The 139,459-nt window shown below is 39.3% G+C and overlaps 15 protein-coding genes across 17 annotated transcripts; 9 read left to right on the top strand and 6 right to left on the bottom strand.

The window, feature by feature from the left end:
* Window positions 1-4,003: 4,003 nt before the first annotated feature.
* TMK1 (transmembrane kinase 1) lies at window positions 4,004-8,256 on the top strand. Its single transcript, XM_089609017.1, has 2 exons — window positions 4,004-6,489; window positions 7,487-8,256. The coding sequence occupies exons 1-2, from the start codon at window positions 4,134-4,136 to the stop codon at window positions 8,017-8,019; spliced, it is 2,889 nt and encodes a 962-aa protein (XP_089465143.1). The 5' UTR covers window positions 4,004-4,133; the 3' UTR covers window positions 8,020-8,256.
* A 13,888-nt stretch (window positions 8,257-22,144) lies between these two features.
* LOC149406819 (sucrose synthase 7-like) lies at window positions 22,145-27,768 on the top strand. The gene is made up of 14 exons (XM_089608995.1): window positions 22,145-22,880; window positions 22,979-23,133; window positions 23,222-23,414; window positions 23,490-23,608; window positions 23,697-23,913; window positions 24,326-24,595; window positions 24,685-24,801; window positions 24,881-25,047; window positions 25,131-25,355; window positions 25,880-26,446; window positions 26,625-26,763; window positions 26,842-26,933; window positions 27,398-27,433; window positions 27,524-27,768. The coding sequence occupies exons 1-14, from the start codon at window positions 22,647-22,649 to the stop codon at window positions 27,537-27,539; spliced, it is 2,547 nt and encodes an 848-aa protein (XP_089465121.1). The 5' UTR covers window positions 22,145-22,646; the 3' UTR covers window positions 27,540-27,768.
* Window positions 27,769-27,885: 117 nt separating this feature from the next.
* Window positions 27,886-30,130, bottom strand: LOC149406818 (Peptidase S24/S26A/S26B/S26C family protein). Its single transcript, XM_089609006.1, has 5 exons — window positions 29,961-30,130; window positions 29,364-29,570; window positions 29,210-29,282; window positions 28,701-28,866; window positions 27,886-28,338 (listed from the first exon to the last, which is right to left on the bottom strand). The coding sequence occupies exons 2-5, from the start codon at window positions 29,506-29,508 to the stop codon at window positions 28,231-28,233; spliced, it is 492 nt and encodes a 163-aa protein (XP_089465132.1). The 5' UTR covers window positions 29,509-29,570; window positions 29,961-30,130; the 3' UTR covers window positions 27,886-28,230.
* An 11,426-nt stretch (window positions 30,131-41,556) lies between these two features.
* On the top strand, window positions 41,557-42,670 carry LOC149406817 (carbon-sulfur lyase). Its single transcript, XM_089625968.1, has 2 exons — window positions 41,557-42,240; window positions 42,321-42,670. Exon 1 carries the CDS (start codon window positions 41,739-41,741, stop codon window positions 42,147-42,149), a length of 411 nt encoding a protein of 136 aa, XP_089482094.1. The 5' UTR covers window positions 41,557-41,738; the 3' UTR covers window positions 42,150-42,240; window positions 42,321-42,670.
* An 8,040-nt stretch (window positions 42,671-50,710) lies between these two features.
* LOC149406816 (uncharacterized) lies at window positions 50,711-55,538 on the top strand. The gene is made up of 4 exons (XM_089626879.1): window positions 50,711-50,956; window positions 51,051-51,126; window positions 52,085-52,257; window positions 55,171-55,538. Exons 1-4 carry the CDS (start codon window positions 50,844-50,846, stop codon window positions 55,247-55,249), a joined length of 441 nt encoding a protein of 146 aa, XP_089483005.1. The 5' UTR covers window positions 50,711-50,843; the 3' UTR covers window positions 55,250-55,538.
* A 2,054-nt stretch (window positions 55,539-57,592) lies between these two features.
* LOC149406815 (uncharacterized) lies at window positions 57,593-59,617 on the top strand. Its single transcript, XM_089608984.1, has 4 exons — window positions 57,593-57,851; window positions 57,928-58,003; window positions 58,100-58,275; window positions 59,330-59,617. Exons 1-4 carry the CDS (start codon window positions 57,739-57,741, stop codon window positions 59,406-59,408), a joined length of 444 nt encoding a protein of 147 aa, XP_089465110.1. The 5' UTR covers window positions 57,593-57,738; the 3' UTR covers window positions 59,409-59,617.
* A 786-nt stretch (window positions 59,618-60,403) lies between these two features.
* Window positions 60,404-64,496, bottom strand: EMB1467 (NADH-ubiquinone dehydrogenase). Its single transcript, XM_089608972.1, has 5 exons — window positions 63,952-64,496; window positions 63,101-63,347; window positions 62,636-62,930; window positions 61,664-62,038; window positions 60,404-61,556 (listed from the first exon to the last, which is right to left on the bottom strand). Exons 1-5 carry the CDS (start codon window positions 64,358-64,360, stop codon window positions 60,657-60,659), a joined length of 2,226 nt encoding a protein of 741 aa, XP_089465098.1. The 5' UTR covers window positions 64,361-64,496; the 3' UTR covers window positions 60,404-60,656.
* Window positions 64,497-76,849: 12,353 nt separating this feature from the next.
* On the top strand, window positions 76,850-78,540 carry LOC149406813 (calmodulin-binding protein-like protein). The gene is made up of 2 exons (XM_089608961.1): window positions 76,850-77,522; window positions 77,602-78,540. Exons 1-2 carry the CDS (start codon window positions 76,929-76,931, stop codon window positions 78,331-78,333), a joined length of 1,326 nt encoding a protein of 441 aa, XP_089465087.1. The 5' UTR covers window positions 76,850-76,928; the 3' UTR covers window positions 78,334-78,540.
* A 139-nt stretch (window positions 78,541-78,679) lies between these two features.
* LOC149406812 (Tetratricopeptide repeat (TPR)-like superfamily protein) lies at window positions 78,680-80,968 on the top strand. Its single transcript, XM_089610432.1, has one exon. The coding sequence runs from the start codon at window positions 78,746-78,748 to the stop codon at window positions 80,765-80,767; it is 2,022 nt and encodes a 673-aa protein (XP_089466558.1). The 5' UTR covers window positions 78,680-78,745; the 3' UTR covers window positions 80,768-80,968.
* A 6,587-nt stretch (window positions 80,969-87,555) lies between these two features.
* On the bottom strand, window positions 87,556-88,758 carry LOC149406811 (uncharacterized). The gene is made up of 5 exons (XM_089617776.1): window positions 88,574-88,758; window positions 88,488-88,518; window positions 88,229-88,294; window positions 87,909-88,046; window positions 87,556-87,668 (listed from the first exon to the last, which is right to left on the bottom strand). The coding sequence occupies exons 1-5, from the start codon at window positions 88,756-88,758 to the stop codon at window positions 87,618-87,620; spliced, it is 471 nt and encodes a 156-aa protein (XP_089473902.1). The 3' UTR covers window positions 87,556-87,617.
* Window positions 88,759-91,157: 2,399 nt separating this feature from the next.
* Window positions 91,158-98,992, top strand: LOC149406810 (Zn-dependent exopeptidases superfamily protein). Its single transcript, XM_089608949.1, has 16 exons — window positions 91,158-91,383; window positions 91,997-92,110; window positions 92,201-92,315; window positions 92,752-92,834; window positions 93,103-93,179; window positions 93,573-93,650; window positions 93,946-94,017; window positions 94,333-94,406; window positions 95,127-95,259; window positions 95,366-95,434; window positions 96,107-96,226; window positions 96,638-96,709; window positions 96,956-97,093; window positions 97,296-97,380; window positions 97,475-97,922; window positions 98,288-98,992. The coding sequence occupies exons 1-16, from the start codon at window positions 91,320-91,322 to the stop codon at window positions 98,550-98,552; spliced, it is 2,007 nt and encodes a 668-aa protein (XP_089465075.1). The 5' UTR covers window positions 91,158-91,319; the 3' UTR covers window positions 98,553-98,992.
* A 1,027-nt stretch (window positions 98,993-100,019) lies between these two features.
* LOC149406809 (NAD(P)-binding Rossmann-fold superfamily protein) lies at window positions 100,020-104,258 on the bottom strand. Its single transcript, XM_089625725.1, has 11 exons — window positions 104,067-104,258; window positions 103,832-103,878; window positions 103,638-103,758; window positions 103,383-103,530; window positions 102,904-103,116; window positions 102,667-102,801; window positions 101,809-101,943; window positions 100,957-101,172; window positions 100,565-100,689; window positions 100,297-100,354; window positions 100,020-100,179 (listed from the first exon to the last, which is right to left on the bottom strand). Exons 1-11 carry the CDS (start codon window positions 104,156-104,158, stop codon window positions 100,060-100,062), a joined length of 1,410 nt encoding a protein of 469 aa, XP_089481851.1. The 5' UTR covers window positions 104,159-104,258; the 3' UTR covers window positions 100,020-100,059.
* A 2,031-nt stretch (window positions 104,259-106,289) lies between these two features.
* Window positions 106,290-108,543, bottom strand: LOC149406808 (uncharacterized). 3 transcript variants are annotated; one of them, XM_089626200.1, is made up of 2 exons: window positions 108,473-108,543; window positions 106,290-107,733 (listed from the first exon to the last, which is right to left on the bottom strand). In XM_089626200.1, exon 2 carries the CDS (start codon window positions 107,731-107,733, stop codon window positions 106,501-106,503), a length of 1,233 nt encoding a protein of 410 aa, XP_089482326.1. In that variant the 5' UTR covers window positions 108,473-108,543; the 3' UTR covers window positions 106,290-106,500. The 3 variants fall into 3 exon arrangements, with proteins under 3 accessions (XP_089482326.1, XP_089482323.1, XP_089482328.1); XM_089626197.1 differs by having other exon boundaries at window positions 108,437-108,484; XM_089626202.1 differs by lacking the exon at window positions 108,473-108,543 and adding an exon at window positions 108,287-108,424.
* A 15,871-nt stretch (window positions 108,544-124,414) lies between these two features.
* LOC149406807 (uncharacterized) lies at window positions 124,415-126,299 on the top strand. The gene is made up of 4 exons (XM_089627371.1): window positions 124,415-125,046; window positions 125,186-125,285; window positions 125,378-125,502; window positions 125,856-126,299. The coding sequence occupies exons 1-4, from the start codon at window positions 124,942-124,944 to the stop codon at window positions 126,081-126,083; spliced, it is 558 nt and encodes a 185-aa protein (XP_089483497.1). The 5' UTR covers window positions 124,415-124,941; the 3' UTR covers window positions 126,084-126,299.
* A 1,149-nt stretch (window positions 126,300-127,448) lies between these two features.
* On the bottom strand, window positions 127,449-133,807 carry LOC149406806 (UTP--glucose-1-phosphate uridylyltransferase-like). Its single transcript, XM_089608915.1, has 20 exons — window positions 133,557-133,807; window positions 133,394-133,441; window positions 133,122-133,213; window positions 132,919-133,009; window positions 132,174-132,312; window positions 131,929-131,979; window positions 131,755-131,828; window positions 130,999-131,071; window positions 130,813-130,870; window positions 130,662-130,708; window positions 130,524-130,589; window positions 130,277-130,309; window positions 129,344-129,396; window positions 129,203-129,278; window positions 129,066-129,122; window positions 128,878-128,961; window positions 128,690-128,788; window positions 128,480-128,584; window positions 127,973-128,044; window positions 127,449-127,900 (listed from the first exon to the last, which is right to left on the bottom strand). Exons 1-20 carry the CDS (start codon window positions 133,637-133,639, stop codon window positions 127,874-127,876), a joined length of 1,428 nt encoding a protein of 475 aa, XP_089465041.1. The 5' UTR covers window positions 133,640-133,807; the 3' UTR covers window positions 127,449-127,873.
* Between the last annotated feature and the right edge of the window lie 5,652 nt (window positions 133,808-139,459).

Here is a 139,459-nt window from a genome sequence, read left to right as displayed (position 1 = left end):
GGCTTTTTGACGGAAGAACATTTCTCCTCCGAAAAATCATAACGCAGACTTCAAAGACTTCATCAGAACTGAACGACGGCGAGAGACAGATTCATGCTAGGAAGGTTCATGAACGGTGGCGAGAGAATCGTCACTCATCAATCGGAGAGATCGTCACTCATCAGTACGACTTCTTGGAGAGATCTCCAACAGCAATTTTTTAAGGTTTTAATTTCGTATATTATGGGTAATTAAAGTCTTTCCTAGTTTGATGATAAGACAATCTTTGAAGGGTAAAAAGGCTGATGGGTAAAATTGTTCTTCATTTGTTGCGTTGAATAATTTTTTTTTTATGTGGTAAAAGAATGTTGGTGTTTTCGTTCTTCTACTGTTATTGTTCTTGATTCATTTTGTGTATTAATTTTGAAATATGTCTGTAATTACTTACATAAAATTGTAGACATACATGTCTATAACTACCGAAATTTTAGACCATATCTACAATTACACCAATTGTAGAAATATATGTCTATAATATTGAAATTATAGACATACATGTCTACAATTCCAAAGAAGACAATTCGATCAATTGTGGATAACCTATATCTACAATTTTAGACGAACATGTCTATAATTTGATCAATTGTGGACATTAATATTTACAGTTATGTCTACAGTTACAATTTATGTTTATATATGTCTACAATTATATAAATTTGTAGACATAATGCATGTCTACAATTATATAAACTTGTAGACATAATACATGTCTACAAATACATAAATTGCCGTTATGGCAAACAAAATATTTGTATTTTTTGCTTATTTAATTGATTTTTTAGTTATAGCAAACTATATGTGTCATCTTAAAATGAAAAAGATGCTCATGTGTTCATGTTCCATTTCCAGTCCACATGAGCTCATTAATATACCCTCTAGTTTGATAATATTCGCTAACTTCTTCCAAATCATACACCTAGTAAGCAAAGGAAAAAAAATAAAAAAATTTACCCAGAACAAGATTATGGTGCAATTCTATATTAATGGAACTAAGATTTAGCCTTTCTAATTCAGGAAAAAGTCAAGTGAACAAGAAAAATACATGTATAATGATGTTGACATCACAGATTTGAGCCAAGCAATATTCCTTAGCATCAACACATGCAAAGCACACCTCATTGATTTCTTTCACACATTACAATATCATTATAACATGTTACGTACACTGATGAATAAAATATGGAAAATGGGTTCGTAGTGACATTTTGTCGAACAATGAGAGTGCAAGCAGAGATCAGAGCATGAAGCAATAGATTGAGGCAATCGACGGCGGTGAGAGTTCACGCAGGTGAAAATACGGCGAAGAGGGTCAACGTTGACATCGGAGTCTTGAAGGAGGACGAGGGACCAATCAATGCGAAACTCGGAGCCGCGCGCGGAGGGAAACAAGCCCACACGTAGGTTGTGAAGCTCTGGCTATGCTCGAACGCTTACGTCACACTCTTCTTCACTCTTCCGCCTCCAATTCCTCTTCTCTCTGATATACATTTTTTTTTGGTGTGTGTGTGGCTAAATGAAGAATAATGAGAGGATGTTTCAGAAGTAATGAGAGCAAGGTTCAAAAAATAAAAAGTAAGGGTAAAAAGTATTTTCACATGAGACTCACTAGTAGAAGTGTCTTAAATTATACTTTGATAGTTTTTTGTCAAAAACATCAAAAGTACTACTAGATAAGACCATTTCCCATTATATTTTTATCCTTTTCATTTTTCTTTGCTTTTCTTTATATAAATACACTAATTTGTTGACAAATATGTCAATAACCCAATGATATATTAACATTATTACTTGATTTATTTAAATAGTTATCAATAAATACCGTGATTTAACGATAAACATATCAATACATACATTAATTTAATAAAACCAACGGTAACTGTATTTATTGACATGCATTTTAATAAATTACTTGTTACAAACATGACTCTTTGTCTTAAATGCGATGTGTTTACTTAGTTCATACATGCCCAAGTGCAGCAAAGCTTTTTTTTTTTTTTTTTTTTTTTGTCGTACAAACCTAGAACTAGGATTCTAACAAGCGAGTTCAAATCCATCCCTCTAAAGCTCTCAAAGTTCTCATAGCCGGTCGTAGACGATGATGGTTTGGTAGAGCGTTGTGGCGGTCACTTTCTTGGAGAAAGGGGCCGTGGAGGTCATTGTGTTGAAGGAGTGGATTGTGACATTCCTCGTACAAGGGAAAGGAGTTGTGGACATCGTTGTGTAGAGTGAGTGGGTACAAACGACACCCTCCTTGTATACGCATGACTACGCTTGCCATATATTGAAATTTGACTCATTACTGCATAAAAAGAGTCTGACCCATACGTTAATTTGCTAATTTCAATATTTAAAATGACTTCTTACATATTTTTAATCATAACAAAAAATTAAAACAAAAAATTATTAATAAATATGTCAATAAATCTTCGAACAAAAATCCAAGATTCTTTGAGAATGATTTTGAAGATGGAGTGCATCTCCATCTCCATCTCCATCTTTATTTTGAAAATGGAGTGTAGTGGTTCATAGCAAATTTTTAAATTTTGATGATTTAGTTACCCGATTAATTATTTTTTATTTTTATTTTTATTTTATGACAAAGCTACTATGAGTTCTCAATTCCACGACCAATGTTCATTAAAAAGTCAATTTAATGTACTTTTTATTTATTTATTTATGAGAATTTAATGTACTTTGGTGTATAAAATATCAAATATTTATCTTGACTACGTCAAAACCAAATTAACCGTCATATCTGTAATATCTGTATGCAAAAAGCCTTCTAATTCTAGTGGCCAATTAAAACACAGATACTATGCTCCACATGATAAAATATTGAAAATAAATAAAATAAACAGCGAATGAATAATACTGATGAAGTCAGTCCAAGTTGGTATTTTGGCCACTCTATGGACAGCGGACAAGAATCAAAAGCCATTCTTGCATTCCCTTTACGAATCATGATATCCAGCTTTTACTGCATTTCTTTATCACTCATACTAAGTTGACCCATATACTTTTTGTAGCTTTATAATTTCATCCTTTTATCTTATATCTTATCATGTTGAGCTCAAGTTTTCTGCATAAAAAAAAAAAAATCAGTACTTTCAATAGTTCTTTGTTTTACTTTTACCATCCAAATGTCAATACATGAATCTCAATTCAACTTATTTTTACAAAAAATATCTACCCATAAATGCTAAGCACATTGATGAAGCGAACAAATGAAAGTATCCAATTTATAATAAAAAAATATAACGAATTAGACCACTTAAAACATTAATAGTGCTATTTAGTCAACATTTTAAATATATTTAAAATATAATCAACAAATATGATGCAATAAAATTAATTTATGTTATATTTTGAATATTTGTATACTATTAATTTTCGTTAATGACTATTTTGTAAAATTAAAAAAATATTTATTATTTATCAAAATTTAAATTTGTACATGACTAGTTAGCTACAAAACCCTTATAATTATTCTAATACATAATACAAATTATTACAAAAAATGTTTAATTATTTTTTCTCATTAATTAAAAAATCAAAATTTAAAATCTAATATATAAGAGTGATCTAGTTATAATTTTGTATCACTTATAAAATAGAGGTCATTTGTTCAATCTTTATTAAAAAAATTAAACTCTAAAAAAAAGAGGATCCATATATAATAGCGCAACACCGCATTGGCGTAACGAAAAAGGTAGGCAAACTTTGTGGGTACAGAGTGGTGGGACCACTCTATTTTGAAAAAAAAAAAAACATAACCTATAAGATAATTAAAGACTATGTTAATGAAGGGTTATATTGCAAGAAAAAGAAAGGATTGGGATGAAAGTTAAAGAGCAAAGAAAAGTTGGAGCAGTTACACATGATGTGTTGGACTTGGTTCGATGAAATGAAATGATAATAAACCTTTAAAAGAGGTTTCTGACAGGCTTGAAAGCCTTTTGTTCCCAAGCCTTTTTGTGGGAACCACACCCCATGTGCATGCCTCTATTCATTCATGTGCCTTCTCTCTCTCTCTCTCCACACTCCCATGAGAAAGAAAACACACACTCTCTCTCTCTCTCTCTGAGCTCGGAAACATGAGGAAGAAGAACAATCACAGACCCATTATCGTCTCCCACGTCTCAATGCCTCTCCTATTCCTCTTCTTCTTACTCTCCTCCGGCGTCGTCGACTCTCAGAGCGACGTGGATGCCCTGGCGATGCTCGCCTTGAAAGCCAGCCTGGGCTCTTCGTCGGAGTCTCTGGGCTGGTCCGACCCCAACCCATGCAAGTGGGAGCGAGTCGTCTGCTCCGACGACAACCGGGTCACCCGGATCCAGATCGGCCACCGGAGCCTCCAGGGCTCTCTTCCAGAGGAGCTCCGGAACTTGACCGGCCTCGAGAGGCTCGAGCTCCAGTGGAACAATATCTCCGGTCCGCTACCGAGCCTCGCCGGACTGGCTTCCCTACAGGTCTTGATGCTCAGCAGCAACCGATTCTCTTCGATCCCCGGAGACTTCTTCTCCGGGATGACGTCACTCCAGTCCGTCGAGATCGACGACAACCCTTTCTCGCCCTGGCCGTTCCCGGACAGCCTCGCGAGCGCGTCGTCGATCCAGAACTTCTCCGCGAACTCGGCCAACCTCACCGGGAAAATCCCCGACGCTTTCGGCCCGGAAAATTTCCCGAGCCTGAGCCTCCTCCACCTGGCGTTCAACCGCCTGGAAGGTGAACTGCCGGCGAGCCTCGCCGGGTCTCAGATTCAGTCCCTCTGGCTCAACGGACAAGAGAGCCCGGGAAAGCTCGCCGGAGATATCCGAGTGATCGGGAACATGGCTATGTTGAGAGAGGCTTGGCTTCACTCGAACGCGTTCTCCGGCCCGTTGCCCGATTTCTCTGCCCTCAAGGGCCTCGAGAGCCTGAGCCTGAGAGACAACCTCTTCACCGGTCCGATACCTCTCTCCCTCTCCGGCTCGGAGTCTCTGAAAGCCGTGAACCTCAGCAACAACCTGTTCCAGGGCCCGATGCCGGAGTTCAAGCCCGGCGTCGCCGTCGACATGTCCAAAGACTCCAACGGCTTTTGCCGCCCCGTCCCGGGCCGGTGCGACCCGCGAGTCGAAACCCTCCTCTCGATCGCCGCGGCATTGGGCTTTCCTCGGAGGTTCGCCGAGAATTGGCCCGGGAACGACCCTTGCTCCGGCGGCTGGACCGGGATCACCTGCGGCGCCGCCGGCGGGGACATCACCGTCGTCAATTTTCAGAAGATGAGCCTCTCCGGCGCGATCTCCCCGGAGTTCGGCTCGTTGAAGTCGCTGAAGAGGCTCGTCCTCGCCGGAAACAACCTCACCGGGACGATCCCCGAGTCGATCTCGACCCTCCCCGCCTTAGCCGAGCTCGACGTCTCCAACAACTCGCTCCACGGGAAAGTGCCTTCCTTCCGAAGCAACGTCTTAGTGAACACCAACGGTAACCCCGACATAGGAAAGGACAAGATCAGTGCTTTGCCCTTGGGCCCCGGCGGAGAAGCAAAGCCGTCGATCACCACCGATCGCCCCAAGGCCGAGGAGAAAAACAAGAACTCGTCTCCATCGCCGCGCCTCGCTGGCGTGATCGCGATCTCCGTCCTCGGCGGAGCCTTCTTGATCGTGCTCATCGCTCTCGTCCTCTTCTGCGTGTGTCGAGCTCGGCAGAAGCGAAACCTCAGCCGGGTCCAGAGCCCGAACGCAATGGTGATTCACCCGCGCCACTCGGGGTCCGACACCGAGGGCGTGAAAATCACCGTGGCGGGGTCCACCGTCAGCCTCGCCGGAGAATCCCACAGCCTCGCCGGCTCGGGGTCGGGCTCGAACAACATTCAAATGATGGAATCGGGGAACATGGTGATCTCGATCCAAGTCCTCCGAAACGTGACAAACAACTTCAGCCCCGGGAACATCCTCGGGCAAGGCGGGTTCGGGACGGTCTACAAAGGCGAGCTCCACGACGGGACCAAAATCGCCGTGAAAAGAATGGAATCCGGCGTGATCGCCGGAAAAGGGCTGAGCGAGTTCAAGTCCGAGATCGCGGTTCTGACGAAAGTCCGACACAGGCATTTGGTGGCGCTCTTGGGGTATTGCCTCGACGGGTTCGAGAAGCTTCTCGTCTATGAGTACATGCCTCAGGGCACTCTCAGCTCTCATCTCTTCAATTGGGCCCACGAGGGGCTCGAGCCGATGGAGTGGACTCGGAGGCTGAGCGTGGCTCTCGACGTGGCTCGCGGGGTCGAGTACCTCCACGGGCTGGCCCACCAGAGCTTCATCCACAGAGACTTGAAGCCCTCGAACATACTTCTTGGGGATGATATGAGAGCCAAGGTCGCGGATTTCGGCCTCGTTCGCCTTGCGCCAGAAGGCAAAGCCTCCGTCGAGACCAGGATCGCCGGAACATTCGGATACTTGGCTCCAGAGTACGCAGGTAAAAAAATCTAATGAGACCTTTTAAATAATTCATCTGATCTGCAAATTAGTTACAATTAATTATGGAGAGTTAAAGATCACCTCTATTGATGACTTGCTAAAATTGAAAACTTTCGAAATTCATGCTAAAAAAATAAAATAGTTACACGGTTACACCTCTATCTATAATCTTTGATTTTGACATTCATTCATGAATCTTTAACATGAGAGACTCTATTTATTAGTGCTGGTGAATAAGTGAAAGTCATTTAGGAATTTGGATCATATGTCACTTCTTTTATTGTCGTTAAATTTCTAGGCCTCTTTACTAAAAAAAAAAAATGACATGTCAACACTTAATGTTATAATCATGTCATAATTTAATTAGAGGGAAACGAAAAGAAAATAGGGCAGATATCCGTAAGTAGAAACTAATCCATAATTTAACAAATGTTTAGCGGTATATAATCTGTAAGTAGAAACTAATCCATAATTTAACAAATGTTTAGCAGTATATAATCCGTAAGTAGAAACTAATCCATAATTTAATAAATATTTAGCGATATAAGCCATAAAAACATAAGCATTTGTATTTTAACCGACGTTTTGTAAATTTTTCATAAATAGCTAAAAATATGAAGTAAACGCTATTAAAGGGACATGAAATGAAATGAGACACAAAAATAAGACAGATAGTCCTTAAGTAAAAAACTAATTAATAATTAAATTAGCGGGACATGGAATATGACACATAAGAGTACAGAGAATCAAGGACGGACCAGAACAGAAATGTAAATTAGGTGAGCTAATACGAAAAAAGAAAAAAATAATTCAGGAGAGACTAATTTGTAAATCTTTAGAGTAAAAAAAAATAAAAAATTAGAAAAAAGTGTAAATTTTTTTAGGGTGCAGATAAATTGTAACCCAAGAAATGAATGAGTAATTTGATTAGAGTGACATAGATATTCTCCGAAAAAACTAATCATTGTGGAGTACCATGTATGTTTCGTGTGTAGTGACGGGGCGGGTAACGACAAAGGTGGACGTGTTCAGCTTCGGGGTGATCCTAATGGAGCTGATAACGGGTCGGAAGGCCCTCGACGAGACGCAACCCGAGGAGAGCATGCACCTCGTCACCTGGTTCCGCCGCATGAGCATCAACAAGGACACCTTCCGGAAGGCGGTGGACCCCACGCTGGACCTCAGCGACGGCGACACGGCCGCCAGCGTGGCGACCGTGGCCGAGCTGGCGGGCCACTGCTGCGCCCGCGAGCCCTACCAGAGGCCCGACATGGGTCACGCCGTGAACGTGCTGTCCTCGCTGGCCGAGCTGTGGAAGCCGGCCGAGCAGACCCCGGACGACATTTACGGGATCGACCTCGACATGTCGCTGCCTCAGGCGCTGAAGAAATGGCAGGCCTACGAGGGGCGGTCCCACCTCGACACCTCGTCGTCGTCGCTGCTTCCCAGCCTCGATAATACCCAGACCAGCATTCCGACCCGACCCTATGGCTTTGCCGAGTCGTTTACCTCCGCCGATGGAAGGTGATCTAACCGTGTCACCACTTGCTGTATATGGTGTTTAATATTTAATTTCCATTTTTTGTTCCTTTTTTTTATGTGATTGAATGTAGTTTGGTTTTTTTTTTTTTTTTTTTTTTTTTTTTTTTTTTTTTTTACTTCAAATATGTTGTGGAAATGAAGTTGAGGACATAAGAGAATATACCAAGATTTATTTATTGTTACTCTTTTTTTTGGTGGAATGGAATGCCAAGAATTCTTACAATTTTGTACACCGGAGTCATGTTTTGTTAGGATTTGAGTTTGAGTTCCAAATCCGATTTGTAAAGAATAAAAGTAGTGCACAGATTTATAGTGATTCACTATCAATACGATCATTATTTTATCGGGGCCCAATAGATATATAGTTATATTTATATGTATGGTTTATGATTTAGCCAATTTTTAATAAATATTTGATAAATAATCAATTTTCGTGTAATCAGTTGTAAATAGTTATAAATAATACTGTAAATAGTTGTAACCGTAATTAAAATTGGCTATTTGTCAACTATTTATCAAAAATTGGCTAAAAACAATCTAAAAGTGTAAATATGGTTAGTTTGCTAATTATTTAGATATTTAATGTAATAACTTTACTGCTTGATTCGCTTAAGCTTGTCTTAAAGAAACCTAGGATTTCTAGAAACCATAAGAACGACCTGGAATAGTCAAACTTGGTTGAGAGAATATCTCATCAATGATCATGTCCAGAGAAATCATACGCGTGAAGATTGAAGTCTGGATGATTATACCTTTAAGTAGTCAAAATTAAGAAATGTACTATATCAGCGAAATGTCATTAGTCACAATATGTTCATCAACATCTCAAGATCAATAGCAAAGTCTCTAACTTCCTATTCAACACCAGACATTTAAGTGATCGATGTCTATGGTTCGTTTTCTCGCTTGATTTTGTGTCATTGCTTCGTCGATTGGGGATCTAATTTGCTTACTATGTTTGTTGTTATATTTCGTTTCTTGGCATAAATGGCATGCCCTTTTGTATTAGTATGTCCACATAAACTCCTTCCAATTTTTACATCTATTAACCGATTTCCTTTAAGAAAAAAAAAGTCGAATTTAGTGAATTCAGATATAAATTATCCGTACGTGAGATTTAAGAAGTTGTGTGTAAATATCTCAACTACGTAATTTGACCACCAATAAATACAATGAATGGCATTCTTCTTTGGTGTGGACCACATTTTGATCTGCCTTCCTTTAGATGGCAATGGCATACCTACTTGCACCGCCCATCTCAGAGAACAATATAAACGTGAAATATGTTGACTCGTGGAGTTTAATTTATCTATAAGATCATGAACACCTTTGGACGATTTTAGGCTCTCTGCGCTGATATTAGTATAGAGCGTAAGAGCTCTCAATTTGAGTTATTAGTGAAATTTATGGATAATTAGCAAATTAGCCATATTTAAACTTTTAGATTGCTTTTTAGTAAACTTTTGATAAATATTATTTGGGAAATAGCTAACATTCATTACGGTTACAACTATTTACTCTATTATTTATAACTATTTACATAAAAGTTGGCTATTTACCAAATATTTACTAAAAATTTGCTAAATAGCAAACCATGCATGTAAATATATGGCTATATATAGGGACGAAGCCAGGATTTCCATTTAGGGGGGTTAATTTGTAAAAAAAAATTTCAGGAGGAGCTAATTTGTAAATTTTAAAGGTAAAAAATTGTAAAAAAAAAATGAAAAGTGGGTAAAAAATGCAAAAAAAAAAAAATTGAGTGGGGCTTTAGCCCCCCCTCAATTACAGCTGGCTTCGTGCCTGGCTATATATCTTCTGGACCCTTAAATATTCGTCAGTAAAACATTGTTATGAATACGAAACGTGTGAGTAGTTAAACTACAAATGTGAATAATAGCTAATAAAAAAATCACATAGTATGCAATTCATCTTATTAAAGTCGACTCATGGACTAGGAACTTGATAGTTCAAGCTCAAACAATGTAAATAAATACCCCAAACCCTTTCACGATTTTGATTCACTTTATTAATTCTCATGTTCTTAAAAAAAAAATTGGAGTTGAAACATAATGATTTACTCGATTTAAGCGAGCTCGTTGATATAATCACCTCTACTTGAGATTCACTCATGTTCCAACATGATGTATTTTATTAATATGTCATTGAGATACAATAAGCCTAAGTACCATCAACTGCCCTGCAAACTATTCAATCATGATCATATCATGAATGTGTGCACAATAATTTGGTTATGAAATCAATCGTTAGGTGAGCAAAATTGACTCTCTTTACAGAGAGCTAAATATTGTATTAGTTAATCTTGTTTTTAAGTAATCTTGCACGAGCTTCCAAAAATGTAAGTATTTAATCCTCAATTAGTTATTAATAAACAAATCAAAGAACTCAATAATACAACTTAGAAGCTTAGGGCCACAATGAGATTAAGATCAATTCTCACATTATCAATGTGATTTTGATATATATTGTAACAATTCTATAAACGACACATCTTAAAGAAGTTTGTGCGGGTCGTATATATAACATCCATACAAAATGCTTACAATGACTGTCACTACACATCAAGTGCTACAAATACATATGAGATTTCCTATCTAACTATTCGGGCATAGATAAATCACAAACCAAATTTAAGCAGTTTACCCAAAATATATATAAAGATAAATATTTAGAAAAATTAGTCAGAAGCCACTTGAAACGTTGGTATTGCAATTTAGCCAACGTTTCACCTAAGTTTCAAATCTAGCAACGAATGATGACGTGACTTTATTATTCATTTAACAAATTACTAGATTATCCTCCATTAAAATCAGCTAACATCAACATGTAGCTAACGTTTTGATCGGCCAAATAATGCAATTAATACACGTCAACTTTTTCCTTTAAAAAAAGAAAAAAAAAATACATGTCAACTTTTAATAGTCCATAATATTTTATTTCATTTTTATAGTTTAATTAGTTGATTTGAAAATGGCATTCAAATCTGCGTAATCCATGATGTAAGATAAGTTTTCTTGGGTTAATTTTAGTTAATTTTTGTTTATTTGACTCGCGATAAATTTTGGTTGGTTGAAACGTTGACTAGTAGTTAGTTGTTTTCTTGGGTTAATTTAAGTTAATTTCCGTTTATTTTACACGCAATAAACTTTGAATGGCTAAAACGTGTTTAATAGTTGGTTCTATTATTTATATTACATAAAGGTATTTTCGATACTTTCTAACCGTTTATTTATGTAAATGGTCATATTACAAAATTTATCAAACGTTGGTTATATTCTTAAAACTATGTTTGAAATTGGCTACGTTGCTAGTGTTGTCGAAAAACCCGAGACGCCGAGAAGGCACGTCGCTCAAAGGGCCAATGGTCAGGCCGGAGGTCCTGAAGAGTGGCAAGCCTTCAAACCCTCGCCCCAAACTCTTGACTCCTTGAGTCGAGCGGGACCCCTCGAGTCGAGCCTCGCCCCTCGAGTTGAGACTTGGTTCAGTCTCCTCGAGTCGGGCCTCGCTCCTCGAGTCGAGCCTTGAATCAGTCTCCTCGAGTCCAGCCTCGCTCCTCGAGTCGAGCCTTGAGTCGGTCTTCTCGAGTCGGGCATCGTTCCTCGAATCGAGCCTCGGCTCGAGCCCTTATCTGTCGACAAAACATTTGTCATAAACCCGAAATACCAAGCCCACAATAGCTCAACGGGCCCGGAAGCGAGACGATCGCGAAAAGCCCGCAAAGACGAAGCCCAGCGCGCGTCGCGCCCGGCAGGGCCGCGCCGCGCATTGAGCTGCGCAGCCCGAGCGCCGTGGGTCGCGCGCCGCGCCCGGACAAGGCCGCGCCGCGCGCTGAGCGGCGCAGACCGCGCGCCGCGCGCCGTGGGTCGCGCGCCGCGCATGGTGCGCCGCTGCTCCTTTGTGCGCCTCCTTTTGAAAAAGGGTGCGTTCCTAGTCCCACATGGACGCCAAAGGACCCCCTTAGGGTCCCCAAACACCTATATAAACCCCATCTCACTTAGGGGGAAGCCATCCATTCATCTCCTATCGATACGCTCGAATTCTCGCTCTCCTCTGCTTCTCTTGATGCCATTTTTTTCCTGAAGCATTCTCACAAGTCTCCCTCGTTCTCAGAGGTTCCAAAGCACTCACGGGAACTTCCCGGACGTCGCTCCCTCTGACCGAACGACCCCCGGTGCTCAAGCACGCCCCTAGGGTTCTCGACTTGAGTTCCCCTCGCGCGTCTAACACGCTAGACGCGCACGCGATCTCCGAAGTTCCGAGACGCCGCCGAGGACTCCTCGCGCCCTGTCTCCTTCGTCGAGCACGCTTCTCCGCCAAGGTTCCACACCTCATACTGCGTCTCACACGCTTGAACTACTTTCTGACCTGATCCCACGCACGGGTACGTAGGCAGCCGACACCCAAGGCACGGTCACTCCTCCTCCTCACCCTCTACCTCTCCCGAGAGGCGGGTTGATCGGAGAAAACCTAGCTCGAGACTTTCGAATTCACACTTTTGGCCCGGGTGCGATCACTTGGTCCGGCCTTGGATCGAACCGCCCGAGGTTTTCAATAGTTGTTCATTTTTTGTGCGACAACATTTTGGCGCTAGAAGGAGGGGACTTCCCGACCTGTTCAGCCCGAAATCCCTTCTGTTCATCTTCTTATTTTCTTCTGCAAAGTTGACTTTCTCGAACTTGAGAAAAGATGAGTAGCCAACCACCCGTACGTTCTGAGGGCGTGAACAACCCCGATAACGTCATTGGGACCAAAAAATACTTCTTGCGCTTCCGAGCGCATGGTGACGAAGAGTCACTCCACGAAGAGAGCTCGACCCGCTCACCATCTCCATCTCCAGATAGCAGGGACGACCGCATCATGGAGTTGGAGGAGAATGTCCGCCAACTGAAGGCGAAGAATGCAAGGTACCACAGCCGACTGGCTGCAAAGCGACCTGCGCATGACACGGAAATCCCCAACGGGTATCCTGAGAACCTCAACGAGGAAAGCCGCGACCGCGACCCTGATTACGAGGGTACTGGTGATTCGGAGGATATCGAGACTTCTCTCACGAAGGACGGGGGACTCACCGCCGTGTTTGAAGCCGGTCCATCGAATCCCCAACCCCGTACAGGTAACGCGCCGGTAGCTTCTCAAGAGGGGAATTCCCGACGTTCGGCCCTCGACCGACTATGTCAAAAGGAGAATGTTGCGGAAAGTCAGGGCACGCGGAGGGCGCGCCGTCGCAGACGAAGCCTGCGCCTCCGTACGGCCAGCCCTGACCTTAGGGACTACCTCACTGCTCAGCGCATTGGGCGTGGCAATGATCTGAGAGAGCGGCTAAGCTCTAGACCCAACATCTTGCTGGCAGCCCCAACTAACGGAATCGCCGCGCAGGGCAAGGGTCTAACGAAAGGCGACAGGTGACTCCTCCCGAACAAGGGGTGACTCCAATGACCGGTCTCGATGTGGTCACTATAATCCACAACCTTCGAAATGAGGTATGAGATCTCCGAGAATACGGAATAGGTGAAAGCACCTATGGGGTCGTTGAGGAGAATTCCTCGCCTTTCACGGCTCAGATATTGGCTGAGGTTTGTACGGGGAATTTCAAACTCCCGAACCTCACTCCCTATGATGGGAAAGTAGATCCTGATTACCACATCCAGCACTATGAAACCTGGATGACAATGCAGGGTGTTTCTCCTGGCGCCATGTGCCAAGCTTTTAGTTTGACCCTCGCCGGACCCGGTTTTGAGTGGTTCAAGAACTTAAGGCCAGGAAGCATCCACTCGTTCAAAGACCTGAAGAACATGTTCCTAGCACGGTTTGCTACGTCTATGGTCCAAAAGAAGACCAAGATGTACCTGTGGTCAATCAGGCAAGAGAGTGGCGAATCTCTTAGACGATACCTCGCCCGATTCACTGAAGAGTCAAACAAGGTCGACCGCTTTGACGATGGTGACGCAATTGCCGCCATCATAGAAGGCTTGCGCACAAGTGACTTCCTCAAGTCAGTCGTCGGCCGTGTCCCTTCTACCATGGCCGAGCTAATGACTCGAGCTAAGACCTTCATGGGAGTCGAAGATTACCTCGATGGCCGCAAGAGCAACAATCAAAGCTCTCGTCGTCGAGAAGAACCTAGCCACGAGCAGGGCGAACCCCGTAAAAGACGAAACAAGGGAAATCAGGTTTCTAATAACCAAGCCCATGTACCCCAAAAGCCGCGACTTGTGGAAAACTTGAAGGGGTACTCGTCCTTCACACCGTTGAACACGGCGCCAGAACAGATCCTGGCTCTGGCTCGTGACAAGTTCACACCCCCGGCTCCAATGAAAAAGGATCCCGAAACTCGCGATCGATCTAGATATTGTGAGTTCCATCGGGAATACGGTCATTTGACCTCGGAATGCTACAACCTTAAAAGGCAAATCGAGGCTTTGATCCAACGGGGTGAGCTGAAAGAGTTCGTGTTACGCATGATTAGCGCTGCGGGCCCCACCACGAACAGAACACAGTCTGCTCGGGGAGGAGGAACAACTGCTTCTGCCGACCGAACCGCGGCTACTGCCAACGCCAATCCACAACTCCACGTGGTAACCACCATATTGGGAGGTCCACAAGATGGAGATTCAGCCCGACAACGGAAGAAATTCCTTAGGCTGTGGCTCAGGAAGACGCTGCTATGCACGTCAACTTTACATATGAAGAACCTCCGTCCGTGCCCCACGAGACGATGTATTTCACCAATGAAGAGGCCAAGCGAGTTGTGCATCCACACAATGACGCAATCGTGCTCAAAGCCCAAGTGGCCAACAATTTGGTGAAAAGGGTTCTCATCGACAACGGCAGCGCTGCCGACATAATTTTCAAGTCCACCCTAGAGCGCATGAAGCTCGGGGGGCTGCGCCCGACTCCGACCCAAACGCCTCTGTTTGGGTTCACTGGGGAAAATGTTATGACCGAGGGCATCATCGACCTGCCGGTCACCTTTGGGACCCCTGGAGGAATTGAGGCTGTTCACATGGTCTCATTCCTAGTGGTCGATCAGGAGTCGCCCTATAACTTAATCATTGGGCGACCCACGTTGAACCGGCTAAGGGCAATCACTTCCACGTACCACCTGCTGGTGAAATTCCCCACCGAAGAGGGAATTGGCATTATGGCCGGAGACCAATCCCAAGCCAGAATATGCTATGTGCAAGGAGTTGACGGCAAATCCGCGGGAAAAATGGTCAACACAATCTTCCAACTCGAAGACGATTACCCATGCGACCCAAGGGACGCGAGAAAGTTCGGAGAACTTGACCCCCGGGATAAAGTCGAAAGACTCAAGGTGGAAACCTCTGATGATCTTGTGCCGATCGTCCTGGACGAATCTAAGCCTGATCAGGTTGTAAAGGTCGGCATCCGACTTCCACTCGCCATCAAAACTCAGCTTACTACCTTCCTCAGGGAGTTCAAGGATGTTTTTGCATGGACTCATGCGGACATGCCTGGAATTGATCCCGAGGTAATAGTGCACCGATTGAACGACGACCCAAAGGTCGCCGAAAAGGTGCAGGCTAGACGAACGTTCAACCCAGAACGATACCTGGCCATAAATGAAGAGGTCGAGAAACTCATCACCGCAAACTTCATTCGAGAGGCTAAGTACCCCAAGTGGGTCGCCAACGTGGTAATGGTGAAAAAGTCTAATGGGAAGTGGCGAATTTGTATAGACTACAAAGATCTTAACAAAGCCTGCCCTAAGGACTGCTTTCCACTCCCGCGTATCGAATAACTGGTGGACGCCACGGCTGGCCACGAGCTTCTCAGCTTCATGGACGCCTATTCGGGCTACAACCAAATTCGAATGCACGAGCCCGATCAAATTAAGACAACCTTTGTCACCGATCGAGGTCTCTATTGTTATAAGGTCATGCCTTTCGGCCTTAAGAACGCGGGAGCAACATACCAGCGCTTGGTGAATCGGATCTTCGCCGATCAAATCGGCAAGACAATGGAAGTGTACGTGGACGACATGCTCGTTAAAAGCCTACTGGCAACCAATCACGTGCACGACCTAAGGGAGATGTTCATGATCCTCCGCCGATATAAAATGAAGCTCAATCCCAACAAATGCGTGTTCGGGGTTGAATCCGGGAAATTCCTCGGATACATCATCAGCCGACGAGGGATAGAAGCGAATCCCGAAAAAATCAAGGCACTCCTTGAAATGAAGTCGCCAAGACGAGTCAAAGAGGTGCAAAGCCTGACCGGTCGGATTGCCGCTCTGACACGCTTCGTGTCTAAAGCCACCGACAAGTGTCAACCGTTCTTCAAAGCTCTGAAGAAGACGGACGAATGCGAAAATGCCTTCCAAGAAATGAAGGCTTACTTTGGGTCCCCACCATTCCTCTTTAAACCAAGAGAAGGCGAGATGCTATACGTATATCTCGCCGTCTCTAAAAGAGCTGTAAGTGCTGTTCTTGTCCGCGAAGAAGACAAGGTCCAATGGCCGGTCTACTACGTGAGCAAAGCCTTACTCAACGCGAAAACGCGCTACACCGAGATAGAGAAACTTTCTCTGGCTCTCGTAACGGCAGCTAAGAAGCTACGGCCGTACTTCCAAGCTCACCCAATCGCGGTGCGAACCGAGCATCCGATCGGTAAAGCTCTTTAAAAGGGAACATCGACTCGCATGGCGATCTGGTCCCAAGAATTGAGCGAGTACGGGATTGAGTTCCACCCAAGAACGGCTATAAAAGGGCAGACCTTAGCCGACTTTGTGGCAGAATTCTCCTATACTCCCGATATGGGAAGAGCAGGAAATGACCTAAACGATGATGCATTAACTCGGAAAAGAAAGGTAGACCCGACGGGTCCCATCTGGGAGCTGTACGTAGACGGAGCATCTAATGCTCGGGGGACTGGCGCCGGAATAATCCTGATTAACCCCGACGGGGAAAGGTTACGTTATGCCCTCCATTACGGCTTCCAGGCCTCCAATAATGAAGCCGAATACGAGGCGCTCATTGTGGGGATAGAGCTAGCTCAAAAGCTCGGCTCCCATAACCTGCGAATACACTGCGACTCGCAGTTGATCGTGAACCAAGTTAAAGGGGATTACACTGCCAAGGAACCTAACATGGTTGCATACCTGGCTAAGACAAACTCCAAACTCGATGCCTTCTCTTGGTTCGAGATTCACCAAATCCCGAGAGAACAAAACTCAGAGGCTGACGCACTTGCTCGCCTTGGGTCGGGCATCGACGAAGACGGATTGGGAACCGTGCCCATTGAATTTCTCCCACGGCCATCCGTCTCCCGAGATGAAATCGGGACCATAGAGGTGGCATCTCAACCCAATTGGATGGACTCAATTGTCGAGTTTCTGCGAAGAGGGGAACTCCCCGAAGACCGCAAAGAAGCCGATAAGTTAAGGGCCTTAGCATCCAGATACACGCTCCGAGGGGGTGTACTCTATAAGCGCGGTTACTCAACGTCGCTGCTCCGATGCCTTGATAGCGTTGAGTCGACTAAGGTCCTCCGCGAACTCTCTGTGCATCAGAAACGCCGTGACGGAAGAACTCCACGTCGCTGCTGGCCACGACGCTCTTCCACATCTTCATCGAGGATTGAGCGAGACCCAGGGAACATTCCCCTCTAACCTCCGCGGCCTCCACGTCGACCATCGAGTTCACGCGCTTCGAGTCGGAAGACGTGTCTGGTAGAGCCGATGAGGAGGGTCGCTTCAAAGAAGCGCGAGGACCGCTCTCCATCCGATGATCGGTATCAGGTTTCTCCCGACCGTTCCGTGCAGCAATCCGAGAATGGACCGCCGCCAACGACTTCGGGTCCCGGGAAGCCTTCGCCAAGCGCGCCCGAGCCCTCGCCCTAGTCGAAGAGACTGCAAAAGCGACAAAGTCAAAACCCTAAACTAAGAACAATAACAAAAAGTGCGAAATGTCAACATACCTTGAAGACCGCCGCTCGAGAGAGATGATGCGGCACTGGGAGAACTCTCGGTCCGCTGACTGTCGCCACGGCTAGGAGGAAATGGCGGGAACCACCCAGTGGAACGAAATCATTCGACGGCCTTCCGAGCCTCCGACATTCCCCGGATCTCCTTCACGAAGTCGAGATCATCGGCCCCCGCGTCAGCAGAAAACTCGGTCAAGGGACCAAACCGGAGCGGCGCGTCGCCAAAAGCCTCCGCCGAGACCCACACCCATGGTCGTCGGTTATACTTCTCTGAGTCCATGATCAGCTTAGTGTTCTGGCGATCGCGGGCCATGAAGAAACTGGGTTGCCCGGGCGCAGGGAAGACCGTGATGAGATTACGAAAGTCGCTCACGGTCATCACCCGCTCAGTCTGGCAATACCACTCCATGTGACACATCGCCACGATGCGATAGAACGTCGGACTCATCTGACATGCGTGCACCCCCAGACGGGCAAGGAGCTGCTGAAGGATGGGTTGAAACGGTAACCGCAACCCGCAGTTGAGACTCGCAACTAAAACTGCGGCAAACCCACGGCGAGGGCGGAAATGACGGTCGCCCTGTAAGGGACGGAGAAGCGCCACGGACGATGGAATGACGAATGCCTCCCTGAGACCAATGAATGTTCGGTAGGTGAGCGAGCTTGAAGCAACGACCCCCGAACAATCGAAGTCCTCGGGAGCAGCAAAGCCCTCCTCGGGATACCACTCTGTCCTAGTAAGCGACCTCGCCGACACTATCGCCTCTGCGTCAGCGTCAGGAGTCTCGGGCTGAGAACCCCCTGGCTCCACGGAAGGGCCCCCGCCCTCCAGCACGGCCGCGGCAGCCGCCGACGGCGCCTCGGGACACTCCGATGCGAGGCCTTCGGCCCCCGGACATGTCTCTGAATCACCTCCGGGATCTTCAGACTCGGGACCAAAATCATCCACGCAGTCAATCTCGTCTAGGACCGACTCTAGCGGAGTCGCTGCACCCACGCCCGCAATGTCTCCCGACGTGCCGCAAGAATCCAAGCCGGACTTTGGCACGTCAAGGCAGGCCTTGTCGCGAGCCCCCTCACCGACCAAGTTGATCACGAGGCGAGGAACGGGATCCCCGGACGCGGGATGATCGACCCCCTCGCCTGCTCCGCACCCAGTTGTCGCGCACTCTTCTTGAGGTTAAGCAACATGTACGGTCACGCCCAGCTCGCCTTCTTCGAACCACTGCTCTACTCCGCTTGGATTCTCTTCCACGTGCAGAGGAACTTCCCCTAATCCCGCGAAGAGATCATCCTCTACATGTTCAGAACCCTGAAACAAGAGAGAGAAATCAATCTCGGGACTCTCAGTTGAGAAAAGGGAAGGAACATCCATAGTGCAAGCGGTAGAAAAGAAAAAAAAAAGCGTAGAGAGAAGAGAAAAAAATAAAGTGGAAAATAAGAGAGAGTGGGGTCTAATTATAGACTCCTAGGGGGGTAGGAGTCGAAATCCTACTCCCACAAAGAGAAAAAACGGAGAAAAACTCCAAAAAGTCGGATTTCCCAAGCGCAAGGTGAACCAGCCCCGCGCACGGGGCGCGCCGCGCGGCTACGCCAAAAAAAAAATATAGAAGAAAAGAAAAAAGGAAGATTTTTCCTCGGGTGGCGGGAGTTTTAAAATATTTTACTCAAACACCCAACGGGAAAAACAAAAAGTTCATCGCCGGGAACCTCCCGAGCGACGAATTTGGGGGCTAATGTTGTCGGTCGTTTTCGGAAAACCCGAGACGCCGAGAAGGACGTCGCTCAAAGGGCCAATGGTCAGGCCGGAGGTCCTGAAGAGTGGCAAGCCTTCAAACCCTCGCCCCAAACTCTTGACTCCTTGAGTCGAGCGGGACCCCTCGAGTCGAGACTTGAGTCGGCTCCTCGAGTCGAGCCTCGCCCCTCGAGTTGAGACTTGGTTCAGTCTCCTCGAGTCGGGCCTCGCTCCTCGAGTTGAGCCTTGAATCAGTCTCCTCGAGTCGAGCCTTGAGTCGGTCTCCTCGAGTCGAGCCTTGAGTCGGTTTCCTCGAGTTGGGCATCATTCCTCGAATCGAGCCTCGGCTCGAGCCCTTATCTGTCGACAAAACATTTGTCATAAACCCGAAATACCAAGCCCACAATAGCTCAACGGGCCCGGAAGCGAGACGATCGCGAAAAGCCGCGCCCGGCAGGGCCGCGCCGCGCATTGAGCTGCGCAGCCCGCGCGCCGCGGGTCACGCGCCGCGCCCGGACAAGGCCGCGCCGCGCGCTGAGCGGCGCAGACCGCGCGCCGCGGGTCGCGCGCCGCGCATGGTGCGCCGCTGCTCCTTTGTGCGCCTCCTTTTGAAAAGGGGTGCGTTCCTAGTCCCACATGGACGCCAAAGGACCCCCTTAGGGTCCCCAAACACCTATATAAACCCCCTCTCACTTAGGGGGAAGCCATCCATTCATCTCCTATCGATACGCTCGAATTCTCGCTCTCCTCTGCTTCTCTTGATTCCATTTTTGGCCTGAAGCATTCTCACAAGTCTCCCTCGTTCTCAGAGGTTCCGAAGCACTCACGGGAACTTCCCGGACGTCGCTCCCTCTGACCGAACGACCCCCGGTGCTCAAGCACGCCCCTAGGGTTCTCGACTAGAGTTCCCCTCGCGCGTCTAACACACTAGACGCGCACGCGATCTCCGAAGTTCCGAGACGCCGCCGAGGACTCCTCGCGCCCTGTCTCCTTCATCGAGCACGCTTCTCCGCCAAGGTTCCACACCTCATACTGCGTCTCACACGCTTGAACTACGTTCTGACCTGATCCCACGCACGGGTACGTAGGCAGCCGACACCCAAGGCACGGTCACTCCTCCTCCTCACCCTCTACCTCTCCCGAGAGGCGGGTTGATCGGAGAAAACCTAGCTCGAGACTTTTGAATTCACACTTTTGGCCCGAGTGCGATCACTTGGTCCGGCCTTGGATCGAACCGCCCGAGGTTTTCAATAGTTGTTCATTTTTCGTACGACAACAGCTAGGTTACTCAAATATTTAAAAGTAGTAGCATAAAGAGCAAATATTCAATAAATGTTATTGTAATGCAAAATGAAATAAATATTTACATCAAATACTAAAAAAGTCTACTTATTTTATTAATCGGTATTCAAAAGACAATTACAATAATCAAAAGTTTACTTAATAATTCTATTTGTTACTTGTATTGCATTTGAAAAGTTTGAACGCAATATGCACACACATAATTATTGATGCACACACATTTGAAGTTTTATAATCGTAGTTGATGAAATTGTTTTTTTTTTTTTTTTTTTTGTCCATTAGATAAATCGTCACATTTACAGTTTGACAATGTTAAATAGCCAATATTTCGTAAATCTTAGGTAAATAGTCACTTTTATATATTTATAGACATAAATCTTAGGCAAACATCTACTTCTAATTATTAGGCCACGTCATTGTTATGACTATTTATCTAAGATTTACGAAACGTTGACTATATATCAATTCAAAACTTTTTAGTTGGCTATTTACTTAATTTTTTGTATTTTTTATGTATTAAATATTATTTGGAAGTTTTTTGAGTGTGCAATAACGTATTACACAAGTATTTCATTTTTTTTTAATTATTGCAATTAATTAATCTCTTAATTTCTTTTAAGATTTCAGTCAAAATTTTATTTATTAAGAAAATAGCCGTCCGAAGTAATTGAAAATAGCCCATCCTAGCCCTTTTTTTTTTTTTTTTTAACTTGCATTATTTGCGCATTTAATTGAAAACGTGCACGTTTTGTTTTTGTAGCCATGCATATACGTATTTTGTTCTTTTACCGTTTTTTTGTTTGTCTACGTGGACATTTACTTCATCCTACACCTACAACTTCCTAGTTTTTACTCATCTTTGTATAACCGTGTAACTGTGAATTAAACAACAAAACATACTCGAGCAATCAAGTGCACGTGGCATATCGGAACACGGCAGCGTATATACCTGAAACCCAAAAAGGTGAAGCGAGAATAAATTGCAACAACGTCAATGTGAACTTTCACAGTATTGTTTACGTAGAGATAGCAAATTCCATGAAACTATCTCATATTCCAACAACCTATATATGATAATGAAGAATAAGAAAACAAAGTAAAGAATTATACCAGTTCTTCCGTATGAGACTAACCAAAAACCTCGCTTTGCTCTTAAACAAGAATAATATTGTCCTCGAAGAGATATTGAACTAAATTCATTTTTTTTTATAGATATAGATTCCTTCTTTCGCTTTTGATTTATACGATTCTTTATTTTTTCTTGCTTTGTTTTCCTTCATTTTTTTTATTGTTGGGTTATTTCTCTTTTTTGAGAATGTTCTCCTTCTCTTGTACCTTTCTTACCTGGACAATTACTTCGTTGTTTAAAAAAAGAAAAAGAAAAAAAATTACAGAAAAAGAGAGAATCAATACAACGTTTCAAAATGTCGATCACATGAGCACGATAAGCCATGCACTATATATAATAGCAAAATACATAAGAGACTAACCAAACCAGAGTTCATATTATTTCTTTCTAAGCTTTTGCAATAACAAAAGCTTGACTGTTTTCTTTTACATTTCTTTCTTTCTTTCTTTCATCGCTCGAGAGTGAATAGACGTCGCAAGCTATGGCTTCCACAGTGGTGATGAAGAGATCGGAGTCCATAGCTGAGACGATGCCTGACGCGCTGAGGCAGAGCCGGTACCACATGAAACGCATGTTCGCTAAGTACGTCGAAAAGGGAAAGAGGACTATGAAGCTTACCCATTTGATGGCTGAAATGGAGACAGTCATTGATGACAAGGCTGAGAGAAACCATGTCTTGGAGGGTGTTCTTGGCTACATATTGTGCTCTACTCAGGTTTTTTTTCTTTTTATTACTTTTTTTCTGGTTTTTAAACCTTTCATTTTTTTACATGAATTAGTATAAATTAATTTTTTTTTTCATTTCTTTTTCAGGAAGCTGTTGTCATGCCTCCCCATGTTGCTTTTGCGATAAGGCCAAACCCGGGCTTTTGGGAATTCGTCAAAGTCAACTCCGAAGATCTCTCGGTCGAGGCCATCACTGTCACGGATTACTTGAAGTTCAAGGAAAGGGTTTATGATGACAAATGGTGTGTTCTTTTGCCTTCTATTGATTCCAAAGCGTCCCATTATTTCCTTTTTTTTTGTCGAATTTCAAAATCCGATTGTTTTTTTCAGGGCAAGCGACGATAATGCATTGGAGCTCGACTTTGGAGCGGTCAACTTCTCTGTCCCTCAGTTGACACTGTCGTCCTCTATCGGAAATGGACTTGGGTTCGTGTCAAAGTTCATAACGTCAAAGCTGAGCGGGAAGGTTGAGTATGCTCAGCCTCTAGTGGATTACTTGCTCTCATTAAATCACCAAGGAGAGGTAAAAGAAGAAACAACAACAAGTACACTCATAAATCTCATTTCTCTTTTCTTCTTCTAATTCCTAAATTTGTAGAAATTAATGCTGAATGAAACGCTGAGCACCGCGTCCAAGCTTCAAATGGCATTGATTGTAGCCGATGTTTTTCTCTCGGGGCTCCCGCAAAACACGCCCTACCAGAGCTTTGAGCTAAGGTGGCCATAAAAGAACTCCATTGATGATGTCATTCACACACAAGACTTTGCGCTTAACGATCATTTGAATTTTTTTTTCTTTCGATAGGCTAAAGGAGTGGGGATTCGAGAAGGGTTGGGGTGACACGTCGGAGAGAGTGAAGGAAACGATGAGGTCTCTGTCGGAGGTACTTCAAGCGCCGGACCCACTCAACATGGAGATGTTCTTCAGCAGAGTTCCAACGGTGTTCAACATCGTGATTTTCTCTCCCCACGGCTACTTCGGGCAAGCCAGTGTCCTTGGGTTGCCAGACACCGGTGGACAGGTAAATTGATTGATTTAGGGTTTGTTTGGAACTTGGAAAATGAAATTCTTCCTCCTTTCTTTATAACGTTTCTATGGAGGGAAAATAGAAGGGAAATGAAAATAGGAGAGAAAGTGAAAGGGAAAACTAATGAATGTATTCTATTTTCCATGGAAAATTGAATAGAAAATGAAAATCATCCAAATTTCTACATGTGGGGCCCACATCTGTGTCTTCACTTTTTCTTTTAATTCCTCTCTCATTATTCATGATTTTTAATACAAAATATAATTTACTTCCATTTTATTCCTTCTCCCTAAGAATTTTAATTTTTTCTCGCATTTTCCGGGTTCCAAATGAAACCTGATTAAGTGATTGATCGGACTCATCTTTTTGAACAAGTGTAATATTGTTATTGTCCATGCTGGAACAGGTTGTGTACATCTTGGATCAAGTGAGGGCTCTTGAAGAAGAACTACTTCTGAGGATGAAACAACAAGGGCTCAACATAAAGCCGCAGATTCTTGTGGTGACACGGCTCATACCAGATGCCAAGGGAACCAAGTGCAACCAAGAGTTGGAAGAGATCATAGGCACCAAGCACTCTCACATCCTGAGAGTGCCGTTTAAAACCGAGAAAGGGGTTCTCAAGCAATGGGTTTCTCGCTTCGACATCTATCCGTATCTCGAGCAATACGCAAAGGTACGATTATTTTTATCGTTTACATCACCGCGATTATAAACGACCTCATTTATGGTGATTAAAGTAGTTCGGTTCACTTTCCTAACCAGGACTCGACTGCGAAGATCCTTGACCACATGGAAGGGAAACCAGACCTTGTTATAGGGAACTACACGGACGGAAATCTAGTCGCATCGATCGTGGCTACAAAACTTGGGATTACTCAGGTTTTTATCTCTTTTTTTCTTTGTTTGGTCATGCATTATTAAAAAATGTTCAATCAAATAACGCTTCGAAAATGGCCAGGGAACAATCGCACATGCTCTGGAGAAGACCAAATACGAAGATTCGGACATCAAATGGAAGGAATTGGACCCAAAATACCACTTCTCGTGCCAGTTCCTCGCTGATACCATATCCATGAATGCTACGGATTTCATAATAGCAAGCACGTTTCAGGAGATCGCGGGAAGGTTAGATTTCTTGCACCCCAAGTTAACAAAAAACAAAATCAAAGGATATGTGAATTATTGAACTGCTTATATTCCTTTTGCAGCAAGGAAAGACCAGGACAGTACGAAAGCCACACTGCATTTACTCTCCCGGGACTCTGCAGAGTCGTGTCGGGAATCAATGTGTTCGATCCGAAGTTCAACATCGCCGCACCCGGAGCCGATCAATCGGTGTATTTCCCCTACACGGAGAAGCAAAAGCGATTCACCAACTTCCAACCGGCTCTCGAAGAGCTACTCTATAGTAGAGAAGACAATGTTGAACACATGTAAGTCGCCAAATTCACAAATTTCACTAAATAAAAATAAGAACCCTAATCTGTCAGAAGAGGAGTAACTCATGACGTTATAAACTCTTGTTAGCTCTCATGCTCTTCTCAAAGTGTGATTCCTAATAGACCACATCAATGTATAAATATAAGAACTTTGACCTAACAGATATATAGAAGAGTAACTCATGACCTTATAAACTCCGGTTAGCTTGCTTTCTCTTTTCAAAATTGGATTCATAACAGACTTATATCTTGTTGAACAAATAAATAAATATAATAATTTAGTTAAATAGTCAATTTAAACTATTGGATTTGCGAAATAGCCATAGTTGGCTTAAAATTTGCGAAATAGCCAAAATGTACAATAATCAAGTTTCAAAAAATAATCTTACTCTAAGATTAATTTTTGTGAAAGCAATAAACTGCTTATAATAATCGTAAAAAATTTAATCTTGGTGTTAAAAAAATTTGACTATTTTGCTAATCAAATATTGTATAATTTTTCCAATAATAAATAACAGCGGATACCTAGCCGACAAGAAGAAGCCGATAATCTTCTCGATGGCGAGGTTCGACACGGTGAAGAACATCACGGGGCTGACCGATTGGTACGGTAAGAACCCGAGGCTGAGAAGCTCGGTGAACCTGGTGATCGTGGGCGGGTTCTTCGACGCGTCGAAGTCCAAGGACAGGGAAGAGGCGGCGGAGATCAGGAAGATGCACTCGCTGATCGAGAAGCACGGCCTGAAGGGGCAGATCAGGTGGATCGCGGCCCAGACCGATAGGCTGCGCAACGGCGAGCTGTACCGCTGCATCGCCGACACCAGAGGCGCTTTTGTTCAGCCCGCTCTCTACGAGGCCTTCGGACTCACCGTGATCGAGGCCATGAACTGTGGCCTCCCCACTTTCGCCACCAACCAGGGCGGGCCCGCCGAGATCATCGTCGACGGGGTCTCCGGATTCCACATCGACCCAAACAACGGCGACGAGGCCGGGAATAAGATCGCCGCCTTCTTCGAGACGTGCAAGAAGGACCCCAATCACTGGAACAAGATATCTCTCGCCGGTCTCCACCGCATAAATGAATGGTAAATTCGAAAAAATGCAATAATTTGAAGTTAGCCACTTTTACTATTAACTAAGTTGACACGTCATCAAATTGGTTAGTTTCTATTTTTTTTTTATCTCATGCCACGTAATTATTAACCAAACGTTAGCTAAAATACAATTGACGAGGTTTTTTTGTTTTTTTTTTTTTTTTTATAGCTACACTTGGAAGATTTACGCGACGAAGGTGTTGAATATGGGGTGTGTGTATAATTTCTGGGGTCAGTTGAACAAGGAGCAGAAATTAGCTAAGCAAAGATACCTCCAAATGTTCTACAGTCTCCTCTTTAGGAAACTGGTAAGTAACAAAAATGTCACAATTTTTTTTTAAGTAATTAAGAAGCAAGTGTTTAATTTTAAGATTTGTTTCTTTCAGGTGAATAATGTGCCAATCCCTAATGACGAGCCTGAACAACAGCCTGAATTAAAGCAACCTGCTCCCAAACCCCGGGCTGGCCCAAGCCAAAGGCATGTTACTGCAAAATAAATTTGAATTATAAATAAATGAATATATATATATATATATATATATATATATACATATAAATAATGATAAAATGAGGATAAAATTTGAATTATTTATCCATATGAATTAAATAAATAAACTAATATATTGATAAAATAAAAAGGGAGTATAAGCCATGAATGTTATGAAGTGTATCCATTGTATAATTAATGAACATCCTCCAATATTACCAATCTATATCCCATTACATATATTTCTGTGGACTTTTTTTTTAATTCATTTAGCTTTCGTCATGATATATGCCGCATAAGGAGAGTTTAGCAAATAAATTACATGAATAAAATGGAGGTTTAATACTTCAGCTTATAGGAAAATTACTGTAAATAAATTTATGTATTCTGGGTTTTTTTTTTCTTTCCATTATATAATCTAAAATTAAACTAGTTTTGCAAATTTCATTTTGTAGCCCTAGACGCTCACAGTCACAGTCGCGATTGCACAGGTAAGGAAAAGTCACGAAATCAACTACATAGTTTTAAATGTTAAAAGTCACATTTTTTTTTTTTGAACAAATTTATACGATAATTTTCAGGTTGTTTCGAGCATAAAGGAAACAACATAAAATTGGCAGCCGAGCTTGAACATGGTTGCAACTTATTATTGAAGTGATCTCCTTTTAAAATAAATTGAAGCCTCTTATCTTGCATTCATTCAAAAATTAATTTCACCAGCTACTAGAATTCAGCATTTGGTGCTCATAATTTTTTATTTGTTTTATTGAATTATTACACAGCTTGTAATCAATTTTATTTATAATTATAACGACTTTATTATGCACCTATTATTCCTGTTTTTTCTCTATTCAATATATCAGTTCACGACTCTCCTAAAAATTTAAAATATATTAGTTTCTTTTTTAATCCATTATACTTCGGTTCTATATAAAAAAATAAAAAAAAATTATCCTTTGGTCGGCTAAATTAGTCGGTAAAGCATCCCCACCAAACAGCATATCTAAATTTTATTCATACGACGTCGCGTCAAAAGGCAGGTATCTAAATTATTCAAACTGAGTATCAGACTCGGAAATTAATTTTATTTCCTGATAGAAAGGAACAGCTTAATAATTTTTCAAAAATCGATGTTTATCGCTTAGGAGCTTGAAAAACACAAGCCCGTGAAGCTGTTCTGATCTCATAAAAAAACAGAATTAATCGAATAAAAAAATGCAAAATCGGTAATCACCCTCTTCTTGGGTAAAAATAAAATCGGATCGATCGCTAACAAAAAAAAATGCAGCTAGTAAGGAGCGATCCTTTCTTGAGGAAATTGCCTCTCTACAGCCCCGATTCTCTGCGGAGGCCACACAACATGAGTCACCCGTCCCGCGACTAGACCTAAAGGAACCTGTAAACGAGAATTTATTCAGAAGCAGCTTCCGAAATGAATTATTAATCTCCGAAATTCGATTTTCTGTACTACCAAGGATCCATCAAACGTGAATATCTAGCTTTCAAAGTGTTGTCACTTATCGTTATTCTGAATCCACATGAACGTTACAGCATTGAATGGAAGTATGTTTTATTGTTAAATTCTAGTGAAAAAACCCGAGCGGGTATGAACCTTGTTCTATTAATGGAAAACATTTAGATCCTCCTAACAGTTATCAACTTGGGAGTTTTGAATTTTGATTGTGTATGAATGTTATGTTGGTTGTGAAAGTTTGTTGCTAGTTGATTAGGAAAAAGAATGGATTGAGATAAACTTACAGGGCCAAAAGAATTGGAATCGAGGCTAGAAGCCGGATTATCTCCCTCAACCCAACAATGTCCATCGGGGATTCGCCGCACATCTGAGGATTGTCGGGTTCCAATCCAATCACCGGGCAAGCCTATAATTCTCTTTATATGCCTCTCCTTGTGGTTTTCCGGTGAGCTGTGTTATTGCGCAACTACGTTAATTAATATACGACCATTCAAACACTTGGGAACAGAACACTGGGAATAGTATTCGTCGTTCTGTTCTTTAGGATAAATAGAAAGGACCTATAAATAATATACTAAAGAACTAGAAGGTTACGCAACAATTCCCAGTCCCTATAATTTGTTTTGTATAAAGTTGAATGTCTTCTTGACTGCAATATTCTGACTTTGGAGCTTGGTAAGTAACTTTAACTCGAATGCATTTTACCACAAGCTTAAGAAATGCGTAAAATGACAACTATTTTTCAACCAAACAAAACAAAATAAAAATCTCAGAGAAACAAATACCGATTTACCTGAAAACGACGACATCACCGTGCGAAAACTTGTAGTTTTGTAGAGAGAATTTCTCCACCAAAACATAGTCACCTACGATCAAATCGGTGACTCAGAAAACAATGTACGGTTCGAAGTATAGTCAAAGCTTTGCGTGGTCTCAAAAATTATTACCCCCGTTATCGGGATTGAATGTCGGGGACATAGAAGAGCCTCGAACCGCAGCGACGCTTGCGTATCTATCCGAAATGGTTAATCCTATGAGCCCAACTGTGAAGAGCTTCTTTGAATGATTCCACAACATGTTCCCAATTCCCATTTTTCAAGTTGCTCTCACAGAGTTACTGCGTATGGCACGCCAAACAAACGCATCGGGATGAACTGTCAAACAAGTAAAAATAGAGCATGTCAAAACTCTTTTTGCTAGTCTAGGATTATAGTTTTCTTTTAACTTACTAACCAACCATATCACAAAAAGAAAATGTTATGAAAAAATGAACTGGAAAAGAAGCAATGGCGCTAAGAATAACGAAAACATGGTGAAGATAACCCCAATCCCCAATTTAAGATAACCAAATTGCACATTTATTCGCTCTCTCTCTCTCTCTCTCTCTCTCTCTCTCTCTCTCTTCCACACACTTCCGTGTTCCATATTAATTAACGGCGATGAGGCCTCGTTAAGGAAAAACTGAGAAGAAGCAGAAGTTAAAGCCCTAGGTTTTCTTGTGATTTTCGGAGTTGGAAGAACGAAATGGATCAAGCGTTCTTTACCTTGACAACTCCGATGCTTTGCTCTTAATTTCCGGCCGGAAACCTCTCTTTTCCTCTCACTCACTCTCTCTCTACCGCCTCTCTTTCTCTCTCTACGTTCTACTCTGCTTTTTTTTTTTCTTCTTTTAAGTTTCTCTTTTCGTTTGATACTGAGATGGTCAAGTTTCTTTCTCCTACTTCAAAAAAAAAAAAAAAAAAAAACAAACAAACTTTTAGGGTATATATGAAAATAAAAATATAACCTTAGGCTTAAAAATTAAAAATGTAATTTTTTTTTTAAATGGTAACTTCATTATATATATTAGGAAAGGCGAAAGCCATTTACACAAAAGATGGAACGTTTATAGCCTACTCCCCGGATCCAACGCCAATCGAGCACGCGAAGCCGAGCTGAGCAAAACCAGAAAACGAAACCACAACCAAAAGCTGACCTTATAGGCCGTTACACAGAGGAAAGGTAAAGCTTAGATACAAAAACTAATCTAGTGACTGTCTTAGCGAGACATCAACCAAAAGAGACCTTGTAGGTCTTTGTACATAGAAAAAAAAAAAATACTCTAAAGGGTCAAAAGCTCCCGCCCCTGGTAACCGGGAGTAGACACAAAACAAAAAGAAGGAAATTCTTCCTTTTCGGCTTTCATATGGCGCTTGCCCAATCTCTTTGTAAATCCGCCAGAGAGTAGCATTTGAAATCTTTCTCTGAGCTGTGTAGCCACATAGCTATGAGTCTGTTAGATGTCTCGTGAAGAACTTCTGCATTCCAACCTTCGTATTCGAAAATGCATTTGTTTCTTAGAAGCCAAATCGCCCAAAATCCCGCAAGCACTCCTAATTTTACTGCTGCCACCCATCGATCCTTTTTCCTAGTCGCTGTGTGAACCTGAAAAAAAATCAGCCAACAAAATAACTGAAGAAGCGTGGATACCGATTTTACCGAAGAACCATCTCCACCAACTCGCCGCTGCAGGACAGTCAACAAATAAATGTTGATCATCCTCTGCAGCACTTTTGCACACCATACAGCAATTGGGAGACAAAACCCGATGTGAGTTTTGCATTTGGATGCGTTCAGCCGTGCTGACTCGTTTGATAGCAATCCTCCACCCAAACATCTTCACTTTTTTTTGGAGTCGCTGAACTCCAAATAGCGCTGAAAAACGTCGCAGAGGGGGCAGCAGCCGCCGGAGAGATGGCTGCGGTCATGCTTTTTACTGAGAACTCCTCCAAATCGTCCATCCACGCCCTTCGATTCTCCAATCCTTCCCACAATGGCACTTCTTCGAGCATGTCCAAAAGTGTAGCCGATTCCATCGCCTCGCGGTTTGATAAGTTCCTTGGGAAATTGAAGTTCCAATCCACGTCTTCAAACAAAAGCGAGGAAGGGGACGCCAAACTAGCGATAGGGGATCCTTTCAACGGGCAGAGTCGGTATAGTCCGGGGAACCTCGTTTTCATGCTCATACCCTCTAACCATGGATCCTCCCAAAACCGGACTCTTGATCTGTGATAAGTTCAAAATTCTTGTTATTTTGTGATCATATCTTCACCACGTTATTCATCGTAATCACTTAAAATCACGTTTACAATTGAACATCTTATTATTTGAGTGTTTACATGTGTTTAGGTGAATCCGGGGGAGTTCGGAGCTAAAATGTCAATTTTTGGAGGCAAACGGATCAGCGCACTGAAGAGGAGCAAAGCAGTAGCTGTACCGCGGTACAGCAGTCTAGTACCTAGGTACAGGAGTACGTGGCAGTACCGCGGTACAGCACACGGGTACCGCGGTACAGTTCCGTTAAAAGCCCAATACGACTCAAGTTTCGGGGTCCATTAAAAAGGGACTTCGGGATTTTGACCTAAAAAGGGAGACTACGACTTTCAGAGCAAAAGAAGAGCCGCAAAGACTACGAAGAGAGAAGAGGACTTTCGGCGACAACTGGAGTACGGACGGTTTCCCCGTGGAGACCGTCCCGACTCCAAAACTCGTTCTATCTTCTTTCTTTTTTTCTATTGCTTGTATTGTTTTTTATTTAATTATGTCTAGTTAGGTTTTGAACGGTTAAGGGGAATTTCAATCCCAAAACATGAATTGAAGATCTTGGTGTAGACTTTGCTTTTTACTTCTAGTATTGAAGTTGTTATTTATTTTCCAATCGTCAGTGTTCATGAATTGTTGTGTTTCTGTTTGGATTGATCACCTAGATAGGAATATAATTATTCATAGCCATACTTGCAATTTTAATCCGTAATTGTTAGAATTGCTAGTAATTAGTGGTGCGACTACAGGTACGGGTTTCGCAAGGATCTTGTGCACGTAGTGAAAAGAGTAACCAGAGTTAATTGAATCACGCGTGTTGAATTTATATTGTTCTGTTCGTCTCGCTCTCTGAATTAATTGCTGTTGTTAGATTAAATCTAGGCGCGTGTTCATTAGGTTGTTTAACAATTAGGGCTCTTTATCGGCGCAACGTCGTGATTAGCTAATATCAAAGGATTGCGGAGATTATTGACCGCGTGTGTCGATTTTCTGTGGACGTTGATTTTATACGAGTTATGCGAGTATTGTCGAACCAAGATTGAATCGGATTGTTGCGGGAGCGAATGAAACCTTAACCGTGTCTTTTTGCCATTTGGTTTTCTTTGTTAAATTTATAATTTTCAAAACCCCCCCGATTCTTTGTATTATAGTTATTTTTCTTGAAATTAGTTAGTCATTTAATTAATCTAGGTCCTTGTGGGTTCCTGAAGACTAGCAAGTTGGCTAGTAGGTCAGAATTGTGCTTGTTTGTGGGATATCCAAAGGAAACCAAGGGTTTCATCTTCTATAGTACCGAGGACGATAAGACTTTCGTTAGCACGAATGCTCGTTTCCTTGAGGAGGACTTTATGAAGGATGCAAAACCTAGAAGCAAAATTGTGCTTGAAGAAAAGTTGGGTGAGGAAGCTTCTACCTCATCTGTAAGAACTGTTCTTACCCCAACTGAAACACAACCTAACTCATCAGAATCTCGTCAAGTAGTACTTCGACGTAGTGGGAGGGCTACTCAAAAGCCTGACAGGTACATGTCTTATGGAGACTCTCTTGTAGCCGTCTCTGACATGGATGATACTGTTTCCTATAGCCAAGCGATGGCTTGTTCTGAATCAAACCTTTGGCTTGACGCCATGAAAGTTGAAATGCACTCGATGTATGTCAACAAAGTCTGGAAACTTGTAGACCTTCCTGAAGGGATTAAACCCGTAGGGTGTAAGTGGATATACAAGAAGAAAATGGGTCCTGATGGGAACGTCGAGACGTTCAAAGCACGACTTGTGGCGAAGGGTTATACCCAACAAGAAGGGATTAACTATGAAGAAACCTTCTCGCCAGTCGCGATGCTTAAATCCATCCGCATACTCCTATCCATAGCTGCAGCTCTCGACTATGAGATCTGACAAATGGATGTCAAGACAGCCTTCCTGAATGGAAATCTTGACGAGCGCATTTTCATGGCTCAACCAGACGGTTTCGTGGAAGAAGGTCAAGAGACCAAGGTTTGTGAGTTGCTTAAGTCCATCTATGGATTAAAGCAAGCATCTAGTCATGGAATATTAGATTCGATGAAACTGTAAAGAGCTTTGGCTTTGAACAGTCAATAGATGAGCCTTGTGTTTACAAGTTAATACACGAAGGCAAAGTTGTGTTTCTGGTATTATATGTCGATGATATACTACTCATTGGTAATGACGTGGGTAAGTTATCTGAGGTTAAGGTCTGGCTGGCAAAGCAATTCGATATGAAGGATCTAGGAGAAGCCGCGTACATTCTGGGGATCCAAATCTTTCGAGATAGGAAAAACCGGACCCTTTCGCTCTCTCAAGCATCTTATATTGATAAGGTGATGGATCGTTTCTCGATGCAAGACTCCAAGAAGGGTCAAACACCCTTTAGGTATGGAGTCTCACTCTCTAAGGACTAGTCTCCCAAGACTGCACAAGAGATTGAAGACATGAGGAAAATTCCTTACGCCTCTGCCGTAGGAAGCCTCATGTATGCTATGCTTTGCACTAGACCTGATATATGTTTCGGCGTTGGCGTAGTTAGCCGTTTCCAATCCTACCCTGGACCTGAGCACTGGATTACTGTTAAGCATGTTCTTAAGTATCTTCGAAGAACTAGGAACTTGATACTTACATACTCAGGTACTGACCTGACTATGACGGGATATACCGACTCCGATTTTCAAGCGGATAAGGATTCCAGGAAATCCACTTCGGGATCTGTGTTCATCCTTAATGGTGGAGCTGTTGTGTGGAGGAGTATTAAGCAATCTTGCATTGCTGACTCCACAATGGAAGCAGAATATGTGGCTGCTTGTGAAGCATCCAAAGAGGCTGTATGGCTTAGAAAATTCCTTAAGTATTTGGAAGTTGTTCCAAAAGTCGACGAGCCCATGACTCTTTATTGTGATAATAGTGGGGCTGTCGCTAACTCAAAGGAACCTCGAAGCCATAAGCGCTCTAAACATATTGAGAGGAAATACCATTTGATTCGAGAGATCGCGCAACGCGGAGACGTGGAGGTGAAGTAGATCTCTGGCAGATCTATTCACCAAGGCCCTAGCGAACATGGTCTTCGACCAACTTCGAGAGGGATTAGGCATGTAGGACTACTCACATCTTCTTTGAGTCAAGTGGGAGTTTGTTGTCAATGGTGCCCACAAGAAGAGTAGTAGTGTCTATTTATGTACATTTGATGTCATATAGTCTTACGAAGACTCTTGCTTGTAATTGCTTGTTCATTAATAATAAAGTTGAAACGTTCATTCATTCTTTCTTTGTTTGAAGCTTTATGATAAAACCTTAGTCTTTTAGTCCATAAACAAACTTAACAACTTACGAAGAGACAAATGTAGATTTGCATGAACAAACTCTTCGTAGTTTGCTTAAAACGATATATTCGCAATCTTAGGGTCAAATGACTATTGACCTCAGTACGATTGTTAGAAGAATCTATGATGTCTGGTTATGAGGCATTGAGAGTTGGAGACTCTATAGTTCTTCTAGGTATCTTCCGAAGGTACTGAATTGACAAGTGCACTTCTAGAGACAAGATAAGAACAAACCATTTAACCTCTTATGTCTCGAAGTCGCTACGTATGAATTGCATCATGCCTACCTTAATCCTGAAATGAGACATGCCATTTCACAGCTTAGTATTCTCATTTGAGAAAGTCAGAGTTCGGACTCACTATGTGATTCCGAACAGGGCCTATTGGTGAAGTACTAAGTTGTGAGAATGTCATGAGTAACTTTGTGAAGTTCTCATAGATACGGAATTCATGTACAAGATTGCTGAAATGCAATGTATGTCACCTCATGCTTTGTTCCTTGGAGTGTGAATAAATGAACTGGCCAGTGTCCAAATTGAGTCCTGACTCTTTTGGATGAAACAATGTGACTTGTTAGCTCCTCGTCATATACATTGTTTCTAACTTATTCACAAGCGACAAAGGAGTTGAGGAAATAACAGCTAGAAGGGTAAAATGGTAATTTAGTAAATCCCGACTAGCTGATGACATTCATGAAGGGTAGCATAGATAATATTCAGTGGATCCGCTCATTATAATTAGGTGAATTCTTGAGTAGAAAATAAATTCATTTGAACCGAGAGATTTTCAGTGTCAGCTCTTTAGTGGAGTCAGTTGGCATTAAGCTAAACTTGGAAAAGGTTTGTGAACTTTTGAGTCCAAGTGTTTAGCTCAAGCTTTGTTCATTTGGGTCCATGAGGTCACTGTCACGAATCACATCGATAGAAATAGTTAAACTGGAAGCTAAGTGAAAACGAGAACGAAAATTGTCAAAAGGGTATTCTTGTCTTTTGAGACATAGGATGAAATGGATGTCAATAAATTTTGACAAGTTCATTTGATGACTTAATGTCACTCGGCCATAATATGATTAATTGGGCCTTGTGGATTAATTTCATTTCATAAGAGTTTTATTGAAAATTCTTAATGGGTCTCTCTCATGTTGTTATGAACAAATGAAGAAGCTTCTAGAAGTTCCTTCTAGAATGATGTTGGGCGCCCAAATACCTAAGAGAAAGAGAAAATATTTTGTGCATAAATGTATCAAGATACTTGCCAAAATAAAAAGAGGAAACAAATTTCCTATGTTTGCCATAAGGAATTTCGGCCAAGGCAACCAAGAGAGAACAAAAGAGGAAACTAATCCCTTGGGGATTTACTTGAGGTGGGCGCCTATCTTGGATAGGAATGGGCAATAAAAGATTGCTCATTAAGGCTTGGAAAATAAGAGGAAACTACTTCTTTCCAAGGTCAACCATTCTCCTATAAATAGGACCCTCATTCCTCTCATTCTATTCATTCCACATAAGTTAGAGATTGAGAGCTTCTCTCTCTAGAACTTATGGTTGCCGCCCCTCTTCTCTCTCTCTCTAGTTTATTTTCGATTTTTCTTGTTTTGGCACCTAGGTCCTCACTCGACCTAGTGTTTAGCTCTGCAACTTCAAGACTCGTTCTTAAGTCGTAGTGTTTAAAAGTGCCCACTGACTAATTCCTTTATTTCGAGTGATTTAGTGATAGAAACTTTCGTGGTTGCTCGAGGTGCCGAGGAAAGAAAGAGGGACGTGCTGCGAGGGGAGACGAGCGTTGCAAACTTTCCAAAAGCTTCTTCAAGGTTCAAGCTTCAAGAAAGGTTAGTAAACTTCTTAGCTCATATTAGTTTTTAATTACATGTACTTGCACTTTGTCTAGGTTAGTAAAAAACTGTTTTTACTTGTAAAGAAAATTTTTAAAATTCCGCCGCTTTGCGAAGCGTTAAACTTTTTCTTAAACCCTAGATCGATTCCAACAAAAATATGTTGGAAGAGCGGATAACACCGATTGAATCAAGGTCATCTTGCCGCCTTTCGAGAGGAACCCCATTTTCCACCCAGCCAGCCTTTTAGTTGCCTTTGAGAGGACAGGATCCCAAAAAGTTTTGCTTCTCGGAGTGTTGCCTAAGGCATACCAAGGTAGGATATCGGCCATGTTTCCTTTTGACAGCCGAGAATGGCAGCCAAATGCATATAATCGACCGGGTCGCTGTTGATCCCTATTAGGCTGCTTTTCTAAATATTTATTTTAAGCCCGGAATCGTCGCAGAATCTGGAAATGATGCCGATCATATTTGCCCAATTTCGTTCATCAAACTCCCCGAAAATGAGCGTGTCATCTGCAAATTGGAGGTGGGAGATTGAAAGGACTCCTAAAGAAAGAGCGTGGAAATTTCCTTCCACTACTCCACGCGTGATACGTCTTGACAAAGCATCCGCTACCAAGATGAAGAGGAAAGGCGACAGAGGATCGCCTTGTCGAATCCCTCTCGATCCTGAAAAGCGTCTCCGATCTTTACCGTTCACAATAACCGAGAAAGACACCGAGGAAAGGCAGCCTTAGATCAACTTCCTCCATCTAAGATCGAAACCTTTGCATTCCAACACGAATTCCAGAAAGTTCTAATCCACCATATCGTACGCTTTTTGAAAGTCGATTTTGAGGACCGATCCAATTTTTTTTGTCCTACTTGTCTCCTCGACCATTTCGTTGGCTATGAGTATGAGATCCGTAATCTGTCTACCTTTGACAAAGGCGCCTTGGAATTCTGAAATGGTTTTTTCAAGAACATTTTTAATCATCTCTGCCAAGACTTTAGCCAAAATTTTGTAGAGACCTGTCACCAAACTGATTGGCCTAAAGTCTTTAGCTCTACATGCGTTGAGCTTTTATGGAATTAGATAGATGAAAGTTTCATTGACACTTTTATTGAGTACTCCTGCTTTCCAAAATTCTTCAAAGAATTGAAGGATGTCATGTTTGATCGTCTCCCAAAAATCTTGGAAGAAAGCCAAAGAGAAACTGTCCAGCCCGGGTGACTTGTTCCTTCCACATGTGAAAACAGCCGCCCGAATTTCATCTTCCTCGAAAGGTGAAGAGAGACTTCCAGCGCCCTCCTCGTCTATGGCTTCCCATTCTATGTTGTTCCAATCACATCTTGTTGTAGGGCCGGCCCAGTAGAGATTTTCAAAAAAAAAGATTTATTTCCTCCACGATTTCAGCCTCGGCTATCGTGATGGACCCCTCGGCCTTTCCAATTTCCACAGTGCATTTTTGGCTTTCCTAGCGCTTAATAAATTGTGGAACATACTCATGTTTCCGTCGCCGAATTCGGCCCAACTATTTTCGATTTGAACCTGGCCGCTCTTTCTTCGTTTGCTAAAATGCCATCTAGTTGACCCTTGAGGAAAGCTCTCTTGTGTCGTAACTCTTCCGTCCAGTCATCACCCCCTTCAGCTCTGTCCAAAGGGATAATCTCCTTCTCGATTCTGATTTTTTGCCCGTATCTCCTTTCTCTCTCCCCTACAGACCAAGGCTTAACTTTGTTTTTGAGTTTGTAGAGTTTTTCCATGATTCGGTGTCCTGACCATTCTGCCGGCACCACTTCTAACCATGTAATTTTAACCAAATATTTGAATTCAGGATTATCCAACCAGTCATTATCTAGCCTAAAAGGACCCGGATCCCAGGCTGCCATATCCGTGGTTATGATCAACGGGAAGTGATCTGATATCCCTCTTAGTTGAACCTCTTGTTGGTAATAGGGAAAGATTCTTCGCCAACCTGGTGAGAGCAAAAACCGATTCAAACGTGAACAGGTCAGATTCTCCCGGAAATTAGACCAAGTGTACTCGTCATTTGAAAGAAGGGGATCAAACAAGGATAGCTCTGCGATTATTTCGTTGAAGCATCTCATACTCCGCCTTGCCCGACCGGTTTTGTTCTTTTCCGATGCGAATCTAACAACATTAAAATCTCCTTCCACGCACCGATTCTCGCCACAAATTTCCCTAAGGCCAGCCAACTCATCCCAAAACTCATTCCTTTCTCTCGATCGGCATGGTCTGTATACCCTTGAAAACCACCACGATGAATCACCATGCACAACCTTTATCGACACCAAAAAATCCCCCAATAGAGAATCCTCCACCGACACCCTCCTAGAGTCTCATACAATCATTATGCCCCCCGAAGCGCTGATGGACGGTAGGGAAACCCATTCCATAAACCTAGAACTCCAAATGCTACCTATAAACCTCCTGTCTATGTTTATTCTCTTTGATTCTTGCAAGACTAGAATATCCGGATTAGCTTTGCATACAAGGGATTTAATTCCCCTGCGTTTGTCGGGGTGACCTGTACCCCTAACATTCCAAGATAATATCTTCATAAAAATGGTACTTCCATCCTTTTGAACTTTGAATTCCCATAGCTCATATTAAAATCCAAGTTTTTTTAATTCTCTTCTGGCCCCCTTGGAGCGTTTTGGGTTTCCTTTTCGTTTACCCGTGACTCTAGTTGTCTTCTCTACGTTCTTCCTAGAGCAATCTTTCCCTGAAGTTAAAGGAGCGAGAAAAGAAGGAGAGAGAGGAACCTTAGGTTTTTTCCTGCCTTCCAATGTGAAAGAGCCACCATCGGAGCTGATCGCCTCCTCAGATCCAAGCAGAGCAGCCACTCCTTCTAAACCGTCTGCCGAATCTAATCCATGGTCGTCGTCGGTGGAGCAAAAGATTTCTTCGGAAGAACCCTCTTCCGGGGAGGATTCCCCAATCATGTTTACCATTACCCCGTCTTGATCGGGCCCAACTTTATCGTCCTCATCCATACCTCCGAGAGGAGGTTTGAAAGCCGACTCTTCCTCTTGGTCGCCTAACCACCACCTTCGAGAATAGCTTTTGCCATAAACTCTATTTTTTCGTTCACCCACTTCAGAGTCGCTCACGTAGTTTGACTTGTTCGTGTCCTTGTAGACAAAATCATTCCATCTTTTGATAATGCCCACTCGGAAGTTTTTGCGCAATTTTGGGCGACGAGTAAGGGAGAAACGATCGCAGCTATTGGTCATTTTTTGTGGCGCTATGTCCGTCGTTTTTTTCCGATGCGACCCCGAGGTCCGATTGTGCTTCACTGAAAACAAACTTTTTAGTAGTTGAGGAGACTTTTCGAGGCCCAACCCTAGAAACGCAGTCGATGCGGTGGATTTCAGCGATTTGGTCGGCCAATCTCGCATGCAAACCAGCCTTCTCTAGGGCCACATCGCGATCGAGCTGGAGAATCAAAGGATCTGGTTTTGTTATCTCTGTTTTCGGGGTCTCTTGATTAACCTCGTGTACCTGCCCAATCAGCGAGTCTTCTCCGTCTTTGGAGACACCGACCCTGTTTACGCCGACAAGCGTTTCAGGAACATCGGAGACGAGGGAAAGGTCATCATCCGTGCACCGACGGTTAGATGACTCAGTGAAATCCATCTCGAGATATCCTTGAGTTCTAGCCATAGCCCCGTCCTCCCTTCTGCAGTTCCGGCACAGATTTGTTCCTAAAAATCCTTCGCATACCTTTTTTCCTTTATTGGCTAATTCCGACTGCTGATTAGATGCCAGAGGAGAGACTCCTTGAGCCTCTATTGTATTAACTCTAGGAATCTAGAGAAAGGGACCTTTAGGCGATTCCTCTAGGTTAAAGATCCCTAGTTGGATCTGAGAGGCACCGTAAGGCAGCTCCAAACACGGCGAAAGAAGGCCTCCTGTCAGCCCCCGGATCTTGATCTTCACGTACCTTAGGTCAGTCAGTTCCAATGTCTCTTTGGCGATCTGAATTATCCCTCCGAACTTGGCACCGATCGTCTTCAGAGCGTGGACATTCCACAAGTCGAAATGTAGTCCTTCGATGCCGATCTATCCATTTCCTATGCTTACACGGTTGTCCTTCCACTGATCCAACACCTTCCATTCCTTCAAAATAGCGACGTTTTAGCACTGTTATTTTTTCAAAAAAAAAAATGTAAAATTTTTAATCTTCTAAAGTTTATGGACATATGCTTTTTAGTGCTTATCTGGCTCCTCGTGTACTTGCATCCATTGATTGGAGCCATGAATTCAAATTGAAAGGGGCAAATTGAAAAGAAAAAAAAAATCCAAAGCGACAACTTTAAAAAATCACATGAGTTTGGACTAAAAGTATAAATAATATTAATAATTTTAAGGTAAAAACTATAATTTTCAAAAGTTTAGGAAGACAAATCCACCCATACTTGCATCGATATATGTATGTATAACAATTTTTTTGCGTTCTTCATGGTTCGAACTCACTCTCTCTTGTGCATCGAACGAATGCCATGCATTCGAATCAAATTTCTCTATGAAAGAAAGGCATATAACAATAAATTAAGATCTAATATTTTCTTATAATCTTGATTCTTAATATGCAGTGCGAACTAGGATTTGTAGTAAGAGCCAATGTAATTGAATTTCTCTTTATTATTGATCATGTGAGAGTCACATGCTCAAAATATTAATAGTAACGAAAATTTTTGGACAAGTGGAGAACTCGTACAGCAAAATGAGAGTTCATAGCAAATTTTATGACAAAATAAAATTGAAATGGTGGTTTGTTAATTCAACTTAACGTTCCGGAGGGATTTATGTTATTAATCCAAAAAATAATTCTAAATTTTATGAAGGGTGGGTAGAGAAAACTTATTTAGGGACATATATGAAAATAATATTAATTTCGGGCTAAAATAATAAAAAAAAATGGTGACATTTGGGTAGGCATTTTAATTTTCAAAATTTTAGGTGGCGGTTTTCAGAAGTTTATTTTACTCTGCCTTCCACCAATGTTACATTGGCAGGCATCGAATAGACATCAGTTCAGAAAATAATAATAATAATAATAACAAATGGAATCCGATTTAGTGTGGCACGAGGGAGGTTGCCATTGCAGGAGCGTGAGGTGGCGCGTGGAGGCTCCGGCGAGCGTGGTCGCGTGGGATTGCAGCTGCTCGGACTGCTCGATGAGAGGCAACACCCACTTCATCGTCCCCGCCCACAGATTCCAGATCTTGCCCGATTCCGAGGCCTTCCTCAAAACTTACACTTTCGGGACCCACACATCCAAGCACGTGTTCTGCACGCGCTGCGGCATAACCTCGTTCTATCGCCCTCGCTCCAACCCCGACGGCGTCGCCGTCACCTTCAGGTGTGTCGATCCCGGGACTCTGCTCCGCGTCGAGATCAGGCGGTTCGACGGCAGGAATTGGGAGAGCTCGTTCGATCGCACCGGAATTTCTTCGTGTTCTAAACTTGTTTGATTTGTTTGCCGTGTCTGATTTGAGTTCTTCGTCATCAGATTCTCTGGAAATGGAATATTAGAGGTGTCTCTTCTTGCCTAGTTGACACCAGGTAAGTAATTGGAAAGGCGTTTTGTTGGACAAACATTGTAACGATGTATATTTTTTTTTCCTTTTTATATTGTTTGTTAGTTTGCTAAGGAAGACTAGCTTGGTCTGCAGAAGATTGGGAAATATGATTTGCCAGGTTTCAATGTATGAAAATGAGTTTGCGCAAAAAAAAAAAAAAAAAAAAAAAAAAGAGAATGAAAACGTCCTCTCACAGGTCAGGATGTACGGTAGAATTCCAAGAAACGAAAGAGATAAACCTTAAGGCCATTATATCGAGCTTATGCGCTACGACGTTACAAAAACGATGAAAAAAAACAGATCACAAAATAAATAAAATCATGAGAAATGAAGCGTATATCATTCAGTATAAGGCCTAGCTCGGAACAATGATGTCGATGGTCACAGAGGAACTTGTCGAGAGTCTCACAGTCGGACTGAACTTGAACCTTGTTAATCCCCAAATCTCTGCATTGCATCAGACCTCTGCGAATTGCCATGGCCTCTGCGATAATGGGACTGAAAGGACGTGGACAAGGATCGATGAATGAGCTCACGACGATGCCTTCATGAGTCCTAAAGACACTGCCCAGTCCGCAGCGTGTCCCATCACTAGATAGAGCAGCGTCAACACTCATAACAATGAAATTCTGCTCGGTATTCTTCGATGAAGTTGAGAGCCCAGTTAACAGTCACCATCGGGGGGCGATTAATGTCGTTGAAGAGTAGGTCATTGCGACGGTTCCTGCAACTCCATGCAATCCCGATGAAATTCTCAAACTCGGAGCGCGTAAGAGATTCTTCGATGACGGACAAAAAGCTAATGAGATCTCTATGTTGGCTGGTCTTTATCAGATTCCACTAGGCAGTTGATTTCAACACCACTTTGCTAAAGGGACACCCTCAAATGGCATGAAAAATAGTCTCTCTTTCTTTTGCGCAACGTTGGCATCGAGGATCCAATTTACATGTCCCGGTGAGCTAGAATATTTGCCATTGCAATCCACCCGCGACAGATTTTCCGAAGAAAGGATTTTACCTTGGGGGAATTCGGAGCCGCCAAATGGACTCCCACCATTGGGCACTACGGTGGGGCTCGGAACAGCCCACCGTGAGGGACATAAGTCATCGCAGGAGTGGGAAGAAGAGCGTGGAATTTTGAGGATGTCTTGGACCTTGTTGTCATCGAGGTAGGCGTGAAGGAGATCAGTGTTTCCAGTCGTCATATGGGTGTTTTAAATCTGTCACAATGGTACCTTCATGAATACGAGTTTGATTTCGGACGCGAAAGGCTGGAGATCGGTATTCCAGACCTGACACGCCACTGAGAGCCCTGAATAATAATCTCGCGGCCCCACAGTATGAAGGGTCGAGGCAGCTCGGTTGCTAGAAGCGTGAAGGAAGTGAGTGCCCAGAAAATAGCTCTCCGTCAACACCCGAGAGGCTAAAGCAGTGGGTCTTCGGAGGATATGCCAACCATGCATTTTTTGCATGTATTGCCTTGTTGAACCACTCTAGGTTCCGGAAACCAATGTTCAAGTTCCGATGCGGTTTCAAGCATCCTGATTTATGAAAAATCGAACGGAAAAATATGGAAGACGGCAAATGATATGCCGTTTTCAAATGCCGTTTTCCATGAAAAATCGACATGTCAATAGAAGACCGAACGAAAATAATGTTGTAGAATATATTAAAAATATATACATAGATATATGTTTCAAATTTTAAAATTGTAAAATATATGATATTGAAATATATATTTATAGATTTAATTTATATATTATTTTGATATATTTTTATCCTTATAAAAATATGATTAATATGATTAAAATATAGAGAAATTGTTTCAACTACCACTATTTGATAAGTTTTTCCCAATTTCTCACCAAAAGCTTAATTTGGCCAAAAATACTACTAAACCACTTGTACAAATACAATTTTACCCTCAACATTTGATGTCAACAATTCATGTCAGTTGTTGACATAGATGTCAACAATAGATGTCGATTATTGACATCTATGTCAACAAACAAATAACCCAAAACTCACATATGTCAACAATAGATGTCAATTGTTGATATCTATGTCAACAATAGAAGTCAATTGTTGACATAATGTTGAGAGTAAAATTGTATTTGTACAAATGATTTACTAGTATTTTTGGTCAAATTAAGCTTTTTGTTGAAAATTGGAAAAAACTTATCAAATGGTGGTAGTTGAGGCAATTGCTCTAAAATATATCTGTTTTATTTATTTGGGTAATGAATATTTGTGTTCAATCCCATTAATTGACGACGCAAGAGGCCCAAAAGATCATAAAGAAGCAAGCCCAAGTCAATACTATCCTACTATTTATTATTGGGAAAATATCAACAGTATCCCTCCTGTTTAATCGAAATGCGAGATTTATCCCCTCTATTTCTAGAAATATCAGACATATCCCTCCAGTTTAATATAAATGACATATGCATCCCCTAAAAAAATGTTATATTACAAATATCACCCTTTTTCGTTTATTTTTTACAAAAAAATAATTTGAACTCCCCAAAATACCCTTAATGAAATAATTTTTTATTTTCTATTCTATATACAAAAAGTTTAAATTAAAAAATTTCTTTATAAAAAGTTAAGGATTTTTTTTATAAAGAGGGATTTTGATTTTTTTTAATAAAATAGTAAATAAATATTTATTCTGTTAAGGGTATTTTGGGGAGTTCAAATTATTTTTTTGTAAAAAATAAACGAAAAGGGTGATATTTGTAATATAACATTTTTTTAGGGGATGTATATGTCATTTATATTAAACTAAAGGGATATGTCTGATATTTCTAGAAATAGAGGGGATAAATCTCACATTTCGATTAAACACGAGGGATAGTATTGATATTTTCCCTTTATTATTTGTGATAAAAAATTGTGATAAGAATTGTGATTCATCACAATAGTACACATCGTACAACTCTCGGCCTGGATTAGCTTGGGATTTCTTTATTCATTTGGAAGAGAGCCAACAAGATTGTAACACTTGTAAAGCTCTTTTTTCGATACATAGTAACCTATGACGTATGACATGAGCTATTATTCAATATAGAAAATAAAGGCTTTATCTTACTCTATCTTAAACCTGGCCTAACGGTAGCGGGACGGGACGGAATCCCCGCTACCATTAGGAACAGTAACGGGAGCGGGACTCCCGTTACTGTTGACAGACGGGACGGGACTCCCGTTAGCGAGACTAACGGGTGGCGGTGATCCCGTTAGTCCCGTTCGATTTATTTATTTTACAATTTCGGCCGTTGGATCAAGATCCAACGGCCTAAATGTTACCTTTGATAATATAGCCGTTACCTTATTTCGGCCACTTTTTTTTTTACCCATTTATTTCTAAAATTTATAAATATCCCCCCATTTCATTCATTTTCTTCACACCTTTCTCTCAAACTCTCTCAAATTCTCTCAATCTCAATCTCAAATACTCTCAAAACGCTCTCGATTTTAATCTCTAATACTCTTTACCGGTTTCAATTTTTCATGGCATCCTCATCTCACAACCGAGGAGGTCGAAGCGGAAAAGCTTCCCAAGGTGAACGAATGCACCGTTTTGAAGAAAATTGGTTGCACTTGTCTCAAAACGCCCCCGACCTAACCGTCCAATACTCTTTCGATCCAAATTATGTTGCTCCTACTTTCGGCCATTCGGAATTCACCGAAATTCCAAACACCCAAGTGCCATACTACCCTCAAATGGATCCCGAGCAAGCCTATCAAGCTCAAATTCCGCCATCCGAAGTGGCTTTTCAAGAATTTCAAGAATTCGAGCAACATTATCGTGAATCCCAAAATCCAAATGAAGAAGAAGATGACGATAAAACCCAAAATCCAAATGAAGAAGAGGAGGAGGAAGAAGAAGAAGACGTACCACCACCACCACCTCAACGTCGAAGTCAAGTTCCACGACCTCGACAACGTGAACAACAAGAGGAGACACAACAACGACGACAACGTTGACAACAACCAGCACGACAAGAACAACAACAACATGAAGGTGCTCAACAACAACAACAACCACCTCAACAACAACAACCACCACGACGTCGTGCTAGGTCCGTTGTGTGGACTTTCTTTGAAGAGGTGATTGCGAGCGGCGAGAAAGCCAGAAAATGTCACAGTTGTAGCAAAATCTTCAGCGCTCACAACACAAGAGTCGAGACGTCGCTATTGTGGAGTCATCATAGGCACTACCAGGGGACGCAATCTGGAGCCTCGTCAAGCCAGGTAAGTCAGATCGATCCTGTAAGCTTTAGACGTGATTTAGTTGAATATTTTGTTTCCACCGATCAATCTTTTAGTCATATCGAATCTCAAGGCTTTTTTAGATTCATTAGTTCTATAATTCTAAACGTTCAAATAATGTCTAGGAAAGCCTTGAGATCCGATATCCTAAAATGGTTTTAGGAGAAAAAGAGCAAATGAAACACACAATATTATCGGGTAGGTATAGCGTAGCCTTAACCTCGGATATCTGGACTGGTCAATCTAAGATGGATTTCATGAGCGTTGTAGTGCATAATATAGACGACGATTGGAACCTCAACAAACGTATCATAGCCTTTAGGAGGATAGAAGGTTCTCACACTAGTCAAAACATCTTAGATATCATAGTTAGTGTTATAGCTGAGTGGAGTTTGACCGATATGATTATATCTGTAATCTTAGATAATGCCACAAGCAACAACGCCATGATTAGAGAGTTAAAGGAGAAACTTAATGTTGACGATACCCTTTTGCATCAACGATGTGCTACCCATATCATAAACCTCATAGTTCAAGCTGGAGCCGCTAGTTATGACCCTTCGATTAACAAGATTAGGAATTACATTAGTTGGATAAATAATTCAACCTTTAGAGTAGATGAGCTTAAGAGACGCCTTAGAGTAAACGGTCTCCAAGAGCGCACATTTCACCTAGATAACAAAATTAGGTGGAATTCTACATTTCTCATGTTGACCAACTTTTTATCCGAGCATTATGTCGATGTTATTGTTTCTTACATTAACAGCGAACATGGCGATAACGCTATCACCGAATATGATATTAGGATGGCTGAATCATTTGTTTCTTTTCTCGACATTTTTTACAAAGAAACTTGTTATCTCTCTGCTGTTTACACTCCTACTTCTTTTCTCGGTCTTCATACTATGACCGCAATTGCTATGCATCTTGATAAATATAAAAACGAAACAATTTTTGAAGATTCTATTCAAGCAATGACAGCCAAGTTTTTAAAATATTGGGGGGCTAGAAAGGTTCCATTATTATACGGTTTTGGAGTCATTCTAGACTGTCGATGTAAAATTGGTGGTTTAAAAAAATTTCTTAAGTACATTAGAAACCATTTCGAAGACCAAGATTACGTTGCACTTGATCTCGCGAGGATTGTGCAAGTTTTTTATGATCTTTTCAGGGTATATGAGGCGAAACTCTTACCGCAATATCGAGCACAAGCATCTCAATCACAGACGCAGTATCCAAGAAGACACCGATACACGAATTTCTTCGTCAACGCGCCCGCTTACAGCCCATCGCCTCAACAACAAGAAGCCGGGACAAGTCAGACGAGGTCGAGCGCAACCGACGCACGGTCCCATCCGGAGATCCAAGAGTACGATCAGAACGAGTGGGTCAAACCGGATGACGAAGCCATCGACGTATTGGTTTGGTGGAGACAGAATGCGAGGAGGTTCCCGGTCTTGTCATCTATGGCACAAGACATCCTCACCATCCCTGTTTCAACCGTGTCATCTGAGGCGGCTTTTAATAGCGCGGGCCGCATCATCGACGATAGAAGATGTAGCTTGAAACCGGAGATGGTCGAAGCATTGAAGTGTGGTAAGGATTGGATTCAACATAGAAATCGAGCACAAGAAACATTCATGTGCTTCGATATTCTTGACGATTTTGAAGTTGATTTCGCAAATGTAAACATAAATGGTTAGACCAACTTGTATAACTAAGGGATATCCCGACCCTTGTCCGGGATAAATTTTCAAATAATTAACAAGGAAAGGGGTGCTCTTTTTCCTCGCCGCTGCACCTTTTAAGAGGACGGTGAGGTTTTTTATGAGGTCCATTTTTAAATTCACATTCTTCTTTATTATTTTTTCTGCCCATTTACTTTAAAATCTTTTCAAATTAGTCCTTTATTACTTTCATTTAAAACATTTTTTTTTATTTTTTTTTTGCACCTAACGGGGTCCGAATCCCGTTAGGCGGGATCCCGCTACCGTCCGGGTAGTTAACGGGACGGGACTCCCGTTTGGCCAAATAACGGGAGTCCGGGCTCGGGCGGGACGGGAGTAGCGGTAAACACCGCTAGGCCAGATTTACTCTATCTGCATTTACCCTTCCTAGACATGACTCTCTCTCTCTCTCTCTCTATCTCTCTCTCTCTCTCTCTCTCTCTCTCTCTCTCTCTCTCTCTCTCTCTCTCTCTCTCTCTCTCTCCACCTTACTTTTTGCATTCTTCCTCTATTGAACATAATCTGGGTATTTTTTTTGTTAGAAAACCCCTTATTCAAGCAGGTAATCGTCCAAAGCCACCAGCTTCTTTACGATCTTCAACAATAGCGTGCCAAAAGGAGGACAATGGAGCCGATTGTCACCGAAATTCTCCGGCGTTAGGGAAGCCTAAATAAACTTTTGGCAGTCCCCGAGAATTGCCATGGGGTTTTGTTTCGGAAAAGGCTTTTTGTTTCCTTCGAATTTCCAAAGAATGTGACAATTTTTTAAGCTTTTAAAACGTCACTGTAAATGAAAGCGGGAGAATGCCGTTTGACAAAACGATTTTTCGTTTCGGTGAAACTCGAGCGACTTTCAACGACGAAACGAAAAAAATACTTGTTTTTCGGCCGCTAGATCACCGGCAGCGGCGCCGGCAAAAGTCGACGAATTTCGCCGGCATTTGAAAAAACCGAGCCTTCCCGTTGATTTCCGAGCGTAGAGTTCATCCTAAGAGCCCCAATGCATCTTTTTTTTTTTCTCGGATGTACTTCACCACCACAAATTGGCCGCGGATTGGTGAATCTCCAATATAAGGTATTTCGAGAGCCTAAAACAGCTCACGAGGTAGCTAGGAATAGCTTGAACCACTGCTTTGATCAAGATTTCTTTCCTAGCCGTAGAGAAATAATTCCCTTTCCAACCCTTAAGCTTATTCCAAACTCTCTCGCGAATGGGCCCGAAAATTTGTGCCTTGTTTCATCTTGTGGCATAGGAAGGCCAATGTATTTGTCATGTCCGACTGTGAGCTTAACACCGGGGGTGTGCGCGGAGAGTGCACCATCTGCAGCCTTCACATTCTTGTCGAAAAAGGCCTCCGATTTGTCAAAGTTGATGATTTGACCGGATGCGTGAGCGTAGACTTCAAGACACCGTTTGACGACCCTTCCCTCGTCTGACATGGCTTTGAAGAACACTAAGTCGTCATCGGTGAAAAAAAAAAGATGAGAGACCGTGATGCCGGGATTTCCAAACCGAAGACCACTGAGAGTTCCCTCTCTCTCCACTTGCCGTAATAGGGCAGAAATTCCCTCGGACCAGAAGAGAAAAAGAAAGGAGGAGAGCGGGTCTCCTTGTCAAAGGCCTCTTTGGGGTAAAATGTGGCCTTTCACTTCCCCGTTGAGCATGAACGAGAATGTGGTCGAGAAGACGCATCGCCTTATCAGGTCAACCCAAGTAGAGGCATAGCCGAGGCGAATCATAATGGCTTAGAGGCAGGCTCATTCCACACGATCGAAAGTCTTTGACATGTCGAGTTTAAGAGCGCCGCACTGCCCATTTCCAAATTTGCCCCTTCTCATAGTGTGAATGCCTTCTAAGCTGACGATAACGTTGTCGAAGATTTGTCGGCCGCCTATGAAAGTGCTTTGATTTTCGGATATTGCCGTCTCCATCGAGCTCTTTAAGCGATTAGCAATGCACTTCGAGACTGTTTTGTACAACACTTTGCATAAGCTGATGGGGCGGAATTCTTGAACTTTTTTAGGGCCTTTGATCTTCGGAATGAGTACTAGGCCTGTGTCTTAAAAAAATATATTGTTTAGTTAATGAACCGAGTTAAGGAATAGATGTCCACATATTTTATTATATGGACATTAAAATTTTACTGAGTGTAATTATCATCTCTATCCACTTTTAGCCCGGAGCAGTACTTGTACCGTATGTATTAATAATGGGCAAAAATGATCTTTATAACTTTGACCAGAAACAAAGTACGAGATTAGATTGGAAGATTCTAGACTCATATATTTCTATTACCTGTCACCCATCTCCGTGATAAGTATGGAAAATAACGGATTCTATATAATATTTAGTCTTTGCTCTTTAATTATTAAAAATAAAATCTAAATTGCTCTCCAAGGAAATGAAAAATAAAATCATTTTCTGGCTTGATTAAGTCAATGACATATTATTATAAGAAGACCACCAAATCAAGACAACTGAAGACAATTACAGAGCAGCAAAAAAACAAAAAAAGTACCCAAAAGAAGAACCTCTTGGTTTATACATTTTGTCTCTTGTAAAAATAGTCTCTGTCATCGAAAAACCATGGCAGGAATAGATTTTCTTCCGAAAGAGTATGGCTACGTGGCTATCGTCCTCAGTCTGTATTGCTTCCTGAATTTCTGGATGAGTTTTCAAGTCGTCAAAGCCCGCAAAAAGTAAGCAAAAAAAAAAAAAAAAAAACTCAGCAAACCCGCTTTTTTATTATCCTCTTCTCTATACTATATTGATATCATCATTTAAACCGAGCAGGTATAAAGTCCCGTTTCCAACTCTGTACGCCTTGGAATCTGAAAACAAAGATGCCAAGATCTACAACTGTATTCAGGTACAACAAATACCATGTCATATCAGTGTTATTTTTCGCTACAGATCTGGGCTATACACGGGGGTGTACAAAAATTGACCGAAAATTGGTTAAACCGATAACCGAACCGATCCAGAACCGAAATTTGGTGCCACGTCATCAAACCGAAAATTCGGTTTGGTTAACCGAAACCGAATTTAAGAATCGGTTCGGTTATCGGTTTTAAAAATCCAAAAATTCGTTTATCGGTTATTTAACCGATTTCTTTTTATCAAATTTTAAAACCGGATAACCAGTTTTAAAACCGGATAACCGATTTGGATAATTGTAACATCTTTAAATTTGGTCATCCATTTTTGAAATCGATTAACCGGTTTCAAAACTGGTTAACCAGTTTTAAAACGGTTATAAAACTGGTTATCGGTTTTACAAAACTGGTTAAATGAATTTTCGGTTAACCGATTTTAGGTTTTGGACCAATTCGGTTCGGTCATTGGTCCAAAATTTTCAAAACCGAAAATTCGGTTTCGGTTTTCAAATTGGTCCAAAACCGAACCGAACCGAACCGAACCGATTTCACCAATAGGCTATATATATATATATTATATATATATGGAAAAATGGTATGAAGTAACCAATTCAAACTATGACTTTTGCAAAATAACTATAATTTCATTAGGTATATCAAAATAGCCAATTGAGAGTACTATGACTTTTAATCTTGTCTCGATTAATTTTAATTCAGTCTTCATAAAGTTTACATTCTGTCTTTATAGTTCGTTGGAATTAAATTTAATTCAGTCTAGATTAATCTTACTTGGGCTAATTTGCTTATAGTTGACAAACTATGACTATTTTGCAAAAGCTTAAGTTTTGGTTGTGGTTATATAGCCGCTTGACCTATACATATATATATATATATATATATATATATATATATATATATATATATATATATATATGCGTGTTTGTTGGGCAGAGAGGACATCAAAACTCTCTGGAATTTTTGCCAGTGTTTTTCATGACGATGATTGTTGGAGGACTGAAACACCCGTGTATTTGCACTGGGCTCGGATCTCTGTACATCGTTGGAAGGTTTTTCTACTTCAGAGGATATTCCACCGGTGACCCACAAAAACGCCTCTCACTCGGGTTCGTTTTCTTATTTTTGTTTTTATTTTTTTTATGATTACGTTTGGACCACTACATGCTTGCCACGTTTATCCACTGCTCTCACGAAAAGAATAAGGATTGGAGAAAGAATCTTAGTTGGGCAGTTCCACAGTCCACTGCATGGGTTTCGCTAATTAAATTTTAATTAGTCATCAAAACAAGAAACTATATCAAATACTCACAATTTAGACAAACTATTTAAGAATTAATAATAATACGGGCGTTTGAATAAAGTAGTCAATCAAAAACTTAATTTTGGCAAATTGGTCACCGTTTGATTTATTTTGCGAAATAACCAATAAACCTCGTTAACAACCTTGATCGGACTATTATAGCATTCATTAAATAGAAAAAATATTGTATTAAATAAAAGAATAAATTTAAAATCAACAAAAAAGGAAATAAAACGACATTTGAAATTTTCAAACGCCGTTGTTCAGGAAAAAAAAAACGAAAAATTTTTATATGTAAACTCGTTCGATGATACACATAAAAACTTCATATATATTGATATAAACATCAATAAACAAAACGAATTAACATTGAATGCATTAACACCGATTAACAAATGTGGCCACCACGGTAATTAATACACTGGCCGATAATGGGTCCGTTTGGCATAGCTTTGTTTTTTAAAAAAGTGCTTTTAGTTTCAGTTTTTTATAAAAACTGTTTTTTTCAAAAACAGTTAGGTGTTTGGTAAACTGTTTATAAAACAGTTGTTGCTGGTAACAAAAACTGATTTAGCGTTTGGTAAAATAAATATATTATGATCAAAAGACTAAAATAGACATGTTCTTAAAAATGAAATAATAATTATTAATATGCTTATATATATATATATATATATATATATATATATATATATATATATATATATATATATATATATATATACTAGTTTTAGTGTTTTTAGTTTTTTTGTTCGTGCTACAAATGATACAAATACATCTGATCATACCCTAATGCTAATATCATTGAAAAATTATTTAAAATTATATTTTGTATTAAAAAAATTACATATGAATTCTCTCATAAAATATATGAATATGATTTTTATACTCCCGACTCAAAAACTATCATGTTGGCAACCTGGATAATAACTTGAATGAAAAAAATTCATAGCCTGTAAAAAAGAAGTTAAATAAATAATGACGCTTATGGCCCACATAACATATTCTATGTTATATTATATACATATATTTTTTAAGAGAATTATATGCATATTATAATCCTTGTGTAGTAACGTAGTTTCCAACAAAACACATGTAGAATATCTATGTTAAAGCCCAGGCCATCTCCAAGCCCAGTCCAAATATAATTTAGGATATAACAATTTAGGGTTTTTTGTGTCATTACGTAGGCAACACAATTCATCAGATCTGTGAAAGCTTCTCTTCCACTCCCTCTCTCTCTCTAAACGACACAGTCCATCAATCTCGCACATCAATGGCGATCTGTTCCTGCTTCAACCAGTAGCCAATTTGCTCCCATAATCTCTTCTATCTTTCTCCTCTCTCTCTCTCTCTCTCATCACTGCATTAGTCGTTCAAACGCCTCCAACAATGGTGACTTCAGGTTCTTCTCTGAGACCTCGCTCCGTCGAAGATATCTTCAAGGACTTCACCGCTCGTCGCACTGGTTAATTGTAAACGTGTATTTATTTTCTTCTGGACTGCGTTTCTTAATTAAAAAGTTTAGGAGATAATTTAGGGATTTTAAAAATTGACTAAGGATATTAAAGTAATTGTCTTGTTGTTTTAAAAACGCTGTTTAAAAAAGCTAGGATTTGTAGCTTTTCCGAATCTTGTATAAATTTCAAAAGCGATTTTGAAGTTTTTCCTAAACGCAGTTTTACCAAACGCCCAAAATCGGTTTAGCTTTTACTAAAAACAAAAACAGGAGAATTTAATCTGTACCAAACACGCCCAATGTCATGATTTTAGTCAAGTCAAAATCGAATACCATGGTTATAAAAGATAAAAAAAATTATTTTATATTGATTGGGTATGAATAATTATTACCCAAAAGTAAAAAAGTCGAAACGGAACAGTTTTAGAGAATTATGTAGGATCACACATTTGTAGAGTATTCACATTTTTTTTCATGTTTTTAGATTGGTCTCAAGGCTATAATAAGTGAATCTTATTGTAGTAAATTGAATTCAATATTTAATTAAATTGATGTATGGTAGATATTTTTTTTGTTTGGCATATTTTCTTAATAATGTTAAAATTTGAGTATTTTATGAAGTTGGATTTATTAACTTATTATACTTCTTTGGAATATAGTTAAAGTTGGTAAGACTCACCAACTATTAAGATGTAAGGAAAAATTAAATATCTCCAATTATTTAATTAGTCAAACTTTATAATGATGTACCTGTATTCTAAACTAATAAATTTACAAAATATACATGATTTTATCTAAAATTAATAAATTAGTCAAAATTTACAAAAATTCACTACTATCAACTGTAAATAATTTTTTTGTCCTCAGTTAAACTATATATTGAAGTAAACTTTGTACACAATTTTGTAGACAATGTTAAAAATATTATTGACGATTTTGATTTAATAAAATAAAGGTTAAACTTTTGATTATTTTGCTAGTTAATTTAATTTTGATTGCCTATTTTGTTATTGTGTGAAGTTTAGAAATTTATTAAATTGATTTCATTCTATGTCATAAATTGGTATTGAGAGTTAAAGTGAATTGTGATCCATCGTCGTATTTCCATAAAGATTGATTGAAAAACCTAAAATATATACATCTACAGATCTTCTAATCCCGCTCTTCTATTCTCAATGTGGCCATATATATGAGTATAATGAAATTGTTGAGAGAGTTGTTGATGTACTCTAATTCTTCTTTGTTCTTTTGCGATGACAGGATATTCGCATTTTTTGCTACATTTGGGCTGATCTTCTGTACAATTTCATGTGGGATCAGTCTTGTTCTTCGCGAGTGAGCAACTTTGACTCGAGACTCGATCTTTCTTGCAGTTTTTATTATGCCGATGTGTTTTCCTAGCTACAAACTACAACAAAAATAAGAGAACTATTGGTCGTTATTTTGCATTTTGGAAATGTTTTATGACGGTGACCGATGTCTACTTAGGACCTTTATGTGCACTTATACACATGAATATTGAGCGTTACATCTCCAAGTACTCAAATAATCTGATTAACATAGACTGCAAGCTATTGGATGTGCCATGTTAAAATAGTTTTTTTTTTTTTTTTACTATATTATTTTATTAAATTTTATTGTATTTCTGCCTTTAACTGATTAGTATGTCTAAAACAGATTTAAATTTAAATATAAAAAAGGGTGATGTAGCTAAATAACCAATTTAAAGTTATGAATTTGCAAAATAGCCAAAATTTATCTTAATTTAGTGAAATAACCAAAATGTGTAGTGATTTGGTTTCAAAATTATTTTTTGACTCCAAGAGTAATTTTTTTGAAAGTGATAAATTGCTTATAATAATCGTAAAAAATTTTAATCTTCGCTGGCAAAAAAATTTTGAAAACGTAAATTTGGCTACTTTGCTGAAAAGTTGAAACTTTAGCTATTTGCTAATAAATAAGTTTCAAATAACTATTTTGTACAATTTTTTTCCTATAAAAAATCTCGTGTAACCAATATCTCCATACAAATTATCTCTTGTTTCTTGTACGGATATTTTAAGGAATCCAATTACATCTCTATCATAAGATCTCAAGAATTTTGCGCAATGAATTTGAAAACACATGATGCCTAGAGTTTGGAAACGGTACAAACCGGAACATAAGTAACTGTCTTCTTTCAGGATTTAGGTAGGTACGAGTGTATTCATATATAGTGATTTTAAGACTATAAAAGTTTTTTGGTTTTAGTTTTTAATCTTAAAAATGCACTGATCATATTCAATATCCTCATAAATTATATAGAAGTTACTATAGTTCCCAACTTTCTATGTTTAATAATCAAACATCACGAGTTCTCTTCATAGTCATCAATTAGATTCAAATTACCATTTGATATTAAGATTGTGAATATGACATTTCAAATAATTATACGAAAGAGTTGTTATGCAAATATGAACTTGTTTTTTCTTATGCTGTATTTTATTTCAAGGCAAATACTTTATAATCATAACATAGATTTTAAATAAAGAATGAATGTTTCATTTTATTGATTTACGCGGTTATTACATCAAGTTGCCTTATCAAATGACTTATTATACATAAAGTAAATACACTCATTCTACATCTAATTTTGGGCACTAAAACCAACACCTCCAATATTCAACCAAACACAATTTGGCTCTATATACATTCCTCCATTTTTTAAAAAAAAAAATCTCATTATGGAAGACGATTCGAAGAAATATAACGGTATAAAAAATATTCCTTATTTGTATGAATTTGCTTTAATTTTAGACATTGGTATTAAATATGAGGTACTTTATATTTAATATGTTACTTAAGCAATTTTACCATTAAAGATTACATTACACATGACCACAATCGAGTGTGGATGGATTTATGATATTCTCAGTGTCTATCAAGTGAAAGTCTCACCAGCTCCCAAATCGAGCCGACCACATAATGAATTAATAAGTCCTGGGACTTTTCGCCCTATTGATCACTATGTACGGAAGTGCATCTCCACAATAATCTCCAAGAGGGAACTGAGAAAGTTCATCATGGAGTCAAGATCGAGAACCCTATGAGCATGACGAGATAACACTATTCAACATGCAACAAATTTGTTCCATGAGGCAAGACAACCTTGATGTCTTAGTGTGATTGAGGCAACACGAAAAAAATGATTTTCCATATTATCAACTATAGCTCGTGATATTCTTACAATCTCGTTCACAACGTTTTCATATGCGGTCGCAGCCACTAGGTTATGTTGCATTGTTTATGATAGGCGTGAAGTTTAGCATCTGAAATGACCCAAGCTTTAACGGTGGACAAAGATTTGATTCTACATTCAAGGAAAGCTCAAGGAATTCGTCAAGATCGAACTCATGAATGATTTTGATCTTGATTTATAAGTGTAAATTCTTCTCATACTAAGTCTTGTTAATTTAGGTTTGCTCGAAGGGGTTTTAATGAGACATTTTTCAACTACTTGTTCATTATTTAAGATTTTCCTTTTGGCCCTTAGGCCACTTACACTTAAAAATTGCATTTAAAATACATTAATTTTTTAAAACCAGAACATGTAATTTTGGTTAGTTCCGAGATTTATCTGTCCGACATGCCCCAATAAAAAATATCTTGCAGTCGAAGGAAAAGTGAATAAAAAACCAATTTCCTGGCTTGATCGCAAAGTCAAGGACCTATTATTATAAGAGGACCAAAACCAAGACAAGAAAATAGCAGCAAAAAACAAAAACCACCCAAAAACAAGAACCTCTTGGTATCTCTTGCAAGTGAACAGAGTCTCTCTTTTCGAAAACCATGACAGGATTAGAATTTCTTCCGAAAGAGTTTGGCTACGTGGCAATCGTCCTCTCTCTGTATTGCTTCCTGAATCTCTGGATGGGTATTCAAGTCGGCATAGCCCGCAAAACGTAAGAAAAAACAATCTCAGCAAAACCTATTTTTATTAACCTTTCTAAATTGATATTTATCATTTAAACTGAGCAGGTATAAAGTTCCGTATCCAGCTATGTACGCCCTTGAATCTGAAAACAAAGATGCCAAGATCTTCAACTGTATTCAGGTACAACAAATACCATGTCATATCTGCGTTAATTTTTCGCTTACAGATCTGGAAACTTTTTTTAATATATTTACATGCGTGTTTGTAATTGGGCAGAGAGGTCACCAGAACTCTCTAGAACAATTGCCAGTGTTCTTCATGACGATGATCGTCGGAGGACTGAAACACCCTTGTATTTGCGCTGGGCTCGGATCTGTGTACATCGTCGGAAGATTCTTCTACTTCAAAGGATATTCCACCGGAGACCCACAAAAACGCTACTCTTCTCTCGGGTTTGTTTATTTATTGATTTATATAATTATTATGGCGATCGGTCATTGGTCAACTACTTGCTAGCCCATGTTTATCCACGTCTCTCCTAACAACAAAGATCTAGATTTATTATATCGGTATGGTTATGTATGTAATGATTATAAATGGGAATAATTATAGGCTAAAATTCCAGATTAACTATTTAATAATAATAATAATAATAATAATAATAATAATAAAGTAGCTCAAGTTAGGAGAGACTTGAAAATGAGTTGGACTATACTTTTAAATGGTTAAGCTATTATGGTAGTTGATGGTGATCATTTGATTATTTCATAAACCTTTTATTCTTATAAAAATTAAATTATTTAAGTAAGTAACTGGATTATTCTGATACTTTGATGATTTTTTTGTGTTCATATATTTTGATTGCGGTGTTACTATTATCCATGCTTAACTTATGACAGTAAATATAACAATTTTAGAGAATTGTGTATAATTTAGCCTCAAACATTTATTGAATATTCACGATTTATGTTAATTAGATCCATGGCTATAATAAGTGAATCTTAATAGTATACTGTAGTAAACTGAAATTAATGTTTCAGAAAAAAAAACTGAATTTATAATTTAATTCAATTGATGTATGTTAAGATCATTTGTGAATTTCTAATTTTCTTAATAAATGTGAAAATATGACTTTTTATGAAAATGGATTTTTTCTCTTTGGACTTCGTTGGAAAATTGCTAAAGTTGGTAATACTTACTTTCAAACTAGAAAGGTGAGAAGGAAAAAAATCTCTGCTTAGTTCTAGTCAAATTTTGCATCGATGTATGTGTTAACGTCTAATGTAAGCTATTGAATTGATTTGAATTTATATCTCCCCATAAATAATATATAAAGCATCAAGATATAAAGCGAATTTTGATCCACTAGTGTATTTCCATAAAGATTGATTGAAAAACCCTCATATATGTATATCTACGGGTTCTTCTAATCCCACTGTTGACATAAGTGACTATAATGAAATTGTTGTTGATGTACTCTAATTCTTTGTTATTTTGTGACGACAGGGGGTTCTCATTTTTGGCGATATTTGGGCTGATCTTCTGCACAATTTCATGTGGGATCAGTCTTGTTCTTCGTGCTTAAGGAGCTTTGATTCGAGACTCGATCTTTCTTGCTATTTTTAATCCGCAATTTCTTTCCTAGCTACGAGAACTGTTGGTTGTTGTTTCGCATTTTATAATGTTTTATCACGATGAAAGATGTCAACCGAGAACCTTTTACGGGCACTTATAGACTGTGTGTATGTTGTTGGGTGTAACATCTCCAAATAATCAAATAATCTGATTAACTTAGATTCGAAGCTATTTGATGCGATATGTGTGAATTAGGAGTACCAAGACACCATAAGTCAAGACAATTCTTTTTTGTTTTCTTCACTACACATTGTGCTCCGGCCATGTGTGGGCAAAAGAAACTACCCGTAAACGAGTCTCACATATCAGAAACTAGGACCTCTTGCATACCGATCTCTATAAGTTCACATGCTTTATCAAGGTGCAGCGAGCTTATCTCGCACTCGAAGCCAAAGGTCCAAAGGAGTGACATTAGTTTCTGTCGCCCACAACATGTTAGCCAAGCTACAAAGTCCCACCAGACCTCAAACCCTTCAAGTTCTGATGTACATTTTTCCCTCTCAAAGATTCACACGACTAGACGGCTACATGAGATGCTAGTGAGCACTATTACCCCGTTGGCAAGATAAGCTCGAGCATGTCTCAGATTGAGCGACATGCTTAGCTCGTTTTGACTTAACTGAAGATGCCTGTGATCGCCGGGTTAGTGGTAGATCTTAACTGCAAGGTATACCGTCGATATAGATTGTATTATGTTTCGTTAAAATGAACTCGAGAGATGTTAGATTTTATTATGTTTCAGAGTTGTTTTTTAAGAAATACAGTTTGGTCAAGTCAGATCATTTAGGGATAACATTGGGCATGCATTGTAAACGTTCTACAATGCGTAGATCGTGAGTAATTAGAATGACTACCCACGTCAGATTTATCTACAAACAAACCATCAATCTCTATTTGACACATACATTTCTAAACCATATGTTAACGAGTCACAAATTAACTTACTTCCATCAATCAATGGGAAAAACCCCCATCTCACAAAATAAAACAGCGTAGCAGCAAAAAAAGTTTGTACATTCCATGGCATATTACAATCAAAGAGGGAATCATGAACAATCCTTATTTGAAAGTGCTTCAAATGTATCCAGGAACTCCGGTCAAAACCGGGACCTTGCACCGGAAAACAAAAATAAAAAATAAAAATAAAAACATCCGAGAATTCGCTGAGTTTATTTAAATAATATACTGATATATCACCTCAACTTTTCAACGTGGCACTGCATTGCGCCATTATCTTCGACGCCCTTGTGATGGAATCGGTCATGTAAAAGTTCTCGATGGCGCTCCTAAACGAATCCTGACTCACCTTCTGACCGGCGGCTCTGGGCCTCAACGAAGGCGAGAAGGTCGCCGGTTCTCTCTCGTCCACGCGAAGAAGATTCGGCGCCACAGTCCCGATCCGAGATCTGACCCCCTTGAGCGAATCGTACGGCAACGAAAGCCCCGCCACCTCAGACAAAGCCCTGATGATTTTCCAATCGTCCCTCGCATCGCCGACGGTCGGGACAGCTGGCATCGTCTGTTGAGCACAGCCTTCGGTGTTTTCGTACGTCGCTTCCTTCTCGCTGAAGGCCGAGGCGGGCAAGACCACGTTGGCGCGGTACACGCTCTTGTCCCCGTGGTGACCCTGGTAAACCACGAAAGCATCTTCCGGAATCTTCCCCGTGTCCACGTCATCGGCGCCCATCAGATACACGAACTTCGCCGACTCGATGCTGTTCTCGGACTCGGGCACGAGACCGAGGTCCAGCGCCGCGGCCTGGGCTGCGCTCAGAAGCAGCACGTTGTAGCCGTTCCAGTCGGGTCTGATCGCTTTCGAATATTCTGCGATGGTTTGGACCGCGGAGAAAATCGCCTCCTTGTCTTGCCTACCGAAGAGACCGGCGCCGAGAATGATGACGGGGTTTTTGGCATTTAAGAGGGCCGTGGAAAAGGGGTGACGCTTCTCGGCGATGTCTAGAAGGGTTTTAGGGTCTGTGCCGAGATGTTTGTGATCGTAGTTGAAATCGGCTTCAGGGCCAATGTACCCGACTTTAGCGTTGCTTGCTTTGACAGTTTTCCGAATTCTTGCATTTATCATAGCAGCTTCAACCCTCGGCTGCCAAGTAAAACATTCCAAGTAAAAACGACCCAGTCACATGTATATATATAGCAATTAGTTAAAAATGACACAGGGTTTTGAATTGAAGGGTGACAAGGCAATACCTGGGTACCAATCAAGAGGAAGACATCAGCTTTCTCGAGATCAGCAATGCTAGTGTTCATCAGATAGGATGATCGGAGATCGGCATCGCGGTGCGCACCATTACTCTCACACCACACATTGTTTGATCCCAATTTGTTCAAGAAGTCTTTCAGTGCCATCATTGACTCCGCATCGGAGAGCTGACCAGCAACACCTACAATTTGCTCCGGTTTGGTCTGCTGAGCCATGTCAGCAACCACAGCAAGGGCATCGTGCCAGCTAACAGCATTGAAGCGGCCATCAGAACCGCGAATCATTGGGTCATTTAGCCTTTGCCTCTTCAACCCATCGTAACAGAATCGAGTCTTGTCAGATATCCATTCCTCATTTATGTCCTGCAAGGTAAAAGACAATACGAATTGGGATAATAGAACTTATGAATAAAACTGCAAATGCATAACCATTAGGAAGGAATCAGGTGAGGAAAGGATTCAAAACACGTATACAAACTATTTTGATTTTTGAATGAACAAATACAAATTTCTTCGACTAAGCCAAGGAAAGCCATTAGTCATAGCTACAGTAAAAAAGCAGTTCATGTAACAGATACAACACAGAGGATAATCCTAATGAAAAATTAGAAGACACCAAATAGTACTGCACATATACGACAAACCATCATTACCGGAGATCACATACAGAATTTTTTTTCCTCATAGGTTTAGTTCCAGACTGGCAACAAGAACAAACAATAAAGTAACGTGCTTGCTAATTTTATTTTCATTATAGCCATCTGCATCATAGACTCATAAAAATTGGATATAAAGCCAAAACCCATAAATCTAAATCCAGCTAAACTTCCATACCAAACTTGAGCATGTTTCGATAAAAGCCTACTGCTTCTCACTTAAAGGAGGAAACTTGACTGATTCCAGAGAGTGTCTAAGGAATGTAAGGTTTGGATGTGAAGAATACAGATTTTGAAGATATACCTCATTCAACCTTGGGACGATGCGCATGACCTCTGGACCTCTGCTATCAATTCGAATGTTTGATCCAACAGCATCAGTGACATCAATGGTCTCAGTTCCTTTCAACTCCCAGTTCCGAGCTTTAAAAGCAAAAGGTTTCGAGGTCAAAGCTCCCACGGGACATATATCTATCACATTTCCCGAGAGTTCACTTGTCATGAGTTTTTCAACATATGTCCCAATTTCCTCTCCGCTTCCACGACCTAGCATACCAAGATCTTGAACTCCAGCAACCTCTGATGCAAATCTGACACACCTGTTTGACCAGAAACAACCAAATCATATTTAGAAAGATAAGTCTACAAAGATTAAAACAAAAGAAAGTAACAGCTCAAACCATCCTATTCAATATGGTTATATTACTTCAGAAAAACTTCTTAAATATGAAGTAGGATTTTAGAGAGAGATCTCGACCATGCGTTTTACCTTGTGCACTGAATACACCTAGTCATGACAGTCTTGACCAAAGGGCCAAGATTCTTATCGACCACTGATCTCTTCATCTCCGTGAAGCGGCCACGGTCGGATCCGAAGGCCATGGACTGGTCCTGGAGATCACACTCTCCTCCCTGATCGCAGATTGGACAGTCCAGTGGGTGATTCATCAGCAAAAACTCCATAACTCCTTCCCGAGCCTTCTTCGCTATCGGAGTATCCGTCTTTATCTTCATCCCTACACCAAAGTTCCAATATTTGGTAATCAGAGAGACGCACTGATTTTACAACTAAAATAGCTCAGAAAATCAATAAAACTTAACAATAAGGTGTCAAGAAAAATTATGAGTCTCAACACCTTGAATTTAACCATTCACTCGAATAATAAAAAAAAGAAAAAGTCAACCACGAAGGTAAAGATATCTCTCATGGAAATCTCACAATAAGTGTGATAACAGTGTTCTTTTTAAAGAATCCTAACCCATTACCCAAGATCTTTCAAAAATTGTTCAACTAATGTGACTCAACGCCGTGCATTTAACAGAGTGTGCACATCAAAAGAAGAAAAAAATCAATAAAAGTCTAATTACTGAAATAGAAACAAAGGATATCACCAAGAAAAAACCCCCAGTGACCACCAAAAACCAGCTCGACGAAACCAGCAATTAGTCAACCGCGAAGCGTTTAAAAAAAAACCTCGCATGGCAATCTCCCAAATAAGTAAGATGAGAATGATTTTTCTTCAATTAGAAACTACCAGCTCAAATTCCTAGCCCAATTTCACAACATATCAGACACCAATCAAAATCAGAAGATTGATGAATTAATCGTGCGTGTCTGACCTGGGAGAGCGGGCATGGCACAGGAAGCGACAGGCTTGGGAGACTTCTCGACCTCGACGAGGCACATACGGCAGTTTCCGGCGATGGAGAGTCGGCTATGATAACAGAACCTCGGGATATCTACCCCGGCGACCTCGCAGGCCTGAAGCACCGTGAAGCCCTTGGGGATCTTCACCGGGTATCCGTCCACGGTCACCTCGATCGCGTCGTCGGGGTTCGCGAATTCGACCCTCGCACCGCCCACCGGCGTCCGAGGAGGCGGCGGCGGCGGAGGAGGATCGGCAGCGGCGGCGGCGGAGGGCTCCGGATTACGGAGCTCCGGCGTGGTGGAGACGGCTCTCGCACAGAGGAGACGCCTCGCGGCGGGAGTTGGTCGGAGGAGCCTGGAGGCCAGAAAACCTAACCCCATTGTTGTGTGTGTGTGTGTGTTTGGGAGTGATCGACCGAAGATCGGAGATTTATTTGTGCGCGATTCCAAATTCCAGTGGTCTCAAGGGATGAAGAATTTGGGGGAATTTCTGGTGCTGGGTTTGTGGGCTGTTTGAACGTCAGAAACCCGAGTGGATTGGGCTGAGCCTCTGGAGTCCCTAGTAAGAAGCGAATTGGACATATATATACTATTTGAAGATGATAATTCTTGAAATATCGCTCATTTTCAAACTTTCAATAAATTTGCCCTTATTAAAAAATACGGAAAAATGATTTATGGAATAAAAAAGAAAATGATATATTTGAGGAATTAGTTTGAAATGAATTTAATTACTCAAGGCAATCGCCACAACAAAATTGTGTATTTTTGGGAAGAAAAAAAAAATTAGTTCTTGTAGGAATAACATTTTATGTATTTTAATTCTCCTAAAAACGTTTATTTACTAAATTAAAATATACATACGTCTAAATTCATACTAAAAAAAGGAAAAAATACACGTGAGAATTGCATATCAATCATAGTTTCGTAAAAATACTTGGTAAAAAGCCAACATAATTAATAAATATATTGCTATGACAGTGTCTTTTTTACGGAAAAAATAACGTTTTAAAATTGCAAAAAACGACGTCACAGTACAAAAGGATAATTCAGTCAAACGGGCCAAAAAATATTTCGACTAAAATTGGGGACCTAGCGACAAGCGAATTGATAGCAAGCGACAAGCGAATTAACGGCAAGCGACAAGCGAATTAATAGCAAGCGACAAGCAAATTAATGACAAGCGAATTTGTAACAAGCGACAAGCGAATTTGGGACAAGCGACAAGCGAATTTGGGACAAGCGACGAGCGACAAGAGAATTTTCAACAAGCGACAATCGAATTTGTAATAAGCGACAAGCGGATTTGCAACAAGCGGCATGTTTTCCTTATATAGCTCACTCACACAAATCAAAATTCAATTCACTCTCAACTCAGAATCCTCTGAACTCTCATTTTTCTCTCAACCCCGAAATTCTCCCAACCCATAAACGAAGATCAAGGACCCAATTGTTCATCGAGAAAAAGAAATACAATGAGTGAAACCTGACTACCCAACATAGAGAATAAAGGAAAGACGAGAACAACAAAGAAGGCAACCAGAATACATCTACCAATCTCAGAAGCTCTCAAGAGAATAAAGAGTTTTCACCACCCTCTCAAAAAATCAAGAAATACGACCCCGACAACACAGGATCAAGACACGTCGCAAGCTCGCAGCCTGACACGTGTCCCATAAATGTTATCCGAGAAATCGCATTTTTTGACGTTAGAAGGAGGGGGTTGGGAAAACAACCACAAAATTTCCGCCAGCAATTCTTTTCTTCACAGAAGGAAGGCTCATATCCACCTAGGAATCCTAACACGAAGTGGTGGCATAAGAAAGACTCTCGCAAGATGTCCAACCACGTAGCAGAGAGCGTAGCACTTCTCACACGGGCCCGAACTCAAGTAAGACATAACCTGCTTCAAGAAACCTCACTGCCAAGCATTGTCCCTGATGCAGACATCGCACCACCGCCGCACCCGAACACCGCCGGCGTGACCAACCTCGCCGCACCTAACTCCGTATTTATCGAAAGAAACGATCGCATGGAACGCCTTGAGAATGGTCTTTTACTACTGGCGGACGAGTTCGCAAGGGACAGAGAAGAGAGGGCCATGACCCTACACGCCCAAACAAGAGAGGGACATTCGCGAAATACTCACTCGGGGGGTTGAAGGCACGAAGCAAAGCAAGCACCCAGCGAGGAGCCCTACGGTGAGAATGGGCAAGACGAAACTCCTGACCTAAATATCCGAGACCTCGACCCTCACCACAAAGCAGTATGGAGGGATGCTCAACTCCAACGCACAAGAGCCCAAGTTCATCAACGCTCGGGAGCAAACCAAAATGAAGCACTAAGATATCAACTCCCTCAAAACCGTACGCTCCGCGGTAGGAGCAAAGACCGAACCATCGCGACAGTCTGCCTTCGAGCGATTGGTACCAGAAGAGGAAGTGGCAGACAGTGGAAATGCGAGACAATTCTCACCACTTAGACATACCGAGTTGCCAGGATGTCTCGAACCCAACGTAGACCTGAAACGCCATCTCAACGCCCGAAGGGAGATCCCGAGGCATCGAGCCGCCCTTGAGGTGCATGAAGTCGCACCTCCAGCAACCATTGTACTGCCCACACCACATGTCACTCTAGTTGATCAAGCATCGAACGAAAGAGGACGCGCCACCAGATTTGCGCCTCTCACTGCTCGTGTCGGAAACGAAGAGATAACCAACATGGTCAATGTAGTAAGGGAGGAAATCCGAGAAATACATGCGGCTCAGACCAGGACTCCTACGGTGAGAAGCATGATTGAAAGTGTGGCCTCCTTATTCGCCGCAAGTGTGCTCGCTGAAGACGCCAAAGGAAATTTCCGTCCACCGACCATGGCACTCTACGACGGTAGCACCGACCCGCTTTACCATATACATCAATACCAAACAAACATGAAAATGACGGGACAAACACAATCGATAATGTGTCAAGCATTCTGTCTCACACTCACGGGAACCGCGTTCGAATGGTTCCAAAGGCTAAAACGAGGATCAGTCCAATCTTTCGAGGACCTTCAAGAAAAATTCCTCACACGTTTTGTTGCGTCACGCATTCGGAGGAAAGAAAAGTCACATCGATCTCCTAACGATCAAGCAAGGAAATCACGAGATCCTTCAGCATTACCTGAAAAAATTCATCGAAGAATCAAACAAGGTAGACGATTACAATGGCAGAGATGCCATTTCACTTTTATCGACGGGCTAAGAACTTGTAACTTTTTGATATCACTGGTGAAACAACGTCCAACATCCATGTCAGAACTCATCACTCGCGCCACCCAGGATATCTCTGTCGATGAATACCTCGACACTAGGAAGGCAATGATAGGGGAAACCGCCAGAGAAAAGACGAACAATTCAACAACGATTCTTCATGAAGGATGAAGAATCGGACCACAACGGTCACAGTCTCGAATGTTCGTCCCCCGCCAAACCCTCGACCCCTGCTTGTCGCGATGAATACCCCGCTGAAAACCACACAAAACAGGATCTTTTCATTACACATGAACATGTTCACCAATCCGCAGCCTATGTATACAGATCCATCCATGCAAGACAAAAGAAAGTACTATGAATTCCACAAAGATCACGGCCATCTCACCGCCGACTGCATACAACTCAGGAGACAGATCGAGGACCTCATCCAGAATGGAGAACTAAAAGACTTTGTCTTATTGATGGTCGCTAATCCAGACGCCACTGAAAAGAGACAGACCGCTCAAGCCATCAAACAACATGATCGCGGGAAGAGGCCCGCCACTGACAACAACAACCGCGATAACCAAAGAAATGCAGTGAACGCCCTACCTAACGTCGTGACAACCATCTTTGGTGGACCCGAGACGGGGGACACTGTACACGAGCGAAAGAGCTATGCACGAGCAGCAACTAGGGAAGACCACTCCCACAACGTCAACCTAACGCTAAACAAATGGCCGACCACTCCGTACGAAATAATCCACTTCACCGAGGAAGAATCTCTCCGAGTGATGCACCCGCATAACGACGCGATTGTTGTTGAAACACAAGTGGCCAACAACATGGTGAAGAGAATCTTCATTGACAACGGGAGCTCAGCCGACATCCTATTTAAAACGGCTCTCGAACGGATGGACCTTGGCGAGATCCACCCAACCCCAGTCAAGATCCAGCTCTTCGGATTAACCAGAGAACGCATCTATACAGAAGGATCCATCAACCTCCCGGTTACCTTTGGAACAGAGGGGGAAGCTAAAACCACACGATTGGTCAACTTCCTAATTGTGGACCGTCCTTTTTGCCCACAACATCATTATAGGCCGGCCAACACTCAATAAACTCCATGTCGTCACCTCAACATACCATCTTCTCATGAAGTTCCCAACATCGTCGGGGATTGGAGTGATGAAGGGAAATCAGGCTGACTCAAGAATGTGCTACGTCCAAGGATGGAATGATAAAAGTCGACACTACTAAAGAGTGTGACAGAATGATATAAGTTGTATGTCAGATCGAAGACAATCATCCAAGCGAGATCAAAGAAGCCCAACTGTTCGGAGACCTGGACCCAAGGAAGAAGCCGACACAAAGAAGGTGGAAGCATCAAGCGATCTCTCCTCTGTGATTCTCGACGACAATAAGCCTGAACAAGTTATCAAGATAGGAGCACACCTAATAGCTGAAGTAAAACAGCAACTCGTAGAGTTTCTTAGAGAACATAGAGACGTCTTTGCATGGAGACACGCGGACATGCCTAGGATCGACCTAGATATTATTTCCCACCGCCTCAACGTGCTCCCTGGACAAGCAGGAAAAATCCAGAAAAGAGGGTCTTTCAACTCTGAGAGATACCTCGCAATCAATGAGGAAGTGAAAAGCTGATTACTGCCAATTTCATCCGTGAAGTAAAATTTTCCAAGTGGGTCTCAAACGTAATCATGGTAAAAAAAACCAACGGAAAGTGACGAATCTGCATTGACTACATCGACCTCAACAAGGCATGCCCAAAGGATTGTTTCCCGCTACCAAAGATCGATCAACTAGTTGATTCCACAGCTGGTCACAAACTCGTGAACTTTATGGACGCATACTTTGGATACAACCAGTTAAGGATGCACGAGCCTGACGAGCTCAAAACCATGTTTACCATAGATCGATGGCTTTTTTGCTACCAAGTAATGCCATTCGGACTTAAAAACGCATGAGCCACGTACCAATGCTTGGTGAATTAAATGTTTGCAAAACAGATATGGAGAACAATGGAGGTCTACGTCGACGATATGCTCGTCAAAAGCCTCAAGGCGTGCGACCACGTCAAAGATTTATAAGAGACCTTCGCACTCCTTCGAAAATACAAAATGAAGTTGAGCCCAAACAAGTGCACATTCGGGGTGGAATCAGAAAAGTTCTTGGGATTTATTGTCAACCAACGAGGAATAGAGGTCAACCCTGAGAAGATCCAAGCCCTATTAGACATGAGATCCCCCACGAAAGCAAAGGAAGTTCAAAGCCATAAAAGGAGGAAAAAACTTTGAATGGAGTGATGAGTGCGAAACCGCTTTTCAAGAATTAAAAAATTTCTTGCTTACGAGGTCCTTGTCCGAGAAGAAGAAAGAGCACAGTAGCCCGTGTACTATATAAGCAAAGCCCTCCTGGACGCGGAGACCCAATACCCGGAGATAGAAAAATTAGCCTTGGCTTTAACGGTGTTAGCAAGAAAACTTCGACCATACTTCCAAGCCCACCAAACCATGGTGAGAACCAAGTACCCAATCAAGAAGGCCTTATAGAAGGGAACATCAACAAGGATGGCCGTTTGGTCTCAAGAATTGAGCGAGTAGGGAATAGAGTTCCAACCAAGAGTCGCGATCAAGGGGCAGGCCATCACCGACTTCATAGCAGAGTTCACCTGCAACGTTGACCTTGACCAAGGCGATAAGATCAACGAGGAACCAGAATCATCAAAGAAAAGGAAAGATGTCCCAGATGGGCCCGTGTGGAGCCTCCATGTGGACGGAGCTTCTAACATCCGCGGATCCGGAGCTGGTATAGTGTTTGTGAACCCAGACGGACAAAAAATAAAGTACGCCATCCACTTCCAATTCAAAGCTTCGAATAACGAGGCAGAATATGAAGCGTTCCTAGCCAGACTCAGTATGGCTAGAAAGCTCAGCGTGGAAAACCTCAAAATACACTGCGATTTGCTACTCATCGTCAACCAAGTCAAAGGAGAATACCAAGCGAAGGAGGAGAACATGATCGCATAGGTCGAAGAAAGTAAAACATTGACTTGAAGCAATCTCGTGGTATGAAATCGTTCAAGTCTCTCGCAACTCAAACGCTGAAGCAGATGCTCTAGCACGAGTGGCCTCTGGAGCCGACGATGAAAACTTGGAAAAAGTACCCGTCAAAACCCTAAGAAGGAAGAAGTAAATGCTATTGAAGAGAATCTGGAGCCAAACTGGATGACACCGATCATAGACTATCTTCGCAAGGATGCCCTCCCCATTAATCAGGTAGAGGCAAAGAAAGGGAAATATCATGCGCAAAAGTACGTTCTTCGAGAAACCACGCTATATAAGAGAGGATTTTCACAACCGCTCATCCGATGCTTGGACGAGGCTGAGGCGAATTATGTCCCAAGGGAGATCCATGAAGGAATTTGCGGGAACCATTTTGTAGGACACTCTTTGACACTCAAGACACTAAAGCAAGGCTACTTCTGGCCCGCTCTCAAGAAAGTCACATTCGAACTAGCCAGAAAGTATGACAAGTGTCAGAGGTTTTCGTACATCCTAAGACAGCTACCAATGCCGTTGTGCCCCATCCTTGTTGCTCGCCCATTTGCCAAGTGGGAGGTGGACATAATCGAAAAACTTCCAATGGCGTCAGGTCAACGAGTCTACGCAATCGAGGCAATTGATTACTTTACAAAGTGGGTGGAAGCGGAACCTCTAGCCAAGATCATCAAAGCCAACTACTAATTGCATGTGACGGTCGATCATCTGTCGCCACGGCATTCCCGCCTCAATAATCACTGACAACGGCTGCCAGTTCGACAATAAAAAAGTCAGGGAGATATGCGATCAGTTGAAAATCAGCAAGACCTTCTCGTCACCACGTCACCCGCAGGCGAACGGCCAAGTTGAAGTGGTAAAAAAAAATCAAGGAGACATTGAAAAAGAAACTAGAAGAGAAGAAAGGCGCATGGGCGGACGAGCTTCCCCTCGTCCTCTGGGCGTATCGAATGACGACCTGAACCCCGACGGGTGAGACCCCGTTCTCCCTTAGCTATGGAGTTGAAGCAGTTATTCCCGTTGAGATCGGAATTCCATCTTTCCGAATGGAAACCTTCGACGAGGAAAAAACAACAACGAGGCACTCCGAGTGGAGTTGGACGTGACTGAAGAAAGAAGTGCCGGAGCATTCACCCGCATGGCCGCCCAAAAGAGAATCGTTGAGAAACACTACAACTCGAAAGTCAAGGCTTGGCGCTTTGCTGAAGGAAGCCTCGTCTTACGGAGGGTATTCCAAAACACTCAAGTTCATGGAGCAGGAGTGCTGGGCCGAATTGGGAAGGACCATACAGGGTTCGGCAAGTAGTGCGCAATGGCATATATCACCTCGAAGAGATGGACAGAACATAAATAAAGCACCCATAGAATGCGGAGCACCTCCGCCAATATTTTTAGTAGGTTGCAGCGTCAAATTGCATACTTTTAGGCAAACTGGCAAGCATCACCACCATAATACTTAGTCTGTTTTGATATGTTTTATTTCCAAAAGCGGCCATAGAGCCCAAGAATGTAATAAAAAAAAGGGGGAATTAAAGTCAAATTCCACAATTATTTCTCCAAAAAATGACTCATGAATTATCATACAATTTTATAAAATTTCATAAAAACTAGAGGATAAGTAAAAAAAAAAAAAAAAAAAAAAAAACACACACACACACACAAAGAGCTTGTGGCGTCGAGACCTCTCACAAAGAAAAAAAGAGAGCTCGTGACATCAGGACATCTCACAAAAATATATATATATATATATATATATATATATATATATATATATAGAGTTTTCGGCGTCAATACCTCTCACAAAACAATGGAGAGCTCCGGCGTCGAGACCTCTCACAATAAAAATAGAGAACTCGCTGCGTCGAGACCTCAAAAAACAAAAGAATAGAGAACTCGCGGCGTTGAGACCCCTAACAAAAAAAACATGGAGAGCTCGCAGCGTCAAGACCTTTCACAAAAAAAATATAGAACTCACGGCGTCGAGACTTCTTGCAAAAAAAAAATATAGAGAGCTCGCGGCGTCGATACCTCTCACAAAAAAAATATACAGAGAGCTCATGACATCGAAACATAAAAAAAAGGTAGGGAAGGGCCCAACGCTCGAACAAAAAGCATTCTTAAGATCCGGACGAGGTAGCGACTATGGAGCATTCGAACAAACACGTGCGTAAGAAGAGTCTAAAGAAATGTTGAAATTTTCCACACAAGGAGTCCAAAACTCGCGCGGAAGCAAAACAAATATGAGGTTAGAATAGTTTTCTTTTAAAAAAAATAGATAAGTAAATCCAGAGATGCAAAGACGGTTCTCATCACATGATTACACAAAGAAGGCAAATCACAACATAAAAGGAAGAAGTAGAGATTGCATACACGATATGATAACCCATACAACCTATAATGCGAAAAGGGAAACGCCCATTCATAAGAGTTGTTCCCAAAATTGGGGCCTGCAAAAGCACAACGGGTCATAAAGACGCATAACCGACCGCGCCATCAAAAAGAAAAATCCCGACGAATGGCAGTTTGCCCAAATGCACATACAAAAAGGGGCGCTAAAGTCATTAATCCATCACACACAAAAAAAGACTCGAGCTTCTAAGACGAGTCACTATCATCCAAGACAGACAGTCGCTCCGCGCCCTTTGGAGGAGCTTCATTTCACTGAACGACCTCGCTCCGCCTGAATGGCCTCCAGCTCGAGACGCAGACGTTGGAGCTCAGCCCCTTGCTCACACATCTTCGTTGTGTCCTCCTTAGCGCCCCTACTAAGCCTCGCAATCTCAGCCTCGAGAGCCTTCACGCGACCATCGGCATCCACCTGTGCCAAACGATGGGCCTCGGTCGCATGCCCTAAATTCCTCACCAACTCGCAAACATTGCGCTTAGTGGCAACAGAAGCCAGTAGGACTACAAAAAAAAGAGAAAAAAATAATTTATTATGTATATATAATGAGATGACAGGATGATGAACAAGGAAAATATAGAGTCGTGCACCAAGAAAAACCTGTCGGGTTTCTCAGGTCAGGAACTCGACAAGGACAATTGCGGTCATCCGATCCAGCTTAGTCACCTCCGATACATGAGTCGACTCGATGCCACTGATGGCTTTGGGGGCCAGAGGAGTCGACGCCCGAGAACCAGGCAGCGTCGCTACATCAGACAACGAGTAAATAGGCGCTTTTAGCTTCTTCCCAAATTCGGCACGTGAAGAAGCCACTAACGGGACCTCATCGCGCGCTCTTTTTAAACTGGTGACCGTTGCCTTCGGAGTGGACGTGGATGATTTAGTAGTGCGAGAAGATAATCCTACCCCGAAAAGATGCACAGGAAGCCCCGCGACGTAAGGCTGCGACGTCTCCAAGTCAAAGAGAGGGACTGGCAGCGATTGCCCTGCAGAAATCCCCGACCATGTAGTGCCTCGGGTCTCGTGAGCCACCACATCTGCAAAGGGACGCCTAGAGAATTAAAAATTAACTAAATGTTCAAATATACGTATATATATATTCATACATAAACCAAATTGTGATAATAAAAGAAAAAAAAAGGCATAAACTCTTCTGCTAATACCATCAAGCTCTGCCAAGGATGGGAAAGAGCGCATGGATGGCGGTGAAATTTCGCCATGTGGAAGATAAGGGAACCACCCAACCTCTGCCCACAACTTGTCGTCAAGGAACAAGCTGGCCTCGCGATCGCTAAGAGGTATTCCCTCAATAAAAGAAGCAAACTCAGATCGCTGATCAAGGGGTTTTGGACAGTCAACCGACGTACAGAAAGCAAGAGGAATACTCCCAAAATATTCGACGCGCGTGTAGAAGAACTCGTTGATCCACTCGCGCCATGTACCGGGTAGTTTATCAAGCACCTTTTTTGATGTGTTGTTACGAAGAAAGAACGACCCCTTTGTTCTATAATTCGGAATCATAACACACAAACTTAGAAATTCGCTGATCGTCATTCCACGGTGTTTCTCCCGATACCACATAATATAACAAGCAACCATAATCCAATAGCTTCTCGGATTTAGTTGACCAGGTGGTAACTTAATCTTCTCGAGCAAATTGCATATGAAGGGATGTGGGTGGAGTCTCAACCCGTACTTAAGACTCTCTGCGTAGACGGTTGTATAGCCTTCGGGTGGCTGGCTGGAAAGATAATCGGCAGTGAGAACAATGATGGAAATTTCTGGCAAGATCCCGTACTTCTCACGTAGGAACCTAACTCTATCTTCCGTCGTCAAGCTCACCGCGTCAAGGCCGGTGAAATCCCCGCCTCCTGACCATCTTGGCCTGAACCGCGACCGCCTTGGGGGTTCGACTGTGAACGAATTGGCTCGGTAAGACTCAACCTCTTCCTCAGAAGATTCTGTCGTAACAGCCCTTTTATCATCATCAAGATTTACCTCAGGATATGGGGAGCTCACCTTGCCGCCCACCGAGGAGAGGATGTCGGAACCATCGCCATTGTCTTCTGGAATCTGATATGCCTGAGTCTCACCTCAGACCGAATGACAAAACGCTTCGAGCAACAACGGCGTCTTCTTCCCACTCGCCGGCGAACAACAACGAAGCTCGCCCGCTGGAATCTCTCCGCCCTCTGATACGAGCGACGAGAACACGTTCGACGGAACATCTTCGTTGCCCTCTGCCAAGATCAACGAAGGCCCACCAATGACCGAAACTCGATCGGAACCTATCTCGCCGCCCACTGGCGCCGGCAAAAACCCGCTCGTTGGTGCTGCAAAGTCCGCCAGCGTTGACGAGGACCCATTCGCGCAGAGAAACGGCGTCGAAATAAAGCAAGTCTCGCTCACCAAACACTGGACAACGTTCACCGTGACCCCATCTTCATTCGCAGAACCTACCACGGAGCCTCTCACGGCCAAGGAGATAAAGATGACTCGCCATAGGCCACAGATCGATCGACAATCTGTCTCCCATCAAAAAGAATGACCCGACGCATACGAGGCTTGTCTCCCTCCGAGGATCACATCGAGAATGCATCGAGGCCGTCGTCACTGAAGCTTTTAGGCGGGTCTATGGAATCCATGTCTCTACCAAAAGCACCTGGAAAGCCATCAAAAGCCCAAGATCCACCAAAATTGGAAGTATTAAAAGCTCCATTAAAGTCAAGTGGGACCGCTAGGTCGTCGGGATCACGCGGTGAATCAGGCCCACCATTGATTACGTTATTAAGTGTCGTCAGAGGATTACAGAAGAAAAGCCAAATAAAATTATAGAAGGGGAAAAGAAGCTGGAGGCGAAATAGAAAGAGAAATTTCATTTTCTAGACCCAAAAGTTATGATAATATCCCAATTAGACCCGCTAGTTAAAAAATATCCAAAATTGGACTTTTGTACCAATTTTGGACGAAAATACCCTTAATTCAAAATAAACCTTCTCTCCATCTCTTTCCATCTCTTTCATTCTCACTCTCACTTTCTCTCCACACCAAAGTACACCAAATCCGACGTGAGCCTCATTCCGACGCCCAACCACACCAAATCCGACGAGTTCCAACGCCCACCACACCAAATCCGATCGAAACCACCATAAATCCGACCTCCACCAAGGTTTCAAGCTCTCTCAAACTTCCATACCTCAAAATGACAAAAAAAAAGTTAGTTTTATTATTATTTTTTTTTTTTTATGGTTTAATTAGTGTAGGATTGATAGGATACAAGATTTGAGTGGTTGTTAGTTATTTTAGGTTGATTTGAAGATTTGGAGGTGATTTTTTTTTTTTTTTTTTTAAATCTTGGAATTTCCGATGAAGATCATCGGAATCCATCGGATTCGGTCGGATCCGACCGAATCCGATGGATTCCGATGGTCTTCATCGGAAATTTTCGATGGATTCCGACGGGATCCGATGGATTCCGACACGTTCCGACGAGTTCCGATGGATTCCGACACGTTCTGACGAGTTTCCGACATGTTTGAATTTTTTTTTAAAATAATTTAAGATAAATAGAAAGAGTTTTTATTTTTATTTTTTATTTATGAACAAAATATACTAATAAAATATACTAATAATTAGTTGTTTTTTCAAATTAATGATTAGTTTTTTTTAATTATGAACAACATAATTAGTTTTTTTTTTCTAATTAATGATTAGTTGTTTTTTTTATTATGAACAACATTACTAATATTTTTTTTTTTGTAACTAGTTTTTTTTAATTATGAACAACATACTAATAATTAGTTTTTTTTAATTATGAACAACATAATTAGTTGTTTTTTTTTCTAATTAATGATTAATTGTTTTTTTTTATTATGAACAACATACTAATAAGTAGAGAATGAATTTTGTTTAATAGTGTTATATGGGCTTTTAAGGGTATTTTTGTTCAAAATTGATACAAAAGTCTAATTTTGGATATTTTTTAACTAACGAGTCTAATTGAGATATTTCCATAACTTTTGGGCTAGAAAATGAAATTTCTCAATAGAAAACAAGAAGAGTGAGCGAGAAGCAAATGATGTATATAAATCATCAAGTAGAAACCACCTTTAAAAATAATTGTAAAGATTTATTGCAGTTTAATTTAATTGTAAAAACTGAATAGAGAAAACAAAAAAACAATTTAAAGCTCTCTATCTCTCACTGCTCGAGCTTTTGCTTTTTATCCTCCAATGGCGGGTCATCACCACCACAACCATCGCTCAAACCATCCAACGAACTGTTGTAGCTCATCTCTTGGCCATGGCTGTTCCTTCAACTGTGACTCACTTTACCAACAAACCCTTCTTCACTGTCACCCACCGCCATTGCCAATCGTAGATCCGCTTCTCGAATCCCTCGCCGCTCACAAGCTCTACGCCCAAACTCGCCAATTTCAGGCCCTTCAAAACCCCAACGATCGATTCCACGTCCAACAGCAGCGAAAAGAGGATCAACGGTCGACCGATCTTCTGATCTCGTCCCTCGTCTCGCGAATCGAAACCCTAGAGGCCACGGTCGGCCATTCTTCTCGTCGGAGCCAGCCTCGCGAAGCATATAGTCGCCGGCGGAGATCTCTCCGGGAAGTCGCGGCTCAGACGATTCAGACGCATTTCAGAGCATTTCTGGTTCGGAGGTCTCGAACCCTAGGTCAGCTGAGAGAACTTGCGGTCGTCAAGTCCAGTTACGGATCCCTCAGATTGTCGATTTCCGACAAAAGGAACGCCGATTTGTACGGTATAGCTCGAAAAGTTGTGGATCTGCTTGTGAAGCTCGATTCTATTCAGGTAATTAAAAAATATAGCCATTAGATATTTGTGTATATTCTTTTCTTATCATTATTATTATTTATTTGTGTGTTTTTAGGGAGATGACTCTATGGTTAAAGATGGGAAAAGGTCTATAAGCAAAGATTTGGTTAGGTTTCTGGAGTTTGTTGAAGGGCTTTCTGTGAAAAGGCGTGAACTTTTACTTCAGTTAAAAGCAAGGGAGACCAGTGTGAGGTTTGGTCAAAACGGTGGCAAACGCAGAGTCACTTTTAATAGAAAAAAGAGCAGCGCTTCGGATTCGGACTCCAATGGGAGAGAAATTATCGGGAAATTGAAAGAGAGGGTCGAGAAGATCCACGGGTACACTAGGGTCTGTCGGAACGACGACGAAGATGTGGTGCTCGAAGGGTTTCAACATGTAAATGACGAAGAAGATGATGATGATGATGGTAATGGAGGGAATGATTATGACGAGGAGATCGAAGAAGAGGAAGAAAAGCCAAATCAGATGAAGAAGAAAAGCGTGAGCTTTGCGGAGAATAGAAATGTGCTGAAGCTTCTCAACGAAGATACTCATTGCTTGGACGGCGATAGTATGACTTCGAGCGATGATCGGAGCCAAGATGTGGAAGAGATCAAGGTTTTCTCCATCGGGAATGAGGATGAGAACGCTGTCGACGACAACGAGGCATCGTCTCTCTCTAGAAGAGAAGGTCTTTACGAGATAAGAGGCCGTTGCGAAGGCAAAGATGGAGACTTTTTGTTCTCTGCTCCTCTTCCCGTAAGAATGGAGGAAAAAGCCGAGTTTTCGAAGACGAGAAGGTCATAGTAAGTTGGTGTTGTGATGGTAGAGATTAGTTAGCTTTCACTTCATTAGATTCGAATGTGTTTGGACTTTGGAGTTTGGACTGATCTTTTAAGAGCTGAGTTAGGTTTGTTTGGTTTTTATTTGCTTTCAGTTTTTTTGTAAGAGTCCAGCATTTGTCTATGGAAGTTGTGATTTTGTCTCTCCTTTAAAGTTAGAGATTTTTGGTTCTCAGGTACTCCAATTTCATGATGAGAGATCTTGCATTGTTAAATAAAAAAAAACTTGTTGGCAATTAATTAAATGTACTATGAATCTTCATATATGCCCGAGACAATTCACTATTTATTTGACCTTAGAAGAGAGAGAGAGAGATAAACTTGTTTTTGGATCTTAATAAATTCTAATAATGAAGTAATGAACATGTCCTTGATCAATGAGGTCTTCTTCTTCTTCACGGTCTCTACCGAGAGCCAAACACTACGTAACGAAACAAATCCTGAACGACTTGAAATCCACGCAGTCCATCGCAGGAACAAAGCAAATTCACGCCCATATCTTCACTTCCGGCTTAAGCTCCTCTCGCCTCAGCTCAAACCTCAGTCGCTCCTATGCTCTCGCCGGTCACATCAGCTACGCACGCAAGCTGTTCGATGAATTGCCTGACAGAAGCTCGGCGCTTATCAGCGCCGTTATGAGGATGTACGTACAAAAGAGTCTTCCCCACGAAGCTCTCAAAGTGTTCTCTGACATGGTCAACGAAGGACAAAGCAAGCCCGACGACTATACCTTCCCGTTTTCCCTCAAGGCCTGCGGCCAGCTGGGGAATCCCGGCGCTGGCGTTGGCGCCGCGGTACATTGCCGGACTTTAACAGCCGGTTGTGACGTGGACGCGTTTGTGAGAAACTCTCTGCTTTTGATGTACATGAACTTCGGCGATGTGAAGTCTGCGCGGAAGGTGTTCGATGAAATGCCGGAGAGAGGCGTGGTTTCGTGGAATACGATGATCCATGGGTGCTTTCGAAACGGCATGGCAGACGAGTCAGTGAGGCTGTTCGAGAGAATGACGGCGGAGCCGGACAGCGCCACCGCCGTCGCGGCACTCCCGGCGTGTGGGCTCACCGGAAACCTAAAGGCCGGGAGAGAAATCCACGCCCTGATCGAGGAGAAAGGCTTAGGGAAGAAGAACGTGAAGGTGTACAACGCGCTGATCGACATGTACGCCCGGTGCGGCGAGGCGAGGGAGGCCCGGGCGGTGTTCGACCGGATACCGGAGGCCGAGAGGGACGTGGTGGCGTGGACGAGCATGATCAACGGGCACGTCATGAACGGCGAAGAAGCCGCTGCGATCGAGCTCTCCGGCGCGATGCAGCGCTGCGGCGTGAACCCCAACTCCGTGACCATGTCTCTCCTCCTCTCGGCGTGCGGGAGCCCCGAGCTCCTCCGGCCCGGGCGGCGCCTCCACTGCCTTGCCCTCCGTCTTTGCCTCTCGGGAGACGTCTATGTCCAGACCGCCCTGGTCGACATGTACGCCAACTGCGACTCCATGACGCAGAGCCTCCGCGCCTTCGACGCGGCGGGCTCGAGGCCCAAGGCGCCAGTCTGGAGCGCGGTCATAGCCGGGTGCAGCCGCAACGGGCTGGCCCGCGAGGCGGTCTCGCTCTTCCGGCGCATGCTGAGGGAGTCGGTGGGCCCGCCGACGGACGCGACGCTGGGCGGGCTCGTGCAGTCGTACGGCGCCCTGGCGGACGCGGGGCAGGCGTCGGGCCTGCACGGGTACCTCGTGAGGACCGGGATCGTCTCCACCGTCGAGATCGCCACGGGGCTGATCGACGCCTACTCGAAGAGCGGAAGCTCGGAGAGCGCGAGGAGGCTCTTCGAGGAGATTCCCGAGGCGAGGCGGGACGTCTTCGCGTGGGGCGCGATGATCGCGTGCCTCGGGCGGCACGGGGACGGGCCCGCGGCGGTGCGGCTCTACGACCGGATGGCGGGGTCGGGCGTGGGCCCCAACGAGGTGACCCTCACCTCGGCCCTCCACGCGTGCAGCCACTCGGGGCTGGTGGACGAGGGGGTGCGCCTCTTCTCCGACGCGCGCGCGGGCGGGAGATTGCGCCTCTCGCCCGGCCACTACACCTGCGTGGTCGACCTGCTGGGCCGGGCTCAGCGGCTCCGTGAGGCCCACGAGCTCGCGCGGGCCGTGGAGGCGGGGCCCACGGTGTGGGGGGCGCTGCTTGGGGCGTGTGCGACCCACGGTGACGTGGCACTCGGGGAGGCGGCGGCGCGGCGGCTCTTCGAGCTCGAGCCCGGCAACACCGGAAACTACGTGCTCATGGCCGCCATCTACGCCAAGGTGGGCCGCTGGGACGATGCCGAGAGGCTGCGCCAGATCATGGACGAGATCGGCCTCAGGAAATCCCCAGCTCACAGCGTGGTTCAGGTGCGAAACAATTTCAACTAATTAATCACTTACATTTTTTTTTTTTATTGAACTTTTTCATTCTGTATACCTTGTTACAAGTCATATTCCCATTTGGGCATCAATATGTAAATGCCCCGCTGTATTAGATATAGATTTGTCTATATCCCTTTACACTTTGACCTCATACATTTCTTTTGTTTTCTGGGGGTGTACACACTATCAACAATAAAAGAGAGTAATTCACAGTAATTTACTAAAATCCTGTACTAGTGTGATATTGAGTGGTAAATTGACCTCTTTAGCTTTAAAAAGGAAATAACAGAAAAGGCACCAAACGTCACACAAAGTGTCTCAGTTTTTAAAGAAAAAGAAGGTAGGGATGGATGTCTAAATCAAAAGAATATATATATATATATATATATATATATACGAGTATAGAAAGAAAAAAATAATAAATAAATATATGTGCATATAGCAGTAATGATGATATGAAAACCAACCTATATGTAATATAATATAACATAAATATAAGTCCATATGCAATTGCAAAAAGCGGCGTAGGCACCACTTGTAAATGCATATGTACGTGCAGTGACGGAGCCAGAAAAGACCATCAGAGGGGCTAATTTGAAAAAAAAAATTCAGGGGGGCTTGATTGTAAAAAATTTATAAAAATTAGGCCAAAAATATAAATTTTCAAGGGATTTTTAAAATAGGCAAAAAGTGCAAAAAAAAAAATTTGAGGGGGGGCTTAAGCCCCCCCTGGCCTTAGCTGGTTCCGTCACTGTCAGTACGTGTACATATGTTTTTTTTTTTTGAAAAACCAGCCTCCTTCGTCCTCACTCTCGTTCCTGGGAAACATATGTAAAGAAATGTACGTGTACATATGTTACATATGTACGTATATATATATCACACGTATGTTACATATGTTACATATGTAAAGAAATGTACGTGTACATATGTAAACCAGCCTCCACTTGTAACATATGTACGTGTACACAGGTTACATGTTGTAACTAAGATACTCACGCTGGGTTTGTAAAGTAAATGCATATGCACGTGTACATATGTTACATGTTGTAACTAAGATACTCACGCTGGATTTGTAAAGAAATGTATATGTATATTGTATATAAATATAATAAATAACTAAAAATAAGGGGAAAAGAGACAAAAGTTTAATGCTCGACACATCGAGCGTAAAACTGGGGGGTGTCGTGACGGTGTCTTTTTTGCAGGAAAAATAACGTTTTAAAATTGCATAAAACGACGTCGCAGTACAAAAGGATAATTCAGTCAAACGTGCCAAAAAATATTGTCGACTAAAATCGGGGACCAAGCGACAAACGACAAGCGAATTGATAGAAAGCGACAAGCGAATTAACGGCAAGCGACAAGCGACAAGCGAATTAACGGCAAGCGACGAGTGACAAACGAATTAACGGCAAGCGACAAGCGACAAGCGAATTAACAGCAAACGAAGCAAATTAACGACAAGCGAATTTGTAAAAAGCGACAAGCAAATTTGGGACAAGCGACAAACGAATTTGTAACAAGCGACAAGTGAATTTGGGACAAGCGACAAGCGAATTTGTAACAAGCGACAAGCGAATTTGAGACAAGCGACAAACGGATTTGCGACAAGCGAATTTGCGACAAGCGGCATGTTTTCCCTATAAATAGCTCACTCACACAAATCAAAATTCAATTCACTCTCAACTCAAAATCCTCTGAACTCTCATTTTTCTCTCAACCCCGAAATTCTCCCAACCCATAAACGAAGATCAAGGACCCAATTGTTCTTCGAGAAAAAGAAATACAATGAGTGAAACCTGACTACCCAACATAGAGAATAAAGGAAAGACGATAACAACAAAGAAGGCAACCAGAAGACATCTACCAATTTCAGAAGCTCTCAAGAGAATAAAGAGTTTTCACCACCCTCTCAAAAATTCAAGAAATACGACCCCGATAACACAGGATCAAGACACGTCGTAAGCTCGCACCTCGACACGTGTCTCATAAATGTTATCCGAGAAATCGCATTAACACATATAGTCATTGATTTCTTTGTCCTTATTACTCATTTACAGAGACAGAACCAAAAAGTTAAAGTTGGGAGGCTAATATACAAAAAAAGAAGTTCGGAAAAGCTAAATTTATAAATTTTTAGAGTAAAAAAATAATAAATAAAAAATAAAAAACTCGCAAAAAATGTACAAAAAATTGTTAATTAAAAATACGGTGAATATACATATATCAATTTCTATTTAGAAACACTGCGTGTGTGTGTGTGTATATATATATATATATATATATATATATATATATATATATATATATATATATATATATATATATCAGTTTTCTATTTAATAACACAGTTAAATTCAATTAAATATTTTAATATCAATTAGCTTTTTTTTTTCTTTCTAAAAAATAGGAATAAAATATTCTTTGATAATTCTTATTTAGGGGAATTGACACACATAATACCATATGAATGTCTCTTACCAAATATAGCCCAAAATGAAAAATTTGACACAAGTAGTACTTTTGGTAGGTGAGAGAAATTAATTTTTCCCCATCTACCCTCACCCCTACCCTCCCTCATTTAGTTACGTTTTTTTTTTTTTTTCTGCTGAGAACATAACCCAGGAGAAGAAGAAAAGAAAACAAAAAAGGAAAGAAAAAAATCGCGCGTCTTCAAGGACACCGGCGAACTCAACTCAAACTCGCGCGCGCTCCGCCGAGGAAAAGAGCCGCCGCGCGTCTTCAAGGACACCGGCTGAGAAGAGCTCGCCGGAGAAGAAGGAGAGAGAGACGGCGACGGAGAAGGTAATCTCGATTTTTAATTTCTCTTCCTCTATGGTTCGGATTTGAGGAAAAATGAAATTAGGGTTTTGAATTGGGATTTTCTGATTTCGTGGGTATGAGTTTGAGAGTTTGATTTCGATGATGACATAAATGAGTTTTTGATTTATGTTCGTGTTTGATGCCTTGTTTATTGGTTGGGCTCGGATTCTATTTGGTTATGAAATTGTTTCTTATGGCCGAGTGTAATTTTGGCATTTTGACGTTGTTGATGTTCTGGTTGTTTTCATATATCGGATCTGAATTGTTTTCATCGTTGAAATTTCAATGAGTTCGAGCTTCGTTTAGACCTGGAAAAAAAAGGTTGATTTTGTTTTACTTTCTACCTATTGTTGTGGTTTTCGCTTCAGCGAGTGAATGAAGCGAAAACTAGCTCAGCAGAAATCAACGTACAGATGGAAGAGAAAGCTTTTGGCTGTGGTATTGCTAGGTTTTTGCTTCGGAAGCTTATGGCTGACTCAGACTCGGTACAGTCAAATTATGACTCTCTCTTCTCTGCGAGCTCCGAAACCAAAGATCGCGTTCTTGTTCATTGCTCGGAATCGGCTTCCATTGGACATAGTTTGGGATGTTTTCTTTCAGGTTCACATTTTGTTTTCTAAAAATTCATTTTCTTCTTTTGATTTATTTTTAGTAGTGTGGATTTAGTTCTGAGTTTCTATTTCAGTTTCGTTTCTGTTTATAGAAATTATGAAAGGAAAAAAAAAAGAAAGAAGAAAAAAGAAGCAAACATTATGGTGAATTAAATCAAATTCCAAAGTTTCCAAAAGTAATACAATTTCTTCGACATATCCAATTAAAGTCGGAGCTAATTATAAAGATAATTTGTGTGTCTGATTTTGGTTAAACTTTGCTTTCTTATACAATGCTTGTTAACGAAGCAAATTCTTATTGTTATTTTACTATATTTTCCAGAGAGGTGAAGATAAGTTCTCAGTTTATGTACATTCAAGGCCTGGGTTTTTGTTCAACAGAGCGACCGCGAGATCAATTCATTTCCTGAATCGTCAAGTCAATGATAGCATACAGGTTCTGCTTCTTAATCTAAATTTGTATAATTCCCAAGCTTAACTAGTCCCTTAATTATAATTTTATTACCAATTCAGCATATAATTATAATCATTATATATTCACGAGATCATAGTTTCAATTATTATAAAAGTTGCTTAGGACCAAGCCGAGGGTGGGCCGAGTAGGAAAGGTCTTCGGTTTTTGTTCGGAGACTCGCAAAGTCTCGGTTTAGTGTTTAGTATTAACTTATTATGATATAGTTGAACATTTAAAATAAACGACTTACTATTAAACAGCCTCCAAATATTCTTACCATTGCATTGAAACGATTTCAAGTTTAAGCTTCACCCTCTTTTTTGTGTGTTTTTGTGTGTGTGTGTGTGTTTTTTTTTTTTTTAATTCACTGTCATAACATCTTGCATTGTATCATAAAATATAACCATAGATCTGTGGGACAATATTTTGAGGAGCATTGGGTTTTGTCCGCGTGCGATCTAGTTTGTATTTTGCTTCGTTCTAGATGAAGCTTCCCCTCTTTTTATAAACTTTTTCGATTTCTTTTGAGAAAAAGGTATTCAGCAATGTAGTTAAATTTTGACACTCTATATCAGGGTATCTACTCTATAAATTTTGTCACGAAGTAAATCCAGTTTGTGACACTTCCAGGTTTTTCCAGGGTGTCACGAACTGGATTCACTTCGTGACACTAGTGTCACGAACGGGATTCACTTCGTGACACTAGTGTTACGAACGGGATTCACTTCGTGACACTAGTGTCACGAACTGGATGTTTTTCCATGTTAATAACCGTTTTTTAATACTCATATCTAATATTTTTCCATATTTCCTCCATATCTGACACAATTGTCACGAAATGCATCCAGTTCGTTACACAATTGTCACGAAATGCATTCAGTTCGTGACACAATTGTCACGAACTGCATCGTGTCACATGTGTCACGAACTGGATGCATTTCGTGACAATTGTGACACGAATTAAATGTGTTTTTTATATTAGCAACCTTGTTTAAAGACTATGATCTAATGTGACCAATTTTATACAGATATGGAGGAAATATGTCTATATGCTAAGCATAGCGGGAAGTGGGTACAACCAGGCGTGTACCAAGAGGGTGGTACTCTTACACTTCTACTGCCTATCAACTTGAATTACCAAAGCTTGATGCAAACCAGGAGTTTTGGGCTACGTTAAGCTTAATGCAACTTCGACGAGGGGGTCCCACTTTAATCGCCGCTCTGGAGGAAAAAAATTTGGAGTCAAACCAAAGACATTCTTAGACTAGCTTTTAGTGTAAGATAAAATTAGGGTATGTTTTTGTATTAGTCTTCTACATACATTGTATCATTCAAGGAGTTATTCAAGTAAATAGGGCATGTTTTTGATTTGTTATGATTTTTTTATATCTCATGACCCACTGTGTTGATAAAAATTTGGTCTTGGGTTATGGATTTATGGTGTTGCTATACAATATGTGTTGGTCCATCACATAATAGTAGAATTTTGTGACAGATGTGTCACGGACCAATGTATTTCGTGACACATCTGTCACGAACCAATGTAATCATAGGGCCGACCTTCTGTAATCACTTAAAAAAAGGATTTACGTGATTTTAGCTTTTAAAGTCCATATTATGCAACAAATACCCAAATGCCCAACTTGACAGACACCATTGTCAATTGACGAAGAATACTATGCAACCAAATACTCAACTTTTATGGTGGAATTCAACAACAAAAAATCATCAATAAATCACATACCCAATTCAACAGAACCACTTTATTCTCACATAATTCTCGTCAAGTAAAAAAAACAAATGCATTGAAGCTCGCATATATAACAACACTCTAGACTTAACAGTTACATACCAAATCACACACCCAATTCAACAAACTACATTTCCTTCACAGAGAAAGAATCAAGAAAGAATAGATTCATCATCAACAATGGCGTTCAAGAACCATTCTTTCTTCTTCTTCCTCATCTTCTTCTTCTCATTTTCTTCTTAGCGCCAAAGATCGTATCTTTCATGGGTATCATAAACACCCAATCCAGTTCATGACAATTGTGTCACAAATACTCGTTCAGACTGAATCTAGGTGTATGATGTCACGAATACTCGTATTAGATATGTCCAAACACCATTTCTGCCATACATATATACGTTCACTCGTATTAGATATGAGTATTAAAAAATGGTTATTAACATGGAAAAACATCCAGTTCGTGACACTAGTGTCACGAAGTGAATCCAGTTCGTGACACTAGTGTCACGAAGTGAATCCAGTTCGTGACACCCTGGAAAAACCTGGAAGTGTCACAAACTGGATTCACTTCGTGACACCCTGGAAAAATCGGGAAGTGTCACGAACTGGATCCACTTCGTGACACTAGTGTCACGAACTGGATTCACTTCGTGACACTAGTGTCACGAGCTGGATTCACTTCGTGACACTAGTGTCACGAACTGGATTCACTTCGCGAACTGGATGTTTTTCCAACCGTGCGTGTTCCTAGGACTTTTTCGAACACTTTTTGAGGCCTCCTTAACCTTGGTTTCGTTCAGCTTCGTCATTGAAGATAAAACCTAAAAAAATCAAGTCAAAAGAACCATAACATGTGACAAACACTAAGATATGTCTACAAACATCTCCAATACATAAATCAGATTCTAATAGTAACTAACAACACTCAGATTCTAATCTAAATCAACAAGCAGATTCTAATATGTCTACAAGTTAAGTTCATTATCATCCCCAACAGATATTAAACAAATTAGAGAAGTTGAATGAAGTATCTTCTTTAGGACATAGCTTATAGATAGTATAAACAATAAAAATAATACCGACTGCATATCTCGTACCTCTTGTTGACCCGTTTGCTTCTTTTACCCTTTCTCGACTTCGTTTTTCTTCTTCTCCTCCGGTTTCTTGCTCTTCTTGGCGTCATCGTCCTGCTTCTTCTTGTCGTCCTTGTCCTGCTTATTTTTCTTGTCGGTCTCGTCCTTTTTCTTGTCGTCCAAGACCAAAAGACTTCAATAATTCAAGGAATAATTTATGCAATAACACACAAATACACAAACATTGGACGAGCTTGGTAACCTCTTCTTTCAAGAACAATAAACAAGGCATCAAACACGAACATAAATCAAAAACTCATTTATGTCATCATCGAAATTAATAACAATTCATATGCTTATTTGAGTTCAACCATAAAATAATAATTCATGACAATTCAATAATTGAGTTCAAACATCAAATTAATGGAGGTACCTCTTGAACCCCCTGTGTCCCTAACAACTCGTACTCTTCCATAGCCTCATCATTCATTTGGACTTCCAAACTGAGAGGGGAATCTTCATCACCCCAAGGTTGATGACCTTGTGTGTTTTCCACAGCAGTGTCGTCCTCCTGGCCATTCAAAATCATTTAGTTCAACATGAGTGTAATCATAATAACGAAATTCAGTGACTCCTTGACACTGTGTCACGGACTGGATTCACTTCGTGACACATCTGTCACGGAGTGAATCCACTCATCTCCGCATTTAAAATTTTAAACAATAAAAATAATACCGACAGCATATCTCGTACCTCTTGTTGACCCGTTTGCTTCTTTTTCCCTTTCTCGACTTCGTTTTTCTTCTTCTCCTCCGGTTTCTTTGAGGTCACCAAAAAAAAACACCAAAAAGCTCTAATCCATTCTCTGAGGTCAGTGTCACAACTTCAAGGTAATTAAATTAATAATATGTGAAAGAAAAAGGCCAAACCATTGCCTCATTGACCCCACTTGGAACCAAAACTCAAATGATTTCAGAAACGGCCAAAAAAATAAACCAAGAGAAAAACTGACCAGCATTGCCTGACAGTGATGTCTATATCTTCTATGATCAAGTGAAATAGAAAACAAAAAATTAAAAAAAAATTAAAATTATCTACCTAGTTGTATCGATTTGTTCATCATCAGATTCCACAGCAGTGGCTTCAAACCCATCGATGTCTCCTCTGTAACTGATTTTGGGCTCTCCTTCAATGGTTACAATGTAAACCTCTGATCTCACTGAACCCACAACAATGGCTAACAATACTATCGCCACACACAATCCAAAACCCAATGCTCTCATTTTTATTTAATTTTTTTCAATGATTTAAGTCTGACACATGAAATCAGAAAATCCCAATTCAAACTCTCAAACTCATACCCACGAAATCAGAAAATCCCAATTCAAAACCCTAATTTCATTTTTCCTCAAATCCGAACCATAGAGGAAGAGAAATTTAAAATCGAGATTACCTTCTCCGTCGCCGTCTCTCTCTCCTTCTTCTCCGGCGAGCTCTTCTCAGCCGGTGTCGTTGAAGACGCGCGGCGGCTCTTTTCCTCGGCGTAGCGCGCGCGAGTTTGAGTTAACAATCGTGCATGTCGGACATAAGAATCGATGAGATACGAATCGCTGGGTATCGGAGTTCTAGCTTTCAAAATCGCTGAGATACGTGCGGCCGATTTTTTTGAGCGAGAAAAAAATGGGGGATCGTGCGAGAGAGAGAGAGAGAAGATGAGGGTTTTTTTTTTTGGGAAAAAGATGAAGAATACCCATGAATGGGTTTCCTGCGTTTAAAAGATTTCTGAGGATATAATAGTCTTTACATAATGGCTTAGGTATTACATGTGTCAATTTTTTGGTTTTGGGCTATATTTGGTAAGGGACATTCATATGGTATTATTTGTGTCAATTCCCCTCTTATTTATTGTTCTTTAAAAATAAAAATCAAATCATTCTAAGTTTTTCTAACTTTTTTGTTTCATAAGTAAATTTTCAATCATTGCGGTTAAAATGTACAACGTAAATCAAAGATGCAATTGCTAGAAGAATATCATAAAGGATACAACATAGAACCCCGCATCTTTGCGCTCGACATATTGGTTTAGTAGAGCTTGGCTTAACTCCATCATCTAAGGTAGTGATTTATCGATAGTAGTTAGTTTGATTTAGCGATAATTTCACACCACTTCTAAGTGAAAATAGTGAGTTCAATCCTCATCGACAACAAATATTCTTCGCTAGAAAAAAAACAAATATTCTTTAAAAAATAGTGGTATCTCTTAGATCTAAATTAGTATTTTGTTTCTCTTATAGTTTTTACCGTTAGGTTGTTAGATATATTTTTTTTATTCCACCATGCTAGGCACATTCTTAAGTTTTCTAAATCCATTTGTAATTTTTCAATAATTGCGGTTGACTAATCATCATTTCGCTATAATCTAGGGAGAGTGAGCATACTAGCTCAATCAACCCACCAATATTAGGAGAATAACTCAAGTTTAAATAAATTAAGTGAATAGCCCAATTAATATTTCATTACTTAAATTACCCTCATATATAAGAGCAAAACTCAATTTTCCCAAAACCTAAACCTAAACTCGTTCTCATCTTCGTCCATTTCACGCCACCGATCCACTTCACGCCGCCGATCGCCACCGATCCATTTCATGCCGCCGCGTCGTCGCCAATCGTCGTCCATCCTCGTTGCTGATCCCTAACGTCGCCGGCGAGATCTGCCATAGACGCCGTCAAGATCCGTCATAGACGGCGTCGATTCCGTCGAGCTCCGGCGGCGGCGATGCTCGGAGAATCGACGGCTCAGATTGACTCGAAAATCGGCGGGGGGAGAGGAATCGGCGACAGAGAGGAAATCGGCGGCGATGGAGGGGATTGAGGAGAGGCACTTTGTAAATTCGCGAATCGGTTAATTTAATTAACCTACTGGAGTGAGTTAGGTAAATTAATTAACTGATTCGTGAAGGATTTGAAATTCACAAAAAATTTACAAAAATCATAACTAAGTCAATTGATATTCAAAGCATTCAATTAATTAACCTAATTCTGAATTCAATCATTTAGTAAATTAACCTTACTCACAAAAAATCAGAACCTAAACTAATATTCAACCAATAAGTTAATTAATTAACATAACTCACTCCAGTAGGTTAATTAAGTTAACCTATTTGCGAATTTACCAACGACATTATGGTCTGAGCCGAAAATATGAGTTATTTGCTTTATAAAATAAAACTTGGGTTATTCCCACAACAAGAATGACAAACTTGGCTAGTTAGAACAAATTTTACTATAATCTATAATGTTTTAATTTTATTTAAATTTATTATTTGTGTATTAGTAAAATAGTATAGCTTTCCTTTAAAGTGTGGAAAATATATAATATAATGTGTGCTTATTTATTTATTAGATTTCCTAATATTTTGTTCCTGGATATTTCGTTGAAATATATATATATATATATATATTTAATATTTTATATTAGATTTTTCTGCTTTTCAAACTATCAAAACACATGCAAAAACGATATTTAAATCCTTGATAAAAAATTAGGGATATTTTTCCGTGAAACAATTTAATTTATTTTTTAGGCGAATGGCAAACGCTCAATTTAAGAGAATATCTGTTATTTATTTATTTTGGAAAATAGAAAAGGTTTGTAAACTTCCATTAAAATACGAGTCAAAGAACCATCGCTTATTCTAACATTTCAGTTGTCCATTTTGCCCAATTACAGAAAGAACTTGTTCGTCGTTTGGCTCTCAACCTGCAGAGTCGACCTTAAACACGATCATGGTCTAATCTAGGGTTTCATTGCAGGAGAGAATCGTTCCTAGTCAAGACCAATCATGGCCTTGAAATTCCTCTACATTGCTATGCTATTCAGCTCTCACCTCCGTCTCTCTCTCTCCGGTAAGCCAGCTCTCCACTTTTCCAATTTGCTCTTCGCAACTGGTTCTGAGTTCGATTGTTTATCTTTTTCTTCTTCTATGTTACTGAGAAATTCAAAGTGAGAAAAAAAAAAAAAAAACGAGCGAAAAAGTTCATTCGCATTTCACTTCCTTAGTTTTTGCCTGTTTTGAAGAGATATCAGGTGAAGTATTGATATCATAAACATGGAAAAGTATTTAGGTATTAGGCTTGCATTTGCTTGGCTAGCAGAATATCACATGATTAGTTGTACCGGGCAATTCACAGTGCAGTGTGTATATACTAATATTGGTGGTTGCAACAATATGTAGCCACACAAGGAATTTTGTTTTTCTTTCTACATATATTATATGTTTTTATGAATCTGTATTGTTATGGTTCAACAAGTGAAAACCACCGTTCCAAGCCAAACGGTTTTCTTTTGATTGATAAAAAGAGATTGATTTAGTCTTTAAAGTTTACAATTTGAGAAAGACTTGATCATTGCTTTAGTCTGACATGATCATCTGGGCAGGTTTATGCGCGCATAACGTACTACATTATGCTTAACTAGTTTATTACAACAATTAATTCCATCTGTTTTATGGATATTTAGGAGAAACGAAAGTGATGGAGTCGGTTCCGGATCTATATAATTCTATGTACAAGGTTGTTGACAGTTTACCATGTGTACGGCTACTAAATCTTTCTGGGGAAATTGGTTGTTCAAGTAAGTTCTTAAAGTGGGCATTCGTTGTGGAGCAGTATTTTTTGTGAATTGATGTCTTAGAAATATGATGAAGGATGTGCTTGATTTTAGATCCAGGAAGACAGAGGATTGTCGCTCCAATAATAAGATTCAAAGATGCGAATACATTGTCTCGTTCTTCCACAATTTTGCTCTCAATTACCGAAGTTCAAAGTTTCTTTGCCAGGTGTTTTTTTTAAAGGCATTTCAGGTTTTGATTTTTATTTTTATTTAATGGAAGGGGGAAATTCACTCCTAACTGTAATGGCGTTGTCATAAATTTTAAGCTCGTAAAATTAGTTCACTAGGCTACGAAAGTGTAATAAGTGCTAGAGAGAAGCTCTTTAGAAGAATGTGCTGGGTCGATCGGGGATTCTTTAATCTCTTTGTAGAAAATACTAAAAATGGATCTGCTCATCAATATTATGGCCCGTGTCAACGATTACAGTCTGACATAGTTTCATTTCTATTTGGAAAAGGGTTAAAAGAGAATACAAAGACATTCTTTAATAGATAGTGGGAGCGGCCATAGTTTTTTGTTTTATTTTTACATTTATACATACATATATTTTACTTTTGTTTGGCTGTAATGCTTACACATTATACATTTGCAATTATGTCAGAATTGAGGATGATTCTAGTTTTGCACAAAAGATTGGTGGCGTCTTAGTTGAAGCTGGGACTGGATCCCAGGATATTGCTAAAGGTATTTTAAGACAACTTTATCCATTCCTCTTTTCTTTTTCTTTTTCTTTTTTCTTTTCCTCTTTTCGTTCGCCCCGTCCTTAGTTTTTTCGGGCTGGTGTGCTTTTCCGGCGTTTGGTCCAGGCTTTGGAGGGCTCAGTTCTGTATAAAATTTTCTGTTTCTTAATAATAAAAAAAAAAAGACAAATTTATCCATTCATCATCTGTCTAGAAATTCTATATCAGATGAATGGTATTCTCGAGGCTGATGTTGTGTTTCACTTATATAGGATTCTCTCCTGCCCAGAAATTCCCTCAAGCTGAATTTGCATCATACAGAAGCACTAACTACGAATGGAACCCAATTGTATGCTCCTTTACCATGATGTTAAGATTACAAACAGCCCTGCCTCTTGAAGCTAGTATCTTAATAATGATTAGAGTTATGAAATGTACTAAAATGCTTAGGTGTCATAGTATGTTGACGGGCAGTATAAATAAAACTGAATAGTAAATATATTAAAAGGATGATAACGTTAAATTACACAGATTATGGTTGAAATTGCTGCGTTTGTCTAAGAGAGGATTGTGGGTCCGAGTCATGAAAAAGTCTATTATAAAAAATTGGTGCAATTTTGGAGTTTGTCATTTCACATTTGAGTTTGCAGTGCATTTTATTGTAGGTATAATTGATTAACTTATTATAATGGACAAAGCATATACATTTTCACAAAAGATTGACGATCGTTTACATGTGCAGGGATCTGGTATAATGTGGAACAAATATAATTTTCCTGTATTTTTGCTCTCTGACAGTAGTACGATCACCATTCAGGAGGTAAAACATCGGTTTTCTAGTTTACGCAAACTCATAAGTAATTTTCATCCTGTCAGGGTGTTGCACATTGCATTAAAAAGTTTGTTACCTACTCAAACTAATTCATGTAGCCGTACCATCTATAGAAGATGTCTTGTTCTGACATAAACTTGATGATATATCGTGAACATATTGGTCACATAAATTAATCTTGTGACTTTTGATTGTTTCTTAAATCATAATTCGTATTAATCAAATCTAATTTTAATTCTTATTTAATTTGATAGTTTCTAAAGTGCAACTCTCCTAACTGCAGGTTATTCTTGAAAATGAGAAGAAGAAGATGTCTTACACGTCTGCTGTTGCTGAGTTTGATCTGGTCATGCAGGTATTAGTTAGCACACGATATTTCAGAAACATTTAAATCTTAAGAGCTCTTTTTGGAAAATAGACAAAAAAACGTAAAGCCACTGTTTGCTAGGGAAAAATAATTTTCTGTAAATTTGTTTTAAGTAATCAAGGGTTTGGCTGAGTAAATTGAACACATATTTAGAAAATATACATAGCATCTTAAGGACAAACAATTACACCATAATTTATAAAGTTCCAATTTTATGGAATTGTACCGATTTTTTCTTGTTTAAAGTTTTCTGATCTATTCTGGAAAATATCCGTTGAACCTTTGACACATTTGTTGGATCAGACAATGAAATCTGGGCATCATGATTCAGAATCTTGTTTAAAAGAGGGGACGTGTCTTCCATTGGGTGGATATAGGTAAGTTGTCAAGCTATTAAAATTTAAAGATTGCTAACTGTTATTTTTTTCCTTTTGATTAACGTTTTATTAATATATATTTTGTTTGGGTTAATCTAGTAATGTTTCTCATTGATCTAATTTTAGTTTTGGTGGAGTTATTACTTCTATACGGTCTTAGGCTGTTCTCTAAACTAAGGAGTTCTAGAATTGGCTGGTCTCGAATGTGGTTGGAAATTGTAATGCTTATGTATACCTAATGGTCCTTGTCCTCTCTGTGTTTTTTTTTAATAATCTTATAATATATAGGTTCTTGCATAAAAAAAAAGCGCTTAACTTTTATTTCTTTTCCCAAGAAAGATTGGGTTTGAAATTTTTATTTCTTAAGAATGTTTTATTTATTTATTGTTATTTCTTTGTTGTTTTTATCGATTCTTTGTAATATGTTGTGTCTTCAGGTTGACAAGGTTCACTTGCTTCTTTTATCTCTTTCTTTCTTGTAAAGATACATGTTTTATGGAGAAAAAAATACAGAACTCTCCTATTATACTATTAGGTTTAGTTGGCAGAAGGGGGGTCAAAAGGTTGATTTCTCTTGAAGTCCCCTCAAGAGTAGAAGTCTCTTTTACCGAATACGTATAAAGAAACTATAGTCTCTTCAATGCATATGAGTATATGTTGTCAAGTCATGGTCTCACATGTAACCGTTGAAATTACTATTTCATCTTTTATGAAGGGCAGTGTTTGGTCAGCACTTCAACCAATTAATACCTCATCATCAGACCAGGGGAAGCCCGTTATCTTGACTGTTGCGTCGATGGATTCAGCTTCATTTTTTCGTGACAAAAGCATTGGCGCAGACTCCCCTATATCTGTAAGTTTTGAGCCATAAAAAAAAGTGCATTTTTTTTTCTTTTCGTGTTTGCATATGATGTTAAAGTTCAATTTTAAAACTGTACTTTTTTTTGGAATACCTCTAGGGCCTGATTTCGCTGCTGGCTGCAGTTGAGGCTCTGTCTCGATTGGATGGACTTGATCTTAAAAAGCAGGTCAGCGTGTGATTTTTTCTTTATAGCAAGGACATAAGTTCTGATGGGCTATTACATGGGCTTATTTTTCACTTGTTCTGCTTTTACCTGATCTTATTTGTCTCTCATCACTACTGCTTGTTTTCAACTAATTACTTAAACGTACACATTTTTTTTTTATGGAAGAAACTAAATTGAGACCACTGGAATGGGACCGAAGAGTCCTCACCCACATCGTTTCAAACTTTTCGTGGACCTTGGTGGATCTCCAAAGGCTACTATAGTTTCTGTTCTTGGCATCTTCCAGATACCAAAAGTTCTCATTAATAACCTTAAGTCGTACGGCTTCCTTTTTAGAGGGAAAAGCATGAAAGCCATTTGCTCATGATAGCTCTGTTATTCACACAGTCTCCCGATACCAAAGCCTCCTTTATCCCATGCGGTGCTATGAAACTGTTGGTCAACTATAGAGAAACTAGTAACAGACTGCTTTTTTTTTTTTTTTTTTCAACGTAGCCATGCACATAAATTAATAACTAACCCAAGATGCCTCATACCTAAGAAACATATATTGAGGAGAGATTTGAAACTAAATACATGTAGGCATTTGGTGACTTAAAATTCAAACATACATCATATTTATTCTTACAAAAATTGTTTATATTTAACTGATGTCTTCATACTCAAATGCAGCTTGTCTTTCTTGTTTTAACTGGGGAGTCCTGGGGATACCTTGGTAGCAGGAGATTTTTGCATGAACTTGATCTTCAGTCTGATGCTGTCGCTGGTCTCAATGGATCACTGTTCGATGCGGTATACTTTTCTGCTCTTGCTAGCATTGTGCTCGTAAACTTGGTGCTCTTGCTAAGTTATTCTGTAATTTTAGTTAGTCAGGTCAGTTAGGTTGACTTAGAGGACAATGGTATTTTTTTTTTTTTTTTTTTTTTTTTTCCCTGAAGATACCACTCTAGTATTCATCACCACCACTAAAATGTCCACACATCTCTGTGTGGGACGTGTATATAAATAATGGTGTTTTGGAACATCTACTCCATGTTTTCGTTAAATATTTATTTTTGTGCATTTTTCTTTCTAAAAACGATTATTGTTAATAAAAAAAAAGAGAGAAAATACAATACAATGAAAATGAACTGGGATAATACAGAGAAAATGGAATTGGGCACAAAAAATCTAAATATTGTTTAATTGTGTCTGTATATAAAGGTTGTGGAAGTTGGATCTGTTGGAAAGGGCTTCAACCAAGGCGCCAATAAGTTTTATGCTCATGGCACCGGGGTAAGACGTGGTTCTTTGTACATTAATTTAGTAAGAGTTGGAATTCCAGCTGTATGATTTAATTTAATGCTCTCAAGTATGATATGCTAAAGCTTTTGGATTTATTGGATTCGGAAATCGATCTCGTAAGATACCAGGCTAGTGCGTGTTTGGCTTGTATCTTCGTTCTGGTTTCTTCACCAGTCAATGTTTCCTTTTATTTTTTAATATATATTTTTGCTTCTGAAAAATAATGTTTTATTGCAGGGTTCATCTGGTACAAAGATATGGCAAGCCCTAAAGCAGGCTGAAGATTCTCTCAAGTCTGAAAATATTTCAGTCTCAACTGCAAGCACTTCAAACCCTGGGATACCTCCGTCTTCTTTGATACCTTTTCTCAGAAAGGTAGTTCTTGCTACTACCAGATCTTGATCTTACTCAGACATCTTATATGTAGCTGACCTTATTTTATCCCTAACTGAGGACACGTTGTCCCTTTATATTTATTAATTTTGTTCTTCAGTAACTGATGACAGTCTTTTTTTGTTCTCACCCTAGGGTAAGATACTATCTCATCTTTTCTATGTATTCTCTTTTTAATTAACAGAATCCTCTAATATCCGGAGTTGTACTGGAAGATTTTGATACGGTCTTCTCCAACAAGTTCTATAATAGCCACCTTGATGATTTATGTAAGTTGGATCATTTATTTTTCTTCTCATACGTTACTAACCTTCCGAGGACCCGCATCAATAATTTTTCCTTTCTCAATTGGTTCCTATACAGCAAATGTAAACACATCATCCATAGTAGCAGCTGCTTCACTTCTAGCACGCACCCTTTACACACTCGCTACCGATTCGGAAGATCTAAGCGCTTCGACTCTAGCTTCGATCAACGTGAATGCTTCGCTGGTCCAAGAACTTATGGGTTGCCTACTTTCCTGTGGTCCCGGTCTGTCTTGTGAGCTTGTGCGAAGCTACATTGTGCCCTCGTCTTCTTCGGCCTGCCCTAGTCACTATGTTGGTGTCATGGTCGATGAATTTTCATCCACGCCGCCCCGAGAATATGTTAGTGATGTTTCCAGATTTGTGTGGAACTTTCTGGCGGACAAAACATCCGTTCTGAATGAGACCACGAGCTCTATTTGCTCTCAAAATTGTAGCAGCAACGGCGGAGTGTGCATCAGATCAGAAACTGATGGAAAGGGGGTTTGTGTTTTCTCAACCACCAGGTACATACAGAGTCATAATGCTCAAGAATAAATTTTTCTATTTGGGAATCATATTGATAAATACGAGCGCATTACAATTTATTGTTGGTAATAATCTTAAGAGCGAATCAATTATGAATAAGTATAGGCTGTTGAGATCTAAATACATGTCAGTGGTACTGCCGGGTGGAATTAGTCGGTGACCCGTTTATCGCTTTTAAAATATACCTAGACACAGGTGGCTCTATCTTCGGTTTGTGTTTTTGATTGTCCTGTCTTCTATGTGAACCATTTATCATGTCTGAAAAGAAGTTAGGAGCTTTAGAATATATGTTGAAGTTTTCTTCATTTGGCCAATCGCTGAGTAAATGTTTCTTTGGATACAGATATGTACCAGCATACTCTACACGGTTAGAAATCAAAGACGGAACGTGGGTCGTTTTGCCTCCGAACACATCTGATCCGATGGGGATTATCGATCCAGTTTGGACGGAAAGCAATTGGAATACGATTGGCCTGCGAGTCTACACTGTGCAGACTGGTGCGTACGATTATGTTGTTCTACTTGGTGGTGTAGCCATTACAGCCCTTGCTTATGTGGCAATCGTCATAGCCAAAGCATCGATCAACAAGATGATGAAACTAGATTGAGAATACAACTTCAAGCTTTGCAAGAGGTTTCTAGAGGCCATATTGTTTAATGGATTGAAAGGTATTTTAGTATCTTATTGAAGACTGACAAGGGTCAATGGCTTTTTCATTAGCAAAGCAATGCTGGGTAGTGCTATAGGTTTTTAGGGTAATTTGTGTTATGATTTATGTACTTAAAGACATTATGTTTCTTTGTAGCGGACAAGCTTCTTCGAATTTGATATTAGGAACAGCTCATTCAACTTTTGAGGGAAGCACTAGCTGATTTCTCGCTTTGCTTATGCTCAACTGTCGCAAATACGATATAAAATAAATCATATGGTTGAGGAATGCTCTACCACATTTAAGTTACGCTTCCCGTACGTGGACTTTTATCATATTTATTACTTGGATGGTTTAAAAGTCAGCAAAAACATGAAAAAAGAAATTTGATGTTTTTTATACATCATACATGATCGAGACACTATACATATCTTTCTATTATCTGACAAAAATGTTGACAAACGAAATGAAGAGTCATTGAATCACACAGGCGCATAAAACTTGGTATTGCCAAAAAAAATTGCAGAATACCCAAAAACCAGAAAAGCATTTGAATTCTCATTTGATTCAGTCGTTAAAGACCCTTCATGAAACGATCTGGACTCCGCTTCCTTGCCATCCTTGTTGTAATTATTTAACTTTCGCTAAATAAAAAGTTTGGCTCAAATGTGAATTTTTTCTTTTCTGCATTTTCCTATTTTATAGTCTAGTTTAGTTATTTTTATTTTTAACTCGCTCGTGCAGATTAACTTATATGATTCTGTTTTTTTTTTTTTTTTTTTTTTTTTTTAATTTTTTTTAATTTTATTAACTTGTATTAACTTATATTATTATGATATTATTCTTGTCCATGACATGAATATTGTCTAAAATTTTACCATTGTCAACGACTCATAAAAAGTGATTCAACGACTCTATTTCCATGTCTTTATTTATTGGGTTATTGAGTTATATAGCCACACGGATATAGTGGATTGAGATATAGCCCACCTTTGGTTAATTTCTTGTAAATAACCAAGTAAACTTATTAACAAATTAATAGAAGCCTTATTTAACACAACCAAACATATATTTTAGGTAGTTAATTGGCTGCCACGTATGCAAGTTGGCTATTTACAAATTATTTACCAAATGTTGGCTAATTTACAATTCTTATAGTTTAGGTGGCTTACGTAGCCAATTTTTTGTTATTTATTTTTCTCCTCATTTTATTAGCAGGTGTTTAGTTTCAACTTTACTCGTCCGAATGTTTTCTTGTACTTGAATTTATGTATGACCCTAAACGCCAATATTATAGAAAGTTCACAAAGAAATAAAACTACGGCCGATAAGGGGAAAAACTGAGTTGACAGAATAGTACCAGCAAACCATAGGTATAACAGAGAAATAAAAGTGAAGTGTGCCAGCGGAAAAAAGAAAAGAAAAAAAAAAAGTGAAGCGAAGTCTAATAAGAATATATAAATATTCATTGATGATGAAAGCCGAAGTCTATTTCAGCTTGCTTTAGCACACCTATCACTCTATTGTAGTAGTCTGGTTCATTTTCTTTGATACAATCAAGAGTCGTCGATTCGTGTTCATCCGCCTAAATATTAAAAAAAAAAAAGTTAGTGTAACATGGAAAAATCGAAACCAGTGAAAGCTAATCAACCGATATCAAAAGATCAATCAATCAGGGGATGCACTAGCTAAGCTGTTTTACCTCATTAAATTTCAAAAGAACCAAGTTGGAGACCGATGCTGGTTTTTCGTTATCCCATCTGAAATACGAGGGAAAAATAAGGTATGAAACAGATGGAAGGAATAAGAGAAATAAACAAATCAAGTTGCCTTGTCAATCTCCCACATCTTGTTATTTAATCAGGAGTAGTATCACTTCATAGCCCTTCGGACAATTCGTGGAATATCAACTAACTAAGCTAATTACTAACCATATTTAAAAGATTAAAAAAAAAAAAAAAAAGCCATACCTAACAAGCATCAACTCGTTAACAGAGCGCCACATTCCACGTCCGACATCTTTTGCGAATAACTCTCTAGCACTTCTTCCATGCCATAACTCTTTCGTGATGTACCTCACTTCCTCAACATCTACCTGTAGATATAAACATATAGATACAAAACAAACATTTATTAGTAACTGTATAATCCAACCATATCACCCGGGCAAAACATCAAACCGTTCTATCAACATACTTGTTATTCTTAGAAAAAATGGAGAGGGTATTTTTTTTTTATTTTTTTTTATTTTTTTATATACAGGTCTTAGTTAAAGAGTTTACTAATATTAAGACCGCATAAACATCAACTAGTTTTGTCAATTCTAACCCTGGAGATTTTAAGTCATAGGAAGGTTTTCAACCTGGACTTCCATTGCAGTCCCGAATAACGATTCTTCATGCTCAATAAGGCGTTGATGAAGAATTCGATAATGATCCGAATCTAGGTTTACCACAGGCTCTGTCTGAACTTGAAATCCTGCGAGCTGTGTCAAAACATAGGACGCCATGACCTGTCCAAAAATTGCAGGGATGGTCCCCAGAACAGGTATGATGCGAACCCTAAAACCTGGAACTACCTGAAGCACAGTACAGTCAGAAAATCAAAACACCCATTAACAGTGGTAGCAAAGTTACAACTGCAATAAGCTAAGGAAGGAAAAAAATAAACAATATGTGATAAAGCTTCATGCAGAAATTCACAACCACATAGGCACATATTGCAACTGAGTTTTATGCTATATGACTTTTCTAATGGCATCGTCTTTTTGTTTCTCTTGACACACACGTACCAGAGAAACGTAGTGAGATAAACAAAACACACGGATGTCTGTATGTGTGCGAGGCATGGTGATGAAGGACGATTTTTCCTACCCTACCTAGTTCTTGTACTTCCTTTTCTGTAGATTATGGCCTTCAAAAGTTCACTTACTGAAAATCATTTTTGAAATGTTGCCAATTTTATTTCAAGCATAAAAAGAAAGAAAAAGAAACAGGGACTTCATTCATTTCAAGAAACTGGACCCAATAAAAGTTTCAGAATATATATATATATATATAAAACCTATAGTTATTTACAACACCGTATAGACAGGGAATCCTCAAAGCATAAATCAATTTTTTTTTTTTTTTTTTTTTTTTTTTTTTTTTTGCATCAAACTCGAAGCATATATCAAAGCCTAATACCATATCACGTAACAAATACTCATCTTAACCTGATAATCTGAAGGGTTTTCTTCTTCCCCACTCGGCCCCTTGAACGGAAGAAGCTTTACTTTAGGTTTCTCCAGTGAGAACACAACAGGGATGCCACCTTCAATACCATGTTCTCTTTTCAACCTGTGCCTCACCTGAAATCAGACAACGACAGTTTTTAAAACCTATTTAACTAACAAGTTATTAGCCCAAATGGTACATATGGCAGCAAACTTAAGTTTCACTCTGACTTTGATCTCAGACATAATGTTTAGTCCGATCAGAAGAAAAACACAGAAACAAAAAGAGGGCAAAGAGAGAACTGAATGAGCCACAATAATCTCAAATATCAAAAGTTCCCAGGGAAATAACAGCTAGTCTTTTATTGCAAATAGAACTTGGAAAATCATGCACGCAACATTTTGGTCTCTAAACTAATTTTTTGAGCAAGATTATTCTCAAACTCCTATTTTCGAAATTCAACACGTAAACATCTGAAACGATATTTACAAACTTAAATAATTTGTTAATGACTTTAAAAAGTATCATTAAAAGAAAAATCTTACACCTAAAAATCTGAAAATGTTTTTTTTTCAACTTTAAGTAGTGGTTTACAGTTAGAATATAACTTATTTAGTTAATTTTATAAAGTTAACAAGTCACTTAAAAAGCTGGCAAGTATGTTGTAAGATTCTAAGGTGATAGGTTTCATTAAAATAATAATTATCTGAAAGGACTAAAATGATACAAAATCAATAATTAGAGGACTATTTTGCTCACAAATAATAGTTTAGGGACCAAAACATCATTGGCATTATAGTCCAATGACTATTTGCACACGACTAGTTTCCAAAGCTGAAACAGGACAGAAATATTACAGATCGAGATAACGGGTCATTGGTCGATTCTCTTAAATCAGCCACACGTATCCTTGTTGGGTCAGCTCTAGCCCCGGCTCCAGTTGCCGATAAAACCCTCAAACCCCTACGTACACATGCTGCAAGAAGTGCGACCTATTACATATACCACAAATAATTTTAAAATGAAAATAGCACATCGTGTACACATTCATAGTTGTCTCATTGGAATAAATGATATTAGTTCCAAGAACGTACCTTTGTATCGATGTTATCGATGCAGTCCAAAACAAAATCAGGACGACCTGAAAGAATTTCTTCCTCAGATGATTGATCATACAACAGCACTTTTGCTTCTATGTTGCACTCCGGGAAGATTGACATAAAATGCTCTTTGAGGCACTGAGCTTTTGGAATACCAACATCCGATCTTGACGCAACAGCATGACGATTTAGCGATGAAAGCGATACCTGTTCATGATAAATTCAACAAAAAAATCAGCCCCCAATTTATACCGGGAAAATCTCACCACAAAATTTATGTAGACAACAAACAAAGCACGAAAGAAAAAGAAAAACTGAAATGAAAACAATACACTTATACACAATTAGGCAGTCATGTTGTTTTGAGCTTATACAGCAAATACAGTTAAATGATGTATCTGCAGTTAAAAGTTATCTACTGTACCAAAAAAAAAAAACCATAAATCTGAGGAGAGACTTTTAATAGCGTGAACCTGGTCAAAATCGACGAGGAGAAGCCTTCCAACTCCGGACCGTAAAAGCATAGACGCGGCGTGACTTCCCACACCGCCGAGACCAATTACCACAACATACGACCCACTCACTTTTTGTTGAGACTCGAGGCCAAAGAACTGAATATTCCTTCAAAACGGACGACAGAGACGATCTCATCTCTCAATACGCCAAAGTCTATTTCACTACTTTAAAACGAAAAAAAAAAAAAAATTCAAAATTAATCAATAAATTACCTGGTCAAGTGCTCGGACACAACCTCGTCACCGAGAAGGCCTACACCATCCGTGCCATAACTTCCACTTTCGCGACCTCCTTCGCATTTAGTATTCACACCAGAAGAAGAAGCTTCTTTACCTTTGACAAGAGAGGCCAAAACTAGGTCAAAATTTATTGAATCTCGTTATATATGCACAGGTCGGTCACTTACAGTTAATAGACTCAAAAGCGTCTTTATCACTTCCAATCGCCAATTTTCTGTTAAGACATACATTCAAATTGCCATCAAGCGAATCGGAAAACAGAGCTTTGGTCAAACAACAGGTAGGTTTAATGGAACAGAAATACAGAAGTTTGAACATAATGCGAAAGAACAAATCTTGGGAAGAAGATGAGCAGCGGATAATAGTGCATAAATGAAAAAGAGAGTGAGAAAAAAGAGTGACCTGGAAAGAAGTTTGAGTAGAAAGACTGTAGAAACAGAGCCGAGAAGAGCACCAGCTCCGACCAAGGCAAAGCTCTTTGCTTTCTCTCCCATTGTTGCCTTCACGCACAAACTTGTAAGGGTTTTTGGGCAGTGTCAGGGTTTTAGAAAACTTGACCAGACCCGTCTAAAATGGACAATCTAAACCTGCTCTGTATCCAAATAAAAACAAATATATGAAGATTAATAATCAAGCAATATTTATTTTCTCTCTAGTGCTGTTTTTTTTTTTTTTTTTTCTTTTCAATTTCATACATGGCAATAGCTAGTTTAATTCCAAGAATTTCGTCCATTTCTTTATTTGTCTTTGTAATTTGTTAAGAGCTTATTTTTTTCAGTCTCTTAACTTTTTAAATATAAATATTTACATTTATTGAAGCTCTTTACATTTTTTTAAAAATTTGTTGCCTTCACTTCTTAAATGTTATAGTAACTGAAAATATTTACATTTTCAGAATTCTATACATTTGCTGAAAACATTTACAATTATTTAAATCATTTACATTTTAAAGAAGTATCAATAAAAATAATAACACTTAGATTTTAAATGATTTAAGTTATTTTAGCAAAATATTCTAATGTCGACATTGTAAATAAACTATATTAACCAGTCGAATGGCTACTCTCAATTAAATTATGGGATAGTCAATTATTCAAACACTAAGAATATAATAACTAATGTCTATGTCTCACATTGTAAGGCATATATGCGTTGTGTCTTAATTTGAACTATTTTATGATAGTCAGACTAGAATTTTAAAATAAATGATCTAAAGTGAATCATATGCTTAGTTCTCCCAATAAATAATTTTTCTTATTCTTCTAAATAGTCTCAAGTAGAATCCGCGTTTTCCTTTGTTGGGTTACTTTCCTCACCCTCCTTTTTTGCACCAGAGTGACTTACAGTGGGGTTCGAGTGAATGTTTTCTCAAGTTCTCGGCGATGAAGAAGTACATGTCATCATTGCCAATAGTCGAGGCGTACAAAAACTTCATGCCGACAAAGAATTCCTTATAATCAAGACCGAGGAGGGTGTAAAGTTCAAAACCAACATACCTTTGGCCCGAGATCCATCAAATCAGGAAATTCTCATCTCTGATGATTTAACCTATTCTTTATCCTATGACACCACTATTTGCATTGATGTTACCAACAAAGATAAATCATATTTTATGAAGAATTCCAATTAACAAAAATTACACACTAAGAGCAACCATTAAAAAAAACAAAACAAAACTATGTAATTAGCCAATTAAAACGTTTGAGATTGATATATAATCAACGTTTCATAAATCTTAGGTAAATAGTCACTTGCATATATTTACAGACATAAATCTTAGGTAAATAAACATTGTTATGTATTAGGCCACGTTATGTTTATGGCTATTTACCTAAGATTTACAAAACTTTGACTATTTAACAATGTCAAACTGTAAATGTGGTTATATACTTAATAAACCCTTAAAAAACTAGCCAAATTTCTTTTAGCTTGCATATAAAAAAAATTGAAGTAAAGATAAGAATATTTTCTCACCAATACCTGGTTACCGCTTAGCAATTGCTAGTGTTTCAAATTCCCAAATGTTGTAAGGTCAGACAGGAAAAAAAAATATATATTTCTCTGATGAACATGTGTTGGCGTTTTATTTGGGAAAATCAATGCAAGAGAAGGCCTCTACTTTAAGAATAAAATGGAGATTTACAGGATTATTGCCCAGTAGTATACATTGCGATTTTATTATAGTCGATCAGAAATTAAAATGAATCGGTGCCTATGCCCTATATCATATTGAATATAAATCACCTATAGTTAGAAATTTGTGAAATCAAAATCGGGTTGACTTGTGAAAGTTGTTTCTCTCATGCACATGTAAAAATCTAGATAAATTTCATTTTCACCATATTTTCCAAAAAAAAAAAAAAAAAAAAAAAAATTGGAATATCCTTTTTAGTTATATATTTTTCCTAACGTTTTTATTTACATCGTGCTTTTTTTTCAATCAAAACAACATAAAAAAAAGGAAAAAAATAAAACAGGATTCCATTTTCCTTCTTATTTTTCAGGCACTTGGGGAGGGTGAAGAAAAATTAAAATTTATGCATTCAAGAATAAAACCGTTACGAGTTCGCTATCGAATAAAGCGCGGATCAGAGACAAAAAAACCCAGTCGAGTGGAAAGCTTGAATCGAGTATCGGAACAAATCAACAAATAATTAGGCAGAACGAATTGGTTTTGCTTTTATAAAAGAATGTTTCTAAAATCCGATTGACATTGCTTCTAAACAGCATGGGTAAAAAAAAAAAATTCTCAGAAGATCAATTCATCATCCGAGTTATAACCTGTCTAAAAAAATGTATATTCTACTAGAGAGCTAGGTGGTAAAAAAAAAATCAGTCACAAAACTCCCAACTCACTCTCGGCTACTTTATCCTCTTCGATGACCAGTCTATCTTCTTCTCGGACAAGTACGCCTTCTTCTTGGGCAAGTATGCCTTCTTCTCCGATCGTTTCACCGGAATCACCAACCGAAAGAGGCAATACGATGATCGGAGTCGAACAAGTTTTGCTATAGTGCCCAACATCCCCGCATTTCGTACACCTCCGAATCCTCCGTTCTTGTCCTTGAGACCCCGAACTAGTCTTTTGCCTCTTCGGGTTTCGACCAGGCCACCCGGGCAAGCGTCGCCTACGTGGCGGCGCCGCAGTACCGTCCGAGTACAGAGCGAGCTCTCTCGCTCTCCACGCTTTCTTGTAGCTCAAGCTAACTCCGAGCTCTCTTTTCGCGTCCTCGATGATGTCCTTGGGCTTGCAGCTCTGCTCGGTCCCTCGGTACTTGGACTTCACGAGCTGGCTGATCACCCAACTGCTCGCCTGTCTGTGCTTGATACGGGACTCGGTCGAGCACGAGTGTTCGCTCACGAATTTCCGTATCTGAAACGAGGCCTTGTCGCGGAACCGGCAAGCTCGGAGACGCCACGGGCAATCTTTATCCACGCAGACCAGCACGAGATCCTCCGGCGAGGACTTCTTGACTCTGAACTCGAAGTTGTTCCGGATCGCGAGCATGCTCAGCTTCTCCTTCAAGTCTTTTTTGCTCGGGAAGAGCTGCCTCGCTTCCAACACCTCTTCCGAGTCGTCTCCGCCGCGTAGACTCGCCGTCGACGCTATATTGTTGTTGTTCTCCGCGCTCAAATCCTCTCTCGTCGTGACCCACTCGACCGGAGGCTGAGAGGGCTCGGTGATGGCGATTTGCTCGGGAGCGGTTTGGCTGCTTTCCTCGCCGGAGACGATTCGCCGTTCTTTTTTTCGCTCGACGGTGACGCAGAGAGGGGTTCGGAGGGAAGGGTCTCCCGAGTTCTCGGCGATGAAGAAGTTGGTGTCGTCGTCGCCGGAGATCTCGGCCGGAGCGACGGGGACGCTCGAGGCGTACAGGAACTTCATGGCGACGGAGAATTCGTTTCGGTCGAGGCCGAGGAGGGTGTGAACTTGGTCCAAAAGTCCATTGTATGTGACGCTCTTCGAAACCGACATTCCTTTGGCCTTTGAGCCATCGAACCGGAAAATTCCCGTCTCCGGTGATTTGACCCACTCTCCGTCGTACGACACCATTATTCGCACCGACGACATCTGTAACGGAGCTACCCAAATTAGGATTAACTCTATCAAGAACTCAAACAAAATTTCTTTCAATTGTGATATGAATTACGCGAAGAAAAGAATGAAAGTTTAATTAGCTGGTTCTTTTTTGCATCATTTATAACTTAAACCAATGTGAACACTTGAATTCAGCTGAATCATGTGAACTTTGTTCTTCAAGAGAGAAAAAAAAAAGTGAGCTTTATTTAGTAAAGTATCAATAAACAGATGAAATTCTAGGAGATATATTCGTCCAGTTCAAAAGGGGAGCCAAAATATTTCCGTAAGATAAATTCTAAGAAGTTATAAACCGTGGAATGGACTGACACAGAACATGAGAATATCAACAAGAAAACAATCGAAAATTAACAGAGCAAGAAAAAGATCACACAATCCCTTGATCAGAAACCAAAACCCCATGAAATAAGATAATTTTTTTTCTTTCAAAGCAGGATCATCTATGGATAGGTTGAAACAGAAGCAATACGAAATTCAAAGCAAGGCAAGGAATATCAATTCAATTTAAGTAACACACTAGACTTACGCATCGTAAAATATGCCGTAAACATTCAAAAACTATACAATTGCAGGAAATCGTTCAGAGTTATCCGATGTCAAACAAGAAAATCGAATTCGTAATTCGAGCTCTTCGTGGTAATACGAATTACGAAGTAAGATTATTTTTTTTACGTACATTGAAGAGAAGAAGCAATTCTTGGACGAGACTTACTTTTACCGGAGAGACGATGAAGAAACCCTGAAAGGAGTTTTGACCCCAAAAAAAAAATAAAAAAATAAAAAAGAAGAGTAGTGAGTGACTATAACTTTATTTTCTCGTTGGGGTTATTTATTTTTTCATTTTTTTAAGGGAAAATGTTGTTAATGGGCGTGTTTGGCACAATTTTTTTAAGCCTGTTTTTGCTGTTAGCAAAAACCAAACTGCAATCTTACTGTTTGGTAAAACAGTTTTTAGAAAAAATTTCAAAAACGATTTTAAAAATTGTACATGAGTCACAAAAGCTACGAATCTTAGCTTTTAGAAAAAGCGTTTTTGTATTTGATATAAAATTACTTTAATATCCTCACGTGATTATCCATAGCACTGTTAAATATTTATTCTATGTCTATTTTAGTCTTTTTACTATAATATATTTATTTTACCAAACGCAAAATCAGTTTTTGTTATCAGCAACAGCTGTTTTATAAACAGCTTACCAAACACTTGTCAGTTTTAAAAAAAAATCTAAAAGCGTTTTTTTTTTTAAATAAAGCTATGCCAAACGATGCCAATATCTCTTCAATTTTAGACAAATACGAGTTGTGATGCCGCGCTTCGCTGTGGGACTTTAATTCCTTCAACATTATATTAAATCATAATATTACGATTATCTAATAAATGTGTTAATAACTTCATATGTTAAATTTGGATAAGCAAAATATATTTATATATATCTTCATATTTTTAATACATTTGCTAAGCTCCGTAGTTTTAATACATTTCATCAAACGAAAATCCTATGAAAATCGAACAATGTATCGACTAACAACCAACGTGATGTTATATTGCTTATATTTTACTGGTCTTTCTATTAACACATGAAAATGAATTCTTCCTATGTAAAAATTAAATTTGATGGGGCATCTCAGCAGTTATATTAGTTTTTAAACCAAAAATAAAATTGGTATTTACAATCCTTGAAGTCCAAGTATAATAGATTTAATATAAGTTGATTGTTGTTGAGATCTTGAGGTTGGTATATTTCCTCGTGAATTACAAATAGATCTTATTCAAACGATATGGAGCATATATTCTTTTAGACTTGTGTCGTTGGAGAAGCATTTCGTTCGTTCCTTTTCTGTCTAATAATTTAAGGCAGATTTTCAATAAATTATTAAATTAAAAAATCAGATGGTTTCATTCGTCAAATCTCTAAAAAAATAAAACGTTGGTATATAAAACATTGCCCATGTAATTACTTGATTTTGCTACACCAAAAATATCAAATATATATACACATACACAGCTACACACTCGCGTATGCTATCCATGCATGAAACAGTACTTCAGTGTAATTACTCAATTTTTTTTAATGTGCATTTAAATTATCAGACAACAAATTGCTTTTCTTCAAGATAAATGACAAATGTACAAACAAAATTATATATTTCATTATTTATATAGAGCTCTTAATATCTAGTACATAGTATAACATTGTTATGACCTTTATCATGTAATTACGTATCAAAATAGTAGTTAAAGAAACTGTGTTCGTACTTTAAACAAAAAAACTGAAAGCTAACAATAATGTAGTGCTTTGGGGGTAAGAAAAAAAAATTCCCTTATATAGGGTAAAAGAATACAGACAATGCTTTCACACCAAAGTACTCTATAGAAATGATTTTGAAATCTGAATTCTGTAAAAGCTGATTAAATATTGTTTGCTGGAATGTATATATGCTACCAGTCAGAAAACAATTAATTTTATGTAGATTGTTGCATATAATTGTAATTTGTAATCCTACATAATTATAACTCATTTTTCTATACAGAGGAAAACTTAAAATCGTGTGTGATTACATAAATTTCAATCGAACAAATCTTGTGGAATCAATAAATACATGAAAAATAGACGAAGCATTTTAAGATAGCAGTGGATAAAGAATTCTCTTATAACACATCAGCAAATATAATCATCCATCGAGCTTGGTTTCTTGGGCTCTCGGTGACATGGGCTTGGCTCTTCTTCAAGTTCTTCTTATGCACAAATAAATTATTTTTGCATGCATAATAGATGTGTCAAATAAATAAACACTTAGAAAAAGAAGATCGATGATTCATCAAAATTAAACAAAAAAAAATATGTGGGTCTGAGGAGATTAGTGATACACAAATACCCATTAACTTCAACCATGCATGAGATTTTATAACACAATTAATGTAGCAATGTATTCTAAATTTCAATGACAACAATGTTGTGTTTTTGCATGTGACCCACACGTGTCGCAAATAAGAAATTTAAGAAGTAAAGACATGTTGTGAAAATAAATTTAACAGAAGTTCATATAGTGGTGGTTGATGGATTATTTATTGTGGGTTAAAATTCAAATAAAATTATCATGCTAAAGTGATAAGTTTGGATGTCAAAATATTTTTTTATTGGACCTCATGGATGATCTTTATCCTTTTTTATTTTATTTTTATCGTCATATTTTATAAGAGTTAATTACGTGAATTGTCAAAGAGAAAAACTCTTTTTGTTGTTGTGTATTCAGCTTGCGGAAAAAACTTATCCATTTTTATTCAGATTAAAAAAAACTTCATTTATTTTATTGATATAATTTAATTGGTTCATAAAGTTTCTACAATGATATTGTATCTTATTTTTTCTTTGTTCAAACTTGATGTGTTTTGTCAAACAATTCATATGTGATAGCATAAATAATGACAACTCTTAGTCATGCATGATTTATCTGTTCATTAATATCTAAATGGCTTTTAAGTGTATATTTAGGCCACGTGGCAACTTTCTCCTCCACACTCTCGATATACAGTAGAAATTGGATGGCTTCGTAAAAAATAAATACTAAGACGGTGATCACAATCAGCCAAATAAAGAATAAGATTACTAAAAATGGCTTCGTAAAAAATAAATACTAAGACGGTGATCACAATCAGCCAAATAAAGAATAAGATTACTAAAAAGAACGTGGCATTCATGACCTGATAATATCAATTTCCAGGTCCTAGAAACCTGAAGAGTATTTGGACATCAAGAAACAGTTAAAATTACTTGCTCTTTAAGTTAATCGACTACCTTTATATTTTTTTTTTCTTTAAAGACTTGCATTTTTGCTGTTGTATAACATCAAAACCAGTATTTTTAGCCGACTTACTTTGACTATAAAGACAAAGATATATAATAGATAAGGAACGAAAAATCAGAATGATAAAAGATAAATATTGGAAGCATCAAACTATCATCCCAATTAATAGGGAAATGACAAAAGAAACCATGTTTAAAAAATACATACTTGTTTTCTTTATTGTTTAACAATACAAAATGGGAATAAATGGAAATAATATAGGCAAAATAGTAATTCAAGTTTGCAAACGCCCAAATAATAGGGAAATGACTATAGAAACCATGTTTTAAATACATACTTGTTTTCTTTATTGTTTAACAATACAAAATGAGAATAAATGGAAATAATATAGGCAAAATAGTAATTCAAGTTTGCAAACGCTACTTTAGTAGTATATAGAATTGTCTTCATCATACCCCTACATTTTTCAAGTCTTTATATTTATACTCCTAAGTTACAAATTTATCCCCAAATTAATATTTAGTTCCATCACACGGTTGACAAACTCTTGGAGTTGACCTTGTTGGATGAGGACCTCAATTTGCCTTTTGTATTCGAAGTAGTCAGTCGTGGTGGGATCGTTGTGGATACATAATAATTTTGTTTGGTCCCATTTAGCTAGATCATCCTTCATAGATCGAGAGTTAGTCATAATACGACTATAATTAGTTTTCTTGAGAATCTGGTCTTGTGGTTCTTAACAGTCTGAAAATTTGAAACTTTGTGAAAATTGGCGCTTCCTCGAGCCACTTGAATTGTTGTTTATTCTTTTTATTTTTATGGTCTTGTTCTTTTTGTTAGCAATAGAGATAGTCTTCAATGTGTTAGAACTTCTAAGTCCATGTGAAGAGATCCAAGAGACCCTTGGAGTCCTTCGATTTGAGTTGTGACAACTTGCCCATTGCAATACATGTCTACCATGTTGGATTCTTTTGGAGAGAATCATATTCCCTTTGCTTGCCCATTAAGGATTTATGGAACATCCTCATCATTTATTAGACCCAAATTTTTGGGCCTATAATTAATCTTAGGCCGAAGGATAAGATAATTAGTCTCGTCGTCCATGGGCGATTTGGCTCAGTTTGATAAGCTTTTATACGATTCATTTTTCCGTTTAAGTTCACGTCATTTAAGGACCATTCGCAGCATGAAAATCCAATCTATCGAACAAGCTCGACACTTCAGATCAACCGAGATCATAAAGTATACCATGTCGCCCGGAAGAATCAATCTTCGCCAGGGGACTTGGACTCATTCATTGCGTCATTGTTCACCTCAACACATCTAGGGAGACACACGTCCGTCCTGACAAGCTAAAAGCAAGGAAGACGATTTGAAAACGTGCCCCCGAGAACAATGTGTCTCAACTTCTTATAAATTCATTTCTTTTAATAAGAAATAGATAGATTTTTTCATACGAGTATCCATTGATATTCTCTCCGTTCGATTCTTGTGCATTACAAAATTTTCAAGCTTGACTCACTTGTAATCTCTTTTGAATCAATATTAATAATAATATTATTATTGCTATTTTGCTTCTCATTATTCTATTTATATATAGCTCATTTCATACAATTCACGAATAAATCTTATCTTATATTCTTATACGGTTAAGTCTTGATTGATTCTACATTAAGTTTAAAGTACTATGGTGAAATTCCCTAGTAAGTTTGACGTCAACTTATAACGGATTGTGTGTCTTTTGCTGGTAATTTACATGCTAAATGCAAATATATATATATATATATATATATATATATATATATGTATGTATCAAACATTATTTAATAGTATGAAAACCATAATCTAGATTATTCAATTGTAATGTCGATGAGAAAAATGATGATATATTAGTTTAGAGATTTCTCGAGAACTTACATGGACTGTTTATTCCTCACGCATTTGGTTTTTTTTGCAGGTTTAACGAGAGTGGAGAATGTGTTCAGAATTTGATGTGAGGAAATAAATTAAGAAGAAGAGGTCGTTTTAGGCGTATTTTTTTTACCAAGAAATCATACACAACTTGTCAAGTCTGCATTTGTTATTATTATAAACATTAGACTTTTTTTTGTAAGTCCAGCAGGAGTGAAGAATGTGTTCAAAAGTTGATTTAGGCGTATTTGACATAGAAATAGACTTTTAACGACTTGGGTGTTCGAAAAGTTGGAGGGAACCTAGGATATGAGCCGATACCAGCCAAGTTAGTTTTTTATATTTTATTTTGATATTTTTATTGTGATATCAGCCAAGTTAGTTTTGGATGTAGGTCTTGGCTTCCTAATCATGTCCAAGCCATTATGGAGTTGATATTTATATATAGAGAAAAACTCTTGGAGAAAAACTATTGTGATATCAGCCAAGTTAGTTTTCCATCTATTGAAATTGATCGCCAACAAGAAAAACTCTGAAGCCTGCAATAGAGACTCGAGTGGATACATTTTTACCTTCTAAAAGACCACACAAAATTCAACACACTTAGATTATAGTAAAAACTAGTGGAAAATTTAACAAATGTAGCATTAATATTCGAATAAAATAGTGAATATTTAGAAGTAAATAATTACATCATGAAGATAATTTCCAGCCTTTATCAGAGCATGTGATCCAAAATATATTTGCTCTCATAAATTCACCTTATATTTGTATCCTATTTCATCCAAACACATACATTTTTTTTTTTTACACTTTTTCATTCATACAATTCGAATTTGATTACATAAACATTTAAACTCAGATTACAAAGAAATCTTGTAAAGATTAAATTTGGAGATAAATCAATGTCTTAGAGAGTTAAATCTATGGCTTCACGCAAGAAAAAATCTCATCGGCAGGATGCCACCCAAAGTAGATGTTTGGAGTTACACATATATCTATATTTATTTGTGTGATATTCTCATTAAATCCTTATCAAACTAAATTATAATAAAAGAAAGAGACCGTAATTTAATTTATTTATCAATATATACCAATTTTCAACATTGATATAACAATTTTCCCTATAAAACCAATAAGCACATATGTTAAAAATATAGGGTTTAGGAAGTTTGAGATGATAGATTTAGGAAGAGAAATTTCATTTTTTAGAGCTCAAAATCATCAAAATATTTTGGTTGAATCTCTTATGTCTAAAAATCCGAAAAATGGACTTTTGGTAATTTTTTGAACAAAAAAAGTTCTTGAATGTATTTTAAACACCAGATTCTCATTTTTTTTCTTTCCATTTTTCACTTATGTATCTTGTTGGAATAAAGTTAATAAATATTATTTATTAACATGTGGATGGTTGATTTTGTTTGCCAAAATCGGATCTAAGTTGAATGAGAAATTGACGAGCTGGGTCGAGCTAGACGAACTGACGAAGTCATTCAGCTCGACTAGATAGGACGAGCTAGACGAACTGACGAAGTCATTCAGCTCGACTAGATAGGACGAGCTAGACGAACTGACGAAGTCATTCAGCTCGACTAGATAGGTCGAGCTGGACAAAGTGATAGTCATTTCAGCTCGACCGGGTCAGCTCGACAAGCGAGGTCGAACTGAGTCAGCTCGACAAGCGAGGTCGAACTGGATCAGCTCGACAAGCGAGGTCGAACTGAGTCAGCTCGACAAGCGAGGTCGAACTGGATCAGCTCGACAAGCGAGGTCGAACTGGATCAGCTCAACTAGCGAGGTCGAACTGAACCAGCTCGACTAGGCGAGGTCGATTTGGAAGAATTGTCGAAGTCATTCCAGCTCGACAAATGCAAGGCCAACGTACTGAAGTGACAACGTTATTCCAGTTCGACTGGGACGAGCTCGACTTGGGTGAGCTCGACCAGGCGAACTGGACAAGCTCGACTGGGGGCGAGCTCGACCAGGTGAACTGGATGAGCTCGACCAGACGTACTGGACGAGCTCGACCAGGCGAACTGGTGACAAAGTCATTCTAGGTCGGACGAGCTCGACTAGACGAGCTCAATGAGCTCGACTGGACGAACTCGAAGAGCTCGACCAGACGAAGGGACGATTTAAAGCCTACGGTTTTGAGCTTTAAGTGCGCATTATGGCTGTGCCATTAATGCTGAAAACGTTGGACGCTCTGCATAGGTTTGAAACGGTGTATTTACTGTGTGTAATAATATGCATTAATGCCTTTATGGCTGTACGTTTTGAAGTTTCAAACCTCACAGCCTTCGCCTATATAAGTGAAGTTTAAGCTCTCATTCAGAAAACCGATACACAGAGAGAATTTCGCATTCCAATTTTTCCCCACTGTTCCCGAGCTCTTCTTTCCCAGAAATATTCTTGTCTTGGTGATAGTTTCTCACAGGTTCCAGTTCGCCGAAGCCGAGTATTGTGGTGCATAGCTCGGCTTGAAGTCGTTGTATCATGGGAGGCTTTCGCTCACGAATTCCAGCACCCGTGGGAGGGCGATAAAAAGCTTCAAGGAAACCGTCAAACGGGCCTCGACTTTTCCCAGTTTTTGTTTATGTTTTCCGGTTCAAGGTTTAGCCGGTTTTCCTTAATATTATTTACGTGTGATTTTTCCTTGCATGCAATTTGTCTTTTATTTTCATCAATATTATTTGTAATATTGCTAAAAATCTTGAAGCTTTTTTAATTCTAAAGATAGGTTGCGTGGAGAAAGGGAAAAATGATTATTTTCCTTGGTTGTTCGGATTTGTTTGAAAAATAACTGACTTGGGAATTTTCTTTTGTAGAAAATATGACTAACGTTAACGACACGAAGATTGTGACTGGTGATGGGAGCCTCACCGAGAACCCCTCTGTGGCGAACACCCCGCCAAACCTTATCAACATCGGCCAAATCCCTGTGACTTTGGGACAAGGCTCGATGGCGGCTACGGCCGGGAACGGACCCGCGGGTCTTGTTCAACCTATGGCGGGTTTGGGCCTAGATGGTTCAAACGTGGGCGTGGCTTGAGGGCCTCCCACAGTGATGCCGGCCGAGAGGCCTGGGAAGTTTGACGGACTCAACTTCAAAAGGTGGCAACAAAAGATGGTTTTCTTTTTGACAACCATCGGACTTGCACGGTTTTTAACCGAAGATCCTCCGGCCACCCCTCGAGAGGGTGAAGCCGACCCACAAGTGCTTCGGGCCTATGTGGGGTGGAACGAATCCGACTATCTTTGTCGAAACCACGTGTTAAATTGTCTCGCCGACTCTTTATACAACGTGTATAGCTGTAAAGTATCTTCTAAAGAGCTATGGGATTCGTTGGATCGCAAGTACAAAACCGAGGATGCGGGCTCAAAGAAGTATATTGTGGGTCACTTCCTTGAGTACAAGATGGTGGACACAAAGATCGTTGTGAGTCAAGTCCAAGAGCTTCAACTCATTTTCCATGAGGTTCAAGCCGAGGGAATGACCATTAGCGAGTCTTTCCAAGTTGCCTCCGTGATAGAGAAGTTACCACCGGGGTGGAAGGAGTTCAAGAACTACCTCAAGCACAAGCGAAAGGAGATGAGTCTTGAGGACTTGGTTGTTCGCCTCCGAATCGAAGAAGACAACCGAGGATCCGATAGGAGACTAAGAACCGTCTCCGAGCGAGCTAACGTCGTCGAACATGGTGAGAACTCGAAGGGGAAGAAGCATGCCCACAAGCTTGGAGTCAAGAGTGGGACGTTCAAGAAGAAGGGCCAACAAAAGATTGTTGGTAAATGCTACAATTGCAACAAAGTCGGTCACCGAGCTGTTGATTATAGAAAGCCGAAGAAGAACAAGGAGGCCAATGTTGTGGAGGATGATAATGACCTCCTTGTCGCTGTGGTCTCCGAGGTCAACATGGTTGACTCAAACCCGAAGGAGTGGTGGCTGGACACTGGAGCAACTCGCCACATCTGCACTGATAAGAACTCATTCTTCACCCTTGAGCTACCTGGAGATGGAGAGATGTTGTTTATGGGCAACTCTGCCACCTCTGAAGTCAAGGGGGAAGGTGAAGTCTTCTTGAAGATGATCTCTGGGAAGGAATTGAAGCTCACCAAGGTGCTCTACGTGCCTGATATGAGGAAGAATCTGATTTCTGGGACTGTGCTAGATAACCATGGGTTTAGGATGGTTTTAGAGTCTCAAAAGCTTGTATTGTCTAAGAATGGCATGTATGTGGGCAAGGGCTATGTCAAGAATGGCATGGCCAAAATGAATGTAATGGCCATCAAGGCAAAATATATTAATAAAGCTTCTTCTTCCTCGTGTATGATTGAGTCGTCTAATTTATGGCATGGTAGACTAGGTTATGTAAATTATGACACACTGAGAAAGTTGATTAATTTGGAATGTATTCCAAAGTTTAATATTGACTCAAATCATAAATGTGAAATTTGTGTTGAAGCAAAACTCACAAGAACATCCTTTCATAGTGTTGAAAGAAGTAATGAATCTCTCGACTTAATCTATACCGATATATGTGATTTAAAGTTCATGCCCACGAGAGGTGGTAATAAATATTTTGTGACTTTTATTGATGATTGTACAAAATTTTGTTTCGTATATTTGCTTAAAAGCAAAGATGAAGCAATTGAGAAATTTGTTATATACAAATTGGAAGTTGAGAATCAACTTAATAAGAAGATTAAGAAAGTGCGAAGTGATCGAGGAGGTGAATATGTTGAACCTTTTGGTGTCTTTTGTGCACAACATGGTATTATTCACGAAGTCACTCCACCTTATTCTCCTCGATCAAACGGCGTGGCCGAACGTAAGAATCGCACTCTCAAGGAGATGATGAATGCGATGTTGTTAAGTTCTGGGTTACCCCAAGAAATGTGGGGGGAAGCGATCTTGTCTGCAAATTATCTTCTGAACAAGATACCCCAAAAGAAGGAGGATAAGTCTCCGTATGAACTATTTATAGGAAAGAAACCTTCCTATATTTACTTGCGAATGTGGGGGTGCTTGGCCAAAGTAATGGCTCCCACCCCTAAGAAAATGAAGATAGGACCAAAAACTGTAGATTGTATCTTCATTAGGTATGCACACCATAGTAATGCATATAGATTCCTTGTGTATGACTCGAAAAACCCCGATATACACAATGATTCGATTATGGAATCTAAAAATGCTTCGTTCTTTGAACATGTATTTCCTTATAAGTCTAAGGAAGATGAACCAAGTTCATCAAACCATTCTCTTGAGGATATTGAGGAAATAACTCAAGATAATGATGAAGAGTCCGAAGAAGAGATAGAGTCTGAGGGACTTAGACGAAGTAAGCGAGCGATGGTAGAAAAATCATTTGGTTCTGATTATTTCACCTATATGTTGGAGGGTCCACCTCTAAATTATAAAGAGGCCGTGAACTCTGTTGAAGGTCACTTATGGAAAGAAGCCATAAGAAGTGAAATAGACTCTATCATGCAAAACCACACTTGGGAGTTGGTTGATCTTCCTCCTGGAAGTAAAACACTTGGATCTAGGTGGATCTTTACGAGGAAGATGAAAGTCGATGGCTCAATTGATAAATACAAAGCACGACTGGTAATCAAAGAGTATAAACAACAAGAGGGTGTTGATTACTTTGATACTTATTCTCCCGTGACGAGAATAACTTCTATTAGATTGATAATTGCCGTTGCTGCATTACGCAATCTTGAAATCCATCAAATGGATGTAAAAACAGTCTTTCTTAATGGAGATCTCGACGAAGAGATCTATATGAATCAACCTGAGGGTTGTATTGCACCTGGACAAGAAAAGAAAGTCTGTAAACTTGTCAAGTCGCTTTATGGCCTTAAACAAGCCCCAAAGCAATGGCATGAGAAATTTGACAACGTCATGATGTCAAATGGATTTAAGATCAACGATTGTGACAAATGTGTGTACATTAAAACCACTGAACATGGATATGTGATTCTGTGTTTATATGTAGATGACATGCTCATAGTGGGGAGTAATGATCGTATGGTCCAATCCACAAAAGATATATTGAACTCAAGGTTCGATATGAAAGATCTGGGAATTGCTGATGTAATTCTGGAGATCAAGATTACCCGAACACCCAATGGGATTGTACTGGATCAAACACACTACGTTGATAAAATTCTAGACAAGTTTGGAAATGACGATTCTGGAGTCTCGAGAACTCACATAGACATGAGTCAACACTTGTCTAAGAATAAAGGTGAAAGCATCTCTCAAATTGAATATGCTAGAGTGATAGGCAGTCTCATGTACTTGATGAGTTGCACGAGACCGGATTTAGCTTACACCGTGAGTAGACTAGCTCGATATACGAGTAATCCAAGTGCTGAACACTGGAAAACAATCGTTAGAGTTTTGAGGTATCTACGATTCACTCGTGATTTTGGTCTACACTATATGAGATATCCTGAAGTAATTGAAGGTTACACTGATGCAAGTTGGATATCTGATATTCAAGATTCAAAAGCCACGAGTGGTTATGTATTCACTCTGGGAGGTGCAACCATATCTTGGAAATCCTCCAAACAAACTGTGATAACGAGATCCACGATGGAATCTGAGTTTGTTGCATTGGATAAATGTGGGGAAGAAGCCGAATGGCTAAGAAACTTTGTGGAGGATATTCCTAATTGGACAAAACCGATGCCTGCAATATGTGTATATTGTGATAACCAATCTGCTATTGGTAGGGCACATAATGTGATGTATAATGGTAAGTCTAGACATATACGTCGACGACATAATACCATTAGACAACTTCTCTCATCTGGAGTCATTAGTATTGACTATGTTAGGTCCAAAGAGAACATTGCGGATCCGCTAACCAAATGGTTAAATATGGACCAAGTAGAGAAGACAACCAAAGGAATGGGGCTAAAGCCCATGGCAAATAAAGCCAAGGCAAAGGAAACCCAACCATGATGACTGGAGATCCCAAGATCTTGGTTCAAAGGGACAACCTAATTGTCAATGGCTTTGTGAGGTCACTGTGGAGGAAAACCCCTAGTCATATTCCTATATATTAAACAGTGACTCCCGTACGAGGTTAAGCTTAGAGATTTTAATGATTCTAGTAATGCGGGATTACTCTTGACAAAAGAATCACCTATGTGAGAGAGAAGTGGGGCCGCTTCGAAGGAGAATTAATTGGGCTTAATTCTGTAGAAACTCTTGCAGAACCAGGTTGATGTTCAGGGCCAAAATGAACATAACCATGAGAACAGAACCTGTGTCAGGGAGATATCAGTGGGGGATATGTTTATCGTTTATACAAAACGGCTAACAGTTCAAGGACAACGTGTCTACTGAGTAGTCAGTAAAGATGGCATATCTTTCCGAGGGAAGGTTCAAAGGCTTTACCTACCTATCCTATACTGGTATTGACCGTAGAATCTATCACCACATCGAGTCGTGTCTTTTATAATTGTCGTCTCAATTTCATTCATGTGGGGGATTGTTGGAATAAAGTTAATAAATATTATTTATTAACATGTGGATGGTTGATTTTGTTTGCCAAAATCGGATCTAAGTTGAATGAGAAATTGACGAGCTGGGTCGAGCTAGACGAACTGACGAAGTCATTTAGCTCGACTAGATAGGACGAGCTAGACGAACTGACGAAGTCATTCAGCTCGACTAGATAGGACGAGCTAGACGAACTGACGAAGTCATTCAGCTCGACTAGATAGGTCGAGCTGGACGAAGTGACAGTCATTTCAGCTCGACCGGGTCAGCTCGACAAGCGAGGTCGAACTGGATCAGCTCGACAAGCGAGGTCGAACTGGATCAGCTCGACTAGCGAGGTCGAACTGAACCAGCTCGACTAGGCGAGGTCGATCTGGAAGAATTGTCGAAGTCATTCCAGCTCGACAAATGCAAGGCCAACGTACTGAAGTGACAATGTTATTCCAGTTCGACTGGGACGAGCTCGACTTGGGTGAGCTCGACCAGGCGAACTGGACGAGCTCGACTGGGGGCGAGCTCGACCAGGTGAACTGGATGAGCTCGACCAGACGTACTGGACGAGCTCGACCAGGCGAACTGGTGACAAAGTCATTCTAGGTCGGACGAGCTCGACTGGACGAACTCGAAGAGCTCGACCAGACGAAGGGACGATTTAAAGCCTACGAAGGGACCATTAATGCTGAAAACGTTGGACGCTCTGCATAGGTTTGAAACAGTGTATTTACTGTGTGTAATAATATGCATTAATGCCTTTATGGCTGTACGTTTTGAAGTTTCAAACCTCACAGCCTTCGCCTATATAAGTGAAGTTTAAGCTCTCATTCAGAAAACCGATACACAGAGAGAATTTCGCATTCCAATTTTTCCTCACTGTTCCCGAGCTCTTCTTTCCCATAAATATTCTTGTCTTGGTGATAGTTTCTCACAGGTTCCAGTTCGCCGAAGCCGAGTATTGTGGTGCATAGCTCGGCTTGAAGTCGTTGTATCCTGGGAGGCTTTCGATCACGAATTCCAGCACCCGTGGGAGGGCGATAAAAAGCTTCAAGGAAACCGTCAAACGGGCCTCGACTTTTCCCAGTTTTTGTTTATGTTTTCCGGTTCAAGGTTTAGCCGGTTTTCCTTCATATTATTTACGTGTAATTTTTCCTTGCATGCAATTTGTCTTTTATTTTCATCAATATTATTTGTAATATTGCTAAAATATCTCACTCTAAAACCCAGAGTCTCTCTTTAAATGTAGATTTTGTTAGTATAAAATGACGATTAATATGTTTAGTTGTGTTTATATTAGATATTTACTTGGATTTTTAAGTTGATTTATGGTTGATTTGAGATTGTTTTAGATTAGATCTAGGGTTTTCGCGTTTGAAATTTGGATTATTTGGGTGTGGTTTGAGACGACTTGAGTGTGGCTAGAGATAATATTCATAGAGGTTTAGCGACAATTTGAGTGTGGTTTGAGGCGGTTTGGTAGTGGTTAAAGATAATATTATAGAGGTATGAAACAATTTAGGTGTGGTTTGAGACAATTTAGAATTCGCAACAGTTTGGGTGTGGTTTAAGACAATTTGATTGTGGTTTGCGATGAATAGCGATAATTATTGAAAACTATCAGTCCGATTATCAACAAAAGTGTTGTGTTTCCATAAATCTTAAGAGAATGTGCAATCATAAAGATACAATGGACCAACTTATTGGATTCTATTTAGCGGTACTCCCATTGTACGTGATCTGACCACTAAAGCTCTCCATATCCGCAACAAAGAATCGTAGAAGTTGCATAGATTCAAAAAACTAAAAAAAAAAGTCATATTTTAAATAATTATCACTATTTATCACAAATCACACTCAAAGTACTGTCTCAAACCACACCAAAACTGTCTTAAACCATTCCCAAATTCTCGCGAACCTCAAACTGTCTCAAACCACATCCAAACCGTCGCAAACCACATTCAAACCGTCTCTTAATCCCTATAAATACTATTTCTAACCACACCCAAAAACCTCAAATTTCAAACGCGAAAACCCTAGATCTAATCTAAATGAATCCCAAATCAACCATAAATCAACTTAAAATCCAAGTAAACATCTAATAAACACAATTAAACATATTAATCATCATTTTATACTAACAAAATCCACGTTTAAAGAGAGAATTCGAGGTAATTTAGAGTGTGAGAGAGAAGTGAAAAATGGAAAAGAAAAAAAAAATGAGAATATGGTGTTTAAAATGCATTCAATGGCTTTTTTTCTTCTAAAAAAATGATCAAAAATTTAATTTTAGATATTTTAGACATAAGAGGTTTAGTCAAGATATTTTGTTAACTTTGACGTCTAGAAAATTAAATTTCTTTTTATTAGGAATTATAAGAATTGTGCTGATTGAAGTTATTTAACCACGTGAATGGTGGAACACGTGTTGAGTTCGTGTTTTGTCATGGGTCGGCTTTGGACATTCGCCAAAGTCACGTTCGCTACTGCACTACTTATTAAGAGGACGTATGAATCTTTTCTACATATATATATTAGACAAATTTTAACTATTTTATTAATTTATTAGTTTCAATTTTGACTATTCAACTATGTATGTAGGTATATATAGTTAAATAGTCAAAATTGAAACTAATAAATTAATAAAATAGTTAAAATTTGTCTAAAATTAATAAAATACAAGCCCAAAATTATAATAACTTTTTAACTATGTGATTCTTTTTTGAACAACATAATTTTAGCTATTTAATCAGTGTCAAATTAAAAAAAAAATGCTATTTTAGCTATTTTGCTGATTTTATTTTTACTATTTTACTGATCAAATACATAACTATCTTATATAATTTTTCATATATTTAATGGTATTACACTTATGATTATCATATGTGAAGTTTATTTTGCGTGGGTTAAAAAAAGGCCCGATTTTATATATTTGCTTTAGGCATCCAATTTCGTTAAGCCGCCCCGGTAATAGACCAAACTCACGTTTGTTGTCAATGTACTTTACGACGTATGAATCTTTTCTACTTCATTCACCGTCAAATAAAAAATAAAAAATAAAAAAAATAAAAAGTGTTCAGTACCACAACCCCACACGTGTCCGGCCATTTGCAAATTGAGGCCCACCCGCCCAGACTCTATGCCACGCCAGCTAACACAATATTTACCCGGGAAAGATTTTGGTACGTCCAATGAAAGATGTCAGAAACCAACAAATCAAAGTTCAACAAAGCCAAGCTATTCATCAAAGAATTTTTTGATTTTTTTTTTAAAAAAAAACGTGCATGCGTATTATTCAATCATCACACCAGCTGTGTATGTGCGTGCCTCGGCAACTTCCAAAACCTATTAATATGCCAAGAATCTTCCTCTCCCTTCATCTCCACGCTTCGTGGAGGTATATATACACACATAAAGCCCTTGGTCACAAGAAACATATATGTCCAATTAAAACCATAACACACTTTCAACGCATATAACATGTCTAATACAGCCAGAGTAATGTCTTTTAGAGTCTCAACAAATTTCGGCCGCGCTTCTTCGGCGGAGAGGCTCAAAACGATAAAATGTGGTGTGGGCAAAGAAGGGTTTTGCCATAACAAGGATCTGGAGAAAAGGGTCAATATGGTAAATTCAGTCGAGATAATTAGTGATCCCAAGATCAGAAAACAGTGTTTGGTGAGCCCAGCGAAGGCCGTCTTAGTGTCGGCTTTGTCGGCCGTTGAAGTAGCTCCGGATTATTATTTGGTGACAAGAGCTAAGCATTTGTTGATGCTTTTGATGAAAAAGGCTTTGATCACCATGAAACTAATAACTCTCTCTTTGAAGAAAAGAGCTCAGTTTCAGATGGTTCTTGAGAAGGTTTCTATATATATAGATCTATCCTCTATTGTGGAGCTTGAAATTTTGATATATATAATTATAGCTAGGACTCTATTTACGTGATAGATATTATAATGAATTTTGTATTTTCATGCATACAGGGTATCGTTGATTGTAGATTCTTTACGTTCTTTGCTATAGCTGGATCGTTGCTTGGATCTGTATTATGCTTCGTTGAAGTACGTACATACATATATATAAATCACACATCAATTCACTTATTTTTTTTTCTTGATTAATTCATAATTAATTCCTTCGTAGTTGTGTTAATTATTTTGTTTATAGTCGTGATTTTTGTCGGGGTTTTATGATTTTCAGGGTTGCTTAATTATTCTAAAGTCGTACATGCAATATCTTCACACGTTGTCTCACAAGGCTGATCAAGGACATATTATGCACCTACTTATTGAAGCTATAGGTTTGAATATATCCCTTTACGTATTATGTTATATATATATATACATATTGTTAAATCAATTTACAAATGTTGGGTTTGTGATTTATATACAGATATGTATCTTGTGGGAACTGCGTTGCTTATTTTCGGAGTCGGTTTCTATACCATGTTTGTGGGGTCCAAAGAAAAAAGATCTTGGCTTTCTGGGTCCAACTTGTTTGGTTTATTTCATATGAAGGTATATACTTTTCTAAACTCTTTTTTTTTTTAATTTATTTATAATTTCTAGAATAATAAAAGGATTCTAACACACCATCTATCCATCTATTAGTCTTTTCAATTAATATATTATATACTTATATGTAATTTCATGATAACGTAAAAGAAGTAACACCAATATAATTAATTTAATTTTTGAGAGGTGAAGTAGGACTAGTTGAGACTAATTAAGGTATATCATATAAGTTTATTAGTAGTCACAAATTTTAGACAAATTTTAACTATTTCATAATTTTAATTATTTTCCTGTTTAGTTAGACTACTATTTTCTTTTATTATGGTTTAAAAGTGAGAGTATTTATATTCTTGCAGGGAGTTCCGTCATGGGTTGAAATGCACTCAATTTGTCATGCAAAATCAAAGTTAGGGCATGCTGTGGTGATGATACTTCAAGTGGGAGTGTTGGAGAAGTTCCAGAGTGTTCCTTTGGTCACTGGCTTAGACTTGGCATGTTTCGCCGGAACACTTCTCATTTCCTCCGCTTCCATCTTCGTTCTCTCCAAACTCTCTCTACGCGGCGACAACGTACCACATGATTAGTTAATAACAACACTATCCTCGATGATTAATACATTTTTTTTTAGAGACGACAAATTCGTTATACATTCATAATTGTAATTTGTAAGTAGTACTATCTCGAAAATTAAAAATTGTAGGTAACACATTGCTTAATTTATTGCGAAAATTTGAAGGTAGGACAATTTATTGTATATATATGTAAAGTAAGTAAATAATATATTTATGAAATCCGATAAAAAAAAAAAATCAAAGAAATATATAATATTTCATGATCTTGTGCAAAGTATGTTATCATTTTGCCAGGAACGTCTACTACAACTCAAAATATGACCAATAATGACCACAATAAAAAATACGCACCGGCAGATCTAAAATAATACAAATAAATAAATTTCGTTAAAAGTGTAGAGGTAGTGAGGTACTTTGTAATAGCCAATGTCACAGATGCCGACAAATGTCCGTCTCTCCTACGTTTAATGTTATTTTTCGATCAACCCTAAAAAACTCACCTGGTTCGATCTAAAGCCAAAAGATAACTATTCATCGTTTTTATAGCATTCTCTTGAGAAAAATGACTATAAAAGGGAGGACCCGATATGGCATAACCTCTAAACATCCTAAAAAAATCAACGAGAACAAAAAAGAGCGATAATGTTGTTTCTTCGCCGGTCTAAAAAAAAGTTGTGACTATGTTAAGAGATGAACCCGATATACAATGACCTCCAAAAGTCTTAGAAAAGAGACAACAAAATTTAGGGTGATGGTCTGGAAAGAAGCCAGGAATGTAACTTGGGGCTAATATGCGAAAAAAAAAAGAGTTCAGAGGGGCTAATTTGTAAATTTTTAGGGTAAAAAAATGTAACAAAAACAAATTAAAAAGCTAGCAAAAAGTGAAAAAAAAAAAAATTGAGGGGCCTAGTTGCACCTCCCTTCGTGCCTGGTGATTGTTCTCGGCCTTGATCTTCTTTTCGCCAAAAAAATTTGGTTTTTAATCTATCTTAATGTTAGTCTGATTGCTAATCTATCTTAAAAAAGATTGGCCTAATGCCCAATCCTGTCGGAAGAATATCTCAAGAGTATCTTTCGGAATCACCTCAGGGATCCAAATAGAATCAGAATTCTGGTGATCCCCCAGAAAACTAGTCTTAGGGATTATAGAGACTTCTTGAAAAGAGCACATAAGTATATTAATGCCGAGCAAGTCAGATTGACAACGAGTAAGGTCGAAGTTCCGAAAATAAGACATGGTATCCATTTCGTCATTATAGTTAAACATAGAGTATGAATATTCGATATTTTTGAAAATCAAAAATTAAACTCGACATTTTACTACAACACAAAATATATATGCGATATTTTCCCTACATCGTATGCAGGTTCCAGAGGAAGATTAAAAAGAGAAATACCAAAAAAAAAATTATATGTAGTACGTAAAGATGATTACATTTTTAAACGAAACCAAACTGGTTCCAAGTTTGTCCCAAAAAAAAAAATCCGCCATATCACAACTCAACAACCGCTATATCACAAGAACACAACATTATTTACCATGCTAAGCGTCTCATGTTGCATGATTCTATAATCTTTCATATTTAGAAGCTCCGTGAGTTTATTAGAAGCTCAATGCAGCTTTTCGCAGCACATTTGATAAACAAAAAAACATGATTAGAAAACACCAACTATTTAGCGTTCACAGTTGAGGAAACTTCCGCTATTATTCCTTTTTCAGAATGCCCAAGTAACACACGACCAAAACGAGCATGATCTTCACACGGAGGCGCTTCTTCCATTACGATTTATGTCGAAGAAATTCAAATATCCGCTGGACCCTGGATACTCTGCAAACACAAAGAACATCGGAGTATCAAGAATAGTGTTTACATACTGGTAGCAAAAAATGAACGTCTTACCTTGTCTTTAAGCTCAACTCTGTCTGGGATTTCTAATTTTGTCCCCTCTTTGGCCACTATGCTTACTTTTCCCTTTATACAACAGACATTCAGCACATAAATTAGTTTTGAGTTACACCAAGGAAGCAATTCTAAGAGAATGTGATATAAGATTATACAGATTCCTTTGACTTCGGTCATCATTTGTGCAAAAATTAATACATGAATGAATAAATACCGACGAGGGTAAAGGTTATAAGTTTGAATGCAAAACATATAGATGGAAAAGAAGAAACAAATCACTTTTTTTTTTTTTCAAAGACAATGTCATTAGTCATTTGAGAGAAAAGTAACTTACTTTTTTTTTTTCAAATGAAAAATGGGACTTACTTTCAATAATAATTGGCGAAAGAAACAAATCACTTGATCATTCAAAAGACTTAAAACATCTTTGCATCAGATATGCCGAACTCTTACAGCCTAAGCGATACTTTCTTCATGATTGATAAGGCACGGGCTTTATCTTACCTTGAGAGTGATGCTAGAACCAAACCATACGTCACCAGAAACCTTAAGAGTGTCTAGCTCGACAATGCTAGGAATAGATTTGAATCGGCTCAAGAAATTGCCAACCTGAAGATATAGTTGAGAAACGCATTACAAAACAATATCATTGACAAGAGAACTACCTATACTGCACTTAGAAAAGAACGTGAGGTCTCCATGATCAAGATTCACCTTTTTGAATTCGGGACCCAGTTCAATCGAAGGGTTACTCGGGTTTGTTCTAGCTTTGTTTCTAATGATAAAACCATCCTCCAAGGTGTAGAGATCAGACTGCAGGGGAAAAAAAATAGAAAGAATAAAAAAGTGTCAGACAATTGTAACTGAAAAAATAGTAAAGACATGAAAGAGAAAAGCGTGACCTGCACGAGGAGCAAATCAGAAGTTGCCTTCACGGGAAGGAATCGAGACCGAGGGACGTTGATACCAATAGCATTGTCAAAGAACTGATATATGGAACAAATGAGCAACAAGTTAGAGATTAGCGACTTAACAATCTGAGTTTTCAATATTTAAAAACATAAGTTTGTTATTTGTATGCTTTGACTACCCTGATTGCAGCACCAGCAGCAGTTTCTAGCTGAAGAACTTTGAATCCACCCACTTCCTATAAAAAAAAATAGGATCAAGCATTAAATGTCAGCAGCTTTGCAAGGATAAATAGTGTTTTGTATATAAAATTTGTACCTTAGGGTTTGGGATAATCTCCATTTTAAGCTCATCAGCTTCCACAAGCCTTTTGATAGCTTTCAGATTCACCCACCTGAGAAATATGTCATTAGTTAATATGCCAATAAACCTAGGAATAAGATGAACAACCCGACTTACAGGTTATTTGTGTTGAAAATTTTGAACTTCTCAATCGACTTGAATTCGTTAACCTGTTGAAAAAATAAATCGCAGATCAAACGCTAAAAACCAAATATATATCGACAGTATGATAGAAGGATATGCATCACTACTCTTTGAAATTTTCAGTATGTGATTTGCTTATAGACAAGATCTCAAAAGTTTCCATGGCCACTACAAACTTGGGTTTTTGAGAAACCAAGAAAATAAATCCCACTACAAACTTAGGCTAGCAGTTTCGGCCTCATAATTAAAAATCAACCAACACATCTCCCAACTAGTAACTCATTTAAAGCAGCTGAAGTTACTATCAATTGGTGACCTTAAGACGATACACAATCTATATGCCTCCTACTAGTAACTCGTTTAAATGATATTCATAGGCCAATTTTAAACCTTTTTATTCAGAGTAGCATATGACTTCCTAATGTTCGGCCCAGCATGTAGGGTTCTAGTTAGATCCTTTTTTTCTGCCTGATCTCAATCCTTTACAAAATGAATTATATGGCGCAGAAATACGAATCAGATACATTGAAAATGAAACAGAGTTTTTATTCTTAAGTAATACAAAGTATGCATCGAAGCATTCTTATATCTTAAATTATATAAATGATACCCCGGGCCGGATCATATAAATGATATTTTTTTCGTTATCTTTTTTATTCTTTTCAAGATGTTTACAACTTTTTCTAGCTTCACCTATTTATGAGTTAAGGAACTAAGGATATGTTCAGCTCAAAATGAGTTTTTTTCCTCATCCAAATTGAAGTTTATTTATTCTCAACCATTATTTTCCATGGGCTCTTTTCTAACATTGCTATCTTATTGACAACCATGCACTGTGCTAATACTAAAAACCTCCTCAAGTCACCAGACAATGAAACAAGAGTTGCATAAAAGATAGCTACTTACATGTTCATCAGGAACTTGAGCAATTTCCAAGAGCTGCAAAAGTCATAGAAAAGCAAAGCGTTAATTTGGCCTGTTTTGCAAAGGTGTTGCTTGCAAGTCAAGCAAGATAAGAGTGTAGTCATTTATAATAAGCCTTAGCTTTAAATGATATTTTATCATGAAAAGCCGTTTTAGTATAGCAAATCCCGCTCAAGTGAAGTACGAAATTAAAATGGAAAGTCTCTGAAAAACGGATGAAATGACATACCTGAACTCTCCCTTCGTAAGAGATGAGAGTACCACCTTTCACATCAGCCAGGGTTTTGGGTGTAACCTGGTTCAGAAAATAAAAAAAAATTGAACACAACACTGATGCATTAAAAAGTGAGGAAATTGATTTGCATACCTCCATACAGTACTCGTTCTTGTTCCTAATTAAATGACTTAAGATATCTGTAATGTCTAGTCAAGGAAAAAATAGTTGCGGAAAAGGATACTTCGCATTCCATATCTCACAAATAAATCAACAAGGTATAATCAGTAACTGTATAGGATACTCAAATCCACAATGGCGCCCAAGTTATCAGAGTTGGCAATGAATACATATTCTTTACCCTGCAGATGACGATAAAGTACAACGGTAAGTAACTGTGTTATAAAATATGGAGGAATGGCCTAAAGCTATAGCCTTGTAAAGGAGAGAAAGTTAGATGAGATTTATAAATTTTATATACTAATCTCACCTTAGATAATAAATCATCAAGCTTCCCGCTGTTCTTTAGGGATGGGAATACGTCACCATGGCCGGGTGGGTACCTTCATTACAAAAGAATCACGAACAGTATTAAAAACAAAAGTTATATAGCACCGGACACTACACAGCAAGGCAGGTTAGTGAAATCATTCTAATACCACAACGACAAACCATAAACACTCCATACAGAATACCTAAGTACTTCGATGATTAGGACATTTTAAGTGATGGAAATAAATCCTACATCATCTTTTGCAATCCAGGACCAATAAATTATGAAACCACATCAAAATTATATGTAATGATCACACCAGTGCTCATTAGAACCACAAAACATAACATAAACAATACTCAATTACAAGGTGCAAACCGCTAAAAAATAGCAAACCGCTAAAAAATAACAATTAATCGAGTAACTAAGCCACCAAAATTTGGAGATTTGTTAAATAGCCAACTCTTTGTAAATTTTAAGTAAATAGCCATTATAGTGATGTGGCATTGTTTGGACGTTTTTAGCATTCCATTTATGTCTTTAGAGTCTGATTGTTATTTACAATTATTAACGAATATTTACAACTACTAATATCTCTTAGGCTTTGTTAATAAGATCTCGTGGCTATTTGCTTAAAATTTACCAAAGGTTGACTATATAGCAAAATTTGAGTTTTCATATGGCTATATATCTAGAGAGCCCAAAAAATAATAAGTTATACACTATGGAAATATGAGAAACTGTGAATCGTACCATCCTTCCTTCCCATGGTTCCCCTTTGACGGTAGTGGCGAAAAATCATCAACAACCAAACGAGGATACTGACTCTGAATGTATTCAGAAAAAAAGAGAAGCATAGACTTTTATATTCTTGTAAGCAAATAATTGAAAATATAGAGGTTATTATCAAGAATTTGAGCACGAAACCTGGTTGAACGTATGAATTTCGACATTGGAGGAGGAGTACTTCTCTACAATCTAAATTAAACACAAAAGTCAGAGAACGAATGCAAAATAAGAAATCATTCCCTACGGGAACAGTATGGTGATCAGTAAAGTGCTATGTCAGAGAAAGAAATTTATTTTCGAGTAAGCACTGAATTCATTAGATTTATTTAAGGACAGAATCTACATCAAACAAAACTTTTAAAGAAACTTAGAAAAACATTCACCTTCGACGTGTCATCGTGTGTGTTAAACGAGTTCATTAGCAGCAAGGGAACATTGCACCCGTATTTGGAATTGAGATTCTCAATCTGAATAACAATCAGATCCAGAAACGTCAACCCATCTCGAACTTCAATGACTGATCTGTGAGTCAAAAAGTTTTTAGTCAGTTTAAGTCGCAAACAGCTTGTATCGATAATTCAACTATGATGAATCCAGGAGCAACTAAAAATATATTTCTAACTGCATGATCTTATAAAATGATCAAACCTTTCAAATGATCTAAATGTTTCTGCAGTTTATAAACAGAATCATATTCATTATTGCCTGTCTAAGAGTATAACAGGGATTCTTAAGTCTACTGAGCATCATAGTTCGACCCTAAGATGATATATGTAGTAGTCATGTTGTAAATATCAATGAGTGAAATAGCTACCTAGCTACAACATCTCATAGGAATTGCTGATAATAAGTTCTGCTAAGCTATTGACAGAGAGTGGTGATCAACTCGAAACATAAAAATGCATAAACCGAAATCTAAGTCGATTTTTACGTGTGACTTAACCTAATTTCATGCGCAGAGCCCACTGAAACACAAGCCTATAATCATTTTGAAAACCGCATCAGCATTCTTAATCACAAAGAAATTGTCTTATGTTATCATAATACGCAGTACGAAACTGAAAAAAATCTCTATTTTTCAACAAAGATCAACATCTAGAGAACTGTCCAAAATGAAGAGGCACATACTTGGGACCAGTACAGCCCATCGTAGTCCCAAGACCTCCGTTAAGCTTAAGCACCACAAGTTTATCAAGAAGCTTCCTGATCTCCTCTGGATCTGCATCATTCCCCCATTATATTACAACTTTACCCTCTTCGGAAAGAACCAGAAACACAAGCACAGCTTGAAAAACTGCAGATCTGTAAACAGAGAATCGATAATTACGTACCATCAGAAGTTGGTGCCAAGGTGTCATATGGCACCACGACCTTATCGGTAGGTGTCTGGATCTTGCTCCACTCCACGTGCTCTGCTTCGCCGCTAATTCATCATCGAAAACAAAAACAATGATGTGATGACGATGCACATTTTCAATCCGAGTCTTTCATTGATGATTGATACAAAAACAGGTAAAAGAAAGCCACTAAAATCAATGTAATCTCAATACACAAACTTTCTATCATTTGTGAATCAAGTTCAACTTTTTATACTCTTTCGTACCTGAGGTACCGAGTGACAAGGTTGATGAATCCGGTCTTCTGATCCGGACTGAAAAAAAAAAAATACAACAACAACGATACGAATCAATCGCCAGATCTCATGCTCTTTAGAAGTTCAAACACTCAAATTCAGATCCTGAACGGAGAATGTCGTAGAACCGTACCTGATTTCGTCGAGGCCAGCGACTGAGGATTTAAGCTGAGACAGCTTATCGAAATCAGTGTGGCTCAGTGTAGATGTGGCCATTTCGACGGAACTAAAAGCTCGAGTCTCTAAGAAAAAGAGAGTTTAGAAGAGAATTGAACCAAGGAACGAACCAGAAAACGCAAAGTGAAATCCGAGATTCGGTGTGTGCAAGTATGTGTCTATATATGTATAGAACAAGTGTGTTAATGGAAAGAAAAGGGTGTGACGTGTCTTACAATATATAGTACTGGTCGCAATCAGTAATATTAATTGTTTTTGGGAAAAGAATAATAGGGGAAAAACGACAGCGTATCGAATGCGGTGAGTTTTGTGTGGTGATCGAGAGGATTGATAATGGCCGTAGAGAGAGGAGAATATTCAGGCGAATATGACGTTGGTTAGAATCAGATAGGTGCGGAATCACCTGATCCGATGAAGCGCCGTTTTGAAGCAATCCAAGACACGTGGGATGCCTTTGATTTGTGCTCACTCTATTTCCCATTCTCTTTTTATCATATGCATAAAAGAAAAAAAAAAGGAAAAGAAAAAGTTAAAAAGTGATATAGGTGGAGACAAGTCATTGGTTTGTAATTCTAATGTTGTAACGGTTAAGGTTAGATATACACTTATTCTATTATTCCTACTCATCTCAATTTTTTTTTTTTTACATACATACATTTTTTTTAGGAATGAAATATGTATTATTGATGATATTGATAAAGAACAAATATATAAAACTCGAAATGGAGATAAAATCTTACATAATAGTTGAGATTGTTAAGTGAAAAAACCCAAAGTAAACTATAAAGAGAATTATGATATTGATAAAGAACAAATATATAAAATTCGAAACGGAGATAAACTCCTACATAATAGTTGAGATTATTAAGTGAAAAAACACAAAGTAAACTATAAAGAGAACTATGACTCATGAGAAGTAAACAGCAACAGAGATGTCGATATGCATTTGACGGGATTACTCCATCACCCTCCAAAGAAGAGAACTAATTATATGGCAGACTATGCCACGGTCCATTGACCAAAAAGACATGTCGGGCTATATAGACAAAAAAACTAACAGAGTATCCCAATCGAAAAGGTGGACAACGGCTAACCTGTCCTCAATCCAAAATTAAACACCACAAAAAGTAATGAACATAGTACAAAAAACAGAAATAAAAATCAAATAGCACCACCAATGGAACCAAACACAAGAAGGACCCCAACGTCTCCAGTTCTACTGCAGCCAGCAAATGGCGGCGGCAGAGAACTTTCGGGACATAGAGGCTCCTGCGGGACGAGATGTCGAGGTCGAGGAGTAAGGCGGCGGGAGCACATGGGCCAATAGCGGATCTAGAGAATAGGGGTAAGCACATGAGGACGGAGGAGGCGTTGATCTGGAACCGGTGGCGTAGTGATTACGGATCTAGAACCAGCGGAGGTGCTGATCAGGAGTCGATGGTGCAAAAGTGGCGGATCTGTAACCAGTGCAGGCGCGCAGGCACATGAGCACGGCGGAGGATCAGATCTGGATCCGTGGCGTAGAAGAGACGGATCTGAAACCGATGGAACCGCACGAGCACAGCGGTGGCCGGCCTGGGACGGAGAAGAAGAGATTCCCAAAAATGAGAAAAAGACGCAAAAAGCGAGGCGCCATCCCCCCGGGGCCGGAGCCGTGCCGCTGACGGCGTCCGATGCCTAGAGGGGCGTTGGCCGAAGAGATTTTTTTTAGGGTTTCTTCTAAAAAAATGTGTGGGATTATTTTTTCACCACACTTGTTTATCCTCTTTCTAAAGTAGAGTCGAGTTGTGTATACCGTCGAGTAAGCAAACAGAAAAATCTTATTACTCATTTACCCACTATAAAACCGGGTATAAGATCGATAAATTCGTTTACTTGTTCATAATAAACGAATTTATATGTGTTTTTATAAGTTTAATATGTTATTTTATATTAAATATACTTTGTACTATGTTATTTTAAAGAAGAATTTGTTACAAACTAGTGAATCTTCTAACTTCTTTTAACATTTTAGTCAAAGTTTTATTTTATTAAGAGCATCTCCAATACATGCAATTTTTTTTAATCCAAAATGCATCTTTGCATCAGTGAAAAGTGTTTTACAACTTCAACACATATCTATTTTACATCCGCTTAAAGAATATTATAAGTATATTCTTTCCCACTTTAATTTTCTTAGAATTGTAATTTTAAACTTCTAGTACTTTTGCCTAAAAAAAAAACTTCTAGTACTTTTATATTTTACAAATTTTGTCCAAAATAATTATTTTTTTCATATCGCCAAATTTATATGTCTTTTAGGTACAAAAACGTATAAATAAAAATTGTATTGCTTTATTATGTTAATTTATTGATTTAAAAGAAATACATAAAATTTATGCATCTATGAAAAGTTGTTATCTATATTTGGATTACCACTATTGCAAAGAGATGACAAATTATAGAGAATACATCAAAATTTGCATTTTGGTTGGAGCAAATTCTCTAAGGCTCCGTTTGGAACCCGGAAAATAAAAGAAAAAGTGAAAATAATAGAGAAAATGAAAATGTAAGAGAAAATAATAGAAAAAGTCAAAATTCTAATTGTGTTTGAAAGTCATAGAAAATATGAGAGAAAATTGACAGGAAAGTAACGATGAGACTAGGGACGGAGCTAACTCAAGTCCAGGGTGGGCTTTAGCCCCCTCCCCCTCAAATTTCTTTTATTTATATTTTTTGCCCATTTTTAAAAAAATTTACATTTTTTACCCTAAAATATTTATACTTTTGACCCATTTTTTTTAAAAAATTTCATTTTTACCATGAATTTTTTTTAATTATAGCCCCCCTAAATTTTTTATTTACATTTTTTGCTCATTTTTAAAAATTTTTACATTTTTACCCTAAAAAAGTTACACTTTTGACCCATTTTTTTTAAAAAATTTCATTTTTACCATGATTTTTTTAATTAGCCCCCCTAAATTTTTTTATTTACATTTTTTGCCCATTTTTAAAAAATTTTACATTTTTACCCTAAAAAAGTTACACTTTTGACCCATTTTTTTTAAAAAATTTCATTTTTACCATGATTTTTTTAATTAGCCCCCCTAAATTTTTTATTTACATTTTTTTCCCATTTTTTTGCCCATTTTTAAAAAGTTTTACATTTTTACCCTAGACAAATGTGATTCCCTCATAGACAAATGTGGAGAGATTCTCATTTTCCATTTGATTTTCGAAGGAAAATGAAATTCTCATTTTAGTTATACACTTTCCCTCGCACTTTCCATCATATTTTTTTTCTACCATATTTTCCTCAATCCAAACAACCTAAGTAAAATAGGAGGGATTTCCATTTTTCTTTCCCTCCTATTTTTCGGGTTCCAAACGGAGCCTAAAAGTGGATGCAAATTGCATCTGCATTGGAGACGGTATAAGGAAATAGCTCATCAGTCCGAATTAAATTAAATTAAGTAAAACAGTTAATTTAATTTATTTCGGTTTAATTGGCTATTTTCTTAATAAAATAAAAATTTGACTATTTTTTTAAAAAAATAGTAGAATTTCGGTTCTTGTTCTTTAAATTTACGCATGATTAATTTTCTCGTTTTAATTGGTGAGATTCGTCCATCAACTATGGAAGTTACTATTAAAGAGTTAATGCTATCGTGATAACTTGTATGCGTCAAACTATTAATTTATGCAATTGGAAATCAGCATACATTTGAACCTCAAAAACGCTTACATTTGATTCAGCTTACATTTGATTTCATCGATGAATATTTTAGTAGTTTGAGATCAACTCTATCTTTTCAAAGTCTGCATTAGCAAATTTATTACCTTTCCATCCAATGGACATCTTTGGTTTTCAACCAAATAAAAATTCAATTATTGATTCATACCATAGACAGTTTATAACCAATATTTGCTTATCTAATCAAATTTTTTTTTTTTAATGTTATCAGTATTCGACGTTGTTCATATCTCACAGTATTACCTAATCTTTAACATACACATACTATAAAAGAGCGTATGTCAATACGTTTCGTAAGTTTTTCTACATTTCCGTGTGCCACGTCACTACTGTTTTTATTAAGTTTTTATACAGTTTTTGTTCTCATTTTTTTTTTCACTTAAAAAATAGACTCAGACCGCAGACCGAGAGACGACGAATTAAGAGAACGACCGAGAGCAAGAACGCCAGATAAAGAGGGGAGCCAGAGAAAGGAAGAAGAAGGAGGGAAGGGAAAGAAAGAGGACGAACTTTGAAATATAGAAAGAGGTATAAAAAATTCGCGTTCTTCATGAATTTGGTTCATTGTTTACGGTACTATTCTTTAGTCAGAGGGCTTTTTGGTGATTTTTCTTGGATTTGCTTTCACTAAAATAGGTTTCCTGAGATTCTTGTATATTAAGCTTGGAATTTGTGAATTTCAATCACTTAGTTTAAAACTCAAATTTAACTTGTTCATGAACGCTCACGAGGTGTTTGATAAAATGTGTACACAGTTGTCAGATTTTTTTTCCTGACAAGTTTTGGTCTTGAAATCTATTTTTATGTGTGTAACTCTAGGATATTAGGAAGGCCATACAAGTTAGGCTACGCCCAAAGGTACAATTGACACAAGGGATGCTCAGGTACTTGGTAAATTTTGATGTCTACTTTTTTTAAGCTTTACCACTGAGACTTAGATCATACCCTGCACTGTTGTTGTAGATGCCTAAGGTAGATAACATAGTTCAGGTCATTATTAATTTTATTTTTCAACCAACTCCTTCTGTTAATAATCTATTCACCAACTATATTACTTCAGTTAAAAACTCATGTTCCCATGATTTAAATGACATTCATAACTTCAATTTCAACTGGGGTCTTTAATAGTTATGCTAGAAATCCAATTAACAACGAATCAATACCGATATATATTGTAGATTATGTATTTGAAAGGTCTGTTCGCCTAAGCTTTGAAAAATTCTTTGTTATTTATAATGTAAAAGTGTACCATATTTACTTTGCTAGAAAAGAATATTTAGGTATAACTCTCAAGTATGATTTAGTCGTTAACAAGTATTATTCTTACATGGCTCAAACTCTACAATGCTTTTCAAGGATAAAGAACGCTAACACAATTATAGCTATTTGCCTATTTCAAAAGGAAAAAAAAAAATAAAAAAAAATAAGTCTTGCTTATTTCACCACCGGCTTAAATTTAGTACACAATTCTGTATTAATATGTTGGTTTTGTAGTATGAAATTTGATTATGTTTTAATTTCACTACAGATATCCATGATGGGTTCAGTTAATGGAAGATGCTCATTTGAATACTACAGCTTTGATCAAACAATCGAAAAGATGGATCAGTCTTTGTCAGAAGATTTCCTTAATACCTTGGTTCCTAACGGAATCCCTCCTCACGAGTTGGTATTAAAAAAGAATTGCCCCATCATTTTATTGCGAAATATCAATTCTGCAGAAGGTTTGTGCAATGGTGCAAGATTAATTTGTAAACAATTTGATCGAAACGTCATACACGCTAAGATATTTGTGGGGGAACATATTGGGAAAAAAAAGTATTTCTTCCAAGAATCCCATTTATCCCTCTTGCAACTGACAATTGTTTTATTCCTTTTAAAAGAACACAAATCCCAGTTCGACCTTGCTTTGCCATGACGATAAACAAATCACAAGGCCAAACGCTGGACATTGTAGGCTTATACTTACCAGAGCCTGTTTTCTCACACGAGCAATTATATGTCGCTTTATCTCGAGCTTGATCATCCGAGCGTATAAAAGTTCTTTTAAAACCTGATTCAGATAATCAGTTGCTTTGTCGCACCAGAAATGTTGTTTATGATGAAGTTCTACTGTTGGCTAATCA

The sequence above is a fragment of the Urtica dioica genome, chromosome 1 (genome assembly GCF_054948205.1).
Source record: "Urtica dioica subsp. dioica isolate 48M chromosome 1, U.dioica_male_clone48M_v1_H2, whole genome shotgun sequence".
Taxonomy (NCBI): domain Eukaryota; kingdom Viridiplantae; phylum Streptophyta; class Magnoliopsida; order Rosales; family Urticaceae; genus Urtica; species Urtica dioica.
This window is presented reverse-complemented; position numbering and strand designations above follow the sequence as displayed.

What these genes read in the sequence shown, in the direction of transcription:
- TMK1 (XM_089609017.1), top strand. Translation starts at nt 4,134, where the DNA reads ATGAGGAAGAAGAACAATCACAGACCCATTATCGTCTCCCACGTCTCA. An exon ending in CTTGGCTCCAGAGTACGCAG is followed by an intron (nt 6,490 to 7,486) that starts GTAAAAAAATCT and finishes TTTCGTGTGTAG; the next exon opens with TGACGGGGCGGGTAACGACA.
- LOC149406819 (XM_089608995.1), top strand. Translation starts at nt 22,647, where the DNA reads ATGGCTTCCACAGTGGTGATGAAGAGATCGGAGTCCATAGCTGAGACG. An exon ending in ATCTCGAGCAATACGCAAAG is followed by an intron (nt 24,596 to 24,684) that starts GTACGATTATTT and finishes TTTCCTAACCAG; the next exon opens with GACTCGACTGCGAAGATCCT. An exon ending in TTTCAGGAGATCGCGGGAAG is followed by an intron (nt 25,048 to 25,130) that starts GTTAGATTTCTT and finishes TTCCTTTTGCAG; the next exon opens with CAAGGAAAGACCAGGACAGT.
- LOC149406818 (XM_089609006.1), bottom strand. Translation starts at nt 29,508, where the DNA reads ATGGGAATTGGGAACATGTTGTGGAATCATTCAAAGAAGCTCTTCACA. An exon ending in GGTGATGTCGTCGTTTTCAG is followed by an intron (nt 28,867 to 29,209) that starts GTAAATCGGTAT and finishes GCAATAACACAG; the next exon opens with CTCACCGGAAAACCACAAGG. An exon ending in ATTCCAATTCTTTTGGCCCT is followed by an intron (nt 28,339 to 28,700) that starts GTAAGTTTATCT and finishes TCTCGTTTACAG; the next exon opens with GTTCCTTTAGGTCTAGTCGC.
- LOC149406817 (XM_089625968.1), top strand. Translation starts at nt 41,739, where the DNA reads ATGGAATCCGATTTAGTGTGGCACGAGGGAGGTTGCCATTGCAGGAGC.
- LOC149406816 (XM_089626879.1), top strand. Translation starts at nt 50,844, where the DNA reads ATGGCAGGAATAGATTTTCTTCCGAAAGAGTATGGCTACGTGGCTATC. An exon ending in GTCGTCAAAGCCCGCAAAAA is followed by an intron (nt 50,957 to 51,050) that starts GTAAGCAAAAAA and finishes TAAACCGAGCAG; the next exon opens with GTATAAAGTCCCGTTTCCAA. An exon ending in CAAAAACGCCTCTCACTCGG is followed by an intron (nt 52,258 to 55,170) that starts GTTCGTTTTCTT and finishes TTGCGATGACAG; the next exon opens with GATATTCGCATTTTTTGCTA.
- LOC149406815 (XM_089608984.1), top strand. Translation starts at nt 57,739, where the DNA reads ATGACAGGATTAGAATTTCTTCCGAAAGAGTTTGGCTACGTGGCAATC. An exon ending in GTCGGCATAGCCCGCAAAAC is followed by an intron (nt 57,852 to 57,927) that starts GTAAGAAAAAAC and finishes TAAACTGAGCAG; the next exon opens with GTATAAAGTTCCGTATCCAG. An exon ending in AAACGCTACTCTTCTCTCGG is followed by an intron (nt 58,276 to 59,329) that starts GTTTGTTTATTT and finishes TTGTGACGACAG; the next exon opens with GGGGTTCTCATTTTTGGCGA.
- EMB1467 (XM_089608972.1), bottom strand. Translation starts at nt 64,360, where the DNA reads ATGGGGTTAGGTTTTCTGGCCTCCAGGCTCCTCCGACCAACTCCCGCC. An exon ending in TGCCATGCCCGCTCTCCCAG is followed by an intron (nt 63,348 to 63,951) that starts GTCAGACACGCA and finishes ACTTTGGTGTAG; the next exon opens with GGATGAAGATAAAGACGGAT. An exon ending in AGGTGTATTCAGTGCACAAG is followed by an intron (nt 62,931 to 63,100) that starts GTAAAACGCATG and finishes CTGGTCAAACAG; the next exon opens with GTGTGTCAGATTTGCATCAG.
- LOC149406813 (XM_089608961.1), top strand. Translation starts at nt 76,929, where the DNA reads ATGGCGGGTCATCACCACCACAACCATCGCTCAAACCATCCAACGAAC. An exon ending in TGAAGCTCGATTCTATTCAG is followed by an intron (nt 77,523 to 77,601) that starts GTAATTAAAAAA and finishes GTGTGTTTTTAG; the next exon opens with GGAGATGACTCTATGGTTAA.
- LOC149406812 (XM_089610432.1), top strand. Translation starts at nt 78,746, where the DNA reads ATGAGGTCTTCTTCTTCTTCACGGTCTCTACCGAGAGCCAAACACTAC.
- LOC149406811 (XM_089617776.1), bottom strand. Translation starts at nt 88,758, where the DNA reads ATGAGAGCATTGGGTTTTGGATTGTGTGTGGCGATAGTATTGTTAGCC. An exon ending in ATCACTGTCAGGCAATGCTG is followed by an intron (nt 88,295 to 88,487) that starts GTCAGTTTTTCT and finishes GTGACCTCAAAG; the next exon opens with AAACCGGAGGAGAAGAAGAA. An exon ending in AGCAAACGGGTCAACAAGAG is followed by an intron (nt 88,047 to 88,228) that starts GTACGAGATATG and finishes TTGAATGGCCAG; the next exon opens with GAGGACGACACTGCTGTGGA.
- LOC149406810 (XM_089608949.1), top strand. Translation starts at nt 91,320, where the DNA reads ATGGCCTTGAAATTCCTCTACATTGCTATGCTATTCAGCTCTCACCTC. An exon ending in ACTACGAATGGAACCCAATT is followed by an intron (nt 93,180 to 93,572) that starts GTATGCTCCTTT and finishes TTACATGTGCAG; the next exon opens with GGATCTGGTATAATGTGGAA. An exon ending in TTTATGCTCATGGCACCGGG is followed by an intron (nt 96,710 to 96,955) that starts GTAAGACGTGGT and finishes GTTTTATTGCAG; the next exon opens with GGTTCATCTGGTACAAAGAT.
- LOC149406809 (XM_089625725.1), bottom strand. Translation starts at nt 104,158, where the DNA reads ATGGGAGAGAAAGCAAAGAGCTTTGCCTTGGTCGGAGCTGGTGCTCTT. An exon ending in CTACTCAAACTTCTTTCCAG is followed by an intron (nt 103,879 to 104,066) that starts GTCACTCTTTTT and finishes ATGTCTTAACAG; the next exon opens with AAAATTGGCGATTGGAAGTG. An exon ending in AAAACCCTTCAGATTATCAG is followed by an intron (nt 101,173 to 101,808) that starts GTTAAGATGAGT and finishes ACTGTGCTTCAG; the next exon opens with GTAGTTCCAGGTTTTAGGGT.
- LOC149406808 (XM_089626200.1), bottom strand. Translation starts at nt 107,733, where the DNA reads ATGTCGTCGGTGCGAATAATGGTGTCGTACGACGGAGAGTGGGTCAAA.
- LOC149406807 (XM_089627371.1), top strand. Translation starts at nt 124,942, where the DNA reads ATGAATTTTGTATTTTCATGCATACAGGGTATCGTTGATTGTAGATTC. An exon ending in CTGTATTATGCTTCGTTGAA is followed by an intron (nt 125,047 to 125,185) that starts GTACGTACATAC and finishes TATGATTTTCAG; the next exon opens with GGTTGCTTAATTATTCTAAA. An exon ending in TTGGTTTATTTCATATGAAG is followed by an intron (nt 125,503 to 125,855) that starts GTATATACTTTT and finishes ATATTCTTGCAG; the next exon opens with GGAGTTCCGTCATGGGTTGA.
- LOC149406806 (XM_089608915.1), bottom strand. Translation starts at nt 133,639, where the DNA reads ATGGCCACATCTACACTGAGCCACACTGATTTCGATAAGCTGTCTCAG. An exon ending in CACACGATGACACGTCGAAG is followed by an intron (nt 131,980 to 132,173) that starts GTGAATGTTTTT and finishes TGTTTAATTTAG; the next exon opens with ATTGTAGAGAAGTACTCCTC. An exon ending in CTCAAGTTCCTGATGAACAT is followed by an intron (nt 129,397 to 130,276) that starts GTAAGTAGCTAT and finishes TTTTTTCAACAG; the next exon opens with GTTAACGAATTCAAGTCGAT.